At 44.8% G+C, this 144,179-nt stretch overlaps 1 protein-coding gene across 4 annotated transcripts; it reads left to right on the top strand.

The window, feature by feature from the left end:
• Positions 1 to 74,440: 74,440 nt before the first annotated feature.
• On the top strand, positions 74,441 to 130,271 carry ZBTB46 (zinc finger and BTB domain containing 46). Of its 4 annotated transcripts, XR_014008586.1 has the most exons (9): positions 74,441 to 74,935; positions 76,113 to 76,362; positions 89,785 to 90,755; positions 98,189 to 98,470; positions 105,278 to 105,450; positions 107,073 to 107,124; positions 107,209 to 107,767; positions 123,941 to 124,116; positions 127,116 to 127,256. XR_014008586.1 is itself a non-coding variant. In XM_081196182.1 (8 exons), the coding sequence occupies exons 3-8, from the start codon at positions 89,819 to 89,821 to the stop codon at positions 127,506 to 127,508; spliced, it is 2,013 nt and encodes a 670-aa protein (XP_081052308.1). In that variant the 5' UTR covers positions 74,446 to 74,935; positions 76,113 to 76,362; positions 89,785 to 89,818; the 3' UTR covers positions 127,509 to 130,271. The 4 variants fall into 4 exon arrangements, 2 of the variants coding, with proteins under 2 accessions (XP_081052308.1, XP_081052309.1); XR_014008585.1 differs by lacking the exon at positions 76,113 to 76,362; XM_081196182.1 differs by lacking the exon at positions 107,209 to 107,767 and having other exon boundaries at positions 74,446 to 74,935; positions 127,116 to 130,271.
• The last annotated feature ends 13,908 nt before the right edge of the window (positions 130,272 to 144,179 follow it).

Here is a 144,179-nt window from a genome sequence, read left to right as displayed (position 1 = left end):
CACAATTCAAAGAGTTGGTGCTGACCTTTAAAGCCCTAAACGGCCTCGGTCCAGTATATCTGAAGGAGCGTCTCCACCCCCATCGTTCAGCCCGGACACTGAGGTCCGGCTCCAAGGGCCTTCTGGCAGTTCCCTCATTATGAGAAGTGAGGTTACAGGGAACCAGGCAGAGGGCCTTCTCCATAGTGGCGCCCACCCTGTGGAACACCCTCCCACCAGATGCCAATGAAATAAACAACTATGTGACTTTTAGAAGACATCTGAAGGCAGCCCTCTTTAGGGAAGTTTTTAATTTTTGATGTTTTATTGTAATTTCAATATTCTGTTGGGAGCCACCCAGAGTGGCTGGGGAATAAATTAACATCATCATCATCATTTATGGGCTGCATAAATAGGAGTATAGCATCTAGATCAAGGGAAGTAATAGTGCCACTGTATTCTGCTCTGGTCAGACCTCACCTGGAGTACTGTGTCCAGTTCTGGGCACCACAGTTCAAGAAGGACACTGACAAACTGGAACGTGTCCAGAGGAGGGCAACCAAAATGGTCAAAGGCCTGGAAACGATGCCTTATGAGGAACGGCTAAGGGAGCTGGGCATGTTTAGCCTGGAGAAGAGGAGGTTAAGGGGTGATATGATAGCCATGTTCAAATATATAAAAGGATGTCACATAGAGGAGGGAGAAAGGTTGTTTTCTGCTGCTCCAGAGAAGCGGACACGGAGCAATGGATCCAAACTACAAGAAAGAAGATTCCACCTAAACATTAGAAAGAACTTCCTGACAGTAAGAGCTGTTCGACAGTGGAATTTGCTGCCAAGGAGTGTGGTGGAGTCTCCTACTTTGGAGGTCTTTAAGCAGAGGCTTGACAACCATATGTCAGGAGTGCTCTGATGGTGTTTCCTGCTTGGCAGGGGGTTGGACTCGATGGCCCTTGTGGTCTCTTCCAACTCTATGATTCTATGATGATCATTATTATTATTATGCCCTCCAGATGGTTTGGACAATGGCACCCATCAGCCTCAGCTAGCATGGATGTGAGTCTAGAGGCTATCTGCATTTCAGAGTGCCAGGCACCTCAGAAGGCCTGCCTAAGAGATCCTTTTATTGTGGCATTTCAGCACCAGACCCGTTACAGGAGCGTTTATGTTCTGATAAGAGTCCACCAAGTTGCTTAAAAAACCCACCAAGTTCAGTCAATAGGACTGAGGCCTCATCCTCTCTCTTTTGGCTGACCAACTGCCCTTTGCTCAAGCAAAGAGAGAGGGGGATGAGGGTCTTTTTTGAAGGACTCTCTTTCCTTGTAGGTTTTTAAGCCGAGGTCGCATGGCCACCTGCCATGGATGCTTCCATTGAGATTCTTGCATTGCTGGGGCTTGTGCTGGAGGACCTTCAGGGTCCCTTCCAACATTACAAATCTATGATCCTACGACTGGCAATTGTCGCACCAGCTTGCCCAACAACTTGCTGGTGTTTATATGACCACTAGGCCTGTTTCCCCCGCATGCCTTCCTGCTGACCCTTTGCTCTTCCCGCCTGCCCTCCCCTCCATGCAGATTGGCTGGCAGATGTCCCTCAGGGCTGCTGCAGCCATGGCACAATCTCCTAATCGTGCCCTCCTAGGAGGAACGCAGATCGGGTCTTGCAAGGTTTCGAAGGGGATTTGACACCCTCCAAAATGGATTCATGCTGTCAGGCGGATTTGCAATTAACCCAACCATCCTCTCTCTCCCCCCCCCCCCACTCACCCCAAATGCCCGCTTTGTTTCTCGCCAAAGGCGGGCAGAGACAAAGGCATGTAGATTGTGTTTCCCCAATACAGCCTGCCATTCTGGGGGGGGGGGTCCCTGCACCCGCAATAATCTGACCTGGATGAGAGAGACACATGCATTGGGCTGTGTTAATTGTGACCTTTTCTTGCCAAGACCATCTCTCCGCCGGCAGCTGAGCCTCCGATTCCAAACAGCCAGGGCTTATTAACATGACTTCTAATCCCCTAACGACCCCCTGATTGTTCAGACATATGGACGGCTCCTTCCCCCTTGCCAGATGAACCCCCTACTTTCATCCCACCCACCCCAGGAAAGCCTTTGCCTCTGACAAGGCTAGCTTTGAAGTGAAGTGTCAGTCTGCACAGCATCCCAGTTCAGTGGGAGTCCATCATAAATATCAGATTACCAGCCCACCCCCACCCCCACCGCATCCTCTGCCCCATTTCCCCTCTTCTCCCCCCGTCTCATCTGTTTTCAACAGTGGGTTCGCAAAGCTGCTTGCCAGCTGCATGCCAACTTTCCCAGGGCACAGAGAGGGAAGGGTGCGCTCTCTGCAAAAAAGACGCCGTCAAAGAGCTTGCGATCAGGCCACCCTCTCCAGTCCTCCTGGAGCAATTCTAGGTTGCAGAAATACATGGGAATGGAAGGCAATGGAAGAGGGAGAGAGAGAAAGAGAAAGGATAAAAGAAAAGGGATGGAAAGAATGAAACGAAATAGGATTCCCAGGAGTAATAATAATAAATTTTATTTATACTCCGCCCTCCCTGGCCAGAGCCGGGCTCAGGGCAGCTAACACCAATAAAAGCACAGTAAAAACATAATGGGGGGGGGGGAGAGAGAGAGTATTTAACCTGTATTTAAAATACAGGTTAAAATGCAATTTAAAAGGCAGGTGATAAAGTAGCTGATAAATCAAGACCATAAGGGGAGGGAAACATAAGGGTCAGACTGAGTCCAAACCAAAGGCCAGGCGGAACAGCTCTGTCTTGCAGGCCCTGCAGAAAGATGTCAAGTCCCACAGGGCCCTAGTCTCTTGTGGCAGAGCATTCCACCAAGCTGGGGCCAGTGCTGAAAAGGCCCTGGCCCTAGGTGAGACCAATCTAACCACCTTGCGACTTGGGACCTCCAAAATGTTGTCATTTGTGGACCTTAAGGTCCTCTGTGGGGCATAGCAGGAGAGGCGGTCTCGTAGGTACATGGGTCCTAGGCCGTGAAGGGCTTTAAAGGTCAAAACCAGCACCTTAAACCTGGCCCTGTACTCCACCAGGAGCCAGTGCAGCTGGTAAAGCACTGGATGAATGTGATCCCACGGCAAGGATCCTGTGAGGAGCCTTGCCACAGCATTCTGCACCCGCTGGAGTTTCTGGGTCAGCTTCAAGGGCAGCCCCACGTAGAGCAGCGCAAACATACACCCCTCAAGCCAGTGTGCATTCTGCCTCCAGTGTGGTGTAGTGGTTAGGGTGTTGGACAAGGGCCTGGGAGGACAGGGTTCAAATCCCCGCTTATGCGATGAGGCTCACTTGGTGACCACAAGCCAGTCCCTACCTGCGTTGTTGCGATGATGAAACGGGAGGGGGGGAAGGAGGAATGCCACCTGGAGCTCTTTAGAGGAAAGGTGGGGCAGAATTTTTATAAGGCGAGTAACAGTTGACATGACAGAGGCTTATAAAATCATCCAAGGAAAGGAGAAAGGGGGGGGGGAATCACGATACTGGGATTCATAGACATCCAGTGAAGCTGAACGTTGGACGGTTTGAGACGGTGAACTTTGCACCGTGAATTTCACTGCCCTCTAAAGCGGTCATGGGAATACCGTATTTTTCGCTCCATAAGACGCCCCTTTTTCCTCCTAAAAAGTAAGGGGAAATGTCTGTGCGTCTTATGGAGCAAATGCGTGGTTCCTGGAGCTGAATTCCCTAGGGGCAAAAAGCAGATCATGCTTTTTTAAAAAAAAAAGAAAGAAAGAGGGAAGTGGGTGTTGAAACAAAGCTGCTGAGCAGCTGATCATCAAGCGGTCGGGAGGGAGATAAGGGACTCTAGCGATAAAGGAGGCTGCCTGGGAGGGAGGAGGTAAAAGCCCATGGATCCTCAGGATTTTTGCACTGGGTCACCCCAAATTCACCATCAGATCACATAGCATGTCCACGGCTATAGCCTGCACCAAAAAATCACACATCCACTGTTTCGTGGGGCTGCAATGGCGCAAAAACGTGGTTACAAAGCACGGATCCACATGGATCATGCTTTGACTATCTCCCTGGCCTTGACCTGTTCCTCTCCTGCCTTTGGCCTTGTAGCAGGAACTCCCCCCCCATCATTCAGTTTGTACAAACTTCACACACACTCACACTCACACACTACATACGCTACGCTTCTGTTATAAATTCATAGAAAATCAACCATACATCGGATTTGCACTGTTCCACTTTTATTTTACTCCATGAAGGAAGGACTACAAAATGGGGAAGGTTTGATACAAGCCAGCCATAATCCCTTCACCATCCCAGCACATCCACAGGAGCCCTGCCCAGTTGCTATGCCAACCCTGATGGTCCTAGACAGAAGACCATCAAGGTCACAAAGGACTTGCATATGGGAGTGGATTCTGCATGGACTGGAACAAAGGACAATGATCAGATCTTCCCTCAGGGGGCAGGAAACTGCGACTACCTTTTGTCTTCAGAAAATGACTCATGGGGAGGGGTAGAGGGGAACCAGCCAGGTGACAGGACACTCAGGTTACCACCACAACTCCTCCCTCAACCCCTCCTTTCTGTAATGTATGCATGATGTTTCTGGGGATGGGCTTGATCTACAGGGTGGGAATTTCAAAAGTTTTTATAAGGTCTTGCACACCATTTTCTGTGTCTTTTCCTCTCTCCCGCAAGTGAGGGGAACACCCTGTTGCAACAGTTCAATAAAGGCCAAGCCTACAGGCTGCCGATTTGCTCCAATTTACTCTGGTTGGTGTCTTTACTTTTTGTCCAAGGGAGCCCTCGGATTTTTCCGGTAACAGCCTTGAAACAGATCCTGTCTGAGATCAGACCCTGCAGCATTTATTTGCCTACTTCTGATGGACTGAAACAAAGCTCAAAGAAAAGAAAGAAATATTATGGAAGTGTGTGTGTGTGTGTGTGTGTGTGTGTGAGTGAGAGAGAGAGAGAGAGAGAGAGAGAGAACAGAATTTGCGAGATGGTGACTTGATGGAAAGGATACAGGCGAGGGGGGTGGGCGGGTGCCGCTTGACCACTTGAGGAAACTCAGTGGATCTTCCTGGAGGCGAGGGGTGTATGTCGCCAAGGCAGATGCTGCACATCTGGCAGCTGGGAATGCAGTCTTGGGAACCCCAGAAGACAGTCTACAACTGGCAAAGATCAGCATTCACAACCAGCTCTCTGTTTCCTGCACAGCCTTTTGCTTACCAGATGTGTCCTCGCCTCATCTATTTTCCTCTGCTTGCTGCCCACCCCACCCCCCAATGCAGTCCAACAACAAATGATTCTCCCAGGATGAGCACAGCTCAGAAATGGCCTGTAAGATTTATTCCAAAGACAGCAAAAGTGAAGTGTGTTTTGGGACACGGATGGACCTTCATTGGGCAGATAGTACATTCTTCTTCTTCGTTGGCGATCCCTCGTAGCCGAGTAAGATTGTCTTCCATAAACACACTTTTAACAAAGAGTCTGTAAGTGACTGCGGAGGCCAGTTCTGGACCCACACGTCCTTCTACAGTGGGGACATTGGTTTCCGGGCGGGAGTTGATCACGGTGTGGGTTTGCCAAGTGTGCCTTCCTCTTAGCACATTTCTCCCTTACGTCCTGAGTTCGAATGTCTTCAAAGCCCATACAGTGGTTAAGTACTTAATTCGTTCCGGAGGTCTGTACTTAACCTGAAACTGTTCTTAACCTGAAGCACCACTTTAGCTAATGGTGGCCTCCTGCTGCTGCCACACCGCCGGAGCACAATTTCTGTTCTCATCCTGAAGCAAAGTTCTTAACCCGAGGTACTATTTCTGGGTTAGCAAAGTCTGTAACCTGAAGCGTATGTAACCACTGTACGGTTAGTGTGGAAACTCCCAGGCCAGAGACAACAGGGGCATTGTGTGTTCCCTGAGAGGGCGCCTGCTTTGTGGCCTGTGCCCAGATGGGGTGGGGAGAGGGGCAGAACCGAAGGGGCTTCTGCCAGCGCTGTGCCCACCTGGCCCTGATTTAACCAGCTCACAGGTATTTTAAGAAAAAAACTGCTCCTTTTCCCTTATGGAGTATCCAAGAGCCCATATTCTTCTTCTTTGGCGATCACTCGTAGCCAAGTAAGATTGTCTTCCATAAACACGGTCTTAACAGTGAGTCTGTAAGTGACTGTGGAGGCCTATTCTGGATCCACACGTCCTTCCACAGTGGGGACATAGGTTTTTGGGCGGGAGGTGATCACAAGCATGAAGGTTTGCCAAGCATGCCTTCCTCTTAGCACCTTTCTCCCTTCCGTCCTGAGTTCAAGCATCTTCAAAACCCATGACACCTTTGGTAAAGGCTGTTCTCCAATTGGAGTGCTCACAGGCCAGTGTTTCCCAGTTGTCGGTGTTTATACTACATTTTTTTAGATTTGCCTTGAGACAGTATTTAAACCTCTTTTGTTGACCACCAGCATTGTGCTTTCCATTTTTAAGTTCAACATAGATACTGCTTCATAACCAGGCAGACCTTTGGTCTGATATAAAGCGGTATTGAAATGAATAATAATAATAATAATCTAGCTTAGTATTGTCTACACGGCCTAGCAGCAGCTCTCCAGAATTTCAGGCAGAAATGCTGGAGGTGCTGGGGCTTGAACCAGCTTTTCACCTTGCCTTGAGGTCTGTTCTGTGGTCTGAATGTTGGGATGGATGGTGCAAACTCTGAACGTACAAGGGAGGTGGGATCTAGACACATATAAAAAAAAGTTGCGAAAATGCTTTTTTTAAAAAAAAGTTTCGAAAAAGATATGGAATTGGCCATAGCTCGCTGTCAGGGAACTGCCATCAGAGCATCAGGTGGTGGAGGGACTCAGGCAGGATGAAAGAGACTCAACTGCTGAAGCAGGGACCAGCAGGGGGAGGAGTGATTCTCTGAGGGAATGTGAGCAGGAGGGAGGGCTCAGGGACGCTTCCAGCGAAAACAGTGGGGAGGTATCTGAGTCTCACATAGGGAGACCCATACCTCGCAGGAAACTGTCACGCCGTGAGTCCAGGAGACGCGTTTCCGTTAAGGAACTTCTTTGCTGGAAACGCTTCCGCAGGCAGCCACTGTCGGACTCTACTAGTGACTAGAGCAGACATGTCTGAGGAGCTCCGTCACACACGGAGGTTTGTGGGGGCGCACAAACTCTGAGGGAGCACGTTTTCACGCACAAGCAGCTAATCAAACCCTCACAGCAGTCCGACAGTCTTTGTACGCTGCCTGTGCAAGAGAAGGCATCATGAGCGAACCAACCGGAACCGGAGGAGCAGGGGCTGGAGCTGGTCCAAGCTTGGAAGATAGATACCGAGCGTTGGAGGTTCAACTGGCCCTGCAGACGGCGAGGCTGGAGGAGAGAAGGGCTCAGGATGCAGACAAGAAGGGGAGAGCCACTCAATTCCCCAGAAAGGTACCAGGATTGGTGCAGAAATTTGGGGGGGACCCCAAGGACTACCATGCTTTTAGGACAGAGATGCAATATGCCCTTAATGTGCAGTTCGATGAGTTCCCTGATGAGGAATCGCGAGTTGCTTTTGTAATTGGGCATCTTGAGAAAGGGGCTAGAGACTGGGTTCGACCCCTAATGGCAACGCACAATGACATACTAAAGGACACAATGAAGTTCTTTCGTGCAATGGATATCATGTTTTCCAGCGATATTGAGGAAGGGGTGGTGCGCAGACAGCTAATGGCTTGTAAGCAGGGGAGTCGATCTGTCCGTGAATATTGGACTGAGTTTACCATGCTGATTCACAGACTGAGTTGGGATTTATCGGCGGCACCCGTTCAAATGCTATTTGAAGAAGGTCTTTCTTCGGGGGTGAAAGACGAGCTGGCACGGAGCCCCAGGGCGGAGTCTATGGATCAGCTGACCAAATCTGCGCTGACCATAGGAGCGCGGCAGGAGGCAAGAGCCTTGGAGAGGCGGGAAGGGAGAGGGGAACGTTGGAAGGAGTTCCGCATTCCAGACATTCCTGAGCCAGCTTTCCCGCCGGCAGAGCCGATGGAAATCGGAACAGCGCGCGCGCGCGCATTTTCAAAAACCAGCGAGGGAGCTAAGAAGGAGGGAAAGGGCCCCCGGAAATGCTATCTCTGCCAACAGCCAGGCCACTTTGCCAGAGTCTGCCCCCAGAGGAAGGAATGGCAAGGGATGGTGGGAGCTGTTGAGGGGGGAGAAGAAGGGGGAGAGGAGCAGGTAAAAGCCAACGCCTGGTTGCCACAATTGGGGCACTGCAGCCAGGCCAAAGAGCAGTGAAAGTGCCCGTGCCAGAAGCTCCTCGACCTGCTCTAGTGATTGAAGTGTCGCTAGAGCTGCAGAATGGGCACCCCCTAAAAATAAAGGCGCTATTGGACTCAGGCAGCTCCTGCAATTTTATGAGCAAGGAGTTTGCTGCTGAACACCAGATACAGACCATCCCTTTAAGCAACCCCCTGCAGGTGACCACGATTGATGGCAGGGAGTTGTTGGGAGGAGGAGTCCGCTTGCAGACTGTCCCAATGATAATGAGGGTGGCAAGGCACACAGAACTGATAGCGTTTAATGTGGCCACCCTGGGAGGCGCTCCCATTATTTTGGGAATGAGCTGGCTAGCTCTACATGATCCGCTGGTTGGCTGGCATCAAAGAGTGGTGTCCTTTGGTTCAGCACATTGCCTAGAACACTGCAAAGGGGAGAAGGGTTCAGTAGGGGCCCAAGCCACCCTAGCAGGGACTGAAGTAATGGGGAAGGTGAAGGTACCACCACAGTATGCAGATCTCAGCGACGTGTTCAGTGAGAAGGAAGCTGACCAACTACCACCTCATAGACCCTTTGATTGTCAGATCAATTTACTCCCTGGAGCACAGCTTCCCGTGGGCAAGTTGTATGCCATGTCAGACAGGGAAATGCAGGAGTTGCGAGGGTTCATTGACAAGAACCTGAAGAGAGGCTTCATCAGAGAGTCCAAAGCAGCAGGGGGGAGCCCAGTGTTCTTTGTGGACAAAAAAAATGCGGACAAGCCGAGACTTGTATGTGATTTTAGGCGGCTGAATGCAGTGACTGAACCGGTGGCGTTCCCTATGCCCAGAATTGATGATATTTTGACCATGGTGAGGAAGGGAAAGATTTTCACAAAGCTGGATCTAAGGGGGGCGTACAACCTGATACGCATAAGGAAAGGGGATGAATGGAAAACCACCATGTTTACCCCTTTGGGGGCGTTTGAATACCTCGTTATGCCATTTGGATTACAAGCAGGCTCCGCGTGTTTTCAATCTTTTATGAACCACGTGCTGGGCCCTTTGCTCTACAAGAATTGCGTTGCCTTTCTAGATGATGTGTTGGTGTATTCTGAGAATGAGGAGCAACATGTGAGAGACGTCAGAGAAGTGTTGAGCAGACTGCAAGCCAACAGGCTGTGGGTCAAACTGGAGAAGTGTCGGTTCCATACCAAGGAGGTGGAATTCCTGGGGTACCGCCTGTCAGACAAGGGATTGGCCATGGATCCCGGCAAGGTACAGGCAGTGCTGGAATGGAAAACACCCAAAACCAAGAAGGATGTGCAGAGGTTCCTAGGGTTTGGAAACTTTTATCGTAAGTTCATCCGCAACTTCGCCCATCTGACGGCGCCCATCACTGACTGTCTCAGCAGTAAGAAGAAGTTTGTATGGACGGCGGAGGCGGAGCGAGCGTTTGAGGAACTGAAAAGGGCCTTCGCCTCTGAAGAACAACTTCTGCATGTGGATTTACGAAAGAAGCTAAGGGTGGAAACAGACGCATCTGACAGAGCCATAGGGGCGGTGCTTCTTCTGCAGCCGGGGAAGGAGGAGTCGGAGTGGCGTCCGTGTGCCTTCTTCTCGCGGAAGCTGAACAAATCCGAGAGGAACTACACGGTGTACGACCGAGAACTGCTTGCTATTCATGAGGCGTTCCGGAGATGGAGGCATCTGCTAGTTGGTGCACAACATAAAGTGCAAGTGTGCACGGACCATAAGAATCTAGAGTACTGGAGAACGGCGCGAGTGCTCAACCAAAGGCAGTTGAGATGGGCCCAAGAGTTCTCCAAATTTAACTTTGAGATTTGTTATGTGCCAGGCCCAGAGAATGTTAGGGCGGACGCTCTCTCACGCAAACCTGAATATTTGGAGGGGGAGGGAGCACCCGAAGAAACCCATATCATTCCAGAGGACCGCTGGGTGTGTGGGGCGACTTTGGTGGGGCAAAGGGAATTGGTAGAGGGTACGGTGCAGGATGCATACGCCCAGGGGAAACTCAGGGATCTCAGAGGGGAGGAAGACAAACCCGGTGGTTTTGAGGAGAGAAATGGGGCATTGTATTATAAGGGAGCGTTATATATACCTGAAGGGGAATTGAGGGAGAAAGTACTCAAGCAGCTGCACGATAGCCCCACAGCAGGGCACTTTGGGCAACACAAAACCATGTGGCTGGTTACCAGGGAATTTTGGTGGCCCAAGGTCAGGGAAGATGTGCGGGAGTATGTGAGAGGGTGTGAACAATGCCAAAGAGCCAAGGGGGAGAGGCAGGCGCCGGCTGGTTTATTAGAACCACTGCCCACACCTGAGAGACCGTGGGAAGCAGTGGCAATAGATTTCATGACTGATCTGCCAAGGTCTAGAGGGAAAACAGCCATCATGGTTGTAGTAGACCTGTTAACTAAAATGGCCCACTTCATAGCCTGCTCACATGCGGTTACAGCAGAAGAAACCGCCAAATTGTTTGTAGAGAATGTGTTTAGGTTGCATGGCGCCCCCTTGAGGGTGGTTTCAGACCGAGGGAAACAATTTACTTCCAGGTTCTGGAGGAAGCTCATGAGCTTACTGCATGTAGAGGTTAATTTCTCGACGGCCCGTCATCCTGAAACCAACGGGCAGGCGGAAAGAGCAAATGGGGTTCTCCAACAATATTTGAGGTGTTATGTTAATGACAGAGAGAATGATTGGGTGGAGAAGCTGGCGTTGGCAGAATTTGCCTACAACAATGCAGAGAACGTGTCCACGGGGATGAGCCCCTTTTTGGCTAATCACGGGTGCCATCCCAGAGCCTTCCCAGGGGGGGAGGGGGAGAACTGGAGCGTTCCAGCTGCAGAACAGTTCGTGGAAGAAATGGAAGCGATCCATCGCCAGCTCCAACTCAACTTAAACAGGGCTAAGGAGGAATATAAGAGGCAAGCAGACAAAAACAGAAGGGAAGGTGAAAGCATCAGGGTGGGGGACCAGGTGTGGCTGTCTACCCAAGGGTTGCCATTCAAAGGAGGTTGTAAGAAATTAAGACCCAAAAGGCTGGGTCCGTTTGAAGTCATACAGCAGGTCAATCCAGTGGCTTTCAGGCTCCGGTTACCGAACCACATGAAGCTGCACCCAGTTTTTCACAGGTCGTTGCTGTCACCGTATAGAGGAGACAGTGAGGGGAGGGTCACTAGGGGACCAGCAATGGAGGAGAAGGAACACAGCTACCATGTAGCGGAGATCCTCGATTCCAGGTGGAAGGGAGATCAAGTAGAGTATTTGGTAATGTGGGAAGGGGAACCGGAGTCGGAAAACACCTGGGTTAGGGCAGAGGATGTCAATGACGAGGTTTTAATAGAGACTTTTCATCAGAGGTTCCCACGTAAACCTCAGCCTGTAGCGAGGTTCCGAAGGGAATACTTTGCCACCACCGACGAGGAAGAGGAGTTGGAGGGGTTCCCAGATTCTGAAGAGGAGGAGGATTCAGCTGGCCAGGACGACGATCGATGGAGAGAATTGTTCGAGACGTCAGAAGATGAGGAAGATTCGTTTCGGGGTTTTAGCCCTTCACCTCCCAGGGGGGAGGAATTGGGAGGGGGTGAGGGGGGCCCTGGAGGGGAAGTGGATGTCAGGGAACTGCCATCAGAGCATCAGGTGGTGGAGGGACTCAGGCAGGATGAAAGAGACTCAACTGCTGAAGCAGGGACCAGCAGGGGGAGGAGTGATTCTCTGAGGGAATGTGAGCAGGAGGGAGGGCTCAGGGACGCTTCCAGCGAAAACAGTGGGGAGGTATCTGAGTCTCACATAGGGAGACCCATACCTCGCAGGAAACTGTCACGCCGTGAGTCCAGGAGACGCGTTTCCGTTAAGGAACTTCTTTGCTGGAAACGCTTCCGCAGGCAGCCACTGTCGGACTCTACTAGTGACTAGAGCAGACATGTCTGAGGAGCTCCGTCACACACGGAGGTTTGTGGGGGCGCACAAACTCTGAGGGAGCACGTTTTCACGCACAAGCAGCTAATCAAACCCTCACACTCGCCATCGCCATCCAGTGTCGCATTTGTGTAATGCACTTTACACAAACGTTTTATATGTAGCTGTATAGCTGAGCCCAGAGTCAAAACCAGCACCTCCCCTTAAAAAATAAATAAATCTTGTTTATTCAGTATTTGTATTTTCTTCACCTCCTCAACCAAACATGAAAAAGGGCAAGAATTCATTCCAGACAGCCCAGATGGTTGTCTGTTTGAGGACTCTGACTAATGCCAGCTCCAGATGGCCTTTAAAGCACACTCCTTCTCATTGCTCCCCTCTTAGAACAAACCCCCAGGGGCCATCCCATATCTTTCCAGGATCTGGAAGACAATTCTCCTCTCCAACCACCCTCCAAAGGGAAGAATAGGATGATGATGGGTCCCCACCTTAACTCTTTCCAAGAGCCTGCAGGGTTGTTCAGTGGATTTTATTCTACAAGGTCACCAACGCAAGGAACTCTGGCTTCCCCTTTTTCCTTTTAGTTCTGCACATAGAATCATAGAATCATAGAATCATAGAAGAGTTGGAATAGACCACAAGGGCCATTGAGTCCAACCCCCTGCCAAGCAGGAAACACCATCAGAGCACTCCTGACATATGGTTGTCAAGCCTCTGCTTAAAGACCTCCAAAGGAGGAGACTCCACCACACTCCTTGGCAGCAAATTCCACTGTCGAACAGCTCTTACTGTCAGGAAGTTCTTCCTCATGTTTAGGTGGAATCTTCTTTCTTGTAGTTTGGATCCATTGCTCCGTGTCCGCTTCTCTGGAGCAGCAGAAAACAACCTTTCTCCCTCCTCTATGTGACATCCTTTTATATATTTGAACATGGCTATCATATCACCCCTTAACCTCCTCTTCTCCAGGCTAAACATGCCCAGCTCCCTTAGCCGTTCCTCATAAGGCATCGTTTTCAGGCCTTTGACCATTTTGGTTGCCCTCCTCTGGACACGTTCCAGTTTGTCAGTGTCCTTCTTGAATTGTGGTGCCCAGAACTGGACACAGTACTCCAGGTGAGGTCTGACCAGAGCAGAATACAGTGGCACTATTACTTCCCTTGATCTAGATGCTATACTCCTATTGATGCAGCCCAGAATTGCATTGGCTTTTTTAGCTGCCGCGTCACACTGCCGCGTCACACCGCGTCACATAGATTATTCATTTTTAAAGCACAGTTCACCGAGACTCAGGGCCTTTCCAGGTGGCCTGTATGTTGTGAAGGACAGAGAGAAGGGCAAGTTAAAAGAAAAAGAAAAAAGTCTGTGGAACTCTCTTCCACAGGAGGCAGTGAGGACCAGCAGCTTAGTTGTCTTTCAAAGAAGATTGGACTAAGAAATAGGGAAATTGAAAAGAACATCGTTCATGTACGGAATAACGGCAGCCAGAATTTTAGTAGCAAGAAATTGGAAAAGCACAATACCCAACACGGAAGATTGGCAAATCCTAATGGTAGAATATCTGCAGCTAGCGAAAGCAACAGGAAGTGTAAGAGGCCAACCAAAACAAAAGGTCTATAAGGATTGGAGAATCTTTAAAGAATATTTAGAAAACTATGGAATAAAAGGAAACATCTTGGCAGAATTAGACTGATCCCTGTATTGTATAAATGTAAGTTTGTAGGGAGGTAAAAAGAAATTATATAAGAAATATGTAACTGTGCGGTATAAAGTAATGGATAGACAAAGTACAGTGAGATTAATTGGAAGTAGGTTTTAAATTTCTTTTCTATAAATTTTATAATTGTGTTCAATACCAGGAGTATATAGGATGATAACTATATTAATCTTCTTATATCTTATAGTGTGGTGGTTTGTTTGATTTTTCTGTTATTTGTTTGTTTGATTGTATGATTGTTTACTTGTATGTACGTCTGTTTTTCATAAATGTATTTATTTTAAATTAATAAAGATTTTTATTTTTTTTAACCCCTACTCCTGGTCTCATCTGCTCAATCAACCAGAGCCTATCTTCACAAGCAAGGGAAGTCCCCAACTCTCCAATGCTTTGAGACCCACCAGCTACCCTCACCTGGTTCAACCGGCCTGTCAAAGCCATTCCCAGTGTGCAGCCGCTGTCGCATGCTGACAGCTTCTTCTTTTTTTTAAATCATATTTATTAGAGTTTCCAATAAAAACAGAAAAGAGATATAACAGAAAAGAAAAAATAGAAAAGATAGAAAAAAGAATTTAAATCCTTACTTTCATAACCTTCTTTCTAGGACTCCCTCCTCCCCCTCCCGACTATATTCCCCTTTCATTAATTTAGTTCCACAAGCTCTCATTACCAATTTAAAACTTAATATGTTTAACCCATTAACCAATTTAAATTTATACAATCTTACCATCCATCTTTAATAGAAAAAGAAAAAAGATTTTCCCCCCAAGATCTACCCCAATTTCCTTTCACGAATTCCCTCTTTTTTTTAAAACATGTTAGATCAAAATACCATAGTATACAAAAGTTATATAAAGAAATAGAAGATAAAAAATATAAGGAGATTCAAAAAGTTGGTTACATAGCCTTTGGATTCCAAAACTCCCCCTCCCTTCCCCGGTTTGAGTTCCCCATGTCCATCAGTCTATATGTTATCAGCCTGGAGGTCTCAAGTCCATAGCCAATTTTGTCCCATTCCACCTTGCCGGTTTTTCTTTTAATTTGTTTATTTTAATGATGTTGAACTTCAGAAATCCAGTCAAATAGAGGCCTTTAGTTTCCTTGGTCTTTGTTGCTCCTCCCATTGTTCTTTCCGTGTCGTAGTTGGTCCTTTTTTCTTTTTGTTCCTTACTTGCTCAGGTTTCTTGTCTTGTTCAGCTGCTAAAACGTTCTTATTCCGAGATCTGGTATCTCTACAGAGGTTTGTTATTCAGGAACAAAAACTTACGTCCAGTCCCTTCCTTTCTTCAATAGAGAATTCTATTGTCTCCTTTTAATGTAAACACCTCTGTAGACAAAATACTAATTCAGTTTTGCAGCTTTCCCAGAAAATAAGTCCTGAGCTCAGCCCAGAGTAATTTTCCACATACGATCACTTGTAATGTCCCGAAACCCCTCTAGGGGGATTGCAGTAACTTTGTATCCTCTAATCCAAAAGTCAAGTTGTTGTTTCTTTTTTTCCCCCGACGTTTTATATCCATATAATGTCAATTTGTAACAGAATTAGCCAGCAAAATACTTGTAACAAAGTCCTCTTTATATTCTCAAGCTTTGACAGCTACTTTGACAGCTGTCAAAGTCTCCGTCTCTCTTCGCCAGGCTCTGCGAATTGCCCCGGTTCCCAGGAGGGGTTGCCTTTTCCCTCTCACCCTCCACTCTTCTCCTCCAGCACAATTCTTGTAATTTCCCATCGTGGAATTAATAATTTTTATCAGCAATGAACTTCTGAATCGATCTTGGTTACCCAGTCCTTGTTTTAGAATGTTTACAATCAGGGGGGGACTGACTTCCTTTTTAGATCACCCCGCTCGTGCCGAATCCAAAAAAAATTTCTTTTTTTCTCCTTTTGTACCCGGTTTCCCAATACTCACGGGTTGTTGTTAATAGTCCGAATTTCCAATGGAAGAAGCCAGCGCTCTCCGTCGAATGGCATGCGGCTGCGCTTGGCAGGGGAAGCGGTAGACTCAAAGCACCACGCCATTCCCCGGCACCCGATCAGAAGCCTTTAAAAAGGCTCCTTCACGAGTCGGGAGGGCGCTAGCGGTGCCAGCCGAGTCACCATGTCCACGGGCTCCATGCCTGTGGTTTTTAAGGGTCCCCGCGTCGCCGGCGCGGTAAGACCCAGCCCCTGCCGAGCAGACTCCCTCTGGAGCTCGGAGGGAGTCCGCCATTCGGCGATGGCGCCAACCCGGAAGTCCCGCATGCTGACAGCTTCGAGGAGCCGCAGGCGAGAGCTGAGGGCAGAGTGGGGACCAAAGGTGGACAAACGACCCCAGAAGGAGCACGACATGTCCCCCACTAGAGGTACTATTCCTCCCCAATGCCCAATACATCCTCCTGACAAAGCTAGAATTCCCAGAGTTCTCTTGGAAAGAAGGATTGATGGTTAGACTATTCCGAGAACTGCAGCTCTGGGAGGGCAATAGAGGTCTCTTAACAACTCTCAGTGCCATTAACAAACTTGTGTTGTTGTTTAGTCGTTCAGTCGTGTCCTCCTCTTCGTGACCCCATGGACCAGAGCACGCCAGGCCCTCCTGTCTTCCACTGTCTCCTGCAGTTTGGTCAGACTCATGCTGGTAGCTTCGAGAACACTGTCCCAGCATCTCGTCCTCTGTCGTCCCCTTCTCCTTGTGCCCTCCATCTTTCCCAACATCAGGGTCTTTTCCAGGGAGTCTTCTCTTCTCCTGAGATGGCCAAAGTCTTGGAGCCTCAGCTTCAGGATCTGTCCTTCCAGTGAGCACTCAGGGCTGATTTCCTTCAGAATGGAGACTCTCCTCCAGCACCATAATTCAAAAGCATCCATTCTTCCAGCTCTCACTTCCACACATCACTACTGGGAAAACCATAGCTTTAACTATACGGACCTTTGTTGGCAAGGTCTCTACTTTTTAAGATGCTATCCTGGTTTGTCATTGCTTTTCTCCCAAGAAGCAGGCGTCTTTTAATTTCGTGACTGCTGCCACCATCTGCAGTTAACAAACTACAGTTCTCCAAATTCTTTGCAGGAAGCCACTGTGGTTTCGAGTGGTATCATAGTGCCTGAAATGTACGGTGTGAATGTGACCCTAATTTTCCCGGGACGTGCATGAGTTGGGCTCTGGAAATGTGGCACAACCTATTTTTAACAGCCACCACCTGGCCCTGGGGTGAATTGGCTCCACTCCTAAGCAGCTCTGCAAAGTCCTGTTTTCATGGACACAGAAGGAACCTACATGACACTCAGAGGCTCAGGATGAAACGAAGGAGAGGAACTGAGTGCGGAACAAATGGAAAAATACACACACACAAAAAGGACTAGATATCCCTAATCCCAGAGATGCGACAGAAGAAAGCCAGAGGGCTGAACACACACACACCTATGTCCTGATCCGTGTTGGATTTCTTGGCTGGCGAATTGCAGAAAGGCCAGAGTTGCTGCTTCAGAGCTCAGCTCTTAATCCTGGCACAGTGGAGGCGGCAGAAAGAACAGAAACTGGGGGATTTTCGCAGGGCCTTTAACCTTCTCCTGTATCCTTTAAGATTTGACTGCTTTAGTTCTCCTTCCTCCCAGGATGCTTGGCGCAGCCTTAATCTTTGATGTGTCTAGCCCAGCCATCCCCAACCACATGCCCTCCCAAGGGCTGCTGGGAATTGTAGTCCAAGGTGTTATGTCTTCAGTGTTCTGTGTTTGCCTGAACTTGAGTCTGGACTAAGGATTCGGAGCTCCTATGTACCGATTCGATACATGATGTCCAATCATAGAACATTTCAGGATTTGGGCCTCTGCCATTGGCCCTTGAACTCTGAGTCATGATTTGCAGCTTGGAAGTTTAGACAGCCAATCACATTGGGAGTGGTCCAGGTTTTCAGAAATGTTAATAATAATAATAATAATTATTATTATTATTATTATTATTATTATTATTATTATTATTATTATTATTTATATATACCTCGCCCTCCCCAGCCAGAGCTGGGCTCAGGGTGGCTAACACCAATAAAACCACAGTAAAAACATAATGGGGGAAAAGAGAGGTAGGGGGGGAAACAACAATTTAAAATACAGGTTAAAATACAATTTAAAATGCAACCTCATTTTAAAAGTAGCCCATAGATCAAAACCATAAGGGGAGGGAAACATAAGGGTCAGACTGAGTCCAAACCAAAGGCCAGGCGGAACAGCTCTGTCTTGCAGGCCCTGCAGAAAGATGTCAAGTCCCGCAGGGCCCTAGTCTCTTGTGACAGAGCTTTCCACCAAGTTGGGACCAGTACTGAAAAGGCCCTGGCCCTAGCTGAGACCAATCTAACCACCTTGCGACCTGCATTGCTTTGTAAGTAGTTGCTTTGCCCCTGTTTCCCAGTTATGTAGTTCAATAAAGGTTCTTGCTGTTATCCCTGTGTCTTGCCTCGTGGGAACCCACCTACACTTCACAAAGCATCTGCAGGAGGCCAGGTGAAGAACGTAAGAAAAGCTTGCTGGATCAGCCAAATGGCCCATCTAATCCAACATTCTGTTCTTCCAGCGGCCAATCAGATGCCTGTGGAAAGCCTTGCAAGCAGATTCCAGCATGAGTGTTGCTGGGGAAGGCTGCCTTATACTATTCCTATCAATCTAGATGATCATGGGGTATTTGGGGTGGGAGACTCGTCAGGCTCCTTCTGGGGTAGTTAGTCCACTTTTGGCCTCAACACTGCACTCAGCTCTCACCTCTGGCTCCCAGAAGCTGTCAGTATGTGTCAGCAGCCACACTCTGGGAACGGCTTCAATTCGCCAGCTAAACCGGGTGAGGGGAGCCAGTGGGTCTCAATCCGTCAGTGACTTGGGGTCTTCCTCTGCATGCAGAGACAGGCTCTGCGGGACTGAGCGGGCAAGATCAACAGTGGGTCCTGCAGTCAAGAAGTCGGTTTCTGCATGTGCTCTAGAGGGAAGTGAGGGGCAAGTGGGGCTCATCAAGTGGCCGCTGAGACCACATAACACCGGTCTCGAAAAACCTACATTGGCCCAGTACGTTTCCGAGCACAATTCAAAGTGTTGGTGCTGACCTTTAAAGCCCTAAACGGCCTCGGTCCAGTATATCTGAAGGAGCGTCTCCACCTCCATCGTTCTACCCGGACACTGAGGTCCAGCACCGAGGGCCTTTTGGTGGTTCCTTCACTGCGAGCAGCCAAATTACAGGGAACCAGGCAGAGGGCCTTCTCGGTAGTGGCGCCTTCCCTGTGGAACGCCCTCGCACCAGATGTCAAAGAGAACAACAACTACCAGACTTTTAGAAGACATCTGAAGGCAGCCCTGTTTAGGGAAGCTTTTAATGTTTGATGCATTACTGTATTGTAATATTTTGTTGGAAACCGCCCAGAGTGGCTGGGGAAACCCAGCCAGATGGGTGGGGTAGAAATATTATTATTATTATTATTATTATTATTATTATTATTATTATCAGCATGGGAAGGAGAAGATGAGCCAAATGGGTCAGTGGTGAGCAGTACCTGACCAGAGAAGGAGGGAAGACCATGAAGGGTTGTGACTTTCCTCCTTCTCTGGTCAGGTACTGCTCACCACTGACCCATTTGGCAAGCAGCCTCGTTACAGCTTCTCAAGGAAGTGCCTTTTGGACTTTGAGGGCTCGCCCACTCTAATAGAAATATAATAAACAATAAACAATGATTTTCCTCTTCGCTTTCCAGGGCTCCAGCATATTCATGGATTATTCCTGAGTTGGGGCATCTCCAGACTGCCAGTGTTCTGCGGGGACAGGATTCTAGAACTGGGCAATTTAGATTTGTGCAATTTAAGTGGATTGAAGTCATCCTGGTACAACAAATCCACAGTAAAAAAAAAACACCACTCCAGACTTTTTCTTTTCCAGTTTGGAAAGTGATGCAGAAATGCATTGAAAAGGGTGGAATAAAGAAGTGATTGCTGGGAAGACATGGGAACGCCTTGCAGGCAAATCAAGACGAATGCAGGATGAACACTGCTCTGTGCTGTATAACCTCCCCAAAAACAAACCAGAACTTCTGCTCAGTCAAGACCTGATGCAATCTCACCTCCACGTAGGCTCTGTGCAAGCATATCAAGATGAATGCTCAATACAGTGGCATAGCGTGGGGGGTGCCAGGGGTGCCGGCCGCACTGGGTGCAACATCTGGGGGGGGCGCGAGTCCAGAGGGCCCAGCCCCGTCGTGCCCTCGGCCCGCCCCTATTGTCAGAGCGGCCGGCCAGCCTCTGCCTGCTCCTACCTTGCCCACCCGAGGACTGCGGCAGCGCCCGCCCCCGTGGCCACCTACCCCCGCCTCGCCCATTGGCTTGCCTCCCTCAGCCCCGCCTCTCTCCGATGGCCGCGGGGGTGTCCTGCTCGGCGCCATCGCCTTTTTTCAGGAGGTAGGGAGGCTGGACGGGGAGGTGGGGTCGGAAGCAGGCAGAGAAGGAGGGGAGCTCGTAGCCAAAAGGGCTGCACCGGCCGGCAAAGGGCCGGGGAAAGTTTGGAGAGGAGAAACGCACCGTCATGATTTCCCGGTGGAAGCAGCAGGATTAGGGGTGGCGAAGCATAATTACGCACGAATTTCGCTGGGTGAGAGCTTCGGGGATCGATCGGCGGAAATGGGAATCAATTGGAATATGAGAAAGAGAGAGAGAGAGGGACCATCATTCATAGGCATAGATTTGTAGGGTTAGGGGGCACAAATCCACGGGTTAGGGGGCGCAAATTACTTGCCTTGCCCCGGGTGCTGACAACCCATGCTACGCCGCTGGCTCAATAGGCAGGTTATTCGAAGGAGATCCCATTTGGTTCTGATTCCTACTTTGGCCCTGTCTTGCTCAGTGGTTTTCTCATGGAGGAGAACAGGGGTTGGCAACCTAAGGCCCATGGGTCACAAGCGGCCCATGGGGGTCATTTAACTGGCCCACGGACCCCCGCTGCCCGCTGGGCCGGCTCCCATGTGCCACGTTAAACCAGCACGTAGCAGAGAGGGGACCCCTTCCGCAACTCTGGCTGGCTTCCCATTCGCTGCAGGAAGCTCCTGCAGCCAATGGGAAGCTGCGCACGCCTGCTCTGCGAAGGAGCAGCAGAAATAGCATTTGCGCATGCGTGTGTGCCGCACTCTGGCCCACCGTGGCGTCTGCGGGACCGTGAACCGGCCCAAGCCACAAAAACTTTGCCGACCCCTGGAGTAGAGAGCTATTGATGGCTATAAGCCAGGACAGCTTTGTTCTGTCTCCACAATTGGAGGCAGCGATTCTACCCAATACCCTGTTGCTGGAAACCACAGGAGGAAAGAAGGCTCCTTTGCTCAAATCCTGCTTGGTGGTTTCAAACAGGCATTCGGCTCGCCACTGTGAGTGCAGGATGCTGGACTAGGTGGGTCACTGGCCTAACCCAGCAGCCTCCCCTTAGTTCCTTACCTGTATACCTGAAGGAGCGTCTCCATCAGCATCGTTCAGCCCAGACACTGAGGTCCAGCTCCGAGGGCCTTCTCGCTGCTTCCCTAATTGTGAGTTTCATCATCTGTGGTTTTATAATTTGCTGGAAGCCACCCAGAATGGCTAGGGCAGCCCAGTCAGATAGGTGGCATATAAGTATTAAATTCTTGTTGTTATACAGGGAATCAGGCAGAGGGCCTTCTTGGTAGTGGTGCCTGCCCTGTGCAACGCCCTCCCATCAGACGTCAAGGAGATAAATAACTATGCAACTTTTAGAAGACATCGGAAAGCAGCCCTGCATAGGGAAGTTTTTAATGCTTGAGGTTTCGTTATACAGTGATACCTCGGGTTACATACACTTCAGGTTGCAGACTCTGCTAACCCAGAAATAGTACCTCGGGTTAAGAACTTTGCTTCAGGATGAGAACAGAAATCGTGCTCCGGCGGCACAGCAGCAGCAGGAGGCCCTATTAGCTAAAGTGGTGCTTAACAGTTTCAGGTTAAGAATGGACCCCCAGAACGAATTAAATACTTAATCCGAGGCACCACTGCATTTTTATATCTGTTGGTAGCTGCCCAGAGTGGCAGTCAGATGGACGAGGTACAATTATTATTCTTATTCTTATTCTTATTAGTCTCACGGGTCCTGCTTCCCTGCTTCTCCCTCGCTCAAAGCTGCTTCCCAGCCTTGCTGCGACATTCTCACCCCCCCATCTTTTGCCCACTCAACAATTTCTCCTCTGAATTTACGTCACCTTGCCTTTCAGAAGCCAAGGTGCTTTCCGGCCCAAGGAGAATGGAGGCAACTGAATGGTTGACTGCAGAGTACAAGCTGTGGCTGTCATTTCCTCCGCTGCTCCATCCCCCCTCCTCCTCTGCCCTCCAAGCACACCCCCAAATACCCTTGGGGACTCAAGCCCTTGCAGAGCCAGCTGGAGCGGGCGAGCAACCGCCCCCCCCCCACAACCCGCTTTCATCCAGACTGCTGTTAAGAAGCCGATCTCGTTTCCAGCCTCTAAGTCACTTACGCAGATTAAAACCAGCAAGCCAATGTCCCAGCCCTGACCCCAGGAGACCCCATTTAAAGCTCCCTTCCTGAGCTATCCTTACAAGGCTTCTCTGTTCTCAGGCACTAAATGGGTTCTGGTGAGACCCAGGGAGCCCCACTGCACACACACAGTTGGGGGGGGGAGTGCAGAGATAAGGGGGCTATTTTAATCTGAGCCTTATCAGGTTTTTTTCCTCCCAAAGAGGGAGTTGGGAGCAAAAGGTCAAGAAAGTCCCACCCTTATCATCTCCTCCCTGGGGGCTTCAGGAATGGGGCAGATGGAGGTAAAGAATGAGGGGGGGGGTGTTGGAGGGGGGGCGGGAAAGAAGCAGCAGCAGCAGCTCTGACCTAAAACATCCCCCAAATGCATGTTTATTCCATTGTTTTTAAAAGCTGTTCCAATACAGGACTTCATTCAAACCTTCCCACAACACGCGCTGCAAATAAACTTAATTCCACCGCCCGTGAGCTCTTACAACGAGAAAACAGATTCATGTAGGTAGCCGTGTTGGTCTGATGCAGTCAAAATAAATTGAAAAATTAAAAAAATTGTCCAGTAGCACATTAGAGGCCAACTAAGTTTGTTCTGGGTATCTGAAGAAGTGTGCATGCACACGGAAGCTTATACCCAGAACAAACATAGTTGGTCTCTAAGGTGCTACTGGACAATTTTTAAATTTATTTCGACTGAGAAAACAGCTTTGCTAAATTTTAGATTTATAAACACACATGCAAGTGCTGTTAAGGATGGAGAGAGAAGGTGGTTTGGGAGCCCCTTGAATTTATTTTTATTTTTATTTTTGCACTTTTACTCTGCAACATTCTTGAATTCTCCCTTGTCCACACCTTCTCCTCCCTAAATGCATCTCTCCTATGCAGACTTTCAAAGCCCAGGGAATATAGGGATTTAGGGAAGACAGCACCATCAATAAAGGGCCCTCATGCCTTGGTTTAATGCGGATCGATCACGAACCCCAGACAGAAACAACAGCATTCTGGTCACCGCCGGCAATGAGCCAGTGCTTTAACTTCCCATAGTGCCCTGGAGTGATGCTACATTGGCAGAGGGGCATTGTGGGAAATTCACATTCTTGGCAATTACCAGAGTGCTGGAGTGATGGGGGGGGAGGAGAACTGCTGAAATTGGAGGCTTGCTCCCGACTCTGCTCCCCCACCCCTGCCAAAGCGTGAGAAGAAGACCCCCACCCACCTCCCCTCCTTTTCTGCCCCACACTCCCCTGGGCATCCAGCCCAAAGGGGGAGAGATGAAAGTCCCCCATCCATCCTTTGCAAACTCCCCTTCCTTCCTTCTTCCCCCTCACAGAGGGAGCCTGCCTTCCTCCTTGGTCTGCTGATCTGTCTCCTGAGCCAGCCTCAAAGCAGGAGGGGACCTCCGTCATTTCCCTCTCTCCACACCCCCACACCCCATTTTAAAAATAGCTTGAGATTTATTTTCTGGCAGCATGGAAAGCCCCCGGGGGGCGTAAGGGAGGAAGCAGACAGGCTTCTGAAAGCCGGGGGGAAGGTAGTGGGGGAGCTGTGAGGGGAGGAAGAAGGGGAGAGGGATGAAAAGGCCAGGAAACCACCCCGCTGGCTCTCCAACAGCCCTGAGGAGGGGAACAGGCTCAAAATGCAAACAGCATGCGGTTAGGGTGGAAACTCCCAGGCCAGAGACAACGGTGGCATTGTCTGTTCCCTGAGAGGGCGCCTGCTTTGTGGCCTGTGCCCAGATGGGGTGGGGAGAGGGGCAGAACCGAAGGGGCTTCTGCCAGCGCTGTGCCCACCTGGCCCTAATTTAACCAGCTCACAGGTATTTTAAGGAAAAAGCTGCTCTTTTCCCCTTATGAAGTATCCAAGAGCCCATATTCTTCTTCTTTGGTGATCACTCGTAGCCAAGTAAGATTGTCTTCCATAAACACGGTTTTAACAATGAGTCCGGAAGTGACTGTGGAGGCAAATTCTGGATCCACACGTCCTTCCACAGTGAGGACATAGGTATCCAGGCAGGAGTTCATCACGGTGTGGATTTGCCAAATGTGCCTTCCTCTCAGCACGTTTCTCCCTTGCGTCCTGAGTTCGAGCATCTTCAAAGCCCATACAGTCATACCTCAGGTTACAGACGCTTCAGGTTGCGTTTTTTTGGGTTACGGCCTGCCGAAACCCAGAATTACTGGAACGGGTTAATTCTGGGTTTCAGCGGTCATGCATGCGCAGAAGCACCGAATTACAACCCGCGCGTACGCAGACACACAGCTGCGGGTTGCAAACGCTGCAGGCTGCGAAAGTGCATCCCGCACGGATCACATTCGCAACCCGAGTGTCCACTGTATAGAGTCTTTATGTAGGTTCCCTATTGGTAGGAGAAAATAACAGAGGCCAACCAGAGAATATTGAGAAGCAAGGCAGCTATTAAGCCTGATCTTTATTAGCTGTTGCAACAGGGTGCTCACTCACCACACGCAGGAGGGAACCAGAACAATGGTGCACAAGCCCTTACATAGACTTTTGAAATTGCCCACCCTGTAGCTCAAGACCACCCCCAAAAACATCTTGCATACATCACTGAAGGAGGCGGTCTCCAACAGACATCCTGTTTGTCAGGATACCTGATAATGGTCACTGGTTGCTTTACCTGGGCAGCCTGGCCATTCCTTCTGAGATGCTAAATACTGGATCCAGGTCACAGGCTCACCCTGTTCATACACAAATATGCCCTTAAGACATGCTTTTTGAGTAAAGAGACAAGGGGGAGGCTTTCCCATTTCTTTCCTCACTGCAGAAGAATATTTGAGGTCACTGGGAGAGTCAAAATAGCTTCAGGATTGCTCTCCTGTACTATTTCAGACACAGGTAGGTAGCCGTGTTGGTCTGCTGTAGTCAAAACAAAACAAAACAAAAATCTTCCAGTAGCACCTTAGGGACCAACTAAGTTTGTTATTGGTACGAGCTTTCGTGTGCATGCACACTCCTTCAGATACACTGAAACAGAAGTCACCAGACCCTCATATATAGTGAAAGGGTGGGGAGAAATATTACTCTGAAGGGGGGTGGGAATGGGTGATTGGCTGATAGGTGTGGTAAACCTGTTGATGACTGTTAACGACTGCAATTGGTCTTACAGGAAAAGGCAAGGGGTGAGATGGCTAAAAATAGCTTTATCATGTGTAATTATTCTGAGTAATACCAATAACAAACTTAGTTGGTCTCTAAGGTGCTACTGGAAGGATTTTTTTTTATTTCAGACATGTGGTTTATATACTTATGTACAGTATGTGTTTGCATTGTACATTTATGAACTCTTATTTTATATTTGGGTTCCTAGAATTCTTATAACACAGGCCTCTGTCTAGTGCTTGTGCGTGTGTGTGACTTCCCACAGATCCAGCATTATGTGAAAAGTGAGTTGTATTAGCCTGCCGGTATTGCCAGCCCAGGCCACGGATTCCTGGCACGCCAACCCTGCGAGCGAGGCACGCTGGGACTTGCCCACATTGCCTTTGCTCTTCCTTTTGGGGTTGCCAGCTTTCCTAGACCTGCTGGGGCTCTTCCACTTTTGAACAGCAGCAAGGGACGTGCACCAGAGTGACTTTTTCTCCATCCTCAGCACCTGTTGGATTTCTGCCGCGTTGCAGAGACAGGAACTTTGCTGGGGCAGGAGGGGAGGGGGGAATTGTCAAAGTTCGGGAGAGAAAAGCAGTGGATGCGCAAGAGGTGCAAACATAGCGGGTAATGCTCCCACCAGCACTGCAGTGCTGGCGGGGACTGCGCCTGTTGGATTTCTGCCTGCTGCGCGCTGCGTAAAGGGGCTGGGACTTCTGTCAGAAAGAAAGGCAGCAACCCTGTTTTCCACCCCTGTTTTCCTCTCTCGTCTACCTCCTTTACCTTTGTCCTTCCTCCTTTCACTGTCTATTGTTGTGAGTTTCCGAGAACGTTATGTCGTCAGTTTTTTGGGGAATTAATGTACTCAGAGAATCTCACGCATATAAAAAGGCCTGTGGGCCACTTCGGGCCTCTTGGCAACATAAACCCACATGGAGGTTTGGGACTGTTTGGTCAAGATATGAAGAAGAAAGTTTCCAGAGTTAAGCCATCCTGAGTTTAATAGCGCTCTCCTACAAATAGCCTCTGTCTGGCATCAGCAGAACAATATCCCCAGTCTGATCCATCTGTCAATGCAGGAATATGCAGATCTCCCACACAGGGATCGAACCTGCAACCTAGATCTAGTTGAGATTCCTGTATTGCAGAGGGTTGGACTAGATGGCCCTTAGGATCCCTTCCAATGCTAAGATTCTTTTTTATAAAAAAAAAATGTTATTGGTTCTGAAACAAATACAATTACCCTTAAACACTTTTCCAGCAGCACATCCAATGGTGTTTTTTTGACCCATTGTCTCTAGACATACACTTGCACATTCAACTTTCAAACACATTCCGACATTCAAACTTAACTTAATCCCTCCACTGAGAATATTGAGTGGTTAGTCAAGTTTACAGCATGCTATTCTTTGAAGGTGGAGGGGTGCGGGTGGCGCTGTGGGTTAAACCATAGAGCCTAGGGCTTGCCGATCAGAAGGTCGGCGGTTCGAATCCCCATGACAGGGTGAGCTCCCGTTGCTCGGTCCCTGCTCCTGCCAACCTAGCAGTTCGAAAGCACATCAAAGTGCAAGTAGATAAATAGGTACTGCTCCGGCGGGAAGGTAAACGCCGTTTCCATGCATTGCTCTGGTTCGCCAGAAGCAGCTTAGTCATGCTGGCCACATGACCTGGAAGTTGTACACTGGCTCCCTCAGCCAATAAAGCGAGATGAACGCCACAGCCCCAGAGTCATCCGCAATTGGATTTAGCGGTCAGGGGTCCCTTTACCTTTACCTTTAACCAGGTGGACCAATTTTCTGATGCAGCGTAAGACAGCTTCCCGTGTTCCAGTCTTCCTGCATGTTAGCATATCCCATAATAACCTCACCAGATCCAGCCTTCCCTCCACTGACCACCACCGCTGAAACATCTTGCTGTGGGAGGAGGATGTGCCCTTACATTGTACTGCAGTGGAAGCTGCAATGCGCTCTATTTTTTTTTTAAAAAAAGATATTTATTAAATTTTCACAAATTATAAAATCAAACACAGTACAAACAAACACACACAAAGACAAACGAATATAATTTCAAATCCTTATTCTCCTGAAACGTACTTCACCGACCTCCTCATACCTCCCCTTTCTGCATTCCAATTTCAAATATTTAGTTCAGCAAATCCTCACCCTTAGTTTAATCTAATTGTAATCCTTTCTTTTCCTTTAACCTGATCTTTACAGCTGTAATCCGCTTACTTCTATAGCCGCAACATTTTAACACTCATTAATTTTACAATGTCTCTTAAGATAGATCTTAAATTTCTTCCAATCTTCTTCCGTCGTCTCTTTCCCCTGGCCTCGGATTCTGCCAGTCATTTCAGCCAGTCCCATGTAGTCTATCACCTTCATCTGCCATTCTTCCAGAGTGGGTAGATCTTGTGTCTTCCAATACTTTGCAATGAGTATTCTTGCTGCTGTTGTAGCATACATAAAGAATGTTCTATCTTTCTTTGGCACCAATTGGCCGACAATGCCCAAGAGAAAGGCTTCTGGTTTCTTAAGGAAGGTACATTTAAGTACCTTTTTCATTTCATTGAAGCTGCAATGCGCTCTAGACGCAGCCAGGAGGGTGCTGAAACTGGTAAGGGTCTAAGGAAAACGACACCCTGACCGTGCTGCACTGAAGGCACCCGGTTGGTTCCTGTACCCAGTTTGCAAGACTGTCCTGTTGTTGTTGTTTTTAACCTTTGAAGCTGGAAAGTCTTTGGGTCCAGGAAACTTCAAGGTCAGCCTGCTCCCACAGGAACCTCCCTGCAGGTTGAGATCAGCGCTGGCATCAGAACCTGGCATATTTTCACCTGAGATATTAAGACTAGACAAACTGGGAATGCAGGCCAGTCAATGGGCCAAATGGGCAGCGGGCGGCATGAGTGAAATCCAGGCAGAAGCCCAACCAGCCAGGACACCTGGCAAACTCAGCTCCGACTCTTTTCCCTATTGCAGTTGAATTCTGTTCCTGTTCACTCTGTTGCTAGCTGAAATGTTATAATTCAGTTGGTCTGGGCAGTTGTTTTTTTCTTTTATAATTTTATCATTTTTCAATTTTACAACAAATGTACCAATATAAATTCAATAAAAAAACACCAATCATAAACCGACCCCCCCCCCCAGTTTCTGTTTTATCCTTGCTCTGCATACCCAGATTTATACTATTTATTAGTTCTCCTTAAAACCCCCTTTGAATTATTTCTCCACTGCTCGTTTTACATTAATCCTGCTAATGAGTTCAGTTGTTTACAATGGTTTTTCAAATACAGTTGTACCTTGATTCTGGAACGCCTTGTGACGTTTTGGCTCCCGAACGCCACAAACCCAGAAATGAGTGTTCGGTTTGCAAACATTTTTCAGAAGCTGAACATTGCTGTATTGTTTTTAATATTCAGTTGGAAGCCGCCCAAAGTGGCTGGGGAAACCCAGCCAGATGGGCAGGGTATATATAATAAATTGTTGTTGTTGTTATAACATTCAACACGGTTTCCGATAGAGTGCAGGAAGCTCCTGCAGCCAATTGGAAGCCGTGCCTTGGTATTTGGAAGTCGAATGGACTTCTGGAACGGATTCTGTTCGAGAACCAAGGTACAACTGTAGTCCACAAGTTTCCCCCATTCTTTACTAAAAACATTTCTTCTTCTTGATTTCTTATTCTTCTGGTAAGTTTCTTTTTTTAAAAAAAAAATATTTATTAAGATTTTCAAAAAATTACAAAAAAAGAAAAAAAAGAAAGATACAAAATAAAAATAGTTAAAAACAATTCAGTCTTTCCATCACATATTTTCATTTGCTTATTTCCCAGACCTCCTCACGCCTCCCTTTTCTGTATTCCAATTCAAATTTTTAATTCAGCAAATCCCTCCCCTCTTCAATCATCTTAATCTTCAATTTTAAAATATTATAACATTAAGTTTTTACCTATTAATAACCATTTTCTCGTATTCTCTTATAGCATTACAGCTAAAGACCACTTAGTTTCTATCCAACATCATTCTAACATTCATTATTATTCTTCTGGTAAGTTTCACCATCTCTGCGTAGTGCATCAATTTCTATCTGCCCTTCTTCCTTGGTTGGAATTGTATCTTCTTTCCATCTCTGGACAAGGGCAGTTTTGCTCTATAAGCACCTCCAGGCTGGTGGTTGCTTCACAAATGTATTTTGCACAGGGCTGTCTTACCCATAGGCACTAGGGGTGAGGGGCACCCGAGCGCCGGGCTCTCAGGGGCGCCAGGCCAAAAGTCCAGGGCCCGAGAGTTGAGTCCGGGGAAGAGCCCACCCATCAGTTGGAGCGCCGCAGTGGGTTCTTCTGCTGTGGGCAGCTCTGCACCACGAGTTTGGGGGTGACCGAGCCATCAAGACGCTGAGGAGGCCGGCTGGCTCAAACCTCCTGCGCACCTGGGACTGGGCAACCGGGGGGGGGGCACCGGGCAGATTATTGCACCCGGCGCCGCATATGCTTAAGACAGCCCTTATTTTGCAACATGTCATTGATGCAATAATAGTGCGTTTGTGGTGCATTTATACTGGACCATCCAAACACCATTTCACTTTAGTCGTCTTACAGGTTTGATGGGTCCGTCTGGATGATCGTTGTGCGTCCCTTCCAAGCCTTCTGACTCTAAAGGAGGAAACTCGCTGAACTGATCAGATTAACTTCTCTGTAAGGTAACAGTTAGGTAAAGCTAAAGGTACCCCTGCCCGTACGGGCCAGTCTTGCCAGACTCTAGGGTTGTGCGCTCATCTCACTCTAGAGGCCGGGAGCCAGCGCTGTCCGCAGACACTTCCGGGTCATGTGGCCAGCATGACAAAGCTACATCTGGCGAGCCAGCGCAGCACACGGAACGTCGTTTACCTTCCCGCTGGTAAGCGGTCCCTATTTATCTACTTGCACCCGGGGGTGCTTTCGAACTGCTAGGTTGGCAGGCGCTGGGACCGAACGACGGGAGCGCACCCCGCCGCGGGGATTCGAACCACCAACCATGCGATCGGCAAGTCCTAGGCGCTCAGGTTTTACCCACAGCGCCACCCGCATCCCTAAACAGGTAACAGTTAAGTACCGCCATTTACATGTCCAAAGAAGTTGCCCTGTTGCCACAGAGATGCTGCTTCCCTGATGTTACTGCATTATTTGTGGGAATGTTGTTCTTCTTCTGTGATCCCTCATAGCCGAGTAAGATTGCCTTCCATGAACACGTCTTAACAGCGAGTCCGTAAGTGATTGGGGAGGCCAATTCTGGACCCACACGTCCTTCCACAGTGGGGTTATAGGTTTCTGGGCAGGAGTTGGTCACGGTGAGGGTTTGCCAAGTGTCCCTTCCTCTTAGCGCATTTCTCAGCGGGAGGGCGCTCCTGACCAGGTGTAACAGGAAGTTCTACCTTGGCTGGAGTAACATCCCCCTGTCTGTGTCCACTCTAGGGAAACAAGGAATGTTGTACTTGACTGCTCCAACGGATCACACCCCCACACAAAAGTGCAGCAACTCCCCTGGAGCATTTGTGCTGCAAAAAGTTACAGGAACTCAGCATGAAACATCTGTGAGGTACAAGCAGTGGGCTGCTTATAGCCTCCCAACTCCACCTTGAGCACAAATCCTGATGAAGGTGACATAAAAAGGGATCTCCAAAGGGGACCGATGCTGTGTGAATTTGTATTGCGGGAGGGATGTATTCTCTAGCCGCCCTGGGAGGTTTTTAAATCAAAAGGCAGGTGATGCATTTCCTTCCCCGGTGAGTTAATTAATGAATTAATTAGGGCTGTGTCAGATCTAACAGTGGAGCAAGGAGATTTGCTACCTGGAAGCGGCTTGCCGTTGCCATAGTTACTTCGCCGCAGGCCGGCCGGCCATCACTGACCCCATTTTTAAAATCCCTCCTGAGTCGGATTCAGCCTTCTGACACCATGCGGCACCCCCACAGCGTTTGGCTTCCCTTCCCTTGCCCTCCAGCGCAGAAGAAAGCCTCAGCAGGTCAGAATGATGTCTGCATCGCCCAGGTCAACATCCTGTTTCTTATTGCAGCTGGCCAGATGGTGGCTGAAAGAGAGAGGGCAGGACCAGACTGTTTCTGCTCAGGAAGTTGTCCTCACCCTGCTGCCTTACGTTCGCCATATTCCAAACACCTTTGTTTAGGCTGCTTCGAGACAACCCTCTTTACTGAGCAGACACCCAAGTTTGTTTGCACAAAGGGTGATTCCAGACTGTCACCATTTGGGGGTAGGATCCAGTCACATGCAGACCAATTTAAATTGCCCAATGATAGCCGCAACAAACCTGCTTTCCCCTAAAGATCAGGCTTGAAGGAGAGGGTGCTGGATCAATCCATCAACCTCTGATGGATGGTTTAGAAGGATTGGGTCCAAAAAATATAATCCAGAAACAATGGAAATGTCTAAATGATTATTTATGTAGGCAAGGATTAAATGTAAGGTATTGGTTGTGTTTAGAATAGATTTATGAAAGATTTAGAAAACCTATTGATTAGAATATTTGTGTGAGATTGTATGGGAAAAATACGGAATAACAGATACACTCTTGCTTAAAATGTATATAGGAAGTGCAGTGTAAGTGAAGGAAGTCAATCAATGAAATTTTATTATTATTTTCATATTGAGATATTTGTAGAATAAATTTGGAAGAAATTCTTCCAACTTTTCTTCTTCCTTTCTCTTTATTTTTTCTTTCCCCCCCCTTTTGTTCCTTTTTTCATGTATATGTGCTTATTTGAAGTGTATATGTGTGTATGTATTTGCAGTGTTTTGCTTATATTTTGTAACAATTATGTTAAATAAAATTAAAAATAAAAATAGAAGGTTTGGGTCTGGCATCACTTTTGCTGTGGGGGGGGGCAGTATCCATACTCAGGAGAGTTACATCTCAATGCAGTTCCTTCCTTGGAAGTGTCTTCAGGGTTGAAGGTACACACACAGTAGGCAATAAACACTCATGGATGCCATAAAGATTTGGTCAAGTGTAGAAGTTTGCTTGACACGCATAAAAGCATATTGGTAGCAAATATATACAGTCGTACCTTGGATCCCAAACGCCTTGCGAGTCGAACGTTTTGGCTCCTGAATGCCGCAAACCCGGAAGTGAGTGTTCCAGTTTGTGAATGTTCTTTGGAACCCGAATGTCCGATGCGCCTTCTGTGGCTTCCGATTGGTTGCAGGAGTTTCCAACCTTGGTTTCCAAATGTTTTGGAAGTTGAATAGACTTCCGGAACAGATTCCGTTTGACTTCCGAGATACAGTGGATGCTCAGGTTGCGAATGTGATCTGTGTGGGAGGCACATTCACAACCCACAGCGCCACGTCTGCGCACGCGTGGGCCATGATTTGGCTCTTCTGCACATGTGCAAAGCACAACTTAATGGTTTTGTGCATGCGCAAGTGCCGAAACCCAGAAGTAACCTGTTCTGGTACTTCTGGGTTTGGCGCAGTTCACAACCCGAAAATGCGCAACCTGAAGCATCTGTAACCCAAGGTATGACTGTACCACTGTACAGACATTCACCACTGCCATGGTCAAGGCATGCTCAGTGTCCAACAAGAGTCCAAGACTCTCTCTCTGCTTCTCTCACCGCAAGGCGCAAGCAAGATACTCACAACAAGTTATAACAAGTTACGCAGAACCGTTGTTATCAGTACTTCCTGTCACACTGCGCTTGTCCAAAGAACAGTTCCCACAGAAAATGTCCTTGCATAGACACAACAAGCTCAGCTTTCTGCTTCTTCTTGAAACTTCTTCTCTGTTTTTCTGTTTCTGGAACAAATGATTCTCACACACAGAGAGAGAATATCCAACAGAATGATGGGCAGAACAACTGTTTTGATGCAACGCCATCTAACCTGGCCCAAACAATTCAGGGTGAATGCTCATTAAGCAGCCAACATCATCTGATCTTCCTGCAAGCGAATAAAGATGGGTGCTCAATAAACAGGTCATCGGGAAGCACCCGAAATTTGCAGGGAGGTAAGATGGCATTGCACCCAGAGTTCCTCCCACACACTTTCCAGTTCATTTTTCTCTAGCTTTCCTGATTGCAAAATGTCTATTTTGGGGAGGGGGCAGGTGGGTTTGTTGTTGCTGGTGTTGCTATTTATTACGTAAGCTTCGGCAAAGATATTTAGGATGGTTTGGAGGTCATCTTCTGAGTGTGCACACACTATGTTGCCATCAGCATACTGCAGCTCTATGACGGAAGTTATGGTAACCTTACTCTTTGCTTTCAGCCTACTCAGATTAAAGAGCTTTCCATCTGTTCGATATATGATTTCTACTCCGGTAGGGAGTTTCCCTTCGACAATGTGTAGGATCATGGCAATGAAAATAGAACTATCAGTGTACTGGAAGAAGCAAAGATCACCAGTGTTGAAGCAATGATTCTTCAACATCAACTTTGCTGGACTGGTCATGTTGTTCAGATGCCTGATTGTCATCTTCCAAAGCAACTACTCTATTCCGAACTTAAAAATGGAAAGTGTAATGCTGGTGGTCAACAAAAGAGGTTTAAAGACTCTCTCAAGGCAAATCTAAAAAAAATGTAGTATAAACACCGACAATTGGAAAACACTGGCCTGCGAGCGCTCCAATTGGAGAACAGCCTTTACCAAAGGTGTCATGGGCTTTGAAGACACTTGAACTTGGGACAAAAGGGAGGAATATACTAAGAGGAAAACACGTTTGGCAAACCCTCACTGTTATCAACCTCCACCCAGAAACCTATGTCCCCACTGTGGAAGGACGTGTGGATCCAGAACTGGCCTCCACAGTCACTTACAGACTCAATGCTAAGACTGTGTTCAAGGAAGACAATCTTACTTGGTTATGAACATCGCCAAAGAAGAAGATTTATTACATTTGTATTCCACCTTTCAACCAAGAAGTTCAAGGTAGCTTCATGCCCTACAACGTTTCTCCGATGAAAATAGGGACGTCCCATTCCATAACGAAATTTTACTATTTATACCCCACGCATCTTACTGGGTTGCCCCAGCCACTCTGGGCAGCTTCCAACATATATAAAAACATAATAAAACATTAAACATTAAAAAAATTCCCCTATACAGGATTGCCTTCAGACGTCTTGGGGGTCAGATAACTTCATCTTGTCCAATATTTCTTCAGTGAAAATAGGGACATCCTAAGGAAAAGTGAGGGACGCAGGTGGCGCTGTGGGTTAAACCACAGAGCCTAGGACTTGCCAATCAGAAGGTTGGCGGTTCGAATCCCTGTGAGGGGGTGAGCTCCCATTGCTCAGTCCCAACTCCTGCCAACCTAGCAGTTCGAAAGCAGTTCGAAAGCACGTCAAAGTGCAAGTAGATAAATAGGTACCGCTCCGGCGGGAAGGTAAACGGCATTTCCGTGTGCTGCTCAGGTTCGCTAGAAGCGGCTTAGTCATGCTGGCCACATGACCCGGAAGCTGTACGCTGGCTCCCTTGGCCAGTAAAGCGAGATGAGCGCTGCAACCCCAGAGTCGGCCACAACTGCACCTATGGTAAGGCGCCCCTTTACCTTTAAGGAAAAGTGGGACATTCTGGGATCAAATCAGAAACCAGGATGGCTTCTTTAAATCAGGGATGTCCCTGGAAAATAGGGACCCTTGGAGGGTCTGCAGCTTACACAGTTCTCCTCTTCATTTTGTCAAAAGCCAGCACTTTGAATTAGGCCTGGGAACTACCGTAATTGTCAATCCAGGACTGACATTTTATGCCCACAGCACATACATAGTGAACTGCAGAACATTCATCACTTGCTTCTGCAAGAGGTCATTTGTTTGGCTGTTTCAAACCAGGCCCCTTGGCTTCTCTCTCTCTCTCTCTCTCTCTCTCTCTCTCTCTCTCTCTCTCTCTCTCTCTCCATCCCTCCCTCCCTCCCTCTCTCCTTCTTTCTCCCACTCACCCCACCACCCCCCACCCCCAGCCCAGATTTGAGATTCAACTCCCTTCTCCCCTTCACCTTTGCTCCTGCGCTGCCAACAGTTCTTCTTGTTGTTTTTCAGGGTTGCTTATTCCTATTTCCTACCAAGGTCCTATTTCCCCAACCAGATGCACCCCCCCCCCTCATTCCTGCCCTTCCACACACCCACACCCAAGTCTCAGTTTCACCAGCTTTAAGCCATATTGTTCAGCCACTAGCTTAATTTAGCTGTCTTCCTGCCTCCAGAATACACTTGGCTTGACCCTCTCGAGTCTGCCTGCGGTCATGATGAGGAACGGCAGAGCTCACTGGCCAGACAAGCTAACTGAGACCGCCAAGCTCCCATTTGCAAGGATCAGGTTTTGTTTTCACAGCACCTCGAGATTCCTGTACTTTCCAGGAGAACCCCTTCCCTATGCCCTGCAATAAAGGCATGCACCATTAAAGGTAAAGGTAAAGGTAAAGGGACCCCTGACCATTAGGTCCAGTCGTGGCTGACTCTGGGGTTGCGGCGCTCATCTCGCTTTACTGGCCGAGGGAGCAGGCGTACAGCTTCCGGGTCATGTGGCCAGCATGACTAAGGCGCTTCTGGCGAACCAGAGCAGCGCATGGAAACGCCGTTTACCTTCCCGCCGGAGCGGTACCTATTTATCTACTTGCACTTTGACATGCTTTTGAACTGCTAGGTTGGCAGGAGCAGGGACCGAGCAACGGGAGCTCACCCCGTCGCGGGGATTCGAACCGCCGACCTTCTGATTGGCAAGTCCTAGGCTCTGTGGTTTAACCCACAGCACCACCCGCGTCCCGTATGCACCATTAGTACAGGACAAATTACAGTTCCATTTTGAGGCAAGTGGCTGGTCGCTGTGAGAAAAGGATGTAGTGTTGCATAGTGGTTAGAGGGTCAAGAGAAAAGAGTTCAAATCCCCATTCAGCTGTGAAGCTTACTGGGTGACCATGGGCCAATCGCTGCCTCTCAGCCTAACCTACGGTACCTCAAAGGCTTGTTGTGGGGGTTAAATGAGGAGGGTATGAACCACGTGTCCCAGGACTCGAACCAATGGCTTCATGTTACAAGAAAGCAGATTCCAAAATACTTCCACTCTATTCTTAACTTTTGATTTGATTGATTGTTCTAACAATGACATGCTAATAGGCTTAGAATAAAAAATGTAAGCAATAACAAAACCAACAAAGAAGGAAAAATCAGAATTTAACAAAAATAATTTATTATAGAATGCAAGGGAGGAAAGGTAGAAAGAAATATAAAGAAGTCAAATTGCTATGGAGGGAAGTAGTGGGTGGGGGGTGGGTTTTATAATTAAGTGTATAATTATGCAGCTGTTGTAATTTAGATATTATATTTTATGTGAGGGAATCATTGGGAATTTTGCTTATTATGTATATATGTTAAGTTTCAATAAAGATCTTTGGAAAATTATTATTATTATTATTATTATTATTATTATTATTATTATTATTATTATTATTATTATGAAAGTAGATTCCAGACTGCTGCTGTTTTCAACTGGGATGCCAGCAGATTCAAGTCATACAGGTATAGCTGACTGGAAGGTCTTGTGCAATAAACCTGCTCCCCCGCCCCCCAAAAAATCTTTTTGTGGAAAGGGAAGGGAAAAGGGAAAACGCACTGGAAAGTGATGGATAACACTTGCTTTGATTCCATTTTATCTATCCTCCCTGCAAACAAATTGGGAAAATGCTCATTATAGAATGCTCATTATAAAATGCTCAATCAGGATGGATGCTAAATTCAAGCTGACTGGAAGTGCCCACTTAAATTGCCTTTGCGCCAACATTACACCAGCCAAACTCTCATGGCTTCTCCCAAAAAATCCTGATCATTGTATTTTGGTGAGCGCATGGATATGAGGATTCTGTTAGAAACCACCAAGTATCCATACAAGTTTCCAGAGTTCCATAGATTGATGCCAGAATGGACATGGTTAATTTTGTTGGATCTGCAGGCTGCCCCAGCCTGAGAGATTAGACCAGCCTTCACCAACTTGGTGCCCGCCAACGTTTTGGACTACAATTCCCATCAGGCCGAGCAAGCATGGCCAATGCACACGCACAGTGGGAATTGTAGTTCACAACATCTGGAGGGCATCACAATGTCCAGTGGCTGCCACACCGCTGCATTCGTGTATCGAGTGGGGCTTATGCTCAACACATTTGTGATTCACATAGGTGAACGATACTTTTAAGAAGGTTAAACCAATGTCACCCCGACAGCATGAAAACACTGCATCAATGCACATTAACTCCTTGTATTTCGGGAGTCTGGAGCTGTCACTCCCCTGCGCTTTCAACTCAGAGAGACAGATAGCTATGGAAATATTCCTGATATCTTCCTTTCTTTTGTCTGTTGTTGGGGGTTAGGAGGGCACCGAGCGCAATGTCTTGACCCTTAAGACTCGAGTACAGATCGTAATTTAAGTGTGGGTTTGACCCTCTCTCGAGATTGATGTGGCAGCTTCTCCTCCCACAGCTGGCTCCCTTTGCCCATTTGCTCATAACACACACACACACACACACACACACACACACACACACACACAGCCTCCAGGCAAGGGAGTTGTTACCCCCAGCGACAACAGCTGTTTTTTTATTCCAGTGTTATGGTTTACCACCCTTCAGATCTGCAGCCCAGACCCCCTCTACCTGGCAAGGGAAATCTTCTTTCTCAGTGGACATTCCAGCAGCATTTAAAGGTAAAGGTAAAGGACCCCTGACAGTTAAGTCCAGTCGTGAATGACTCTGGGGTTGCGACGCTCATCTCATTTTACAGGCCGAGGGAGCTGACTTTTGTCCACAGACAGTTTTTCCCTAAGCCGCTTCTGGTGCAATAGAACACTGAAACCAGAGCAGGACACAGAAACGCCGTTTACCTTCCCGCCGGAGCAGTACCTATTTATCTACTTGCACTGGCGTGCTTTCGAATTGCTAGATTGGCAGGAGCAGGGACCGATCAATGGGAGCTCACTTTATTGCAGGGATTCGAACCACCAAACTTCTGATCGGCGAGCCCAAGAGGCTCAGTGGTTTAGACCACAGCACCACCCGCGTTGCATCCAGCCGCACTTGGCATGCACTTATAACAAAACAAAGCAAGACCTATAAAAGTCCAGGGTTGCTCTCATGTTACGTTAGATGCTTGTGGCCGTGGCAAAGCTACTGGTGAATGAAATGGCCATTGGTCTGGTAGAAAGGAACCAGTGACAACTTTGCCACAGAACACATATGATGCAGATGTGCCCAGCTTGCTTGCAATATTCAGCTGCCTCACAAACTGAAGGGCATTTCCTCCCAAAGTTAAGGATCCTCTGGACATCCTTTGCATTGCACATCCATGATGATTTACGCTCGAGGTGCCCTCAGAACAGTCCTATGCGGATCCTGCTTTCAGTGCTATTTGCTCCTGCAAAGGTTTGGCGCAGCCATACTGCTCCATTTCCATTCAGAGCATCTCCTGAAATCCTGTAACTTTTCATACTACAAATTTATGTGTTTGTGGGGGCTGTCTACCTTTGTTGCTCTGCCGGACAGCAATAATGTGGGGAAGCATCAGAGAAAAACTACTAAAGCAGAATAAATCCACTACAAATGCACTTTTTTGTGTCAAGAGCATAGAACCATAGAATTACAGAGTTGGGGACCCCAAGGGAAATCTAGTCCAACCCCCAGCAATGCAGGAATCACAGCGTTTTGCAGAATACGCCCACAATAAAGCACCAGTCTGGAGGGGCCCTTTGTCTCCAGCTCAAAATGTTATTTTATTTATTTTGATTTATTAAACTGATTTGTCACTTGTTACCCAAAGGTCTCTAAGTAACCTACATTAAAGGGAAGAGGTGGGGGAGGGGATAATGTAACACATCACTGTTTTGTATAACATACAACTTATGGAAAAACAAGAACAACACACCGGCTGCATAAATAGTAGCAAGCAAATGTTAATATGAGATTCTGCGCACCTGCGGTCTCTGCATTGGGCAAACCAGGCGTCCAGAGTTGATTACTAGGCAAGCACATCACTGACATTATTTCACATTCTTTTATCTGTACCTTCAATGACAATCTCACTGATTGCTGTCAACACTACATGAGCTTTTTAAAATGGGCATCTCAATTATAAAACCATACCGTCAGGGCATTTTTTCAGCCCGACCTCAGTTCTGGTACTTCTCAGGTGGGTGCCATAGCTATTCTAAGAGAACAAGGGAGGCATTCATGGTGAGTTCCGGCGCCCCCTTTTTTCTAGAAATATAGCACTCCATATGGCTGATTGCCAAAGAATTGATGCTTTTGAATTATGGTGCTGGAGGAGACTCTTGAGAGTCCCATGGACTGCAAGACGATCAAACCTCTCCATTCTTAGGGAAATCAGCCCTGAGTGCTCACTGGAAGGACAGATCCTGAAGCTGAGGCTCCAAGACTTTGGCCACCTCATGAGAAGAGAAGACTCCCTGGAAAAGACCCTTAGGAAAGATGGAGGGCACAAAGAGAAGAGGATGACAGAGGATGAGATGGTTGGATAGTGTTGTCGAAGCTACCAATGTGAGTTTGACCAAATTGCAGGAGGCAGTGGAAGACAGGAGTGCCTGGCATGCTCTGGTCCATGGGGTCACGAAGAGTCGGACATGACTAAACGACTAAACAACAGCACTCCATACTTTGTCATGCGCTGTGAAGGAGCCTTGGGAATCCCTGAGCTATAAACATCATTTCCAGGGAGCGTTGCAATCATGTGCACGCCCACAAGTCTGCATGCTCCAAGACTAGACACTGGGAGAGCCCTTTTGGAAAGCAAGTGAGCTTTACTTAAATCCTAACTTTAGACTAAAGCTGGGATAGCTCAGTCAGTAGAACATGAAACTCTTAATCTCAAGGTTGTGGGTTCAAGCCCCATGTTAGGCAACAGATTCCTGCAAACCAGGGGGTTGGACTAGATTACCCTTGTGATCCCTTCCAACTCAACAATTCTATGAATCTATGATTAATCTACCAGTTAAAGTTTGAAACTGTTTAACTGTCGAAATGATCAGCATTGCAGGCCTATGCATAGTTTCCTGGGATGTTCCTGGGTCAACATGTAATAGAATTGTGTTGCAAAGCTACAGTCCTATGTGCATTTGATTGTTTCCCCAAAAATAGCCCGGCTCTCATTGGCATCAGTAGGTCTTACTTCCAAGCAAACGTGCATTTTCTTCTTTGGTGATCCCTCGTAGCCAAGAAAGATTGTCTTCCATAAACACGGTTTTAACAATGAGTCCGTAAGTGACTGTGGAGGCCAATTCTGGATCCACATGTCCTTCCACAGTGGGGACATTGGTTCTCGGGCGGGAGTTGATCACGGTGTGGATTTGCCAAGCGTGCCTTCCTCTTAGCACGTTTCTCCCTTGCGTTCTGAGTTTGAGCGTCTTCAAAGCCCATGACACCTTTGGTAAAGGCTGCTCTCCAACTGGAGCGCTCGCAGGCCAGTGTTTCCCAGTTGTCGGTGTTTATACTACCTTTTTAAAGAATCAGTCTGCATCTCTTTGAGACCCTACTCCGGACCCAATCCATTGAGCCATGCCACAGAATCTCTCGTCTCTCCTTCTGGCTATTCCTAATGTCTCCAAGGTTGCGGGGGGGGGGCGGAGGAGACTCAGAGCAGGTAAGGCTGCGTTTTACGATCCAAGATTGTCACTGCAAATCTCCCACACCTGCTGGCATTCATCACAGGGAGAGAGAGAACAGACCCCCCCCCCCACTCCTCCTCCCATTTGGTGGTGGGAGAAAGTAATTTTGAAGAGCTCCAAGCTCTTAATGAAAGGGGCAGGCCTGGTCACATTCCATTAGTCAGTTCACTGCCCTGGGGGGGAGTTCAGGGTTGAGCCCTCAGCCTGCCTCCCCCGTAAGGCTTCTCTTGCAATATAACTCGGTTTAGCTCTCATGTAGAGATTTCTTTATTTCCTCGCTTTGTCTCTTTGGACTGGAGGCTGGGGGGGGCGGTGGGGGGGCCAACTTCTTGTTTGTCAAGGGAGTGCTTGATGCTTGGAATCTGGGGTCAGTTCTGAAGCTCCGAGGGCTCAGAAAAAGGCCTGCGTCTTGTAACCACATGACTAGCCAAGGAAGAAAGGAGAGAGAGAGAGAGAGAGAGAAAAGAAGGAGGACAAATAGTGAAGTCCTACAAGCATTTTCAGGAACCTCCTGCAGCCAATGGGAAGCCGCTGAAGCCGCGTCGGACGTTTGGCTTCCAAAAACAGTTCGCAAACCAGAACACTCACTTCCGGGTTTGCGGCGTTCAGGAGCCAAAATGCTCGAGAACTAAGCTGTTCGAAAACCAAGGTACAGTGGACGCTCAGGTTGCGAATGTGATCCGTGCAGGATGCACGTTTGCAACCCGTAGCGTTCGCAATCTGCATCTGCGCACGCGCGGGTTGCGATTTGGCTCTTCTGTGCATGCGCAAAGCGTGATTTAGCACTTCTGCGCATGTGCGACCGCCGAAACCTGGAAGTAACCCATTCCGGTACTTCCGGGTTTCGGTGGTCCGCAATCCAAAAAGACACAACCTGAAGCAGGTGTAACCTGAGGTATGACTGTATGACTGTACAGTGGTACCTTGGATTACAGATGTTTCAGATTACAGACGGTTCAGGTTACAGACTCCACTAACCCAGAAGTAGTACCTCGGGTTAAGAACTTTGCTTCAGGATGAGAACAGAAATCGCGTGGCGGCAGTGGGAGGCCCCATTAGCTAAAGTGGTACCTCAGGTTAAGAACAGTTTCAGGTTAAGAACGGACCTCCAGAACGAATTAAGTTCTTAACCCGAGGTACCACTGTATTCTAAATTGCATCCATCCACTTTTACCGCTGAGCTGCCCAGAGAGATCCTCAGATCTTGCACAGCTGAAGTACGTCGCCTGGCCTCCCATCATTTTGCAGCCATCTCATTCCACGCTGAGGATGTGCAGTGAGAACCGGAGGTCTCCCGCCCCCACCGCACCCCTCAGACAGACACAGGCTCATCTCTTCTGCTTCTCAGCCCCAGGCTTCTCCTGCTAGACCGCGCAGCTTCCTTGTGAATAATTCAAGTCAACACTTCCAGCCTCGCCAGCTTTGGAACAGCTTGGTCGCCTCGGACCAAAAGGTTGCTCTTTCGTTTCTGGGTTGATGGTGATGACCTGGTTGTCTGAAAATGTCTGAGTGCTTTGAGTTTCTTTATTAAGCGCCTGGACAATCCACGGTGTGGGGAGTTGGGGACCGCAGAGTATTATTATCATTTGTTAAATTTGTATACCGCCCTTCCTCCGCAGATCTCAGGGTAGTTCACAACATAAAATTACAATACCTTGGTTTTCGAACAGCTTAGTTCTCAAACGTTTTGGCTCCCAAACACCGCAAACCCAGAAGTGACTGTTCCGGTTTGTGAACTATTTTTGGAAGCCGGACATCCGACAGGGCTTCCGCGGCTTCCGATTGGCTGCAGAAGCTTCCTGCAGCCAATCAGAAGCCGTGCTTTGGTTTCTGAACGTTTTGGAAGTCAAACGGACTTCCGGAATGGATTCCGTTCGACTTCCAAGGTAAGACTGTATAAGTAACACAAAATGCTGTTACCAAAGTTGGTTGCCTCTCACTGTTTATGCCTAGTAGAAAGATCCCAATTGGGTTCCAGGCACTCATTCAGGTTCTGTGTTCCTTTGGAGAATTAAGACACAGCAGAGACTGTCATGGCTTTAAGAAATATGGTTTATTCACCTATTTATACGTTCAGTCTGCATGGAGTGAGTCCAGATCTTACAGCATGGTCGTTTAAAGAGGGGCTTGTACCCCACAGCATGTGTAGCCAGTCTTCAGCCAACCTGCCCAAGATGGATCCCAGTCTTTTCTTCTTTCCAGAACACCTTGCTCAAAACCGCTCTTTTCCTCTCACCTCAGACACACACCACCTTGGCAACTTTTGTCTCCCCAGGCCAAAGGATTCCTCTCAGATTCCTTTTGGTCATATTAACACATTTTGCTCTTCACTAGGCAAGCCAGGCTGGTTTGCATAAGCCAGCTCAGGAATTCCTTGTCTGGCACAGTTGTGCAGCTTGTACTTTCATCCATATCCCCATTAATCAAAATCCTACCATTTATTAATTTCTAAGATTTAGTGGGAGTCCCCCCCCAATCTATAACAATACATAGTAAAACTACCCTGCTCCCACAACACATTTAAAAGGACATGTCAATCAGCCAAATGCCTGGTTGAAGAGGAACATTTTCACCTGGCGCATAAAGGTATATAATGAAGGTGCCAGGCAACCCTCCCTGGGGAGAGCATTGCACAAACGGGGAGCCACTGCAGAAAAGGCCCTGTTCTTGTGTAACAACAACAACAACAACAACAACAACAACAACAACAACAACAACAACATTTATACTCCGCCCATCTGGCTGGGTTTGCCCAGCCACTCTGGGCAGCTCCCAACAAAACATTAAAAACACAATAAAAGATCAAAGATTAAAAACTTCCCTAAACAGGGCTGCTTTCAGATGTCTTCTAAAAGTCAGATGGTTGTCTATTTCTTGACATGTGATGGAAGGGTGTTCCACAGTGCAGGCGCCACTACTGAGAAGGCCTTCTGCCAGGTTCCCTGTAACCTCACTTCTTGCAATGAGGGAACCGCCAGAAGGCTATTGGAGCTGGACCTCAGTGTCTGGGCAGAATGATGGGGGTGGAGATGCTCCTTCAGGTATACTGGGCTGAGGCTGTTTAGGGCTTTAAAGGTCAGCACCAACACTTTGAATTGTGCTCGGAAACGTACTGGGAGCCAATGCAGATCTCTCAGAACCGATGTTATGTGGTCCTGGCGGCCACTCCCAGTCACCAGTCTAGCTGCCGCATTCTGGATTAGTTGCAGTTTCTGGGTCACCTTCAAGGGTAGCCCCACGTAGAGCGCATTGCAGTAGTCCAAGCAGGAGATAACCAGAGCATGCACCACTCTGGCAAGACAGTCTGTGGGCAGGGAGGGTCTCAGCCTGCGTACCAGATGGAACTGGTAGACAGCTGCCCTGGACACGGAATTGACCTGCGCCTCCATGGACAGCTGTGAGTCCAAATTGACTCCCAGGCTGCCACCCTCTGGACCTCTTGCAAAGGAGGCATGCAGAGAAGGGCCTCAGAGGATGATCTCAGGGTCTGGGTCAGTTCATGTGGAGAGAGGCGGTTCTCTACCCTCCATCCAGCACGCAAGAAGCTCTATTGCAGTACGAGGACACATTTCATTTAGTCAAAAGCCCCCGAAGAAAGGTGCGGAGTGGAACTGCGAGCAGGATGGCCTTAGGAGAGTCCCGAGATGGGAAGTCTTGAACTCCCCAGCCATGAATTTCCCCACCCCTGCACTACAGTACATCACATTGAAGTCTCAGAACCTAAGAAGCAGCTGGGATGGCTTCTCACAGCCTGGAAGAGTCCCAACCACGGTCCATTTCACCCTCTCCTTCTGACAGTGAATGCTGAATACAGTCTCAGGCCACATTCACACCAGACCTTTAAAGCGCTCCTGGGATTCTGGGAGCTGCAGTTTGTTAAGGGTGCTGAAAATGGTTAGGAGACCCATGTTCCCCTCCCAGAACTACAATTCCCAGAGGGGCTGAACAACCCGTCCGTCTTCCCAGGGAACTCTGCCAAAATACATTTCAGTGTAGACATCTGGCTGCAGATCATCGAATGCTGAGTTACCAAGCGATGGCTAATCATATCTTTGGGTAAATCACCTCCAAAAGTTATAATATCATTTCTAATCAATGTTAATAAGATGAAGCAGAATATAAATTGGGGGCCGGGTCCAGAAAACTCAGTTTCTGATCATGCTGGTGAGCCAAGGAAGACTAATGTAGGCTGAATACTGCAAGTTAGTATTTTATAGTGTTTTTGGAATGTCAATGGAGCCTCCATTTTCAACAGCAGTTTACCTGAAAGGCTGGTGAGTATTACACTGGTGAGAGCCAGTGTGGTGTAGTAGTTAAGAGCGGTGGACTCGTAATCTGGTGAACCGGGTTCGCGTCTCCGCTCCTCCACATGCAGCTGCTGGGTGACCTTGGGCCAGTCACACTTCTTTGAAGTCTCTCAGCCCCACTCACCTCACAGAGTGTTTGTTGTGGGGGAGGAAGGGAAAGGAGAATGTTAGCCGCTTTGAGACTCCTTAAAGGGAGTGAAAGGCAGGATATCAAATCCAAATTCCTCCTCTACTACTACTACTACTACTACTACTACTACTACTACTACTACTATCCCCAGATTGCAGATTGGGGGCTGACGAGGTTAAGGCACATTGGTTTTCTGCAGACTGCCTCAGGAGTTAATGGCTGAGGCAGGATTTGACCCAGGAAATCCTTGGCTCCTATTACAACCAAGCATGCATGCAGAAGATCTGGCTACTCACAGATAACCTTGCATGTCTGAAATGGCTTCCCAGTGTCTGGATAAGCTTTGCACTTCCATCTCAACTGACCTCCCTGCTCCCTATCACCCTGGGCAGGGAACTGAAGGGGAAAGACTAGGGTCCTGTACTGAGTGCTTCTTGGCTTGGAATGTAGACACTGGATTCTCATAGCATCACCGGACGATCCGCCCAGCTTGTCATACTGAGGGAAGAAATCTTCCCATCTCAGTGACTCACCCTTCCTTCCTCGGGAAAACCTGTGATCTGATAAAAGCCACAAAAGCTATCTGCTAGGAGCAGGGAGCAGTGCAAAATGCAAGCATTGTCTCACATAAGGAAAGGGAGAAGGTCTTGCCAAATGAAATGGAGTGAAGGCTCAGGAGTGGCTTCGGACATGAAAGGAAGCGTTGCCTAACAGCAGGAGGCCTGTGGCTTCCCTGCATGTTGCGACGCCACTGCAGTAGCCAAAGGGATGTCGCATTTTTAACAGAAGATGGGTAAACTTCAGGGGTGCTTATAGCTTTCCCTGCACAAATTTCCCTTTGTATTTCCCATGCATGACTTCCCTTTCAGACACTAAGGTCCAAAAAGCCGTTTCAAGGCTACATACACGTACTATACCTCGAAAGCCACATTCAAAGCATACCCCTCTCCCCCCCCCCAAGAATTATGGGAGCTGTAGTTTGTTAAGGCTTACTGGGACTTGTAACTGTGAAGGGTAAACTACAGGGTCCAGAATTCTTTGAGAGAAGGAATGTGCTTTGAATGTGCTAAGGAGCAATTTTGTGCATAATTTACCTATCACAGAACAAAAGGACCAGGTTTAGACTTCAGTTGCAGGAATTAGGGGAGATACACAGCAAAGTTCACAGGCCTAAGGGAAGTTCCAGACTGTAACTATTTTGGAGTGGAATTCGACCACAGACCTACAAATTCAGGTTGCGCAATTCAAGTGGCTTTCACACTCTGGTGCAACAAACCTGTTCTCCAACGGGGGGAAAAATAATCAAACTTTTTGCAATAAGAAAAGGGGTGGGAAAACGTGCTGGAAAGTGTGGGATAACTTTGGCACAACTTTGTCTAACCTCCCCGCAAATGTATCAGAACAAACTGTTAGTAAATAGCCAGCATTGTATAACCACCCAACAAACTTTGCAGAAACAAATCGGGATGGATCCTTGATAAACATGTTGTGTTGAAGCAACCTTCTGTTGTGTAGGTCGGCGTTTCAACTTCCCTCTTCATTTTGCAAAAAAAACCCCAAAAACGAAAGAGATTGATGTGTTGCTTCAGCCTCATTTTCTTCTGCTTTCTTGTTGAATTTCACCTGAAAATGGTGGTGCCCTATATATATATAAGGGACGCGGGTGGCGCTGTGGGTAAAACCTCAGCGCCTAGGGCTTGCCGATCGCATGGTCGGCGGTTCGAATCCCCGTGGCGGGGTGCGCTCCCGTAGTTCGGTCCCAGCGCTTGTCAACCTAGCAGTTCGAAAGCACCCCTGGGTGCAAGTAGATAAATAGGGACCGCTTACCAGCGGGAAGGTAAACAGCTTTCCGTGTGCTGCGCTGGTTCACCAGATGCAGCTTGTCACGCTGGCCACGTGACCCGGAAGTTTCTGCGGACAGCGCTGGCTCCCGGCCTATAGAGTGAGATGAGCGCAAAACCCTAGAGTCTGTCAAGACTGGCCCGTATGGGCAGGGGTACCTTTACCTTTATATTGTGACATTTTTAATATTTGATGTTTTATCCTGTTTTTATATTTTGCTAGAAGCCGAGTAGCTGGGGAAACCCAGCCAGACAGGTGGAACATAAATAATAAAATTTATTATTATTACTACTACTACTACTACAGTCATTCCTCATGTTATGTTTCCTTCATGTTACGATTTTTCAGGTTGCATCCTGCGGTGACCCGGAAGTACCGGAAAGGGTTACTTCCGGGTTTCACCGCTCGCGCATGTGCAGAAGCGCAAAATCGCGCTTTGTGCATGCGCACAAGCACCAAATCGCGCCGTGCACCTGCGCAGATACGGCGCTTCAGGTTGTGGGCCTTTCATGTTGCGACCGGGCCTCCGGAACAGATCCCGTTCGCAACCAGAGGTACCACTGTATTAGACGGCGCCATGTTGGCTTTCCTTAAAAACACAGCCTCCTTTGCATCTGATGATGGACTCAAGGGCATCCTGATCAAATTTGCAGATGACACCAAACTGGGAGGGGTGGCTAACACCCCAGAGGACAGGATCACACTTCAAACCGACCTTGACAGATTAGAGAACTGGGCAAAAACAAACAAGATGAATTTTAACAGGGAGAAATGTAAAGTATTGCACTTGGGCAAAAAAAAAGAGAGGCACAAATACAAGATGGGTGACACCTGGCTTGAGAGCAGTACATGTGAAAAGGATCTAGGAGTCTTGGTTGACCACAAACTTGACATGAGCCAACAGTGTGACGCGGCAGCTAAAAAAGCCAATGCAATTCTGGGCTGCATCAATAGGAGTATAGCATCTAGATCAAGGGAAGTAATAGTGCCACTGTATTCTGCTCTGGTCAGACCTCACCTGGAGTACCATGTCCAGTTCTGGGCACCACAGTTCAAGAAGGACACTGACAAACTGGAACGTGTCCAGAGGAGGGCAACCAAAATGGTCAAAGGCCTGGAAACGATGCCTTATGAGGAACGGCTAAGGGAGCTGGGCATGTTTAGCCTGGAGAAGAGGAGGTTAAGGGGTGATATGATAGCCATGTTCAAATATATAAAAAGATGTCACATAGAGGAGGGAGAAAGGTTGTTTTCTGCTGCTCCAGAGAAGCGGACATGGAGCAATAGATCCAAACTACAAGAAAGAAGATTCCACCTAAACATTAGGAAGAACTTCCTGACAGTAAGAGCTGTTCGACAGTGGAATTTGCTGCCCAGGAGTGTGGTGGAGTCTCCTTCTTTGTTGTTTTTTTTATAATCATATTTATTAGCATTTCCAATAATAACAGAATAAGAAAAATAGAGAAGATAAAGAAAAGAAAGAAAAGGAAAGACAAATTTAAATTCTTACTTTCATAACCTTCTTTCCAGGACTCCCTCCTTCCCCTCCCGACTGTATTCCCCTTTCCCTAAGTTGGTTCCACAAGCTCTCATTCCCAATTAAAATCTAATATGTTTAACCCATTAGCCAATTTAAATTTATACAATCTTGCCATCACTCCTCATCTTTAACAGAAATAGAAAAAAGATTTTTCCCCCAAGATCTGCCCCAATTTCCTTCCACGAATTCCCCCTTTTTTTAAAGAAAACATGTTAAATCAAGATACCAAAGTTATATAAAGAAAAAGAAGATAAAAGATATAAGAAGATTCGAAAAGTTGGTTACATAGCCTTTGGATTCCAAGATTCCCCCTCCCTTCCCCGGTTTGAATTCCCCATGTCCATCAGTCTGTATGTTATCGGCCTGGAGGTCTCAAGTCCACAGCCAAATTTTTCTCATTCCACCTTGCCGGTTTTCTTTAAATTTATTTGTTTTGTTGATGTTTAACTTCAGAAATCCAGTCTAATAGAGGCCTTTAGTTTCCTTGGTCTTTGTTACTCCTCCCATTGTTCTTTCCGTGTCGTAGTTGGTCCTTTGTTCTTTTTATTCCTTACTTTCTCAGGTTTCTTGTCTTGTTCAGCTGCAAAACGTTCTTATTCCAAAATCTAGTATCTCTGCAGAGGCTTGTTATTCAGGAACAAAAACTTACGTCCAGTCCCTTCCTTTCTTCAATAGAAAATTCTATTGTCTCCTTTTAATATAAACACCTCTGTAGACAAAATAGTATTTCAGTTTTGCAGCTTTCCCAGAAGATAAGACCTGTGTACATCCCAGAGTAGTTTTCCACATACGACCGCTTGTAATGTCCCGAAACCCCTCTAGGGGGATTGCAGTAACTTTGTATCCTCTAATCCAAAAGTCCTTCACGAGTCGGGAGGGCGCTAGCGGTGCCAGCCGAGTCACCATGTCCACGGGCTCCGTGCCCGTGGTTTTTAAGGGTCCCCGCGTCGCCGGCGCGGTAGGACCCAGCCACTGCCGAGCAGACTCCCTCCGGAGCTCGGAGGGAGTCCGCCATTCGGCGATGGCGCCAACCCGGAAGTCCGGAGTCTCCTTCTTTGGAGGTGTTTAAGCAGAGGCTTGGCAACCATATGTCAGGAGTGCTCTGATGGTGTTTCCTGCTTGGCAGGGGGTTGGACTCGATGGCCCTTGTGGTCTCTTCCAACTCTAGGATTCTATGATTCTATGATGCTACGCCAATCATGCACCGCTGAATACATGCTTCATGCCAATAGAGAAATCTAACCAAGCTCTCCAGTCCAAGAAAAGGGAAAACTTGCATCTACTTGGAATTGCAATGAGACTGAAGGATATAAACACAGGCAGAGACCTATTGGATCAGGCCCATCTAGTCCAGTACAGTGGTACCTTGGTTCTCAAACTTAATCTGTTCCGGAAGTCCGTTCCAAAACCAAAGCGTTCCAAAACCGAGGCACGCTTTCCCATAGAAAGTAATGTAAAAAGGATTAATCCGTGTCAGACTTTTAAAAACAACCCCCAAAGCAGCAATTTAACATGAATTTTACTACCTAAAGAGACCCTTGATCCATAAAATGAAAGCAATAAACAATGTACTGCAGTCACACAATCAATCATTCAGTAGCTGAACTGGGTTCCACACAGTCACAAAAACAAAAAACAAAAGTGCCACAAAAACAAAAACGCAAAATAAATAGCAAAAACAGTCAGAACTCAGCATAATACTCAAAATGGAAGTGTGGCACTCAAATCGGAAGCGTAACACTCAAAACGGAGCACGTTCGGCTTACGAAAAGTGTTCGTAAACCGGAACACCTACTTCCGGGTTTGCAATGTTTGGGTTCCAAGTTGTTTGAGTACCAAGGCATTTGAGAACCAAGGTAGCACTGTACTCTCTTCTCACACTGGCTAATCAACCCTGTGTTTTGGAGGCCAGCTGAGAATGGAGCCTCCATGTTCAGGAGCACTGTATCTCAACTTGCCCATCACATGTGACAGTCTCTGTCAGTCTCCATTTATGAGATGGGAAACCTCAGGCTACCGGACTATGTGTTTGTTTGCTTCTTTGTTCGTTTGTTCCATAAAATTTATATGCAGCGGCTTACAAAAAGCTACTTACAAGAAAGATAAAACAATAGAATAATAAGAAAAACGAACAACAATAACTTGAGACTTTGGGAATGTCAAAATTAACAATAGACCAAGAGCAGATTAAAACCCGCACCAAACTTTCTAAATTTTTGTTTAGACTTGCCTAAACAAAAATATTTCTCGCAGGCACCAAAATGACTACTGTACCGTGAAGGTGCCAGCCTGAGATCAATAGGAAGGGAGTTCCAAAGTTCCACTAAAATGTGGAATAGACATTATGCAGACCCTCCAAGTGTCTCTATTTTCCAGGGACAGTCCCCGATTTACAGAAGCCGTCCTGGTTTCTGATATGATCCCGGAATGTCCCACTTTTCCTTAGGACGTCCCCATTTCCATCGGAGAAATGTTGGAGGGGATACATTGTGTGGCGCCTGTAACGATGGCAGTTCCACTGGGCAAAGCGGTCAAGTGGGCATATTATGCGGTAAGTCTCTTGCAAGCCTCCCTCCCTGCCCACGGTCCTTATGTGCTGAAATAAAAAAATAAGGTCTTTTATTCATATAATAAATGTCCATGGATATGCCAGGCAAACACGTACATAAATGTATGGGCCACATGTCTGAGGCAGCACAGGAGGGCAGCCCTGGAGCCATTTTGGCTCCCAAATTGACCAAATGTTTTCTCTACAAGGTCAAAGGAAAATGGAAAAGCCTCCCCATTGTCTTTTTATTCACAAATCCTGTCTTAAGGGTATGTCAGTGTATGAATAGGGTGAGCCTGTGACCTGGGTCAGAAACTAAGTATTTGTCACTACAAAAGACTGGCCAGGCTCCCCACGGTATCCAATCAAGTAAGCATTAACAGGTAACCTGCCAGACAGGAGATAAACAACACACTCAGATTTCTGCTGTAGACCGCCCTTTCTGTGATGTAGGTATGATGTTTCTGGGGGTGGTCTTGGAGTCCAGGGCAGGCAATTTAAAATGTCTATGTAAGGGCGGACACACCTTTGTTCTGGGTCGTCCTCCTCCTTTCCTGCGTGTGAGGGGAGCACCCTGTTGCAACAGTTCAATAAAGATCAGGCTTACTAGCTGCTTTGCTTCTCAATATTCTCTGGTTGGCCTCTGTTATTTTCTCCTACCAATGGAGAACTTGCAAAGGACTTTATAAGGGCTCTTGTGTCCCCCAGAAGGGAATCAGGGCAGAGTGGCATTTATTACAGTGCACTAGGGTTTTCCATGGGGTCCCAATGCTCTTTTTCACAGGGGTTTCATTGTGGGTTCTGGGCCCCACAGGATCCTGACCAGACAAAGTCCAGGCTGGATTTTCCCAGAGTTTCCTTTTAAACAGCTCAAAGTCAAGGCAGGTTTGCAACGGATAACCGAGCCACGTGCCTCTGTTGAAAACCACCCCACCCAGCAGCCATGTGTTCAGAGACCCAAGTCCGTACAATGGCGAGAGCCCACACTTCCTGGCTTGTACGCCCTTGGCAAGCGCCCACTGACCTGCCTCCCTTCCTCTTTCCTGTCTGCGTTGATCCTCACTTCAGGCTATAACCCCGAATTCACCTGCAATGCTTCTTCTGGGAGGGGAGAGACAGGAAATGCATCTTTCAGAGGCACATAATGAGGTCAAGCAGAGATTTTCCTGCTGCCTCTTTGATGGATGTTTTATGGGGAAAACCTCCCGGCTCAGGTGAAGCGTGGGGCGAACTGAAATTCCATCACTCGGATCCCTGGGACAGTTCTTCGCTCTGGACGTCTGTGGGGGGAAACGTCTGCCCACGAGGGCCTGGTCTCAAACGCAGGCCTGCATCCGCCTCCTGTTTCCATCAGGACATCGGCTGACAGCTCTCTCCACACACACACACCGGTCGTTCCACCCATGCACATTGCCGCCAATGTGGGAGTCAGCATTTCCTGTGCAAAAGGCCTCTCTGCACCGCCCCCACTGCTTGTGTGAGTTGACAGGGAGTTCAGATACAGGGCTGGGTTCGAATCTCGAAGTAGATGGAGGGAAAGTGACACAGAGGAGCCTGTCTGGGTAGCTCTGGATGGCTCCCAAGGAAAGGAGAGAGGCTTCTTAATGGTGTTGAGCCTGCATAGGAAATAGTTCTCCTGCCCTATTTTCCCCTGTCTCCCAATCTATTTTTAAAAAATGGTTTATTGAGATTAAAAAGAAGTAACAAACATGAAAATTTAATAATAATAAAAATAATAGGATGCTGAAGCAAAAGATTACATTTATTAATTGCATATTAATATAGGGATGCGGGTGGCGCTATGGTCTAAACCACAGAGCCTAGGACTTGCCGATCAGAAGGTCGGCGGTTCGAATCCCCGCGACGGGGTGAGTTCCCGTTGCTCGGTCCCTGCTCCTGCCAACCTAGCAGTTCGAAAACACGTCAAAGTGCAAGTAGATAAATAGGTACCGCTCCTGAGGGAAGGTAAATGGCGTTTCCGTGTGCTGCTCTGGTTCACCAGAAGCGGCTTAATCATGCTGGCAATGTGACCTGGAAGCTGTACGCCGGCTCCGTCGGCCTGTAAAGCGAGATGAGCGCCGCAACCCCAGAGTCGGCCACGACTGGACCTAATGGTCAGGGGTCCCTTTACCTTTACCCTGCCCTTTCACCAAACCCAAAGCAGCAAGCATGGATGGACTTCCGGGTTGGCGCCATCGCCGAATGGCGGACTCCCTCCGAGCTCCGGAGGGAGTCTGCTCAGCAGGGGTCGGGTCTTACCGCGCCGGTGACGCGGGGACCCTTAAAAACCACGGGCACGGAGCCCGTGGACATGGTGACTCGGCTGGCACCGCTAGCGCCCTCCCGACTCGTGAAGGAGCCTTTTTAAAGGCTTCCGATCGGGTGCTGGGGAATGGCGTGGTGCTTTGAGTCTACCACTTCCCCTGCCGAGCGCAGCTGCATGCCATTCGACGGAGAGCGCTGGCTTCTTCCATTGGAAATTCAGACTATTAACAACAACCCGTGAGTAATTGGGAAACCGGGTACAAAAGGAGAAAAAAAAGAATTTTTTTTTCGGATTCGGCACGAGCGGGGGTGATCTAAAAAGGAAGTCAGTCCCCCCCTGATTGTAAACATTCTAAAACAAGGACTGGGTAACCAAGATCGATTCAGAAGTTTACTGCTGATAGAAATTATTAATTCCACGATGGGAAATTACAATAATTGTGCTGGAGGAGAAGAGTGGAGGGTGAAAGGGAAAAGGCAACCCCCCCTGGGAACCGGGGCGATTCGTAGAGCCTGGCGAAGAGAGACGGAGAATTTTACAGCTGTCAAAGTAGCTGTCAAATCTTGAGAATATAAAGAGGACTTTGTTACAAGTATTTTGCTGGTTAATTCTGTTACAAATTGACATTATATGGATATAAAACGTCGGGGGGGGGGGAAAGAAACAACAACTTGACTTTTGGATTAGAGGATACAAAGTTACTGCAATCCCCCTAGAGGGGTTTCGGGACATTACAAGTGATCGTATGTGGAAAATTACTCTGGGCTGAGCACAGGACTTATTCTCTGGGAAAGCTGCAAAACTGAAATAGTATTTTCTCTACAGAAGTGTTTACATTAAAAGGAGACAATAGAATTCTCTATTGAAGAAAGGAAGGGACTGGACGTAAGTTTTTGTTCCTGAATAACAAACCTCTGTAGAGATACCAGATCTCGGAATAAGAACGTTTTAGCAGCTGAAGAAGACAAGAAACCTGAGAAAGTAAGGAATAAAAAGAACAAAGGACCAACTACGACACGGAAAGAACAATGGGAGGAGCAACAAAGACCAAGGAAACTAAAGGCCTCTATTTGACTGGATTTTTGAAGTTAAACATCATTAAAATAAACAAATTAAAAGAAAACCGGCAAGGTGGAATGGGAAAAATTTGGCTATGGACTTGAGACCTCCAGGCTGATAACATATAGACTGATGGACATGGGGAACTCAAACCGGGGAAGGGAGGGGGAGTGTTGGAATCCAAAGGCTATGTAACCAACTTTTTGAATCTTCCTATATTTTTTATCTTCTATTTCTTTATATAACTTTTGTATACTATGGTATTTTGATCTAACATGTTTTCTTTAAAAAAAGGGGGAATTCGTGGAAGGAAATTGGGGTAGATCTTGGGGGGGAAATCTTTTTTCTTTTTCTGTTAAAGATGGATGGTAAGATTGTATAAATTTAAATTGGTTAATGGGTTAAACATATTAAGTTTTAAATTGGGAATGAGAACTTGTGGAACTAAATTAATGAAAGGGGAATATAGTCGGGAGGGGGGGGAGGGAGTCCTAGAAAGAAGGTTATGAAAGTAAGGATTTAAATTCTTTTTTCTATCTTTTCTACCTTTTCTCTTCTGTTATATTTCTTTTCTGTTTTTATTGGAAACTTTAATAAATATGATTTTAAAAAAACAACAACAATGCAGCAAGCATGGCCTAACTCCCCACATTTTAACCTCTGAACAACCCTGCAGGGTAGACGTTCTATAACTGTCAGACATTTCTTGTACCCCTGAGACAAAGCAAGGAGGCAGGCCAGTGGCTTTAGCACCATGGAAATGTCCAGGTGAGCACCTTGTTCCAGGAAGGCCTGGAAGTGCCTTGAAACCTTCTGAGCCTCTGGCTCCCGCCCGTCCAGCTATTTCCCCAAAGAATGGAGACGCTTGAAGGGCCAAAGTCCTGGCCTGGAGATGGGCATTTCTTCTCCTTGGCATTCAAGGTGGTTTACAAAATACAGTGGTACCTCGGGTTACATATGCTTCAGGTTACAGACTCCGCTAACCCAGAAATAGTACCTCGGGTTAAGAATTTTGCTTCAGGATGAGAACAGAAATTGCCTGGCGGCGGCAGCAGGAGGCCCCATTAAAGTGGTCCTTCAGGTTAAGAATAGTTTCAGGTTAAGAATGGACCTCCGGAACGAATTAAGTACTTAGTCCGAAGTACCACTGTAGTAAATTATAAAAACAAGCTAGTTTAAAACAATATTTTTTTAAAAAACAACAACAACACACAAAATAATTTAAACACATCCAAACACATTTAGAAACAGTAATTAAAATACATTTTGCCCAGATAGCATCATCTGGACCTTAGTTTTCAAAGGTCTGTCTGAACAGGAAGATCTTAGGCAGGAAGGTAACAAAGAAGGAGCCAGGCGAAGCTCCACAAATTCCACAATTTGGGAGCAGGCACAGCAAAGCCTCTCTCCCATGTCATCACAAACCATTATGGGGATAATAATGCTGGCCTTCCTTATAGGGTTAGAGCAAGAATTCTAATTTGCATGTTACCTGTTGTATATTATAAGATCACTATCAAAAGCTAGCTTGTGTTATTACTCACATGGTGCAGCAATAAAACTGTTGGCGTGTTTGGAAAGCTAAGCAGGGTCTGGCATGGTTTCAGATTGGATGGGGGATGCATGTTGCGATTCCTGCATTGCAAGGGGTTGGGCTAGATGAACCGCCAGAGTCCCAACTCTACAATTATGTGCTTCTATGTGCTCTGATTATGGAAGTGAGAGCTGGACCATAAAGAAGGCTCATCGCCAAAGAATGGATGCTTTTGAATTATGGTGCTGGAGGAGACTCTTAAGAGTCCCATGGACTGCAAGAAGATCCAACCTCTCCATTCCGAAGGAAATCAGCCCTGAGTGCTCACTGGAAGGACAGATCCTGAAGCTGAGGCTCCAAGACTTTGGCCACCTCATGAGAAGAGAAGACTTCCTGGGAAAGACCCTGATGTTGGGAAAGATGAAGGGCACAAGGAGAAGGGGATGACAGAGGACGAGATGGTTGGACAGTGTTCTCGAAGTTACCAGCATGAGTTTGACCAAACTGCAGGAGGCAGTGGGAGACAGGAGTGCCTGGTGTTCTCTGGTCCATGGGGTCACAAAGAGTCGGACACGACTAAATGACTTAACAACAACAACAACAACAAATGTGCTCTGATAAACTGGCTGCCTAAAAGAGGTGCTTTGTTTTTGCCATGCATACCATGTGTGCCCCAGTGCCTAGCAGAACAGAGTGGCTCGGGCCAGGTGCCATAAGAAAGCTGCAGAGATAGCGCAGGATAGTGCGCACCCCGGAAATGATCTCTTTCAGCTTCTGCCTTCTGGAGGAAGGTACAGAGTTATAAAGACTAGGACTAGCCGCCTGAGAAACAGTTTCTACCCAAATGCGATTTTGGTTTTAAACACATTTTAAGAAGTCTGTATGGGAGTATATTGTATTTAAAAATGGGGTATCAGAGTTTTTAGGGGGCTAGCCAGGTTGGAATACCTGGCATAGCAGGCTTGTTGGGTTTTGAATGTCTTATGTAGATTTTTCAATTTCGTTGTTCTGTATGGGACAATGACAGTAAAGATTATCGTATCATCTTTATCGTATCATATCGTATCGTTCAATCTCCCAACTCCGAAAGCCTTCAGGCAGATCCCTGCCTTTGTTTTCTCTTCATCGTCCAGCACCTCACGACCTACTGGTGCTTAATAAACACCAACGACACTAATATGCAAAGGGGATAATTTCACCAACCACTGCATTGTGAAGGGAGAAGCTGCAGCTGCCAAATTCACACACCCCCAACGCACCGCACAGCTGCTGGGGGCAAAGGAGGCCAGCTCCCCATGGAATTTGGCAACATGACGCAGGAACACCCTGAAGAGTCCAGCAAAGACGTTCCTGTGGATGCAGGCCGCTCCCTGACCCCCTGAGAAGACCAGGGTTGTTTTAAAAACAATCCTCCCCCCCCCCCCCAGCAAAAGGGCCAGAGATTCCTCTGCAGAAGTGTTTGGCTAAGGAGTGTCCCCCAGTGAACATTTTTCCAGTGTGAGATCAGCCAGTGGGAGCAGCCTTGAACAATTGGGCTGGGCTGGGCTGGAGGAAGCCAAAGATAACGTTTTTTGTTCTCTGGTCATCTATGCATTGAGTGTCTGCCTGATGCATCCATGTGTGCTATCCTGCCACCCAGGAGTGATGGGTGACCTATATCAGGAATCTCATTAAACAACCCTTGTAGGATTAGGCCAGGGGTCAGCAACCAAAGGCCCATGGGCCACAAGCGGCCCATGAGGGTCGTTTAACTGGCCCACGGACCCCCTCTGCCCTCTCGGTCGGCTCCCGTGCGCCGCGCTAAACCGGCGCTGAGCAGAGCGGGGACCGCCTCCAGCAATGCTGGCCGGCTTCCCATTGGCTGCAGGAAGCTCCTGCAGCCAATGGGAAGTTACACATACCTCCTCCACGCTGGAAGGAGCGCCAGAAATAGTGTTTGCGCATGTGTGTGTGCGCGCACTCCAGCCCAACGCAGCGTCTGCGGGACCATGAATCGGCCCAAGCCACAAAAACTTTGCCGACCCCTGGGTTAGGCTGACAGATAATCTGATTTTCTGCATGTTCAGTCAGACGGAAGACCCCCCCCCCCCTGCACGTTTGTTAAGGATGACGGTTTAATAAACGAAAATCTGCCCTGTTTCCCTTATGGGGGACACAAGAGCCCTTATAGAGTCTTTTGCAGGTTCTCCATCGGTAGGAGAAAATAACAGAGGCCAACCAGAGAATATTGAGAAGCAAAGCAGCTAGTAAGGCTGATCTTTATTGAACTGTTGCAACAGGGTGCCCCCTTCACACGCAGGAGAAGGAGGACCCCGAACGAAGGCGTGCCCACCCTTATATAGACATTTTAAATTGCCCACCCTGGACTCCAAGACCACCCCGACACATCATACCTACATCACAGAAGGGGCGGTCTACAACAGAAATCTGAGTGCGTTGTTTATCTCCTGTCTGGCAGATTACCTCTTAATGCTTACTTGATTGGATACCCTGGGGAGCCTGGCCCGTCTTTTGTAATGACAAATACTTAGTTCCCGAGCCAGGTCACAGGCTCACCCTATTCATACACAGACATACCATTTAGACAGGTTTTGTGAATGAAAAGACAATGGGGAGGCTTTTCCATTTTCCTTTGACCTTGCAGAGGAAACATTTGGTCAGTCTGGGAGACAAAATGGATCCAGGGCTGCCCTCCTGTGCTGCCTCAGACATGTGGCCCATACGTTTGCCTGGCACATCCATGGACATTTATTATATATATAAGACCGTATTTTTTTATTTTGACAGCCTTACTGCTATTTTCCTAGAAAAAGAGGTGCTGGAACTCCCCTTGAACACCTCCCTTGTTCTTTTTGGAATAGCAATGGCACCCATCTGAGAGGTGCCGGAACTCAGTTCCTGTGGGTTTCCTGATTAGTGCAGAAAGGCACCAATCCACGAGTGGGATTTGCAATAAAAGTGTTGCATTATGGAATACTCCTACTCACTCTTCCAGGCAGGGAGCCAGGCAGCCACCCAACCATGTCCTTCTCCAAATATTCAATTTCATTCCTTCTCCCACCTGTTTTTTCTGCTCCCCCCCTCCACCAACAACAGCGAGTCCTCATGAAGCTGTCGCCTCTGTGTGTGGCAGCTGTGAAAAAGAGAAACTCCATGCTAGGTTTCATTGGGAAAGGAACTGAAAATGAAACCATTGATATCGTACTGATGGCACAACTGCCTTTGGAACACCGCATGGAGTTCCTGATATTATGGGGTTCAAAAAAGGATCAAATGGGTGAAGTCACTCCCTTACAAAGAAAGGTCACAGCGTCTGGGACTTTTAAATTTTTTAAAAAGTAGAATAAGAGGTGACATGTTAGAAGCTTATGGAATTATGCATGGCATAATTTCCATCTTACTGTAGCTTTTGTTTCATTTTTAAAAATATATTTTTATTTTATAGTTTATTAAAAGGTAAAGGTAAAGGACCCCTGACAGTTAAGTCCAGTCGCGGATGACTCTGGGGTTGCGGCGCTCATCTCGCTTTACTGGCCAAGGGAACCGACTTTTGTCCGCAGACAGTTTTTCTGGGTCATGTGGCCAGCATGACTAAGCCGCTTCTGGCGAACCAGAGCAGCGCACGGAAACACCGTTTAACTTCCTGTCGGAGTGGTACCTATTTATCTACTTGCACTTTTGGCGTGCTTTCGAACTGCTAGGTTGGCAGGAGCAGGGACCGAGCAACAGGAGCTCAGCCCATTGCGGGGATTCGAACCGCCGACCTTCCAGTCAGCAAGCCCAGAGGCTCAGTGGTTTACACCATAGTGCCACCCATGTTATTGTTCATATTTTTGAATTACATATGGGGCACCAAAATCTTTTAAGTGCTTAGGGCACCTAAAGGCCTTGATCTGGCCCTGCCTTTAGAGGTTTTTCCCCTAAAGATATTTTTAGGGGAAGGATACTTCTTCCAAACTCAGTGTTCCCCTGACTCTGCTAATAACATTCCTCTTGCGCATGTGAATGGTACCATTTTGACCACATAAGCAACGACACTCAACACATGAACACCAGAAATGATTTGTATATTTGAACACTCCCTAAATTTTGCTTATGCTGATCCTAAATATATTTATTCAAAAACTAAGTCTTCTTATGGAAGTGAGAGCTGGACCATAAAGAAGGCTGATCGCCGAAGAATGGATGCTTTTGAATTATGGTGTTGGAAGAGACTCTTAAGAGTCCCATGGACTGCAAGAAGATCAAACCTCTCCATTCTGAAGGAAATCAGCCCTGAGTGCTCACTGGAAGGACAGATCCTGAAGCTGAGACTCCAATACTTTGGCCACCTCATGAGAAGAGAAGACTTCCTGGAAAACACCCTGATGTTGGGAAAGATGGAGGGCACAAGGAGAAGGGGACGACAGAGGACAAGATGGTGGGACAGTGTTCTCGAAGCTACCAGCATGAGTCTGACCAAACTGCGGGAGGCGGTGGAAGACAGGAGTGCCTGGTGTGCTCTGGTCCAGGGGGTCACGAAGAGTCGGAAACAACTAAACAACAACAACAACAACAAGTCTTCTTTATTATTTCCTTGGTGCTTTCTTCCAGGCAAGCATGTATAGAATTGCAGCCAACATAGGCAACTCTGTCAAAGCCAACCAGATTTTTAAATTCTTCACGGTGGTAGAAAGAAACGAGGAATCAGAAATTTATTCTGAGCATGTCAACATTTCACTGAGAGGCTTAGGGAAGGAAAAAATTGCCCAAGGCACTTGTTCTCTCCAGATGTACTGAGTGCACATGAAATAAAAATCGCAGAGAGGAAAAGGTTTGATGAGGTTGGGAGGGGGAACGTGCTTCACCCGCAATCTCAAAACACAGAGATAACACTGATGCTGCTCTTGTTTGACGTCTGGTCAAAGAAAGCCCTTGTTAGAAGTTTAACTTGTCAATGCACTGAAATGTAGGATGTGAAAAACTAGTCATTTCATGATCACCAGTTCAGTTTCTGGGTGCTCCTCCTCCTCCCCTCTCTCATTACAGGGTCAGGGCTTCAGTGGGGCTGTTGCTTGGTTAAAAAACTCTGAGCCAGTTCATTCAATGATTAAATTTGCCAGCATATAAAGTAAAGGTAAAGGGACCCCTGATCTTTAGGTCCAGTTGTGGCCGACTCTGGGATTGCGGCGCTCATCTCGCTTTATTGGCAGAGGCATCTGGTGTACAGCTTCCGGGTCATGTGGCCAGCATGACTAAGCCGCTTCTGGCGAACCAGAGCAGTGCACGGGAACGTTGTTTATCTTCCCGGAGTGGTACCTATTTATCTACTTGCACTTTGACGTGCTTTCAAACTGCTAGGTTGGCAGGAGCAGGGACTGAGCAACGGGAGCTCACCCCGTCGCGGGGATTCGAACCGCCGACCTTCTGATCGGCAAATCCTAGGCTCTGTGGTTTAACCCACAGCGCCACCCGCCACCCTTTATACACAGAGCTAATACCAAGAGTTTTAGTGCAACGATCCCCCCCCCCGGTAGACGATGTACGCAACTGCGGCAGCATGCATCATCGTAACAGAATCATTCTTCCAGGATGTGAAAGATGGGCTAATGCCCCCTTTAAGATGGTGTGCGAAATATGACAGTTTTGGAAATACTGCCCATAGATTTATATACTATATTGTTGTCTGTCTTTTTAGACAAGGACTGCCTTTGAATGCAGCTCACATCAGTTTTAAAAGCAGAGAGAAAGAGAGGCACCTGCCCCCTGGCTTACAAAAACCCACAAGGGAAGTGGAGGAAAAAGGTGAGAATGAAGCGATGGGCTCTAAGTCAGAAGTTATATCCTGTTCAGGCCCTTGCTTAAATAGCAATTGGTGGTGCTTGTTCTATTGCCCATGAATGGGGCCAAGATATTCTTTCCCCTTGTGGTTGCAGCCACAAGGTACCGTATTTTTTGCTCTATAAGACTCACTTTTCCCCTCCTAAAAATTAAGGGGAAATGTGTGTGCGTCTTATGGAGCGAATGCAGGCTGCGCAGCTATCCCAGAAGCCAGAACAGCAAAAGGGATTGCTGCTTTCACTGCGCAGCGATCCCTCTTGCTGTTCTGGCTTCTGAGATTCAGAATATTTTTTTTCTTGTTTTCCTCCTCCAAAAACTAGGTGCGTCTTGTGGTCTGGTGCGTCTTATAGAGCGAAAAATACGGTAACTAGCATTTGCAGCAGAGTAGCACGGAGTTAGCCTAAGATTGCCCAGATAGGCCATTTCCCCCACAATTACTGGAATCTTAGAACTACACTTTAAATATGCAAGATCACTTCCGTCCTAAGAGTTTGTCCGCTCTCCGCCAATCTCATTCCAAAGCTTTGGGGTTTATGACTGCTGATTCTAGCACAATACAAAAGCAGGGTATATAATCCTTATTGGTTGATAAGGAACATTTGGGCAGTGTCTAAATTTGGTAAGCAGGGTGAGGCCTGGTGACAATTGTTAAAAGTCCCCTGCAAGCCCCAAACTTTGCTTTCCTCCAAAATGAAACAAACTCTGTAAAATTGCCCTGGAACTTCCTGCTTGTCTTTAGAGCATGAAGCAATTTCACAAATCCCATTATTGCTCCTCCACCTCTAGTGACATTTACCAATTGGGAAAGTATTCCTGTTGGCCCTCAGGGTTAAAGATACTGTATACTGGTTGCATTAAAAAACCAGATGAACAGCGTCTGATGTGAGTTGGAGGCTCTGGTGGGGTTTGGGGGGGGTGCAGGTGTCTTCTGAGACATGTTACCAACACAATAATAGCGCATTCGTTCTAGATTTATACTGGTCTGTTCACACATCATTCTGCGTTATTAGTTGTCCTGTGATACTTCCCCAGTGTTACTGCGTCATCTTTTTGGCAGGTGAATGAACTCAGGGTAGTATCCAACTAAACTGTACTCAAGAGTTGACCCACTGAAATGAATGCATTTAAGTTACTTCATCCATTTCTGTGGGTTAACTCTGAATATGTCAGGCATTGGTTATCACTCTATCGTCGACTGCAGGTCCTCTGCACACTGGTGGTGTTATGTACTGAGCTGAATCCTAGAACAATAGGATCCAGAACGCAGCAGTCTGATTGGTCCGCAGGAGCCACCCAATCCAGCTCCAGGTGGAAGGGAATCAGCGACCTGATTGGCCTGCAGGAGCAGCCAATCAGGCTTCTGGAGGAAGTGAATCTGCAACCTGATTGGCCTACAGGAGCAGCCTGGAATCAGCCAATCACGTGAGCCCATTGTGTAAATAATGTATATATAGCAGACATTTTGGGAAAAGATTCGTTCATTGCTACTACAAGCTGAATAAAGAGCATGAAATTCGCACTTAGTTCTGAGTATATTTCAGGTGGGTTTGTGGTGTGTGTTTTTTTCAGGTGTCTTCTGCAACATGTCGTGACATCATAATAGCACATTACTTCTGAATATATAGTGGACCCTCCACAAATCATTCTGCCATATTAGCTTCCCCAGTATTGCCATCTTGAGGGGCTCTTTGGCACTATAGGGCAACTAAATAGGGATGACCCTTTGTCTTGTGGAACATTGGTACTATTAAAGGTTACAGGATTTCAGCAGGAAACTACAGGGCATGCAATGACCAGGGAAAGAGCAGTATGTTTGCCCCCAAACTGAACTGAAACTGGGATTGCATATAACTTCCCCGATACCATCATGAGCATAATAATCGTGAATGCACACTAAAAAGGACATCTGGAGATGCAACATTTTGGCCCTCAAGAGAGCTGCTGTGCAGCAATGTGATGAGCTTAGTAATGCAATGCAAAGTGATTTTTTTTCTTTCACAAATAGCATGGGAAGCTCACAACGGCTCCTGTTTTAAGAACACACTGGGATATACTGTATTTTTTGCTCTATAAGACTCCCTTTTCCCCTCCTAAAAAGTAAGGGGAAATGTGTGTGCGTCTTATGGAGCGAAAGCAGGCTGCGCAGCTATCCCAGAAGCCAGAACAGCAAGAGGGATTGCTGCTTTCACTGTGCAGTGATCCCTCTTGCTGTTCTGGCTTCTGATATTCAGAATATTTTTTTTTCTTGTTTTCCTCCTCCAAAAACTAGGTGCGTCTTGTGGTCTGGTGCGTCTTATAGAGCGAAAAATACGGTAAGTTCCATTGAACTCAGTGGGATTTACTTCATAATACACAGGTTTAGGATTTGGCTGCAAAGCAAGCAAGCGCGCACGTGCACACATATATAGCGCCATTTATTTTCTTCTCCTGGAGAAGAATTCCCTTGAGTGGTTCCTCCCACAACCCAACAAATGCCTTGCTTCACATCATGGAAAAAGTTACAGTCAACTTGTCAACTCCCACCATTGAAAGTATTATAATTCACCGACTTCAGTGGTTCCCCATCAGCACCCCCTTCCTTCCTCCTCTCTCCCCTCCAGGAGGGCCTGATAAAGAAACCAGATGACCTTTGCCCCAGTGTAACATGAATTAGGAATGTGGAGTCCTTAACTCTTTCAGTTGACGTCAGCTTCTTGCATAGAATGGGACCGCAGAAGGCAAAATCTTATAGTGTTGTGTCACAAAAGCTTAAACAATAGTTCCTTCCTATTCCATAGGATAGGGATATGATTGAATCTACACAGTACTACACAGTCTTAGTTTAATAATAGTTACAGGTAGGTAGCCGTGTTGGTCTGCCGTAGTCGAAACAAAATTTAAAAAATCCTTCCCATGCACACGACAGTTCATACCAATAACAAACTTAGTTGGTCTCTAAGGTGCTACTGGGAGGAATTTTTTATTTTGTTTAATAATGAATGAATTAACGCTGTTCCATCTATGATTTTTTTCTTATCTTCATTAAGATATAATTGTTTTAGTTTATGTAATTTATTAAATTTCTTCTTTCTTTTCTTTCTTTGTTCTTTGTAACCTGTTAAAATCTTTTTTCTTCTTTTCACGTTTAAAAGTTTTGATGTATGTAAAAGTATGTATTTGCAATATAATTCAATAATAATAATAAAAAGAATAATAATAATAAAAAGAATCTACACAGTGCTCCCGGTACCCATTTCACTGAGTTGGTTCAAGAGAAAGCCATTGTCACATACCCTCCAACATTTTTTCAATGAAAATAAAGGTAAAGGTAAAGGGACCCCTGACCATTAGGTCCAATCATGACCGACTCTGGGGTTGCAGCGCTCATATCGCTTTACTGGCCGAGGGAGCCAGCGTACAGCTTCCAGGTCATGTGGCCAGCATGACTAAGCCACTTTCGGCGAACCAGAGCTGCACATGGAAACGCTGTTTATTTTCCCGCCGGAGTGCTACCTATTTATCTACTTGCACTTTGAGGTGCTTTCGAACTGCTAGGTTGGCAGGAGCAGGGACCGAGCAACGGGAGCTCACCCCGTCACGGGGATTCGAACCGCCGACCTTCTGATCGGCAAGCCCAAGAGGCTCAGTGGTTTAACCCACAGTGCCACCCACGTCCCTGCGCCAAAATAGGGACAACCTATTTAATGATGATGATTTTATTATTTATACCCCACCCATTTGACTGGGTTGCCTTAGCCAGAACTTCGCTACGCAGGGCTGCTTTCAGACTTCTTCTAAAGGTTTATAGTTACTTATCTCCTTGGCTCAGGGGTCGTACAACGCCATACCCTCCAACATTTCTCCAATGAAAATAGGGATGTCCTACCATACCCCGCAACATTCCTGAGATGAAAATAGGGACATCCTAAGGAAAAGCGTTATGTTCCTGGATCAAATCAGAAACCAGGATGGCTTCTGTGAATCCGGTACTCTCCCTGGAAAATGGGGGTACGTGCAGGGTCTGTGGTCAATGATCTCAAAAGGCACTGAGAAAACATATATGAATGACAGGGTTATACCCCCCACCATGTTCTTTTCCCAATAAAGGTCATCCATTACGGCAATCAAGGTTGCCTCAGTCCCATAGCCAGGCCTGAGCCCAAACTGAAATGGGTCAAGATAATCAATTTCATCCAAGAGAACTTGCAATTGTCCTGACACAACACTCTCAATCACTTCCCCCCAAAAGGGGATTACTTGAAACTAGGTGGTTGTTGCCACACACCAAAAGTAAAAAGGTAAAGGACCCTGACAGTTAAGTCAAGTCGCAGAAGACTCTGGGATTGCGGTGCTCATCTTGCTTTACAGGCTGAGGAAGCTGATGTTTGTCCACAGACAGTTTTTCTGGGTCATGTGGCCAGCATGACTAAGCTGCTTCTGGCACAACGGAACACCGAAACCAGAGCAGTGCACAGAAACACCATTTACGTTCCCGCCGAAGCGGTACCTATTTATCTGCTTGCACTCTGACGTGCTTTCGAACTGCTAGGTTAGCAGGAGCTGGGACTGAGTGACGGGAGCTCACCCCATTGCGGGGATTCAAACCGCCGACCTTCTGATTGGCAAGCCCAGGAGGCTCAGTGGTTTAGACCACAGCGCCACCCGCGTCCCTCTACACCAAAAGTTTTTGTTTGTTGTTGTTTAGTTATGTCCGACTCTTTGTCACCCCATGGACCAGAGCACACCAGGCCTTCATGTCTTCCACTGCCTCCCACAGTTTGGTCAAACTCATGCTAGTAGCTTCGAGAGCATTATCCAACCATCTCGTCCTCTGCCGTCCCCTTCTCTTTGTGCCCTCCATCTTTCCCAACATCAGGGTATTGGAGCCTCAGCTTCAGGACCTGTCCTTCCAGTGAGCACTCAGGGCTGATACATAAATATCTCCTTAGACTAACTCAGCTGGGAACAGCTGAGACATCCTGTTCTTGCAGGAAAATCATGGATGGACAGTACTTTTCTTCCCTCAAATCTCTGCAACTTGCACTAGCCACAGGTCGATCGTGCACCACACCCTTGTTGCTGCTGGGGCACACTCCTGGCAATAGAAGCCACTGTGTGGTTGCGAATCCTTGGCTGGAGTACAGATGATGAAAAGAATCAGGGGCCTTTACTCTCATGCGTTAAGCCTAGGGCTCAAAAAGCTTGGAAGATGCACACAGACTGTTTGTGAATCCTTCAAGTGGCAAGAAGACAACCACTTTGCAGCTTTAAAGGATTTGTTTGGAGAATAATTTCTCCCTTCCAAAAGGGAGGGGGACTTACCCTTTGACATTCCATGAATGTGGGGTTGGGCTTTGGAGGACGCCGTACCTTTGAGCCTAGCAGTGGCGTAGCGTGGGTTGTCAGCACCCGGGGCAAGGCAAGTAATTTGCGCCCCCTAACCCGTGGATTTGCGCCCCCTAACCCTAACCCCCAGATGTTGCGCCCGGTGCGGCCGGCTCCCCCTGCACCCCCCACGCTACGCCACTGGAGCCTAGTTCTTCCTCCCCAAACTTACACTTAATTCATTAATCAATTCATCATAATCCTGAAAGAGCTGAAAGTCATGCCAGGAGAGGCCTTGAATGTAGATCACATATGCTAAGGGCACAATGCACATCAATTTTCTCCCCTGCTGTTATTTGCAAAAGTGATCTGTTCAAAAGTCAGCAATACCCAAATTTAAAAGAGCCAGAATGAAAATAAATGATGAGCAAATTTGGAACAACCTAGAAGAACTGGGGTGGGGAACAGGGGACTTGACCCTTCCAGCTTTTCCTAGACCCTTTGAGGGAGATTCTTCCCGGAACTCCCCTTTCCATCTCTGAGCACCCTCCCCAAGGCAAAAGCCAGGTTGCAGCTGCTGCAGCTCAGAAGGGAATGATGTTCGCTTGACACACAGAGCTAAATAAATACATACCTTCTTCCAGCAGAGAAGCGGGGGGGAGGAGTAAAAAATTCTGGGGGTTGTAGGGTGGGAACTAGGGCCTGCATGCCTGAAATCAAAGACACGCAAGGGCGATGGAGGAATTCATTCCCAGAAGTGGAGGAGTCTACAGAGAAAATACAGTCATAAGCAGCTGGAATGAGAAAACCTTAAGAATGCATTTCGTAAACCACTTACTTGCAAGTGTTCTCACTGAAGCTATGCTTGGGTTGGTAAAATTATATTATTCATCATGATTTGTAATATTTTATTTTTTGGATAGAAATCACACTTCATCTACACCAGCCTTCTCCAGCTTGGTGCCCTCCAGGTGTTGTTGAACTACAACTCCCTATCAGCCAGCTGATTGGAGTTGTAGTCCAACAACACCTGGAGGGCACCAGGTTGGAGAAGGCTGATCTGCATGAATCATACTTGGGGAACAAATGATTTCCAGCTTCACTGCTACATTGTCGGCTGCTGACCAGTCGCAAAGCGTGCAAGCAGGAGGCAGGGAAGGGAAGGGAAGGGAGAGGAGGGAGTGTGATGGAACAGTTTGTAAGGATGGACAGGACTTTTGTGTGAATAAATGTTCGGTGGCAGCAGCAGCCGCTGGGCAGAAGCATGGCAGAACGTGGGCCCTGCACCCTGCACTCAGTCAGTGTTGGAAGCCAGGCCATAACATGCATCCTAAATAGTCTTACAATGAAGCAAGCAATTGATCCAGACCACATCACAGCTCTTGATACTGGGCGACTTCAAAGAGCTGTTGGCTGACTTCCGGGTTGGTGCCATCGCCGAATGGCGGACTCCCTCCGAGCTCCGGAGGGAGTCTGCTCGGCAGGGGCTGGGTCCTACCGCGCCGGCGACGCGGGGACCCTTAAAAACCACGGGCACGGAGCCCGTGGACATGGTGACTCGGCTGGCACCGCTAGCGCCCTCCCGACTCGTGAAGGAGCCTTTTTAAAGGCTTCCGATCGGGTGCCGGGGAGCGGCGTGGTGTTGTGAGTCCTCCGCTTCCCCTGCCGAGCGCAGCCGCATGCCATTCGACGGAGAGCGCTGGCTTCTTCCATTGGAAATTCGGACTTTTAACAACAACCCGTGAGTAATTGGGTAACCGGGTATAAAAGGAGAAAAAAAGAATTTTTTTTCGGATTCGGCACGAGCGGGGGCGATCTAAAAAGGAAGTCAGTCCCCCCCCTGATTGTAAACATGCTAAAACAAGGACTGGGTAACCAAGATCGATCCAGAAGTTTACTGCTGATAAAAATTATTAATTCCACGATGCGAAATTACAAGAATTGTGCTGGAGGAGAAAAGTGGAGGGTGAGAGGTAAAGGCAACCCCCCCCCTGGGAACCGGGGCGATTCCTAGAACCTGGCGAAGAGAGACGGAGAATTTGACAGCTGTCAAAGTAGCTGTCAAATCTTGAGAATATAAAGAGGACTTTGTTACAAGTATTTTGCTGGTTAATTCTGTTATAATTTGATATAATATGGATACAAACTGTTGGGGGAAAAAAGAAACAACAATTTGACTTTTGGATTAGAGGATACAAAGTTACTGCAATCCCCCTAGAGGGGTTTCGGGACATTACAAGCGGTCGTATGTGGAAAACTACTCTGGGATGTGCACAGGTCTTATCTTCTGGGAAAGCTGCAAAACTGAAATACTATTTTGTCTACAGAGGTGTTTATATTAAAAGGAGACAATAGAATTTTCTATTGAAGAAAGGAAGGGACTGGACGTAAGTTTTTGTTCCTGAATAACAAACCTCTGCAGAGATACTAGATTTTGGAATAAGAACGTTTTGCAGCTGAACAAGACAAGAAACCTGAGAAAGTAAGGAATAAAAAGAACAAAGGACCAACTACGACACGGAAAGAACAATGGGAGGAGTAACAAAGACCAAGGAAACTAAAGGCCTCTATTAGACTGGATTTCTGAAGTTAAACATCAACAAAACAAATAAATTTAAAGAAAACCGGCAAGGTGGAATGAGAAAAATTTGGCTGTGGACTTGAGACCTCCAGGCCGATAACATACAGATTGATGGACATGGGGAATTCAAACCAGGGAAGGGAGGGGGAATCTTGGAATCCAAAGGCTATGTAATCAACTTTTCGAATCTTCTTATATCTTTTATCTTCTTTTTCTTTATATAACTTTGGTATCTTGATTTAACATGTTTTCTTTTAAAAAGGGGGGAATTCGTGGAAGGAAATTGGGGCAGATCTTGGGGGAAAATCTTTTTTCTATTTCTGTTAAAGATGAGGAGTGATGGTAAGATTGTATAAATTTAAATTGGCTAATGGGTTAAACATATTAGATTTTAATTGGGAATGAGAGCTTGTGGAACCAACTTAGGGAAAGGGGAATACAGTCGGGAGGGGAAGGAGGGAGTCCTGGAAAGAAGGTTATGAAAGTAAGAATTTAAATTTGTCTTTCCTTTTCTTTCTTTTCTTTATCTTCTCTATTTTTCTTATTCTGTTATTATTGGAAATGCTAATAAATATGATTATTAAAAAATAAAAAACAAAGAGCTGTTGGCTGAAATGCCATGAAGTGATAAATTGGCTTTTTCTTGTCCTCAATTGCGCTTTTAGAGTTGCACAAGTACATGGGCTATTGCAACGGGCAAACCATGATTTATCTGACTGGCAACAGAACTCTTCCTAGCAAGAGTTGCCTTCAGCCACCCGGCAGAAAAGGCTGCTGAGAAAAAACTATGTCAGCCTTGAAAGACAGCTTTGTTGCATTAATCAATTTGTATTGATCTTCTTTTCTTAAAATAAAGACGTTCAGAGTGCAATGAATGAGCGGATCTGAAGGACGGTTAACAAAATTCACTCAGGCTTTCAAGCGAAGCTGCGGCGGCTTTTGCATGCGTGAAACGATGTTTCTTCACTCTTGCACAGATATTGATCCAATGTCTGTTTTCACTGGGGCCATGCCTGCCGAAAGTTACAATCCGTTACATATGGATGCTACGGACAGCGAATGGCTCTACTCACTCAGGCAGAGTAACACCAGGATTTGGTATCAGGGCCTAGCATAAGATTACGCTTTCAGATTTAAAAAAGGAAAAGGAAAAAAAGAAAGAAAATGCTTTAAGTGAAGGGCTCAGGTTCATAGAATCATAGAATTGTGTGGGACCACAGAGACCATCTATTCTATTCCAACTCCGTGCAATGCAGTAAATATTTTCCCAACGTGGGGCTGGAACCCACAACCCTGAGATTAAGTGTCTTATGCTCTAGTACTGACTGAGCTACAGGCTGAAGCAGAAGTGGGACCTGCAACAAAATGTGTTCCTGGTCAGAGTTCCAGCCAGCAGTGGCGTAGCGTGGGGGGTGCAGGGGGGGCCGGCCGCACCGGGCGCAACATCTGGGGGTTAGGGTTAGTGGGCGCAAATCCACGGGTTAGGGGGAGCAAATTACCTGCCTTGCCCCGGGTGCTGACAACCCACGCTACGCCACTGCCAGCCAGCCTTTTCCAGAATATTCCATACTGCCACCACCCCAGTTTTCAACCAATTCCTCAGACTTTCACTCAGGATTCCCCCATGCCCACTGAGCATGCTCAGTTTTTATTGGCAGTTTCTGGGGTGTCACCCCATTAGTTTATTTTCCTCTAGTGTGTGTGTGTGTGTGTGTGAGAGAGAGAGAGAGAGAGAGAGAGAGAGAGAGAGAACTTCTGCAAACCTCTGGGTTCACCTGAGCATGCTGGTATCTCCCTCTTCTGCATGGATGGTGCTGTTTTGGCTACGTAAGGGCTGGCACTCAGAGAACTGAGATCACTATTGGCATAAACAAGTGTGCCCTGTAACAAAATGTTGCTGTGCATCCCTGATGTGCATGTATTATATTACCTGAGCCCTGTGGCTGAGGGGCTTAGTCAGCATGAATGACAGGAGTCTAGGCTTTAACTTCATGCGTGAAATTTAGTTTCTGAACATTTTAAAACTAACTGCATGCATGTCAAATGAGCACGAGGCTTCTGAATGCAACTGGGCTGCGTGATTTGGAGGAAGTCTGATGAGGCAATTTGAGTAAATTGACCTTTTCTGCAACCCACAGACTCCTCCACCCTGCAGTTTGGACAATAAACTGCATTTGTTTTAGAATTTGCTGCAGCAGGTTTATAGTGAGCTAGAAAGTTAGAACTAAGTTAGAAAGAGCAGGAACAATTATCTCTTGTGGCTGGTTTTAGGGGTGGTGTAGCTGTAGTGGGATTTGGCACCAGTATATCTACTCTTCCATTCCTGACACTCTTAACCACAGTGGCATAAATTAGCGTAGAGATTTGAAAGGTGAACATGATTAAAAAAGAGGTAATGGAAAGACTGTAGCATATTTTATTAAACTTCAGAACTCTATTATATGCTTATTCCCTGATGTATTTGCATAGACCAGTGTTTCCCAACCTTTTTTGGGCAAAGGCACACTTGTTTCATGAAAAAAATCTCGAGGCACACCACCATGCCAGATGGGGAAAGGTCACTTTTTACTTATGTAAAAAAAAAAAAAAAACATAGTAACAGCATAGAAGGTAATGGTTAGGCTAGCATCCCTCTTCCAAATATGCTAGGTTTTTATTTGCAGGGACTGTTCTACATGGGAAAGCATTCAGCACTGTCATTCTCCCATCTGCCATCTGAATTGGTACTATTCTGGGTCAACTTACTCTGCTGCATGTGTAGATGAAAATGGCACCAAGTGTGGGGGAGGGGGCAGAACAGGTTTCAGATACAGGATATTAAGCATACACGTACTTCAGATTGAACTGGTTGCTTGCTTTGCAAGTTTTCATTTCCCAAATGACTGCCTTGGCAAGGGCAATACCTACCAGGCTCAACGCCGGTCTTGCGCTGCCGCTTCCCGCGCTCTCAAGGACCCGGGAGGAGGAAGGCGTGAAGGGAATCCCGAAGGCGCGAAAACCTCGCGCATGCACAGGCCTTCCGCCTGCGACAGCCCAGTAGGCCGGCCGAAGCGAGCGGCGATGGGATGTGGGAGGGAGCTCGCCGCCCCGCGTGTGCCTATGTGGGGCACGTTACAGCCCCGTGACGTCAGCGCCACGCAGGCAGCCAGGCAGGCAGACGGCGAGAGCCCCGCGCTGGGCGGCCTCTCCTCGCCGCCCCGCCTCTCGCCGCCCGCCTCGCCCGCCTCCCTCCCACGGCACACCAGGCAACGTCTCGCGGCACACTAGTGTGCCGCGGAACACCGGTTGGGAAACACTGGCATAGACAGGAAGCCATTATTACTTTTTGCACTTCTTTTTAAAACCCAAAACTTGATTTCCCCTCCTGTAGGCAGGTGTTTTAGCCATCTCAGCATATGGAGCACTATTCTTGAGGGTGTAAGTTTGGCTTTTATCAGGCCAGCTGTTTGACTTCAGCATTTTGGTTCAGCATGGACTGAATTTTGAAATTAAAAAACAAAACACAGCTAGGATGTGGAGGATACCAAAATTATTTTATTCGGCAAACACACACACTTTATAGATCAGGAAGTTTTCAAAGTTGCACAGACAGGTTTTTTTCTTTTTTGAAGTTAGGAAAGGCTGAGAGTTGGTCTCCTTGGAACACATTGATATATATCAGTTCTGAACTTCCCGGCTGTTAATGTAAAACTTAAAATTATATTGTTTCGCGACACGTCAGGTATTTCTGCCATGTTGTGGAATTTATGTGCATAAGTTATTAGACAGCTTTGAAGAACTCACATTATTGGGGGCGGGATTTTCCCCAATTTATTTATTTGTTTGTTAAATAAATTACAGTACATGTGCATTTGCACGGATGGGTGAATTCTATGAAACTCAGCTGGCTTCCAAATTGTTGTTCTTTTAAAGAGGCAGTTGCTATATATCCAGATCATCTCTTCTTGATCTGCTTTTGATTTTTGTGGTGGCTTGTGAGTTACTGAGTGTCTCTTGGATCCCTTCTTACAACGTGCGTTTAAACACCACGGCACGATGCATTTCCTTTTAATTTCTCCAAGCCCCTCACGGCGAGGAGGAAAGCAGCTACGTGCGCGAATCCCCCCTCACTTCGCTTCACTGTCCCCCTACATTAAGCCCTCGCCGCAATGTTAGAGGGCGTGAAGGACAGCGGTGGCAGGAGGGGAGGAAAGGCCCTGACCGTTGCCAGGGAGACAGAAGCCCCAACTTGCCCTTGGCAACAGTCTTGTCAGGCTCGGCTTCGTCCCATGATGCTCAGCGGCCTCCTTTCCCCCCCCCCTCCCGTCCGCGCGCAACCAACCCTCGTGTCCGGCAAGCTTGACAGTTGCGCTCCCACCTCGCGCGCTCTCTCAATCCCCTGCCGGCGCGAGGGGAGGCCGGGTGGGCGGGGCCTCAACCGACAGAAAGAAAGAGAGGAAAATTAAAAAAAAAAAGACTCCGCGTGGGTGTGGCTTAGGGAGGCCTGTGCTCAGCTACGCCCAATCAGCGACGCGGTTGCCGTACTTCTCCTTCCCCTCAGCTCTTCCTTTTCCACAGGAGCCCCGCCCACCCTTCGCTTGGCCACGCCCACCTCTAGTTGTGGGGGTTTTTTTGCCGGTTCGAGCGCGGCGGCCCCTCCCCCCTCTAGGGCCAAGTTGTGAGGGGAAGTGGAGCGCGCGCGCCTCCTTTCCCTCAGGAGGGGGGGGCAGGGAAGAAAGCGAGGCGGGAGCGCGCACCAGCTCGCTCTCTTTCCCTCCCCACATATCTCTCTCCCCCCCCCTCAACAACCGTCCCCTCTCTCTCTTTCTCTTCGCCCGACCCCCCCCCCACCCCTATCACACAACTCATGAAGAGAAAGACGCGGAGTGTGACCGTGTGGAGCCAGCGCTCCGGCCGCGCTCCTCATGAAGCGCAGGTAAGAGAGAGAGAGAGATGGGCAGGCAGGCAGAATAAATAAACGAACGAAACAATTTTTTTAAAAAATAAAAAACCGCTTTCCATTTATACATCTTACAAGGTTAACAATAATATCACCACCCCTTTATTTCCTTCTCCCCCCGTGGTCGACGGCGACCGCTTTCTCTGCCCTGAGGCGACGGTGTCTGTAAATTGGGGGGGGGGGGAGTTGTTAGGTGGTGGTTGTTTCCTAATAGCCTTAAGCGCTCTACAAAAACTTGCTTTTTTATTTTATTTCTTTTAAAAAACGCGCCGTCCCCACTTCTTAACCGCATTGGGTTGCGCTCCCGCTCGCGATACTTTTTTCCTTCTCTTTATTTCTAGGAAAAGTATGTTTTAGAAGACCTGGCAACTCGGTCCCCTCGGATCTCTGGGTGTATTTATTTATGGCGCGCAGCAGCGCATTTTCAAAGTCTCCCATTAACCTAGTTAGTTCCCTGTAGGGAGATTTTTGCGTTTTTCTTGGGGGGGGGGAAACTTGTCCCCCCGCTACCACCACCACACACCCCTTCTCTCTAGATAGTATGGGGTGAGTGATTATATATATAGATATAGATATATAGATATATATATATACACACACATACTATGGATGGGGTTTCCTTTGGGGGACAGCAGAGAAGAGAAATTGACCTTTGGGGGGCAGTTGAATGAGGTCATCGGGTTCCCTTCTCCCCCCTCCTCCTGCCCCACCTCTCCTAATTGAAGGCAAAGGATACTCGTTTCGCCCCCCCCCTCTGTCATGGATTTTAGCACCCCCCAACCCCTCGCTCGCCCGCCCAATGGGAGGTTCGTGGGGGCCGCGCGTCCTCCTTGCGCACGGCGCACGCACGCTGTGCCTGTTCCCTGAGATATGCTGGAAGGGCAGCTGGGTAAAATCCCAGCTGGAGGGTGGGACGTGGTTGGGGGGCGGTTTGCTGAGATGACTTTCCCACCCCCCTGTGTGTGGAAGGGGCATGGAGCTCCTCTGATCTTCCTTCACCTCGGGACATGATGCCTTATTTGGGGCTAGGTGGGTGGATAGGTGGGGGACAGCTCTGTGACTGGCAGGGTTTAACCCCCCTCCCTGCTTTTCTCCCACCCCCTCTCTCCTCCTCTTCTCCCCCCACCCCACCCCTCCCTCTAACCTCCAAAAGGGGAATTTTCCAGCTGGTAATTTCTGCTGCGTCAACACCCAGCTCAAGGGAGTGGAGAGGAGACAAGGGGGCATTTTAACAGCAGCTCCACTTCGTGAAATAGCAAGCCTTTCCATTCTGGTTTGATAATTTTATTTGAAAAGCAAACAAAAACCACCCCACAGCGTTTAAAAATAAGCATCTGTGCAAGTTGGACCCAAGAGCTTGACAAGAGAGAGTGGCTCAAAACTGCTTGGAAGAAAGGGATGAGGTAATAATACTGGTGAAACATGTTGTATATTTCTCCTTCGCTTGCTTTCTCTTTCTGCCTCTCTAAAGCCAGGCCTGTTTGGGGTTATTGTCTCCCCCTGAAGTCAGGCACCGATCGGCTGGCCTTCCTCCATTTTAATTGCAAGCTGAAATATTGGTAGTGACCCTGTATATTTTTAAAAACCCAGTCTTCAGAATAATGCTTTCCCTGCCTAAAGCTGGAGGACTACATAATATGCTTGTGATAAGTAAGGGAATTGATTTGAAAATGTTGCATACAGGTAGGGAACATTTTATGAAGGGGGTGTCAACACCCCAAAAGAATAATTTGTAGGGAGAGTAAAAGGTTTCCTTTAAAAAACAACAACCTAAAGGTGATGGTAGAAGTTTTTAAGTTGTAGATTGCCTTTTTGTGTCTGTAAATAGGTTGTCAGTTCTGTAAAAGTCATGCAAGTAGCATCTGATAACTCAATCCCAGACGGCAAATAAGGAATGAACCAGATTTCCAGGACTGTTAACAGTGGGAGGATTCCTTCAATTTAAAGACAGCTCCTTATTGCTTGCTGTACTGCTGGAGAGCCAGAAATAGATATAATAGAACTATTGTATGCAGTAATGTATTTTTGATGTGTCAAGAAATATAGAAACAAAGGGCAGTTTTACTAGGAGATATTTCTTAAAATTAGCTTTCTCTGTATTCAGTCAAGGTATTTATTTAGCCTGGATTAGAGACAAGGTTATTATCAGCAGTGTTTATATATATGCTAATAAGGAAGTGTGTTTTCCAAACAGTGTTTTGCAGGCACCTGTACTGAAGTTATTGTATGCATTTTAATACTTGAGTCATTTCAAATGTTTAGTTGCATTTCTAAATATATGTTGTACACTAGCATTTTAAGTACCAGTACATATACTGTACCTTGGTTCCCTACTTTTACTGCTTCTATTTTAAGGGGTTTTCTTTGAGAAGAGTATTCTATTTTGGTAAAAGGGAAAGCTAGACATGGCTTTCTTGCCACGAGACAGACAAAAGCTGCAGTTTTACACAAACTTTGGAAATTGCACGATACCCCCCCCCCACCAGCTCGGTGAACTAAAGTTTGGCAGTTTATACTGTGTCACTTTAAATACAGTAGTATTTCAGGGATAAAGGGAACCACTCTTAGCATTTGACAGCCAATTCTGTTTTATTGATTTGCTGTGCTGAACTGAATTAATAGCAGTTGAATGCAGCTATTGCTTGTCAAGTTCTCAGTCTTGTAGTCCTTTCATGATATGGGGTGTGTATGCGTTTAGAGTCTTAGACTTTAGAGCTTACTGTTAACCACAGTTTTCCACATAGTGAAAAATTATCCTCTGGTGTATTACAAGTTAACAAAGGAGAGCCTTATGGGACAGACAGGATCTACAAAACAGTATCCAGGTCTTGATTAACTAGAACTTGCATTTCTCCATCCTGAAAATAATGAGCAAATCTGGCAGTGAAATCCTAATGCATGTTTACTTGGAAGTACGTTTTGCTGTGTTCAGTTAAGCTTACTCCCTAGTAAGTGTTTTTAGGCTTGCGGTATGAGATACTAGTGTTGATTGTTATTTAAATGGATGATGAAAAGCTAATTTTGCAGTTAGTATACTACTTATTGGAATCATATTGTTACAGCTTTTGATTAGGCTATGATGTCCTGTTTACTCCATGAAGCCATATCTAAATAAGTGAGAATGATACAATTATGCATTGCAAATTAATTGGATCTGTTTCTTCTCTTTCATATGACATTATTTGCTAATTAAACAGACATAATAACTATTTTAATAAATGATGTATGGCAATATACAGGTCAGATTTTGGAATTTCAGAGAACAGAGGAAATGGGCCACATTGTCCCTATGGCTTGTGTTTTCTAGGACATCCATACAGTAGAGCCAATGTCCTTCTCTTCCAGGTTGTATATTAGAAAAGCTTTCTGAGTAGCTTACAGAAACAACCTTGGCATACTTTATTGGGTGGATAGCCTAAGCGAAGTGAGGCTTCAAACCTAGCCTACTTACCTGAGTACCTGGGAGTAAACCTTGTTGAATTGAGTGAGACTTACTTTTGAGTAGACACTGCTAGGATTGCAGCCTTAATTACAAACTGTAGGTGCCTGCTTGGTCTGGTATTGTTTTGATATTGGCTTGACATACTCTAAAATACATTTCTTCTTGCCTTTACTTCCTCATGAAAGCTTTTGCTTTTCATTGCAATATTCACCATTCCTTCAAGGTTTTAATAATACAAGTACAATATGCATAGTTTTTGTTTCATAACTTTTTGCCTTTCTAGCTTCTTAAATCAAAATTATTTTCATGAACAGCCCACACCTCCTGAGCAGTGATCCTTTTTTCAACTGAGTTCTGTTTGCTTCTTGTAGCAACATGGCTTTCCTGCATTATTTGTAGTGTGAACTAATCCTTGTTACTATATTCTTAATTTAATTGGTAAATAAAAGGATAAAAGGGGCTTAGTTTAAATCTCAAAAGGCTCCCTGAAATTCAAATAGTTATCCTTTACACTTATAATTCCCTGAACTCTGAAGCTTTGTACCTATGCCAGAAAACTTTGACACCCTGCACAATAGGATTAGCTGAATATTTGTTGTGTACTCAAATGGTTGTTATCTTATCTTAAACTAGGCAGTTTAAAGGTAAGACATAGTAGGCTTCCCAATCAATTGATCAGTTTCCCCCCCAAAATGGAAAGAATGCAAAATTAAATTCTTAAGAAAGTATGTAGTAATTCACAGAAGCTAGCATAATGGATTTGCCAATAATAAATCCCGCTAAACTCATATTATCTCTATCTTGTATCACTTTACTAGGAAACTTAGTAGACACTGGGAATTATGTGGATACAGTTTAGCTTGATTTCAGCAAAGCACTTGACAAAAGTTCTCTGTGATATTTTGGTTAGCGTTCAGAGAAAGCTGCACAATAGTACGATCAGATTCACAGCTGGTTGCAAAACAGTATTTGAAGTGGAAAGGGATCTCAACACAATTGTTCCCAAGTGCCTTCTCAGACAGACACTATGGAGCTTACAGATCTCCATAGTCTTCTGGGGAGTTGTGGGCAATGAAACAGGATGGACTATGGTGTAGCACAAGTTGGGTAAATCCTGAAAGACATATGACTGAACACAGCTAATGAGCATACAGTTGTGGTTACCATGTAGCAGTGATGGCAGTGAAGAGCTTCACCTCTGCCACCATTGCAGCTTGCAGTAGGCATCCAAAAGCTTATACACACAGTGAAGGGGCCATTTGTATCTGTCCCGATGAAGGAGATGATTGGAGGCATTCTGTGACTAATTCACTAAGCACTTTGAAGATAAAATTGCTTGAATCCATACAGAATTAGATACTGCAGTTAGGACTAGCCTTGTGGATGTGTCCAGAACATCATCTGGTTAAGTTTTATTGAATCAGTTTCAGTTATTATGGCCTGAGGATGTAGGCAAGCTTAAAGGGATTCAGCCTACTGCATGTCTCCTTTGCTAATAAAAGCTAATGTTGAGGGCTGAGAAGGTGCCAGTGGCTTTAAAAGAGGCACTTTCTTTAAACCTGTAGTTGTTAAATAAATACCGCTCCTTGGGCAAGGTGCTTAAGAAATTGATGGTGGTGCACCACCAATTTCAATCCCATTCAGTCCTGTCTGAATCAGGAGAAATAGTGCAGGTGCTGACCTGATATTTCAAGGTGGTAATGGGCTAGGTATGGTCAGTAAACTGAATCCAGACATAATGGAGATGCTATGGGTGGGCTTTTATGGGGTTTGGTAAGACAGCCTATCCTGGATGGGATAGTCCCTTTAAGGAACAGGTCTGTAGCCTGGGTATGTGTACACTTCCGGAGTCATCTTTGTCACTTGAAAGTCAGGTGGCTTCATGATTAGAAGTGATTGTTCCCAGTTATTGATGGTTCACCAGACATAGCCTTTCCTGGACAGGGATAGCTCTGATAGTTTTCAGATTGGACTATTATATTGCAATACATTCTTATGTGGAGTTACCCTTCAGTGGTCTGGAATTTGCAACTGGGAAGTGCCAATGGTTGCTCACACCTATTTTGAAATACTTACACTAGCTGCCAGTTGTCTTTCATGTGCTTATGATGACATTTAAAGCCCTGAATGGCCTGGGTCCCAAATATCTGAAAAAACACCTCCTCCCATATCCTGCTCTATGATTTGCAGATCAAATTATTTTGGTGGTTCCTAAACCTAATGTGGTCCACGGTGCAGGTGCTTGTGGCAGGACATTCTCTGAAGTGGATCCACACCAATGGAATGAACTATCCTTCCATACCTCAGCCTTACTTGCTTTCCACTGGTATTTGAAGATGTACCGGTACTTCTTTGTCTAGTGGGGCAGGGGTAATGTTGAGATTCACTGTAGAACTGAGTATAAGGGTTTTTGTTTGTTTTTTGCTGTTGCTGCTGCCTGCAATTTTTTACTGTAAATTTAATTGATGAATTTCATTTTGTTTCTACAATGTTAAGTTTTGGGCTATTTTTTTCTTATACATATTCTGCTCTGGCATCTTTGAGTAAAGGAGGTATATAAATTACATATTGTTAGAATAAGTTTAAAATAAATAGTACTATTAGATAAGTACAATTAAGGGGCAGGATTCTCCTAACAAGCCTTATCGGGGAAGTGCAATGCAAGGACTTCCACAAAAGTGCTTCCCCCCCCACCAGAATTAGCTTCGGGAGGGGCATCGAGAGAACCTCCAGAACAGTTCATGGGAGAAGGATCATTCTGATGCAGATGGAATGTTTGTCATAGGGCAATGTTGAGTTCCACTCAACTCCAGCATTCACTTTCATATCCACATGGAAGTGTCCAGCAAAAATATTTTGACTGGTGTGTGGCATGATAAATCTAGGCTGCTTCCATCGGGAGCCATAAATAAATTCTTGGATCTGCAGTAATTTGCTGTCTACTCATGGACAAAATTGTTGGTGTTTGACATGTCTGCTGGAGGTTTATACACATCTTTCTTTTATGTGGTCTTGGGTTCCACAGAGACACAAATTGTACATTGGGCATTTAGCAAGAAGCTGGTCTTGACTGTTGAAACTCCTAGCCGTGGGGTGGGGGGATCTGAGAAATCACAGGCCTATTAGCTTAACATCTGTTCCACAAAACTTGGTGGAAAACATTATTAAAGAAGCATATAGAGGAAGAAGCCTTGCTGCATAAGGACCAGTGTGGCTTCCACAAGGGCGCATCGTGACTAACCTTTTAGAGTTCTTGGAGAGTCTTAATTAGTAGTTAATTTAATTCTCATCTGACCCATGCCTGATCTATTGGCCTTTACAGTCTCTGGCCATGGTTGAGGCAGAACTTGACTTGGGGACATCAGTTAAAGCTCAGATTAACTAAGGCAGAGAATAGTTGGTTGGTAGGCCATTTTGAATAGGAGAAACTTGCTAGTTACTGTTGAAGTTGGTTCTCCTGTGGTCATGCATTCTTGGGTTATGCCCCTGGCATTTTAATCTTCAGATTGTAGTTTAGAGCAGCCACAGTCTTTCAAACAACTTTTGTGAGAAGGCTGAGACCTCTTTCAGATTGCTACATCTCAATGGTTACTACAGGAGCAAACATGGTTTTTTGTATGCACATCTGGTGGTGGAAGTTAATGTAGAATGTGGTGGCTGAGGTTTGCTGACAAAGTCAGCTTCTATGACTCCATTCCTCTACATGCCAAAACTTAAGATTTGATTTACTGTATCTCCCATTTCTGTCCTCCAATGTTTTCTGTTGCATTTGCTTGGAGTACCATTCTCCCCCAACAGCTTCGTGGGCCTTTCCTGTCTGATTAATCTCTTGCATTCACCTATCATTTTGTGTCAAATTTCATTTCCATAATTGTGTTGAAATCAGTGATGCCTTATACAGACAACTACTGGTAAGTGTGGCAATTGGCAAGACAACTATAAAGAAGTTGACACACTGGGACCTGCATGCATTATGAACTGCTATCTACTTTTTCTTGCACTGCCAAAGAAATAATCTTTGTGTGACTGTGCTTTCTATGAACCAAAATCTCACAGCAAAAGTATGTAGAATGAAGTACTGAAACTTCTGCTATCAGAATTTTACCAGAATTGTAGGTCAGGGGTCACCAACCTAAGGCCCATGGGCCAGAAGCAGCCCGTGGAGGTCGTTTGACTGGTCCATGAGCCGCCCCTGAACTGAGCTGCCCACTTGCGCACTGTGATAAACCAGTGTGGCGTGGGGACTCGCTTCCGCGGCGCCGGAAATCGCATCTGCGTACTCGCAGACTCCAAAAATCACATCTGTGCAGAACTAAAAATCACAGGCATGCATGGAAGATCCGGCCCACAGAGGGATCTCCACAGGAAGATAAACCTTGCTGACCCCTGTTGTAGGTGGACTGGGTATTTAATGAGTAGGGATGATACCAGAACTCTTTTGCTGGTTTTGTAGTATCTTAACTCTTTTTTCTTTTTCTTTTTTTTTTGCTTTATGATAATATTCTTTATTAAAGTGCAAGGAAGATAAGAAATCCAAATACTTCCCATTTTAAGTCTCATTTCTGTGAAGTGTAGGAATGTGGGAAGCTGCTTTATATCAAGTCAGATCCTTAATCCAGCTGGCTTAGTATTGTTGACAGTGACTGGCAGCCATTCTCCAGAGTTTCAGACAGGAGCCCTTCCCAGTCCTATCTGAAGACACGAGGGATTGAACTTGGAAGCTTTTGCATGCAATGTTAGTTCCCCTGCTGCAAACCTAACCACAGTCACTTTGATGGAGTGCATACTGCCAAATAATCACATAGCTTAAAGTAAGCTAGTATCTTTGGGTAGCTTCTATTTTTAATTTTTAGTAATGGTTTAACAAATCTAATTCATCTCAAATATTGGGGGGAGGTGGAGAAGAAAGGAGCATTGACTTCCATAATTGAATGTTGTTGTGCTTTGTCCAGATGTCTAATGGAACTTAGAAGACGTGGGTTGACTGTATCTGGACATCTTGTGATCTCTCTTTCTCTCCCCCCACTTCTCTTTCTGAAAGACTGTTGCAGAATAGCTTTTGCACATAAATTCGTTAACAAAATTCACCGTTACAGTTTTATTGTGTGATACCTATTCATCCATCCATCCATCCATCCAGGGGTCTGCCTACTTTTTACATACCCAGAAACTGTAGAAAGTACACTTGTAGTGGATGGAGAAAAATGAAAAATAATCAAAGCAGAGATGTAGAAATTTTCTGACTACAGACACCTATACTGCAGTTATAGCATGTTCTATTGTTGCTCTGGCTTTAAAAGTTTCAGACATTGCCAATTAATCTGTTTAAACATATCATATTTCTACTAGAGATAAATTTGATTTGTGATGAGAAAAAAAGTTGTGTTTATAAAACTGGAATATACAAAATGGAATAATTGAGCTTGAAATAAATTTTGATGAACTATTGCTAGCTTGGCAGGAAAACTAGATGTTACTGCAGCTAACATTTGTGTCAGAACCCATGTAACTTATTTCCCTGTTTAAAAATGTAGGGGTGTTGAACAAAAAAACAGGATTCCATGTGGAAAAATCGAAATTAGAGACAGAATTGTTAAAACCAAAGACTAAGGTTCTTGCAAGAATGTATAACTTGCTGCTTAAGTGGAACACTCAGGATGAGACGGTCAAATCAGCCATGATAAAATGGGCACAGGATATTGGGCATAACATTATGTTTGAAGACTGGGAAAGGTTATGGACCACCGGTATGAAATTCACGGCATGTAATGCCCTGAAAGAAAACATTATGAAAATGATATATAGGTGGTACATGACACCAGTCAAGCTTGCAAAGATATATCACCCGTCTGACAATAAATGCTGGAAATGTAAGGAAGCTGAAGGGACATTCTTTCACCTCTGGTGGACCTGTCCAAGAGTGAAGGCCTTCTGGGAAATGATTTATAATGAGTTAAAAAAGGTATTTAAGTATACCTTTCCCAAGAAACCGGAGGCCTTCCTCTTGGGCATCGTCGGCCAGAAAGTGTTAAAGAAGGATAGAACTTTCTTTATGTATGCAACTACAGCAGCAAGAATTCTCATCGCAAAGCATTGGAAGACACAAGATTTACCCACACTGGAAGAGTGGCAGACGCAATTGATGGACTATATGGAACTAGCTGAAATGACTGGCAGAATCCGAGATCTGGGAGAAGAAACAATGGAGGAGGATTGGAAAAAATTTAAGGACTATTTACAAAAATATTATAAGCTATATGAATTATAAGAATTTGCATGATTTGGAAAATATAGCTCCAGCAACAAGACTGAGCGATATGAGAAATTAAGTTATAATTATGAAAAGATCAAAGTTTAAAGTAACATTATATTTAATCCAAGGTAAAAGTAAATTGATAACAGGTATCTTAAACTTAAAATGTATTATTTTAAAAGTACAAAGAATGCATGAAACAAGGTAATAATTTGCTGATATCTTTATTGTAAAGAATGCAGGGTGAGGGAGATGCGGGGAAGTCCGGTTGGTGATGGAAAAATGTTCTTGAAAGATGGATTTCTTTCTTTCTTCTTTTTCTTTTTCTGTTATATCTTTTTTTCTTATATCTGCCTTTATATTTGTATCTGGAAAGCAATAAAAATATTTATTAAAAAAAAAATAAAAAAAAATGTAGGGGTGTTGAAAGTAAAGCATGGGTGGGGGAATAGTGCTGAAACTTCCACTCATGTTTTGTTCTCCATGCTCACAGTATGGTTCTTTGAAGAGAACTAACACCCACCTGTAGGGGAAGAAGCAATTTTTTTAGGGGGGGAGTATATATGTTGAAAGGGTTCAGGACATCCTCTTTCTGTTTGCATGCTTGCTTGTTTTAAATTGTACACTTCTTCACTCTAGGAAATTAATACAACCCACTTTATGATACATACTTTTGCCATCATAATCCCCTTATAAAGGTGCATATCCACTTTAAATCCATAGCTACATTGTTAAGTTCTTTGTTTGTGATGCAGTTAATCACGGTCAACATTTCAATATGAAATAATAAATAATTCTATGGGGTTTCCTAATTGTGTTTTTAGCCGTATGAGTAACAACTTTACTGTACCTTGTTAAAGGTTCCTCCTTGTGATATCAGCTAGTATTAAGATTAGGTGTCCTAAAAGTAAGGTGCCTCTTTCATATTAGGGGTAAGAACCAGAAAATCTGACCTGCAAAAGTTGATAGTCCATGCCTGATAAATTTTTGGGATTGCATTTTTCAAGACCTGTTCTTTCTCTTCATTAATTTAATTGCAGAACTGTAATTAAATTGTAACTATATCTCTTCAGTTCTATAGAGTTGAAGTTGTTTCTCAACGTTTAATTGACCTACAAATAGTCAATCAAATGTTGAGAAACGTTTGAAAAGAACTACATTCTTTTGCATGCACCACACTGCACAATTCAGTAGTTCTGTTATTATGGCATTTTGTAGCATGGAGTGAAGCATATTGAAGAGAAAGGAATTCATAAAAAGATGAGCTGTGTTTGAATAGAATGTTGGGATGAAGTGGAAGTCCTACATTCTCTCATTACCACACTGGAAGGCATTGCTGTGGATTTTGATTTCACAAAAAGCCTGACTACATTTGGCTACTGATATCAGCAAATACTATTGAATGGGACACAGAACACCTGTTAAAACATTTCTCTTTTTCAGCTGGCCCTCTGTTTTTCTCATATAGTATTTAGAAACTTCTGCTAAGTGGTGGCAGTCTAGACTTCTGTTTGGTATTCCCACACAGATTATGTTCTTAATTGTGGTGAGAGATACCTTTTGTTTACAGTTGCATTTTTACACTTTTTTGCAATTTTGCAGAAAATGGGACAATTCACTTAAACTTGAAGGCAACTATCTTTCCATTATCACTGTGAAAAAAAGATAACATGCAGTTCATTAAGGTTTCACCGTGAGAAGTGTGCTTAGTTTCCAAGCATAGTGAAAAGCTCATTTGCTGAACCTCATTTCTTTGGATGCTCCCAAATTCTGAAAATTCTTAGTGGTCATTTATGGTTAGATGTTTTCCTTTAGGACTTCATCTGTCTGGGAAGCAATAGTATGAAGAACAGTGTGCTGCTACTGTCTATGAAGATGTCATTGGGAGACATTTTAAGCTTTAGTCTGCAGATTAAAAATTGTTGCCTAATCTGTGGGGTTGACACTAAGCAAAAACTCGGGGATTCAGGATTCTGGAAGGTCTGCCACCTTTCTAGCTGCACAGAAATGCTTGCTTCCTCATCCCTGAATCACATTTAACTGTGCTCGTTTGTAATCTATGTATATACAGTTTGTAAAATCTGGATCGTCCACAGTACTGATGGAATTTGAATTTATTCCTTTGTGAAGTGATTGTAGTTGGGAATATTCTATACATTAGATTACTAAATTGATATTTTTCTAATGGGTGTTTACTTAAAAAGTTAATAGATAGATTGATAGAAGTGATCTCATGTTGCCTGAATACCCTCGAAGGCATTTATGAAATATAATGTACACATTTATTTAAATTCAATTAAAAGCCAGGTTATCAAAAATATTGTTTTTATTACTAAAGTGAAGGATGTAAATTAAGTTTATAGTATTGTGTCATTTGCATAAATTATTCCCTTTTGCGGATATTGAGCTACTTTGGTGCAAGAATTGAGTTTTTAGCATAGAATCAAAGAACCTGGCCCTAATCCAAGGAAATTTAGTGACACTTGTAAGTCTCAGTAGGTCAACCTAGCAATGACTCATCTCTTATTTTTCATGTTGGCTAAATGGGAAAGGAAGAATTATTCTAGAAGAAGACTAAATATAACCAAATGTAGAATAGATAGCTGAAGCAGCCAACACACACTGATATACACTTTCTCAGCTAAAGGACATTCAATTATGCTTACCAGTAACTGTGAACCAGATGTGGTTAAAGCTGGTAAATACCTGGGGGTGGGTGATTGCATTGTGTGATTAGCTGACTTTGTGTTTCCAAGAGAAATTATCTAGTGCTAGGAAAGGAGAGGGAGACTAAGATAATGAGTATAATGTCAACAAAGAATTATCTGAAGACATTGGAAGGACACTTCTCGCATGGAAGCTGAATTAATAACAAGCTTAACTCATGACAGTGTAATAGAAAAATAAATTGGATCATAAAGTCATATTGTGTGGAAGCTACTTAACTGCATTCACATGTGTGATTAGGTGTTGGAAAGTTGGCAGCAATTTGCTGCTTGTGCATGTACTCTTATTCCTAAGTATACAGAATAGATAATAACTTCAGCAGATAATGCATTTTAGTCAGACTTTCTTATACAATGGTCCACCAGTGGGGTTCTGCTGTTGTGCTGGAATTTCTGTTTCCTATGCTCCCCCTGTGTGCCCCTAATATCTCCTCAGCTGATTTTGAGAGCATTGGGAACTGAAGTTCTGTTGCGTGCATGGGAGTCTGTTGTGCCAGTGGAGCTGCTGCATTGGAATATGGCCCACATATTTTTTTTATTTTTTATTTACTATGGACATGGTTTTGGCTAGAGATTTCTGTAGACAGTTTATCCAAAAGTTTAAGACCTACAAGGCATAGTACAGGTAGGAAAAGGAGAATGTAAAATTTCATTGAAGGAAATTCATTAGAATGGGTGCATTTTAGTAGCTTTTTAAAACAATGGAAAAGTATAAACAGCAGATATCAATTGAGCACAGAAAGTACATGGTATAAAATGGTTCTGTAAGTAACTTTATGATAAATTTAAAAGAAAATGGAATGACTAGTGTCTTATAAAGCTATAATTAATCTGTACACTCCAGCCTTTTGGGGCTGATGAACACATCTGGAATTTTGAAGTGCTGTGGGCACCAGTCAGAAATGGCAGCTGTGAGTACATGGCACAACACAAAATGGCTGCCACATCTAAAAGAGCAGAAAAAGAGATAGGATCACAAAAAGTGGGCCTACTCCCATCAGCCCCCTCCAAATCAGCCACTTTGCTTTCTTGCATTTCCTTTACATTGGGATGGTTTTCGTTGCTGCCTCCTGTATAATGTTACGAGCCTCCATCCATAGTTCTTCAGGCACTCTGTTCACCAAATCTAAATCCTTAAACCTGTTCCTCACTTCCACTGTGTATTCATAAGGGATTTGACTTAGATTGTATCTTACCGGCCCAGTGGTTTTTCCTATTTTCTTCAGTTTAAGCTTGATTTTTGTTATAAGAAGCTGATGATCTGAGCCACAGTCAGCTCCAGGTCTTGTTTTTGCTGACTGTATAGAGCTTCTCCATCTTTGGCTGCAGAGAATATAATCAATCTGATTTCGATGCTGCCCATCTGGTGATATCCATGTGTAGAGTCGTCTCTTGTGTTGTTGGAAAAGAGTGTTTGTGATGACCAGCTTGTTCTCTTGGCAGAACTCTATTAGCCTTTGCCCTGCTTCGTTTTGAACTCTTCATTTAATTCTGACATCTGCCTGGTTTTCTCTCCCTTCCCAACAATCACCGTAATCTGTGGGCACTGACCACCCTTAGTCCTAGCTGAGGTTGACGTGAATTCAGCTGTTTCTCGCGCAGGATCTAGTAACTTCTTTCCTGAGGAGTTCTGCTATAGGATGCTTTGCCTCTACAAACATAATTAACAACACTAGCTTGCTAGGATCTTAAAATTTGATACCTTAACACAGGAAGCTTATCTCAGTCTCTTTTTCTCTGTAGTTGTGGTAAATAGGTCATACTTTCTCTTGATTAGTTTTGAAAGGTTAATATCCTGGCATGCTATCTTCAAAGCTTCAAGAATATTCAAAGCTATTGAATATTGATGGTCCAAGTTTACACATTCAGTGCAGGCTATTCTCTTGGACCAAGCCAGATAGGACCTCAAGTGCTTCTTTATATCTAATGTGCAGGTTTTTAAAAGCACAAATAGCATTAGTTGAAGGGGTAATAATTATTGTGTTTACAGCAAGCTGATAGGGGGAATTTAACTCTTTATTCCCTTGCTGTGTGCCTGAGAAAGTCCATTATCTGAAGCTGGTATTTGCATGGCCAGAAAATCCCCCCATTGCTGCTAAAATGAGGGATTTTCCTGAGGATTTCAGCAGGGGAAGAATGGGTTAAATCATTCCTCCCAGCTGCTGTAATCTCAATAATTACCAACTCCCCCCACCTGACATTAGCATTTCTAAAAACCTGCCTGTTAAATGCAAATCCAATATTAAAGTCAAGCAATAAACTCTCTGTTCTAAGTATAATGCCTTAATTATTGTTGTCTTCAAACTTGGAAAGATAGCTAAATGCCTCTCTGAATTTTTGTGGTGATTTAAATAGTATGACAGCCCCTTTAATGTGATAATGCCTCTCTCTTTCTCCCTTACAGACCTGTGTGGAAGCAGTAGCACAAATATTTCTAAATGAATAATCGAAAGGAAGACATGGAAATTGCCTCCCATTATCGTCATCTGCTTCAAGAACTCAATGAACAAAGACAGCATGGCATCCTCTGTGATGTTTGCATTATAGTGGAGGGAAAGATTTTCAAGGCTCACAAAAACATTTTACTTGGGAGCAGTCGCTACTTCAAGACACTGTACTGCCAGGTGCAGAAGACTTCTGACCAGGCAACGGTCACTCATTTAGATATTGTAACAGCCCAGGGGTTTAAAGCAATCATTGACTTCATGTACTCTGCACACCTTGCATTGACCAGCAGGAATGTTATTGAGGTGATGTCAGCTGCTAGCTATCTCCAGATGACTGATATTGTTCAAGCTTGTCACAATTTCATAAAGGCTGCTCTTGACATAAGCATTAAGTCTGATGCATCAGATGATTTTATTGATTATGAACTTGGAGCAACCTCCAGCAGTAGTACAGATGCTTTGATTTCAGCAGTGGTGGCTGGTAGGAGCATATCTCCCTGGCTAGCTCGGCGGACAAGTCCTGCAAACTCCTCTGGTGATTCAGCCATTGCTAGTTGTCATGAAGGAGGAAGCACATATGGAAAAGAGGATCAAGAACAAAAAATGGATAGTCATGATGACATTTCATCCCAATCTCTGTGGTCTAGTGATATGGGGTATGGATCCTTGCGTATCAAAGAGGAACAGAGCTCTCCATCTCATTATGGAGGAAATGAGTTGCAGTCTGCCAAAGATATTACAATGCAGAATACTTTTTCAGAACAAGGCGCTGCAGATGGATGGCAGCCTACTGGGCGCAGAAAGAACAGAAAAAACAAAGATACTGTGCGCCATATTACACAGCAACTGGGAGATGACAGCAGAACAAGCTCTCCAGTACCACCTTTTCTATCTGCCCAAGGATGGCCATACAGTAGTCGTGAAACAAGTAAGATTTTTTCTTTCTTTCTGTCTCTGTAGAATCATATCATGTGATATGTATAATCATTCATGTGAATGCATAATCATTTGTGGCATACTAGTTAAAAGACCATAAACTTTAATGATTCGATTACTTGTATAGTAGCGTAAAGGATATGTCTTGCTTTTCACTTGAGATCCAGCTCCGAGGGCCTTCTGGCAGTTCCCTCATTGCAAGAAGTGAGAGTACAGGGAACCAGACAGGGGGCCTTCTCGGTAGCCGCACCCGCCCTGTGGAATGCTCTCCCATCAGATGCTAAGTAAATAACAACTATTTTACTTTTAGAAGACATCTGAAGGCAGCCCCTCCCAAGCTGCTATATATCTCAGTGCCAGTAACTGAATTTATTAATGAAAACTTGTGAAAAATAATTATATTAGGCCCTAAATAGATAAATTAACAAGAGAAACACAAATATTTCTGTACCAGAAAAAAAAGCTTTTAAAAGCTGCATAACATGTTCTCTAAAGTAGCAGTGGTACGAAGTATCTTTGAAAATGGAAATCCATTTATGTAAAATAACCAACACATTTCCTGTTATATAATAGTCAACATCTCAGTTTCTTGAAGATTTTATTCAAATTCTGTGTATTGTACTTGTGTTTTTTTATGCAGCAGTGCCATCTTGGGAAACTTTCAAGCTTAAAAATGTTGTTTCATATACAACATGAAGCATAACCATGTAAATTATGTGTTAAATGTTTTCCTGTGGCTTTACACTGGCTCTTAGAAAATAAAATGATTACTTACCGGAATGCTTTCTTCCAGTCTGAATTTTAAAGAAGGTAGATGTAACCCCTTTGGTAACTGTCCAGGGTTGTGTGTAGGGCCTGCATTACTGCCCAAATCAGTCACATCAAAGCACGGCATACCTACAGTGGAATTACTGACTGTGTTGTCAGTTAACCTTGGAATATCAGCTCAGTTCAAATTTTAGGTCTCTGTCAACCTCCTTCAGTCTTGGTGGTTGATGAAAAACAGCCAGTCAGCTGCAGCAGTTTACATTAAGGAAGTACAGTATGAGACTGTTTCCAAGCTCAGTGTGCATTAGCTTTTAGTCCATCACTGCAACCAGATGTAAGGCAAGCCTATGTGGTAGCATGCTATAAACTAATTCACACTGAGCATTGCACACACCAGCAGTTGACAGAAGACTACCTGCACACGTACTTTTGGGGCTAAAACTCTGTGTTGTATAATGACAGTCTGCACTGTAAGTGGTGCAATATATGGAGCACCAGTTAAAGATTCAATAAAAAATCCTACCATTTTGCAGTTTTGATCCTGTTTGAATAGATTTCATACATATTAATCTAAAAGCCACAGAAGGGTTATCTCTTAATTAGGATGAACAACAATTTCATAAAATATGGGTGATAGACTCCCACAGTGACGTTACTGCTATTTCCCTCTCATACAGTTCTTACCCAAATAGTCTCAACCTACCTTTCATGCTTCAGATCATGGCTTTCCTCACTGGTGTACACATCTTTTACATATAATGCTCCTCCTCCTCTCTTCCTGTTTGGTCTATTGCTTTTGAATAGGTTATGCCCCTCAATTACTGCTTTCCCAGTCATGAGTCTCATTCCACCACGTTTCAACAATGCCTTTTATATCATTTTTACCATCCTGTATTAAGAGCTCAAGTTCATCTTATTTCTCGTGCTCTGTGCATTAGTATAGAGACAACTGAACATCATTCTTGGGGATATATGAGTAAGGATAATGTTAGCTGCTGTTATTGTTGTTACTTCTCCTTGATTATTTTAACTGGCCTATATATTTTTAATTTGTTTTTTATTGGTGGGTACCTTTGGTGGTTCTACCTTTGTTATATCAGTTTAGATTGGTGCTTTATTATGGTGTAAGCTTCCTTCAAGGAGCTGGACCCCAAAAGGCAACCATATAAAAATATATACATAAATTAAGAAGCACGGAAAAATACATTGTTTTCATTGGTCTCCTTAACAAAATTTGTAAGCCAATGCATAGTGCAGATTTTCTTCATATCAGTAGTTGAGAATCAAATGAAGGATTTAGCTGGCTTATTTTTAATCTTTTCAGTCTGCTTTTCAGTGCTAATATAGGCAGAAAACTATCTAAATTATTGATATGCATGAAAACAAGGATTTTTTTTGAATTGCTGAAAGAGTAGCATTATTATTTTTTTCCTATTGGGTCATTCACATATATTAGGGATATAGTTTTATAGGATTAAGTAAATACAAAACCACTGGGCTGTAGGATTTTGTGGTATTAAAGTCTGGCACTGTAGAGGTCAATTACCTTCACAGGAAGAATGGGAACAGTTGAAATCTGAAGAAGTGTGCATGCACACAAAAGCTTATACCCAGAACAAACTTAGTTGGTCTCTAAGGTGATACTGGACAATTTTTTATTTATTTCAACTGCGTCAGACCAAAACAGCTACCTACCTGAAAGTTTAAATATAGTTGTGTGTAAACTATTCTGTTTTTTTCTGGCATGTTCCTTTCTTTCCTTTCCTTTGAATACTCAAACATTACCTAATCTATGTATTATTAAAAAGAAAGTAGATTGCTTTGGGAATTGACATCTACAAACACTCCCACCAGCACCTTTTTTGAAATGTTTTTGTATCTATAAGCTTTTCCAATATTGATTTTCAGATGACATTAGATGGTATCTGACTAAGTCATCACAGGAGCAGATCTACTGAAATCAGAGGACGTCACTTGATTTCAATGCCCTGTTCAGCATGTGACTTAGTTAAACATCACCCAGGAAGTCTGTGATTGTTAATCCACAAAAAGGAAGACCCTACTTTGGTGTGCCCATAGATGGAAGTTCATATACACGCTGTGTTCCTAGCTGGGCTTCCTGGCCAGATTTTAATGTGGATGCAGATGTTCCTTTTGAGCAGGGATTGTGGCTTTACTTTGTTGTCCTGTCACACTGTTAGTATTCAAGGAAGAGTAATGTGAACTGAGCTCTAAAGGAAACAAAAATGTAGTAGTACTAGTCAGGACAGAAAACATACTTTATTTCAGATAATAAGGTTTATTGAAGTAAACATTTTGTTAGTTTATTTTAAAAAATCAAGCCCTGCACAGGGCTGTATTTTAGTATAATGCAGTTGGCTAATTCTTACCACACAAACAGAATGCTCCTCTGAATGCCCTTGTCATATGGATGATACATTGGTGATATTATCAAGGGAACATTCTTGGGGCTGATTCGGATGTTATTTAAAGGTTTATTAACCCACTACATGGCTGTCCCTTCCACATACCGAGCCAAATGTGCAAAGCAACATTCTGCCTCCCTCCACTCCGCTGCACACATAGGCCAGAGTGAAATCTCTTGTATATTACACTATTCTCTTTTTAGTTTAGTTTAAGTTTATATTGCAGTATTAATTTTTGTTTTTAATTTGATGGCACTAAGCAGAAATATAATTTTCAGAATGGCCCATCTTAAAAAGAGAGCTTTATTTTAAGGTTATTAAATCTGAGTTTCCAGTTAATAACTGCCCTGACTCCTTACAGTACCAGATGGAGGAGGGTTTTCAATTCGTATTCCTGCCATGTCTCAGGTACAGCTCCCACAATTTAATTAAGTTTTTCATTTATCTGTGTCAACTTCTATCAGCATTGTATCATAGTTCATGGACTTGCCCTTCTTCATATTGCAGCAGTAAATTTAATCTTGGACAGTACAGTTCTTGGTTCATCAGCTCCATGATGTGGGTGTGGAAGAAGAATGCTGAGGCAGGATAACTAAAAACAATTTTTCTGCCCAACCACCATGATAGGTTGCTGTTTACTATGTACTTGAAAACTGTTTGCCTTCTACCTGCTAAATTAGGAGGTTGGGAGAATAGTAGTGGGGTGGTTCAGGGATTATTGAATGAAACTGATTTCTTAGATCTGGAATGTGAAATCTCAGGCCTAGAGGCCTCTCTGTTTTGCCCTCAGGATTCTCCTTAGGCTATGCCCCTCTATAGGCCACACTTTGATTGAGTGCTTTTGTCTGGTTCAGTGTTTGTGAACTGTGATAATGCCTCTTGGATACCTGGGAGGAGGGTGGATATGTGGTATATGTGTATGTGTAGAAGCCTCAAACTTTTGCATAGCTGGAATGGAATCTCTTGTAAAGAGGTAGGATTCTCATCCATTGCTCAGCCCATTTTTGCATCTGACCCTGCCTACCACTGCTATGTGGATCTTAGAAGGTAGGCCATGAGAGCATATGGATCTTGGGCTGAATGAGGTTCTGCTTTCCTAACCTAGATCCTTTAAAAAATCTGGGTCTGGATTCAGTTAGCCTGGCGCACTCGTGGCAACCAGTACAAGGACTCCTGCTAGTGCAAGGGGGGCTCTCCCCCCCCCCAATTACGCCACCACAGCTCCCCCAAATCCTTTCTGGATGGTTAGGAGACTCAGAACTGTGCTTGGAGGGAGGAGCAGAATTGTTCCATTTGGCAAGTAGAAATGCATTAATTAACAGAACAATGTGATGTTGGAGTCCTCCCCTGTTTCCCAGCCTGGTTCTAGGGCTGAGGTGGCCTTGCTTTCCTGCTGAATGACTGTCACCTCTTGGAACCAGAGCAGGCAAGAGTTTTGTTAGACCTCAGTGACCTTTGGTAATATTGAACATGATGTTATTCTGGTATGTCTAATAGATACGGGTCTCGCCAACAATGTTTTATGTTGGTTCTGATCTCTTTTTTAAGGATACAGTGGCGCTGACAAGCTGCTTCTTGTCTCCATGGCATGCAGTTTGCAGGGTTCCAATTTGTTCCAATGCTGTTATAATCTACATGGAAACACTAGGAAACTTTGTCTGGAGATTTGAGCTGGGCAGTCATTAGGTGTGCTGATTATACCCAGCTTCTTCTGATTCTAGGAAAGATGTTGAGATCCTGACTCATTTTCTAGGTGATTGTAGGATGAGACCTGATGATAGTTCGGTTGGTAGATCATGCGACTCTTAATCTTAGGTTTTTGGGTTTGAGCCCCAAGTTGGGCAAAAGATTCTTGCACTGGAGGGGGTTAAATCAGATGACCCTCATGCTCCCTTCCAACTCTACAATTCTATGATTCTATGAAACTAATAAAGTGAGACATAAATCGGATAAGATGGATATTCTGTTGGTTAGCAAACTTGATGATGTCAAAATTGTTGCCCAGGCTCTTCTGAATGAGATTGTGCTGAACGAGGTGTGTGTGTGTAGCTTGGGAGTGCTTCCAAATCTGACATTACTCCTGGATATCTCTAAGGTGACTGTGGCCAGGATTGTAGGCAAAGCTTTGGCTACATCCAGAGTATAATCTTACAAAATAACTATTGTACAACTTCACTGTCTCGCAGTTTGTTTCCAGGCCCAGTTCGCAGTACTATCTTCTTTGACCTTGAAGCCGTTTGGGGCTAAGCTAACGTTTCTAAAAGATCACCTCCTCCCATTTGAGCCCCGCTCCTCCACATGCAGCTGCTGGGTGACCTTGGGCCAGTCACACTACTCTGAAGTCTCTCAGCCCCACTCACCTCACAGAGTGTTTGTTGTGGGGGAGGAAGGGAAAGGAGAATGCTAGCCGCTTTGAGACACCTTAAAGGGAGTGAAAGGCGGGATATCAAATCCAAACACTTTTTGTTCCTCCTATATCTGATGTGTGACCAGTGGTAGGTGGCAGCACTCAAACTGCCCAGGAGACTTGATTAATTTCCACTCTATCTGAAAGGCTAAAACAATTATGTGGGTGTATATTTTGCATTAAAACAATTGTGTGGGTGTACTGGTTCTTGGGGAATCTGATCAATATCTTCTCTGGTATCTTGCAACTGTTTAGAAGATTGCTTTTGGTTTTTCTTTTAGATTATTTTGGTGGTGATTTTTTGTTTTGTTTTTCAGAGAGAAGTGTATAGATATTTAAATAAAATAAATGAATAGGGCAAGATGGGTCTAAAACAAGCTTTCTGAGGCTTCTCTATATTCCGTGCATAGTGTGTTGAGACATGCACACCATTTGAAGCATGTACTAGTCCGTTGTATTTGGTCCAAAATATATCAGACTTTTATGATAATTGAAGAATATCTAAAAAAAAATGCTTTTACAGAATCATCTGATTTAGACTTGGTGTTCTAAATTCGTCTGAAGGTTTTCTGGAAATGAGTAAATGTGACATTATTTTCCCCCTGAAATATCAAATTATAGTATTTCTTAAACCCACACCCACAGTTAGTTTTGCTACCATTTTGTGAACTATATAGGTTGTATCCTAAGTTACTCCTTTGTTCATGTTAAGGGAGTGATTATTTTCACCAACTCCTCCCTGCTTCATCAGCAGCCCCTGTATCATATCTCACTCACACCATTCCACCAATCCCAAGAAGCAAATTTTCAGGGGGCAGCAAAAAGAAGGGAGGAGCGAAAGCCCTGTGACCATGAACTATGTACTGTATAATATAAAAAGAAATGCAGGGTAAAAAACGTTGGTAATCATTTATGTAATTCTTAACATAGTTTCTTTTAAAAATGGACCCCAAGTGGCAGCTCAGATAAAGAAAGGCCTTACTATACGGGACGTAGTCTTAACTTACCTATTTCACTGATTTTCTCTATGACTTTGGATGAATTTTAATGTTTTGTGGGCATGTTTAATCTGCATACATTGCCATTCAATAATCATGTATAGTATATAACAACTTGTTCTAGAAACTGTCAACATCTGCACTTAACAATTGGACAATTAAACAATCTTTAACATTTTGATACTTGATTTTTGAAAGTTGTTGCAAAACCCAAGGCATGTTGCCATTCTATGTAATTGTAATCTTTATGTGAAAGAATGGAGTAACAAGCTTGTGAGAGCATACTGGTTATAGCTCCACCTCTTTCTGTAGAGATGCATGTCATTGGGAAAAGATTAATATATTCAAAGGACAATATTCATAATGTTGTGAAGTTGCGATATGTTGTTTGAATAAATTGCAACTGAGCAAGTATAAAGGGGGCATTAAGGTTCTGTTTGTCCATAATGATATTGCACTATTGAGTGCTGGTATAGAGTGTCTTCAGCAGCAGCCATATTTCCCTAGATGTTACCGCTACTATTTTAGCAGCAGGAGTGTATATTCTGCAAAATGAGTGCATAACTTTGCAAAAGTGTGTACTGCACATGAGTGCATTTGCAAAAGTGTGTTCTGCACAAATATAGCAACAGTTGTATTATAGCATCAGATGAAGGCATCATAAAACTGGGGGAAAGACAAAGTAATCTCAGCTCCTTCATTTTAAGCAGGCATATTGATTCTGATGCTGTGGAATGATGGATGGAGGAAGTGCTACAAATGTACATGTGGCTGAGAGAACTCTATTGTGATATGTTTACTAATGTTGGGTTTTTCTTCCACTTAGGTGTGGATCTGACAGGGGCAGAATCCAGCAACTCCGACAGCCGAATAGAGAGAGTGGACCTTTATGCAAATGTCGAGGAAGCACTCCTAGGAGGTGAAGCTGGTTATCTCTCTCAGCCTCTTACTCCAGAGAAGGAAGATGCACTCCAGGCTGTAGCAGTTGCTAATCTGCGGGCAGCCCTTATGAGCAAGAACAGCTTGTTGTCCCTGAAAGCTGACATGCTGGGAGAGGAAAGTTCTCTGCTGTTCGAATACTTACCCAAAGGCACACATTCACTGTCTTGTAAGTTGCTGTTACTTTGTACACTACTTTAAAGTTAAAAGCATTCATAAAGGAGTTATTTTAAAAAAAAAACAGTTCTAGTCACTCTTATTTTATATCCTTGTATGGTGCATCCCAAAGTAATGCAACCTCAATTATTTTGAGTGCTATGCATGTAGAGTCTTAACAAGGTGATATTTGGGCCTAGCTCCCACAAACAGCAGATAAGTGGAAAACCTATGCCTTAATTATACCATTTCATATTGCAGATGATGGGCTTGCACAGTTAAGTGTTGCTCCATACAGAAAAATACCCTGCGTGTAGAAGAGTTATAGCCTTGCCTTCCTCCTGAAATACTAGCTTTCTATTCTTAGGTATCTTTTTCATGTGAGGCAGAGTAATTCAGTCATGCAAGATCCTGAACTGACACAGGTTTTTACTATGTTACCAGCAGATTTGTGACAGGTGGCCCTTGGTCTGTCGAAAGTTGCTGGTCAGATAGTGGCATTTGTAAGAAGATGATAATTGGAATCTGCTCCCTATCAGCCTCATGAAGGGTAATCTTAAATTGGCAAGCATATATACACATGATTCGTAGAGGGTTGAGGTGAGAGGAAAGTGAAATGCAAGAAGAAATAGAAAGCAGAACCTGAAAGCAGAACAGACAAATAAGGCTACTGGTAAGCTAATTCACACATCCCACTGGAGTTTTCTTTAGTTCCCTTGTTGAAGTATGGCCACCCTAAGATCACTTAGAGTGCTCTGATTGGTTGAAATGTTCTCCTATTAATTTTGGGATATTAACATTCTGAGCACAGTTATGTCCATTTATTTGTTTTGTGTAGCCACTGAGCTACATAGAATGCAGAAGGGCAGTGCTGACAACAAATGACATATATTAAAGCTTGTGCCTTAATAATTTTGTAGTGGTTAAGGTGCCACAAGACTATTTGTTTTTACTTAATAATGTGAATCCATAATCTAGGCTATGAATCTAGGATGGTTGGCAGTTTTTATTGGTGTGTTGCTGCTCATCTTGTTAGCCAATCAAATGCATATTTGTTTACCAAGCAGATAGGAAAAGGCATCCCTTTTTAAAGCCTTGCTCCATAATAAATCCTCTTGATATGGGATCAAAAACTAACAGATGGGGCTAAAGATACAATTAAGATGATTGTGTGTTCAGTATTTCCTAAATGACAGAAACAGAAGGTCTTAAGTAAACATTTAATTTCTTTCACTATGGTACAAGTTTGGAGGTGGCAAAGAAGACAGTATGTGTGGGCCAAAAACACAGCGTGTTTGTTATCCAGCTAAGTCACACTCAGTCATGAAACAACTTCACTGTATTGATTGTATAGTTGTGCTCCGTGAATTTCACTTCTACTAAATACCATGTTCTGCCATTACCAGGAGGAATGGGGAGAGATGAGGTAACCTAAATGGGATATCAAATGCAACTAAGCTACTAAGCCCCCCACCAATATATATTCAGCAGGAACTGTTGCCTAGCACAAATAGGGTCAAACTGTCAGTTTTTGTTTTGTAGCTTTGAGACTACCTTGTGGCAGGCAGAATAACACTGTGATCTCGTCTCATTTGAAGTGTTTCTCAAGTGTTTATTGCATCGTAGATTCATTGAGTATGCTGAGCAACTTTTTATTTGTATTTCTCTTGCAATCCCAATATTTTAAATGTTTCTTGCCGCTTTGATATGACCACTCAGGAACTTGATGTGGAAAGGATGCCATGGCAGTGCTTTAGTTTGTGACACAAGGGAAAGCAAAATGTAGAACTTGAACCTTTGACGTAGAAGGGATAAATATATGGGTTTCTTGATATTGGTGCCACAAATAAACTAAGAAGGTATTTGGCAGATATTTTTGTTTAATATTAGAAGAAGAAAAAGTGTTGGGTGGTTTTTATTTTATTGATTCATGGTCTCTGACGAGTACTGTTGCACTCATGTCTTGCATGTGAGTTTTCTATAGACATCTGATAGGCCACTGTGGGCACAGACTTCTAGAATGGATAGATAGGCCCTTGGCCTGATCTAGCAGGGTTCTCTGAATATTCTTGAAAACAGGTAAAACTTAACGCAATGTAGCTTTGGGTGATATCTTGAGTAATGTTTGAGTTTTGCTTATTTGCTGAAATTTAATATGCTGAAATTGTATATATTTTGATAATTTAATCCACTGGAACACATTAAGGTTGCAATCATAAGTAACTATGAGTAACTCAGTGAAACTTGCTTCCAAGTACATATGCAGTGAATCCAAGCTCATCTCTTGTATTTTTTAGATTTATTTTTATTTATGTATTTTATAGAAACATTCCAAAACTTTGAAACAGTAAATTAACACCTCCACTACCCAAAAACCTGATTTTTTTTAAACGTCTCTTGTAAGAGGGCAACAGAAAAGAGGCTTTGAACTATTTCAAAAATACTTTGCTATTTATCAGTTGACGTAGTCTTTTTTTTAAAATCATATTTATTAAAGTTTCCAAAACACAAAAGATAGAAATACAAAGAAAAAAGAAAAATAAAACACACTTAAAACCTTACTTTCATTGCCAACTTTCTGGGACTCCCCCATCCCCCTCCCAACTGTATTCCCCTTTCATTAATTTAGTTCTACAAGCTCTTACTCCCAATTTAAAGCTTAATTTGTTTAACCCACTATTCAATTTAAATTATACAATCATTCCGCCATCCCTCATCATTAACAGAAAAAAAAAAATTTCCCCAAAGTCCACCCCAGTTTCCTTCCACGAATTCCCTTTTTTAATAAACACGTCCAATCAAAATAAAGTAGTATACAAGAAGATATAAAAAGATATAAAAAATAAAGGATATAAAAAGATTCAAAAAATAGTTGCACAGCCTTTGGATTCCAAATCTCCCCCCCCTCCCCGGTTTGAATTCCCCATATCCATCAATCTGTCTATTGTCAGCCTGGAGATCTCAAATCCATGGCCAATTTTTCCCCCAGTTCCACCTTGCCGGTTTTTTTCCTTTTAAATTTTTTTTTTTAATAATGTTTAACTTGAAGAAGGCCCCCACTGGGCCTTTAGTTTCCTTGGTCTTTATAGCTCCCCCCTTGTTCTTTCCAGGTCGTAATCAGTCCTTTGTTCTTTTTTCTCACTTTTTCAGATTTCTTGTCCTGTTCCGCTGCTAAAACGTTCTAATTCAGAAATTTGGTACCTCTACAGAGGTTGTTGTTGTTCAGGAACAAAAACTTACGTCCAGTCCCTTCCTTTCTTCAATAGAAAATTCTATTGTCTCCTTTAATATAAACACCTCTGTAGACGAAATACTGTTTCAGTTTTGCAGCTTTCCCAGGAGATAACAAGTCCTGTACGATTCCAAGAGTATTTTTCCACTTACGATCGTTCTTGTAATGTCCCGAAACCCCTCTAGGGGGATTGTAGTAACTTTGTTTCCTCTGATCCAAAAGTCAAATTGTTATTCCTTATTTTCAACAGTTTATATCCAAATTGTAGCAAATTGTAGCAAAATTAACCAGCAAAGTCCTCATAGCAAAGTCCTCTTTATATTCTCCAACTTTGACAGCTACTTTGACAGCTGTCAAAGTCTCCGTCTCTCTCCACCAGGCTCTCTCACAAATCGCCCCGGTTCCCTGGGGGGGTTGCATTTTCGTTCTCACCCTCCACTCTTCTCCTCCAGCACAGTTCTTATAATTTCCCATCGTGGAATTAATAATTTTTAAACAGAAAAACGCTTCTCTCTCGACCTTGGTTACCCAATCCTTGTTTTAGAATGTTTACAATAGGGGGGGGGCTGACTTCCTTTTTGGATCTCCCCCGCTCGTGCCGAATCCGAAAAAAATATCTTTTTTTCTCCTTTTAAACCCGGTTTCCAAATTACTCACGGGTTGTTGTTTATAGTCCGAATTTTCAATAAAAGAAGTCAGCGCTCTCCGTCGAATGCCATGCGGCTTCGCTCGGCAGGGAAAGCAGAGGACTCACAGCACCATGCCACTCCCCGGCACCCGTTCCGTAGCCTTTAAAAAGGCTCCTTCACGAGTCGGGAGGGCGCTAGCGGTGCCAGCCGAGTCACCATGTCCACGGGCTCCGTGCCCGTGGTTTTTAAGGGTCCCCGCGTCGCCGGCTCGGTAGGACCCAGCCCCTGCCGAGCAGACTCCCTCCGGAGCTCGGAGGGAGTCCGCCATTCGGCGATGGCGCCAACCCGGAAGTCCCAGTTGACGTAGTCTTTGGAGACTCCTCTCCAGATGCGTCCATCAATTGAGGTACAGTGAGTGGCGACCAGGGAGAGCCTTCTCAGGGATAGCGTCTTGATGGAATGAGACTTACCTTGCACCTACGCTTTTTTGGTGTCAGTTTAATTTCCCAGGCTTTAAAAACTATTTCATCCCTAACTGATTTGATCTGATGCTGCCATTACCTCCTGCATTTAATTTTGCTGTATTGTGTATTTTTTGTAAGTCAGATTCTGTTTGGAAGGCAGTATGTACATTAAAATAAGATTTCCTTACCTCCTCTAGGAGGAGGTCCAACAGTTTTGGGGCTTTTGCAAACAAAAGGCTTGTATTTAGAATAGGTTTCTACTAACTAGGGCAATTAAACACTTGAGGGACTTCAAAATATTAAACTTTAATGATGTCATTGTTTTATAGTGGAATCTGTGTAATGATATTTAGGTATTTATCAATCATTTTAATAATAATAAAATATCATTGGGACTTTATGGGAAGTCAGCAGTGGGCCCAGTATTTGATAACATGACATGAAAAAGCATTATTAAAATAAGCAAATAAATTAAAAGCACCAAAATAAGTTATTTATATGAGGCTGAAAGTGAAATGTGTCATATTGCTTTCAAATCAATGTATTTGCAATACACTATTCAAGATTAAAACATGTGGAAATTCTTAGTCCTCTTAGTCTAAGAGGACTAAGATGACAGAGATTAGAAAGTAACAACTGGGAGTTGCTAGTTGAATTATGGACATTGGGATGCAGAGAGGGGGGGTATGGGGAAGTTCAAGAAAAGAGGTTTATGAAAACATGTTTGAAACTATTCATGTATGTCTGTCACTTTTTGTGTTTGTTTGTTCTTCTTAAAAATGTTGTAAAACCAATAAAAATTTTATAAAAAAAAAAAAATAAAACATGTGGAAATTACATGTCTGGAAACCTTTTGAAATAATATATATAATCTGCTGTGAACCCAAGGAATAGAGTGTAAGACTTGAAACCTTTGTTACTTCATCCTTTCTGAGTAGCTTTTCAGTGGAATGAATAATCTTGTGTATAAATTGAGTGTTTGGATGAATGTGATATGGAAACACAGTTGCTAATCCTTTGGCTCAGATGTGCTCTTAAACATTTTCTCTCTTATTATTTATGATAGCTTTTTGATATGTCTTAAGTTTAGTACCTCATGTTATTTTTTATGTCATCTCAAACTATTTATAGTAGCAACTTATGCATCAGGTTACATGTACATTTGACCTTAGGTTTTATAAATCAAGTGACAGTCAATGCATAAAAACCTTCAAAAGCTAAAGAAAAATGTTTGTGTTGTGGTCATTTTTCAAAAGTACTTTTTATAGAACATGTTTCTTGCTATACATTAACTTTAACAAGATTTAGAACATATATATTCTGTTGCTCTGATACTGCTATTTCATTCTATGCCTTCAATAGGATTGTGCTTCTTTCTTGCTTTTGCAGTTCAGGATAAAAGTTCTTTATAACCACCATTTATAATCAGAATTTAAATAGTTTTGTGGTGTGTGTATAATGCTATCATCACACAATTTATTTTGATACATACACAGTTTTCTAAATACATTATTGGTAAGAAAAGGTTCAATTAACCAGTTAATCATACCATAGTACTGGTCTGGTAGCCTCACACAGGTTCCTCTGTGTTACTCACCCTATTGCTACCATTTCAAGTCTTGGGATTAGGCTGTTAAGTCTAGTATTTCGTAATAATCAGTGTTCTATCATGTATGTTTAACTTAAATTCTGCAAATATTTGAAAATAAATTGCTACACTTACTTCACTTTTTGTGTGAATAGTGATGTCTTGTGTCCCCAGCATATTGTACTACAGTGCCTTCAACACAAAAATATACAGTATTTGTACCTTGTGGATTTGATCGTGAGGTTATGTTTGAGGCTGTAATTCATTAGTGGTCCCAGAACTCTGTGAATTAACTCAGAAAAAATAAGACTTTTCGTACCATAATGCATTATTTGTGTGGGCTATGTTTAAGCTGGATGTGTGTTGTTTTTGTATTACTTTCCCTAACAGCAACAATGCTAGTTATGACTAACTTAAACAGGCTAGTCATTATTAGAGTCTGATGTGTCCATGGGTCTCCCACTGCTGGCTGCAGCAGAGCTCCATAAATTCCTTTTCTGATTGCATAATTGCTAATGAGATGACTATTATGACAGTAAGAACAACCTAGTCCTTTTTATGTTCAAAATAATTATTTGAAGTTTTAAAGAAATGGCAATGAATTAGACACATACAAATATCGGATCATTGTATCTTTTGAAAGTTGTTCTCATTTTTGTGCTGCCTTGTGTTCTTTTTCTTGTTTTGACTTCCTTTAGTGACCATTATGCTGCTGTGTGATATAATTCCCACCACACTTTTGGGTGGGGAGGCTATTTAAAACAGTCAATGGGCCTGGAATCTCTGTGGCACTTCGTTCACTCCCACTGACAGAAGATTAAGCTACAGCTGTTCATTCCCTGCCTTTTGTAAAACCACCAGCTGGTGCTAGTTCATGTGGGTGAGACTCGTTTCCTGTGTTCCTCAGGGTCTGGCACCAACTTGAATCGTTCAAGGGGTGAATGTGATGGCAAAGTGGAAGCATCAACTCCTCCTCTGCTGCCTTCATCACACCTTGCCACTCAGAGCCCCACTACCATCATCCCCTCTTCTGGTGAAATATCACCAGATACTGTGAAAAGAGTGATGCCTTCAACTCAGGTAATATTATAGTTATCTGGGGGGGTATTGCTAGTTTTTAAGTGTTATAAAACTTACAACTGAAATTGTGTCATCATGCTCAGTTTGCTATTCTTAATGTATCTTAGAAATTTGAATTATTCAAATTTGTAACAGACCTAGGCTATTTGTATTGTCCATAATGTGGTACTCTCCTTTACCTTTACTGCTTTGTGAAATTCTATCAAAATACAAAAAATGCACAGAGTAATTTGTTCCTTCTGTTCCAAACTGCAGTATGTTTATGGAAATATGTAATACTAACTCTTGCAACCCACTTAATGGTTTTGGTCTTCAGATCCCTATATTATAGAAATACTTTCCTGAACTTTTTAAAGGAAACATAAAGGCCGGACTAGAAAAAATACTTCAGAGTCCTAGCAACCAGAATCAAGCATGTACAGAATTGAGAGCTTCCTAAGGACCATTTATCTACTGTTTAAAAACTTGGGCAATAATTATTCTAAATATCAAAAAGTGTGGCAGGAATAATTTTTCTTCCTGTAAATGTATCTGGTCTTGTAAAATGTATCATTTATTATTATTATTATTATTATTATTATTATTATTATTATTATTATTATTATTATTAGTTAAACAACTTTTCCCCTGATTTTAAAAAAGTGAAAGAAAACTGTCATAATCACAAACAACTTGATGGAAGTATTCAGTAGTAATTACATCTCCACCCCACCTCAACTAAATCACCCATTATGTCTCATAGGGAAGAACTGTGTAGCATACAAGTAATATGATGCAAATAACTCAAAACTTGAAAATATCCAGTAATTAGTCCTTTTAAATTAGACAATACTAAAATGTAGTTAAGGGTGGGGGTGGATAAAAGAAACTGGAGCAGGGTCGGGAATAGTTACACATATTTTTTGGAAATGCCAGAATTTAACAGTTTGGTACTAAGGATCAAAAAATGTTGGTACACAAATTGCCCTTCTGGGTCTCACTTAACAAGGTCTCTCATAAGATATCATGGCCTACTTCTTGGCTTCATAGCCTTTCCTTCATGGTAGTGCTTTGAAATAGAAAAGTATATGCTCGCCTGGCACCATCATTCTATATCTTTAGGCACCAAGCAGTAACTTTCTTCTTTAACCAGGTCTTTGGCTTCTAACTATCTTTGGCCTCTTAGGGTGGGTGGGGTGTTTTAAATGTATTTTAAATGTATTATTTTAATGCTTTTTCGTTCATCTAAGTGGGTTTTTGTTTGTAAATTGCTTTGAGTTGCCTTTGGCAAGAAAAAGCAACCAATAAATTTAATAAATAATAATGATGATGACATGGCATACCTGTGAAGCTCTCACTTCTGTACAGAATCTACTGAACACAATTTTTTTGAGATCACAAAATGAACAAATATACAGATACTTAACAGTTCTTATTAGCAGTTTGGGTATATATTGGTTATATATTTTGAGCATACTTTTAGGTACCCAAATGAAACATTGATTTGAGTAGCTAAATATTTGTAATGAAAATTTGCAGAAGGAGCAGAATTACAACCAGCTTTAGTGCTTTACAGGTGTTAAAGTAGAGATATTTGATGTTCTCTGAGTGACGATAAACATAATTGCACTTTTCTTTTGCAGGTCACCTATGATGGATTTCTAACACTGTGGCAGTTAGATAGTTCTGAAACAGGTAAATGGAAAGAAGGAAGACTGTATATTAATGATTCAAAGTATAAAACTTAAAATTTAATTTTTTTGCATTTCCTTTTTTTAGATATAAATGCATCACAATCTGAAGATGTGGACTTAGTCCACGAGGGTTTGTTCTTGGATTCTTCTGGCCACAAGAGGCTGAGCTGTGCTTTCTGCAGAAGATTTTTTGAATGTGTGGAAAAGCTGAAGGAACACATTAAGGAACACACTTTCCCCATGATTGTCCCTTTTGATGTAGTGGACTACTCTAGGCCAGTACTGGCCAACCTTTCTGAGCACATATCTCCAGGGCAGTTTGCCCGTTTCCAGTGTCCAAAGTGTCCTGCTAGCTTCACACTAAAATCCAACATGGATCGTCATGAGAAAACAATCCACTTCAACAGGAAGAAGATGCAATGCCCTTGCTGCCTGAAACTGTTCCGAGACAAGACAGACTTAAACCGGCATCTTATGTCTGTGCACTCCAGCGAACGTTCGTTTATGTGTCTTTTTTGTGGCAAGGGCTTTGGTACCCAGAAAAACCTCAGTACTCATATGAAAGTTTGCTATCTGGGTTCTACACAGCCAGTATCTGAAGAGTTTCTGAATCGTATTGATCAAAATCAGGAATCTGATGATGAGTAAGAAAACTGTTGGGCAATGGAGAGAGTGAGATTAAACTCTTAGAAGTGTATATCTTAGCTTCTTGACTGGCTAGTGCATTCTGCTTTGTCAGCAGTCTCAGTGCTCAATACAGTGTGAATGCTGAATCAATGGCCAGGTAATGAAAGAAAGTTGTAAACCTCTTTATCCCCAGGTCCTATGGTCAGGATTCAAAGAGACATAAATCTAGGAGATGCTTCAGACTTAAAGAACAAATATAATTTTGTTATTCAGCAGTAATAATCTTAAGAGAAAATGTTAAAGAAAACATTTTTGTAGTCTAAACAAGATTATTCTTACAGACAGCATCCCATGGTCCCAGGGTAGTTCTGCCTGAGTTGCAGTGTCTTCTGGGTAGATATTCACTTTTAGATTTTAACAGTAGGTTCAAAGGATCAAAAGGTTTTCCATTCATTTTCTCAGCGCATTATTTATTAAAAACATTTCTCTACCTCCTCCCCACATTATCTGAATGCAGTATACAGCAATATTAAAATATATATTCAAAAATACAGGGAGAAAATGCAACTGAATTAGTAGGACAGAGTTATAATGTACTTGGATCAACCACCAGCAAAGTTCTGGCAGCACAGATGTGGTAGAACATCTGCCTTGCATGCAGAAGGCCTCTGGCTCAATCTGCAGTATCTCTGGGTAGGGCTGGATGAAACCCCTGCCTGAGATCCTGGAGAATTGCTGCTAGTCGGTTTAGACAACACTGAGCTAGATGAACCAAAGATGTGACAATGTGAGGCAGTTTCCTATGTTTTTAAAAGGCATCTTTTAAATGCCTTTTTAAAAAAGCAAGATTGAAGTCACCTGCTGCTGAAGCCTGCTGGATTGGTTGCACAATTCAAATATCGGCAAATGAGTATCACATTCAAATGCTGTGTCATGCAGTGATCAAGAGTAAATGTTTTGTGATATGCAAATTTCATGTTTATTGTAGCAGATTAAGAATGCATTATGCCTTTTTTATAAAAAAAAGTTATCTCATTTGCATAACTTAGAGAAGCAGGACTTAAAGGAGCATCCCTTTTCTTGACTCCTAGCTTCACACCTGTATATATGAGGATGTATATGAGGGGTGGAATGCTAGAAAGAGTAAAGTGGGGAGACCAAAAACAAAGACCAGATTGATAGGTGTCATCTTTGGCCTGCCAGGGGTCAAGAAGATAGTGATCTGGCCCACTAGCCAAAAGAGGTTCCCCACCCCTGTACTAAATGGGCCACAGTATTTTCAAATACCTTCACCATCTGTGAATTGTATTCAGTTGTAATGAGTGTTGTAATACAGCTAGATGAAAGTGGATTTGGACAGTTAGCTCCCATAGAAATACTTCAAAAATGTAAAAACAACAACCCAATTTCTCTAAAATCTGTTGTTTCTTCAATCGGGTAGGCTACACTTCTTTTGAATCCTAGAAATCAGGACAGTATAAATGAGAAACAGCCATGAAAATACTAACTTGTTTTTGGTGTAGCTAAAAGATGGACCTGGGTACCAAACCACCTTGTGATAACAAGCACAAATCTTGGGCCATCTAGAGCACACCTAAAACTGAAAACTTGCCAGTGGGTGTTATGATCCAAGGAGAAATGTTTCCCATTAATAGTTGCTTGAGAGGAATATTATATAGAAGCTTGGAGGAGGTGTCCAGAAATGGCCTGAAGACTAATAGTGAATAACTGGTGGGTAGAAAAGGGAAGCCCCCAAAGGAAAAATGATTTTGAACATTACTTATCTATATATTCCCATTCTCCTTGTGAAAAGAACTACAACTTGCTCCACAATATAAGATTTTTAGTCTTCAGGACAAAGGTACCGTATTTTTCGGACTATTGGACGCACCGGTCCATAGGACGCACCTAGATTGGGGGGGGGGGAAATAAAGGCAAAAAAAATTTATCCCCCCCCCAGGCGCGGGGCTGGGGCGGGGAAGCCCGAGCTTCCCCCTCCCCCAGAACGGGACCCAGAGCCATGCTTTGGCATCGCTCTGGGAACTTGCGGGGCTGGGGGAGGAGGAAGCCTTCCGCCAACCTCCAAACCATGTCGGGAGACAGCGGGATGGCGCGCTGCGCCTCTCCCGCTGTCCCCCGAGCTTGTGGGGCTGGCGGTGGGGCTCTCCTGAAGCCGGGAGGTCGTGGGGATGGTGGGGGGGGAGAAGCAGGCTTGCTTCTCCCTCCCCCAGCCTCCCGATCAGGTCGGGGAAAAGCGGGATAGCGGAGCGCCGCCATCCCGCTTTCCCCCGACCTGATCTGGAGGTTGTGGGGATGGTGGGGGGGGAGAAGCAGGCTTGCTTCTCCCTCCCCCAGCCTCCCGATCAGGTCGGGGAAAAGCGGGATAGCGGAGCGCCGCCATCCCGCTTTCCCCCGACCTGATCTGGAGGTTGTGGGGATGTGGGGGGGGAGAAGCAGGCTTGCTTCTCCCTCCCCCAGCCTCCCGATCAGGTCGGGGAAAAGCGGGATAGCGGAGCGCCGCCATCCCGCTTTTCCACGACCTGATCTGGAGGTTGTGGGGCTGGTGGGGGGGAGAAGCAGGCTTGCTTCTCCCTCCCCCAGCCTCCCGATCAGGTCGGGGAAAAGCGGGATAGCGGAGCGCCGCCATCCCGCTTTCCCCCGACCTGATCTGGAGGTTGTGGGGATGTGGGGGGGGGGAGAAGCAGGCTTGCTTCTCCCTCCCCCAGCCTCCCGATCAGGTCGGGGAAAAGCGGGATAGCGGAGCGCCGCCATCCCGCTTTCCCCCGACCTGATCTGGAGGTTGTGGGGCTGGTGGGGGGGAGAAGCAGGCTTGCTTCTCCCTCCCCCAGCCTCCCGATCAGGTCGGGGAAAAGCGGGATAGCGGAGCGCCGCCATCCCGCTTTCCCCCGACCTGATCTGGAGGTTGTGGGGCTGGTGGGGGGGAGAAGCAGGCTTGCTTCTCCCTCCCCCAGCCTCCCGATCAGGTCGGGGAAAAGCGGGATAGCGGAGCGCCGCCATCCCGCTTTCCCCCGACCTGATCTGGAGGTTGTGGGGCTGGTGGGGGGGAGAAGCAGGCTTGCTTCTCCCTCCCCCAGCCTCCCGATCAGGTCGGGGAAAAGCGGGATAGCGGAGCGCCGCCATCCCGCTTTCCCCCGACCTGATCTGGAGGTTGTGGGGCTGGTGGGGGGGAGAAGCAGGCTTGCTTCTCCCTCCCCCAGCCTCCCGATCAGGTCGGGGAAAAGCGGGATAGCGGAGCGCCGCCATCCCGCTTTTCCACGACCTGATCTGGAGGTTGTGGGGCTGGTGGGGGGGAGAAGCAGGCTTGCTTCTCCCCCCGCCAGCCTCCCGATCAGGTCGGGGAAAAGCGGGATAGCGGAGCGCCGCCATCCCGCTTTTCCACGACCTGATCTGGAGGTTGTGGGGCTGGTGGGGGGGAGAAGCAGGCTTGCTTCTCCCCCCGCCAGCCTCCCGATCAGGTCGGGGAAAAGCGGGATAGCGGAGCGCCGCCATCCCGCTTTTCCACGACCTGATCTGGAGGTTGTGGGGATGGTGGGGGGGAGAAGCAGGCTTGCTTCTCCCCCCGCCAGCCTCCAGATCAGGTCGGGGAATAGCGGGGTGGCGGCTCTGCGCCTCCCCGCTGTCCCCAGCTTTTGGGTGCAGGCTGCTGCCCGCAAGCCTTGCGAGCCCGCGGGACATCCCGCCGGGCTTGCAAGACTTGGGATAGCTTCCTGAAGCCTGGAGAGCGAGAGGGGTCGGTGCGCACGGACCCCTCTCGCTCTCCAGGCTTCAGCAAAAGCCTGCATTCGCACCATAGGACGCACACACATTTCCCCTTCATTTTTGGAGGGGAAAAAGTGCGTCCTATAGTGCGAAAAATACGGTATTTAGAATTTATTAAACTAGTTTCCCATCTTTGTCTATTGTTGGTACCAGTTCTCCTTTAATGGCTGTATAAAAATATTTCAAGGTGCTTCAATATTTTTTGTTCAGTGTTCAAAAGGAAAGCAGGCATTCATTTGTCATGATAATAAGAATCCTGTCCTCCTTAGGCTATGTTATTTCCAATTACAATTCTGGAATTTTTCAACTTAAAATTATTGCCTGTTCTCTGCTTGATTATTAGCTTACTGACTTTGCTTTGAACAACTGTAGAGGCCTCTCCCCCTTAATGTTGTTTTTTGTTATGCTGCTGCTGTTGTTGGTGTTGGTTTTGCTTTTCATTTTTTGTTGGTCCCGTAAAAATGTCCTCTAGTAAAATCATTTTAAAAGTACTTTGCACACCCTAGTCTTGTTAGGAAGTCCTGCTCTTGGGGAAAGTCGTCATTTTCTTTCTTGCTGCCTGTCAGCCTATGTCTTCCTCTTTTGTTTCTCCTCTTGGAGAACAGACCTACAGATATGTTAAGAACCAAATCCCTATCATTTGTAGAACAGAATATTGAGCAAAAGTGTGTGATATGTGCATAGAAGCCCCAGTGATTGGTAGAAGTGACTTCTAGTTTCACCTACCTTAGTCTTAGCTTCAGGTGCAAACTGACTACCAAGGAGATAAGTTACTACTGATTCCTCAAAATTGGTTTCTAGAGCTTCCTTAATCTCTCCAGTCCAGAGATTATGTTGGGTGACACTAGAAATACAATTTCTTGCTGGGGGTGGGGGGTGGGGGGCAAAAATCCAAAGCCAGTTGGGGGAAAAACTGTATTTGGACCTTTTGCCTTTTGAATAACAAACCCCTTCTAAACTCTCTTGCCATCTCTTTCTTGACTAGCAAAAATTTGTGTTTGGCAGGCCATGAGCGTGCAAGCAAATACTTTTTCTCTTCCAATTAGCACAACTAGCCTGCCATTTTACCGTCTGGCAACTGCTGAATAATTTACTTTGCTCTTTGACAAACAGTAGGTCATGAGAGAAGAAAGCACAGCAGGGCAGACAGAGATCAGCACACAGGAGTTGAGAGGGAAAAAAGGGAAAGCTCTGTGTCTCTGAAGGAATAGCTCTTTTTTATTTGCTTGCATGATGCTTATTTTTTTGCTAGTAAGGAGACAATGTACAGTATAAGGTGTTGAGGCTAAAACAGAATAGCTACCCATGAAAGTCTCCTGCGTGTATCCCACTGAATGCAGCACATCTTGGATGTGTGTAAAATGTTCCTAATGGGTAGTTCCTACTAGGATTTAGTGTCCTCAAAAGACTGAGTGGCCATTCCATGTACTCAATCCAGACAGGAGCAGTATCATAATATTTGCATTATGACCACCACCATCAAAAAAATCATAAATCTGTGAGCTGGCTTTCTATGGTTCATTGTTAAACAATACTAAACAAAACAAAGATACAGAAATGGCAGGTTGCTGCCTAAAGATTCAGAAGTGGCATCAGAACATAGAAACTTTTGGAAAGTGGCAAACACCATTCAGACGCTACATACTGAATTATGACCCCCTAACAGCCACACACACACACACACACACCGGCCAACTAGTCTTTTTTAAAGCATGAAGCTTGTTGGAAAAAGCTGAAATTCAGAAGCTGGCTGAGTTTTTCATTAATTCTAAGAAGGGTATTATGATACTGTTTCATTTAGATTGACACTACTTGGTTTTGTTGTCTTCATTATTTATTAGTCACTTTTCTCAGAAAAAAGAACTCCAAGTGACTTCCAAAGAACAAGTATAAAAACAGAATAAAACAATCTTAAGTACACAAGTATTATATATGCACAGATCAAACTCAATCCCTCCCCCACTAAAAGATAAGCAGGAAATTAAGATTTAAAAGCCTGGGAGATAATGATGGTGCCAGGCATGCCTCCCTGGGGAGAGAATTCTGTAAACAGGGAGCCCACCTGTTCTTACGTGTATAATAAAACTCTGCCTATCTATAGTGAACCAAATAATCACTAGCCATCCTGCTTCCTCTTAAAGACTGTCATGAATCTGTCAACTGAATCCATTGCTTGAATTTATAATCCCGTTTATGAAAAATATTCAGTGTATAGCAGACAGTGTATTGATACAGTAGACTTGTTGATTTGTGTTTGATGATTGGTGTGTTCATTTTATACTAGAAGATTGGGTGAATTTTTATTATGTATATGATTGTAGGGATTACTCTATTGCAGGATAGGCAAACTCGACCCTCCAGACGTTTTGGGACTACAACTTCTATGATCCCTAGCTAACAGGACCAGTGGTCAGGGATGATGGGAGTTGTAGTCCCAAAACATCTGGAGGGCCGAGTTTGCCTATGCCTGCTCTATTGGAAAGGTTAGCTAAGGGGAGTCATTGAACAAGTACAAGTAATTTGAGCATACCACCACCCCGGAATTGATTCCTTGTGTTTCCACTGTATCATTGAGATTATAGGGGGAAAGTGCTATTTCACAGCAGCAAATCCAATGAAATTTATTCCATGCTTTGCTCAGTCAGTTAAGCAGGTGTGCATTAAGGGCAGCAGCATAGTGAACATTCCTGCTCCATTATACATTATAATAAATGTATATTTTAAAACATCTTAACATTTAGTTCTGCTATGGTCCTGATTGTGCAAATCAAATTTAATTGATTAGGGCTGTGCTGTTAGGCCCTCTTGAGGATAAAGGAGGCAGTTTTAACCTTCTGAGAGTGGTCATGTTGCAAAATGAAGTAAAAGTTTATTATTACTGGTAGTAAGAAACTTGCGTGAGTAGTAAGTAGGGCTTCAGTCCTAATCCATTTACCTGAGAATCGGCCCCAATAGTGCTTACTTATGAGTATACGTGGTTAGGGTTGTACTTTAAATTGTAATAAAGCTCCAATCTAGTGTGCTACAATTATTCTACCAAAGAGGTTTTCTATTTTTAAACAAGTAAAGCCATACAAAGTACCTCAGAAACAATACTTGAACTTATAAGAACACTGTATGTTTTGATAACAATAACACTTTTAAGATGCAAAAGTATGCATTTTGTGTGTGTGAATGAATGAATGAATGAATATATTTGCAAAGTGAATGATTTCTGAAACCTTTTAAAGGTTAGCAGCGTTACTTGTAAATAAATGTTCATTATTATGGTGCTATTTACAGAGTGTTGCTCTATCATTTTGTCCTTGGTGACACTGATAATGACTCTTATAATCTAATTGGGATGCAGTGCAGCAGCATCTTTTCTTGACGCAAACCCAATTGAAACGAATTATTCTTTTGTACAAATCCAGTGCTTTCAAAAGTAACGATGGATAAAAGAAAGGTGCAATGGGTGGAGGAGTTCTTGATACCCCCCTTCAGCTGAGGAGTGAGCCCAATTTATTTTTTGACAGTTAGAAAGACAAGTACATACCTACTAGCAAATCAAACCCTGCTTCAACAGTGAACCTTTCTTCTTCTTCCATTCATTCCTGTTTTACCCGACGACCCCCATTTTTATTTTCTAAAGCACTGGATGCATCTGACCATCCATCAACTTAAACATTTTAAAAATAGCTTTTTAAAAATAGCACGAAACTGGTCAGGGGATAAAAGTGGTATTTCTTGGTGACATGAAGGACACCAGCCAGTCAATGCTGTTTACAGATCGCTTCTCTTGCAAATCTCTTGTATATGTTAATTGTGTTCATTAGACAAAAAGTATGCTGTAAATGCCTGTACTATAGCACCTTTACTAAACTATTAAATACTTCCAGATATGTTTATTGTCACTACTGTGAAATTCAGAAATAAGCTGTGGAATGAATGTAATTTCTAGTGGTGCTCTTGTTTTACAGAGCTAGACAAAGGTGCATATTTGAAATGGGGATTGTTTTAAATAAAATTTTAATTGAAAAATGTATTAACTGTTGCCTCTCCTTGACCAATGCATTGCCAAAGTTTGCTTGAGGAGGAAAGTTCTTTTTGCTGACAAAGAAATTATAAAACTTTAAGCACCTCGACCAATAAAATACCAGTAGTACATAGTAAAGAATTCTCTAGTCTAGTTTGCTGGTCCCACCTGCCTTTCAAAAATGTAAATTGCTATATTGTATTTTTCATTTGGTTGTGCATATCTTGTGTTTTATAGAAAAGATTAAACAAGGTTTGTAAATAAATTAATACAGCAAACTGAACTTTCTTCCCTGGATTCTGCTGTGCTGCATTGTGGAGAACTCTGCTTTGGATTTTAACTAGTCAGTTAAGGCTGCAGTTGTATGCACACTTACCTGACAGTAAGTCTCATTGCATTTATAACTTCTGAGCAGACATGTATAGCATTGCACTACAACCATGTCTAATAATGCCCATGTGAAATGCAACTGCATGCAAGCTGTTCCCAATGGCAAGATTAACTTCCCATGTCATATAATGTTTGTGTATTTCTATTTTCTGTGAGCCATCTCACAGACATGCAAATACAATAAGTAAGTAAATAGGTAATAGTTGGTGCATCTGACTTGTGATACATTTTTACCACGTCTAGCTTAGCATGGATGGCCTGTTGGCCTTCAACTCCTATCAGCCTCAGCCCACAAGGCCAGTGGTTAAGGATGATGGGAGTTGTAATCCTGCAAAATATAAAGATCCACACGTTCCCTACACCTGCTCTGCAACATTAAACCAGCCATGGGAGAAAGCTGTCTGACCAAGCTCATTTCTGTGGTATATGGAGGCTATGAGCAGCATTAAAAGCAAGCACTATCTTCATAGTTCCAACATGAATTATGTAAAAAAACAGTTCCAGCTGTTCCAGACTTTACAAATGTAGGGTGAACACACAGAGATTCTATTTCAATCAGAATTTTGGCCCAGTTTCAGCACAGAAACTGCCTTGGTTACCCTCAGTCAGAAGCGAAATGGGAAATGTGTCCCTATTAATTCTCCTTGATCTTTCAACAGCTTTTGATACCACTGACTATGCCATCCTTCTGTCCCAGTTAGGTGTAGGTGACACTGCTTTGCCCTACTTGGATGATCGTTTCCAGAGGTTGATGCTTGGCAAGTAGTCTTTGGCCCCTAGAGCCTTCAGTGTGGAGTTCCTGAGGGTTCAGTGTTATCGCCTTTGGTGTTTAACATCTACAGGAAACTGTAGATGTTAAACTGTTGTCAGCAATATGCTGCTAACACACAGCTCTACTCCTCCTTTACATCTGCAGGTGAGGCAGTGGATGTGTTGGACCGTTGTCTTGCTTCAGTAATGAACTGGATGAGAGCCAACAAACTGAAGCTCAGCTCATATAAGACTAGGCACTGTTAGTGGGTGGTTCCCTAGACCAGATGGATGGGAGCTTGCTTGCTCTCGATGGGCTAACACTCCCTCTGAAAGAGTGGGTATATAGCTTGGGGGCGCTCCTGGATCTTTTGCTGTTGCTTGAGGCTCAGGTGGCCTCGGCATGGAGTGCTTTCCATCAGCTCAGCTGGCGGCCCAGCTGCACCCCTATCTGGACAGGGATAGCCTAACTTCTGTCGTCTATACACTGGTGATCTCTAGGTTAGATTACTGCAATGCGTTATGCGTAGGGCTGCCTCTGAAGAAGGTTCAGAAACTTCAGCTGTTGCAGAATTCAGCGGCCAGGTTGCTCAGTGGAGCAAGACAGTTTGAGCATGTTATCTGATCCTGGCCCAACTGCACTGGTTGCCAATTAGTTTCCAGGCCCAATTCAAAGTGCTGAATTTGACCTATAAAGCCTTAAACATCTGAGGACCTCAATTCCTCAAGGACTGCCTCTACCCATATGAACTGACCCAGACCCTGAGATCACCATCTGAGGCCCTTTGTCGTGTGCCTCTTCCATGAGAAATCCGGAGGGTGGCAACACGAGAATGGGCCTTTTCTGCAGTGGAATGCCCTCCCCAGGGAGGTTCACCTAGCGCCTTCACTGTACATCTTTAGGAGCCAGGCAAAAATGTTCCTCTTCAACCAGGCCTTTTCCCTGATTAACATTATGTGTCCTTTTAAATGTATTGTGGAAGCAAGGTGGTTCTTGTTTTGTTCTTGTTTTTATTAAGTATTTTGTATTTTGTATTTTTATGCTGTGAACCACGCTGAGATCTTTGAATGAAGGATGGTATACAAATTTAATAAATAAATAAAATAAATATATAAACAGTAGCTTTGAGAGTTAGTTGTTGAAGATGGTATGCTTTCAGTAGCCATTGGAATGATTCACTTGCACATGGTGCGTTCACTCACTCACTCTCAGGTTTTTTGAAAAACGACAAAAACCTGAAAATCCTATGAATAGAGATTATAATAGGATGAGATATCCACAGTCTTAGCAGCCGTGGCTCTGTTATACTACCTTCTGCTCTCGGTTGTCTTAATGAAGCTTTGAGAAATTAACCAATTACATGGCTGTCACTTTCTTTGTAAAGTTGCTTGTTCTGTGTCTGTGTCTGAATAGTTTTTAAAATAGTGAAGTTGAAGTGCAGGCTGTAGTTAACCCTCGGTGACCTTTACTAGAACGGCTTATAGTTTGCTCATTTTGTCTAGACTTTTTAGTAACTGGTTTATTATGAACCTATCTAATACAAGCCATTTATTTTGTCCAGTCCACTGCTAGTGAAGAGGGGCAACTGGAAAGGGGCTATCACTATAACTTGATCCCGTTTGCTGATCACTACCTTATAAGAGTGAATTATTTCAGTGGTGTTTGGATATTAAGAAGACAGGTTGTATTGGGTGTAGTCAAAGCAAGATGAATCTCTTAAACATTAAATAAGAGCAGGCTAAGAATTAGAATGCACAATTAGATTAACTCTTAAACTTTGGTATAGAATTATAAATCCTTGAAGTATTTATTTTGACTGATAACGGGTGTTTAGGTGTGATAATATTGTACATCTATTTCAAATTGTGCTTGCAGTACTGCTTGATTAAAGAATACAATCTTAACTTTATTCTCCCTCTGTTGTGTGAATGGGCTATTGTTGCAGAAACTGATTTACTCAAGTGGACTGCAATATAGTGGTTCCCAAGTATATATAAATTAAGAAAAACCAAGCATCTACCTCTAAAAGGAAGTGTATGGTTATTCAGTATTATTTTATTCAATTTACTTGAGATTTAACAGCCAGTGTGCTAAAAGCATCAGTTCTGCTCTCTCTCTTTTTTAATCATGACTCTTTAGTTTCTACCTAGTTTAGTTTCACTTGAAGCTTCCATCTGAAGCTTGTGGTGACTCACTTAATTTGAGAATTAGTAAATGGTCGGTTTAGGAGGAAATTTGACATTAAATGTGTTGCTCCTGTGAACTCACATCTCTCAGGTCCATGTTTGATGCTAATTAATGAACTTCCTTGTAGCCTACAGAGTTGGCATGAACAGTAACCACATCACCTTTCTGACACATGGCACCTCTGTTCAAACATTATTTGAATAGAATGAAACCATTGGGAGCATAAGATAAGAAAACATGAACATTAGTACAGTATTTGAAGCAGGTATATGTGCCAATCATGAAGGTATTCCAAATGAAGATGGTCTCTGTATGACATTCAGTGTGTACTGTGTGTAGCAGCCCTGAGACTCTCCCATGGTGACTGTTCTCTGTTCCCCTGTTGTAACTGTTCATCCCTTAGTCTCCATACCTTTATCTTCATTCTCTCTTTCCTCCCTTCTTTTGCCAAGAAACTCCCACCTCTTGTAAGGTGGACTATTTGCAATTGTATGTGCAAATTTACATTCTTTGTACAAGTCTTTAATTGGGATTGCTTTTTATAAAAGGAGATATCATCAGAATGCATACAGTCTGCGTATTGATCACAATATTGTTAGTTTCTTCTGTGTAAAATGCATTTTCCCTCCCATTATCTGTAGTGAAATCATCCTATGGGCTGTGTCCAGAAAGTGGTGTTGGCGGATGAGTGTTCAGACCCCTGGGCTCTCACTTGTGGGGGTGTCTCAGGGTTCTGTCCTCTCCCCCATGCTTTTTAATATCTATATGAAGCCGCATGGGAGAGATCATCAGGGGTTTTCGGCTGGGTGTTCATCAGTATGCAGATGACACCCAGCTCTACCTCTCTTTTAAATCAGAACCAGTGAAGGTGGTGAATGTCCTGTGTGAGTGCCTGGAGGCGGTTGGAGGATGGATGGCGGCTAACAGTTTGGGGTTGAATCCTGACAAAACAGAAGTACTGTTTTGGGGGGACAGGGGGCGGGTGGGTGTGGGGGACTCCCTGGTCCTGAATGGGGTAACTGTGCCCCTGAAGGACCAGGTGCGCAGCCTGGGAGTCATTTTGGACTCACAGCTGTCCATGGAGGCGCAGGTTAATTCTGTGTCCAGGACGGGTGTGGGGGACTCCCTGGTCCTGAATGGGGTAACTGTGCCCCTGAAGGACCAGGGGCACAGCCTGGGAGTCATTTTGGACTCACAGCTGTCAATGGAGGCGCAGGTTAATTCTGTGTCCAGGGCGGCTGTCTACCAGCTCCATCAGGTACACAGGTTGAGACCCTACCTGCCCATCAGATGTCCCATCAGATGTCCAGGAAATAAGCAGCTATCCTATTTTTAAAAGACATCTGAAGGCAGCCCTGATTAGGGAAGTTTTTAATATTTAATGCTATATTGTTTTTAACACTTGATTGGGAGCTGCCCAGAGTGGCTGGGGAAACTCAGCCAGATGGGCGGGGTATAAATAATTATAATTATTTTGTTTGCCACCTTGATTTTTCCTGCAGACTCCCAAACTTGACCATTAGGACCCAAATCTTTGGTACTAGCAAAATTGGTTTCGTAAAATTTATCATTTTTATTTTTTAAAAAAACTTACACTCTGCTCTTTGTCCTGTGACTCCAGGTTAAAACAATAATTTCATAAAATAATAAATGTTAAGAACAAAATCATAAGTAACACAAATAATAGAATAAAATCAGTCTTTCACTTTCCTGAATTTAAGCGTCCCACTACCTTAAAAAGCCTGATGAAAACACAAGTCTTCAGCTGGTGCCTAAAGCTGGATAATATTGGTTCCAACTAAACCTCTAGAGGGGAGTATGTACCCCTGCAGGGGTGCTATTATGGAGAAGGCCATCTGGGTTTAATCAAGGTTTACCATCATGATTTAATATGTGATATTTTAAGATAAAGCTGTACAGAAAAGAGTGAATATTTAGATAAAAAGAATATTGTGATATCTTTGATATCGGCATTATGCCATAATAAAATTTTTAGTCTTTAAGGACTTTGTTGTTTTTGCTGTTGCAGACTTACATGGCTATCCCTCTGGAAGTTGTTAATTTAAATAGATGATTACCTTTCAATAAATAAGATCCAAGCTGCTGTTTTCACCTGTTTTGTTAGTGCATATTTCACTTCCAACCTTATTTGGAGGGGGAAGCATTTACCCAGCTGCTCTGTAGAGTCTGTTGGCAAATTAGACCCCGGGGCACTCGTTACTACAGTTTCCCTAGAGTCTATCTGAGTGCTCATCTCCTCTAAAAGCAGGACAACAAGCAGTACCGATAGTCCAAAAAATTATATGAATTTTTCATCCAAAATATTCAAAAAGTCACAAAGGGGAGTACTAAAATCCCAATATTTAATTGGGATTGTGAGCTATATCGTGTATAGAAAAATAATTTAACACAAGATATTGTTTGCTGTTGTTTGCAGCAGTGAAGATGATTTATAGGTGGCTGCTATTAGATAAGTGTGCAACCCTTTTCTTGTTTTTTGGTCAACGCGCGATTCTGCATTTGAAAGGTTAATAGCGATGTTACCCCACAAGCGCCATTTCACTTTGGGGCTAGTCCAGGATTATAAAATGAGGTCCCGCATGCAGTTGTCGGTGTGTTGCATTTACGGTTCACTGGCTCACAGCAAGTTATTTCTGGCCTGATTCCAAGCATCAGGTCATTGTTGCTAAGGCGAGCTCTGCCTGAACACCAGACACCTGTACATAGGACAAGTAACAGAGGATGTGCTTTAGCAAACATTTACTTCTTTTTCTTGGTGTTTCATCAGACCTTGGTGATACAGTATTGACAATTTTCAGCTACAGCAAAGTACTGTATTTTTCGCCCTATAGGACGCACTTTTTCCCCTCCAAAAATGAAGGGGAAATGTGTGTGCATCCTATGGGGTGAATGCAGGCTTTCGCTGAAGCCTGGAGAGCGAGAGGGGTCGGTGCGCACCGACCCCTCTCGCTCTCCAGGCTTCAGGCAGCTATCCGCAAGCTATGCGGAAGCTGCGCGAAGCCCGAAGCTTGGGGCGTGCTGAGTTCAGCGCCCCCCCAGGCTTCGGGCTTAGCGCAGCTCTCTGCAAGCCGTGGGAAGGCTGCGCGAAGTCGCACAGCTCTCCCACGGCTAGCAGAGAGCTTGCCTGCACCCAGAAGCTTGGGGCACGCTGAGCTCAGCACGCCCCAAGCTTCGGGCTTCGTGCAGCTTCTGCAGTCTGCTGCCTGGAGCGCGGGGCGCGCTGAAGCCGTGGCTGGGGGGGGAATACATTTTTTTTCTTTATCCCCCCCCAAAAAAACTAGGTGCGTCCTATGGGCCGGTGCGTCCTATAGGGCGAAAAATACGGTGTTTTACAGTCCCACCAGAAAAACCTTTCTGATGAAGCTACTTCTTGTTTCTGCACTGACACGGTGATAGCTGTATGGGTCTTTCTAACCAGTACAAAGGTGTTGCAGCTTAAATCAATACATTTGCTTGTACAGAATTTCAGACCTTGAGACTATCCTGTCCTAATAGGAAGCATCTGCTGTTGAGATTTTTTTGCTAATTCCCACTTTCAGGTGTTAGTACACACCACAGCAAAATATTATTGGGTATATGCTTACTTCATTCTTGGAACTGGCCAGGCCTTCTGGGCTTCACTATAGCCTAGCATGCACTGAGAGTGCAACCCTAGGCTAGAACACCCAGTATTTTTCCATGGTTGTATGTTACAGGGGATTATTAGTTGTGTAGGTAAAGATTGATTCGGGTGGTGTTTCCCCCCCCCCGGGAAATTCATCTGCTTCCACTGGCATTTATTCATATTTTTAAAAACAGTATATCCTCTCTTTGAATTAGTGTAAATCATTTCAAGCCAACAGTCTTCTCCCTGGTAAATCTTGGAAGCTTATTGGGGTTCCCAATATATTGTGTTATGAAACTGTGCAGATTGATTGAGATGAATCTCTGTGGCGCAGTGGGTCAGTGCATCTGGCTGTTAACCAGAAGGTTGGTGGTTGGAGCCCATCCAGAGACGCATTTTGCGACCGAGAATTTCATTAGTGCAAGCAGTTTCTGACCTCTGGGCACTGTACTGGGCCTAAGATTTCAGATTAAAACTGCAGAGTAGAAAGAAAGGAGGACCTTTTTCTGCCTCCCTACTTCCAGCTACTTAGGGGAATGGGCTGGGGAAGGACTATACCATGTGAAAAATGAACATAATATTTTAGCTGCAGTTCACTGATTTTCAGCTTTGTACTTTTGTTATAAAAAAGCGCACCTAGACATTCCATTGTTGTCCCCAAAACCTAGGTTTAAGGTGCCATTTAGCTCCTAGCTTTCATATCTCAGTTTCTAACGCTGCCCAAGGATGGTTGTGGGTAGGATTCCTGTATTGCAGGGGGTTGGACTAGATCACCCTTGGGATCCCTTCCAACTCTTCCTTTCTATGATTCTGTGAGTACCATATTTGTGAGAGCCTTCCTGTACCCATGAAATACACCCCCATTAAACAGAAGAGCACAGCTTGTCTTTATAAGAGTTGGCCAACTTTCCATGAGGATAGACAATGAACCTTAACTTAGTCTATTTATAAAGGGTTATGTCTCTATAAGAACACTTCAGTGGTATACAACAACAAAAGGAACAACAATTAAGATGACCAGTGCATACTTCCTGCTCTGTCACATCGTTCTGTTCCATGTGAAGCAGTTTTTCTGTGATTCATCATTGTGATAGTTGTATCTGTGTTTATAATTGTATATTTTATTGTTGTAACCAACCACGGGACATTATGGTGAAGGGTGGGTAAGAAATCTTGTAAATCAATAAATAAATGGAATTCTAGATAAATATGGGAATGGGCCTGTAAGTATGGGAATGGCGTGTAAGTCTATAAGGTTACAGCAAGAATACTAAAAGCCCTGCTACAAAAGTAGTTTCTGAAGCTTTGCCCTTGGTGTCCTTGATTCCCATTAGAACAGAGTTTTTCTATTGGTCTGTTGGATAAGCAGTTAGTTGTGTGTCTGCTGAAGAACAGGACTGTGCTAGAGTTGTAACCTGCACTGTGTTGTGTTTCTCTTCCAGTAAACGAATTCACGGTGATCAGGAAGAAGTTCAAATGCCCCTACTGCAGTTTCTCAGCCATGCATCAGTGTATCTTGAAGAGGCATATGCGATCCCACACTGGAGAACGACCCTACCCTTGTGAAATTTGTGGGAAGAAATTCACCCGCCGGGAGCACATGAAACGGCATACCTTGGTAAGTTTGGAGCCTTTGGAGTTGCTCCAAAGGGCAGGGGGCAGCTGGAAAACGCAGGAGTGGTTTGCGACTGAGAACATGAAAGGTGATGTTTTATGTGCACATGTTCCTTTCTCTGTCTGTGAAAGGAAGAGAAAGTGAAAGTGAACTTTCAAGGCTTTGTTCCTCCCATTTTGTGGACATTGCATGGAAAGAAGGAATCAGCTGCTTGGGGAGCCCATATGGTTCTAAGGAAGAAGACATGTTTTAATTCAGGGAGATGGGATGGGTCAGTTGACACTGGGTCTCTTACAACAATTCTGTGTTTGGACACTGTCCATATGAAAGAGTTTGATACCAGTCATAGAAATGTAAGCCAAATCTTTCTCGTTACACTGCTGCTATGCTTGTTAACCCTTGAGCCAAATGCATGATAGATTTTCTCACTATGAGGTGTCTTGAAGGGAGGCGTATGTATATGCTGTCCTGCTGTTTCTTATGGGCTGTTGGGCCCAAGAAATTGTCATGACAGATGACAGTGATGTTTGTTAAAAGTCTGTAAGGATGTAAAGAAACGTCATTGTCAAGCTACATATCGATCAGCTGGCAATCAAAATGCTTTTTAAGAGGCTGCATGCTCCAGAGCATCCACATATCCTAAAAAACAAGAAGGCGACTTCATATATTTCTGTGTGGACCTTATTTTTGATCTTAAGGTATTTCAATGCTGTGTGCTCCTGCCCCTCCCACAGCTGAACCGCACATCTCCTGTGTTAGAACTAGCAGTTAACACACTCACACACCCACTTACATTATTTGGGTGCAATATATTGTCCTGTTATCCTCAGCTGCACTAATGCCACCTTAAGATTCAGCAGATTTTCCCACCTACTAGAAAGGCATTGGCTAATATGGGCTCCGGTCAAGTTAGTGATTCCATAATTTGCTGTCTGAAGTCCAAGTGAAATTTGGGTTCTCTTATTATCAGAAATACAGACCGAACTGTCTCTTTGGTAGAGCTGGTCTTTAAACATTTTTTACACCTTTTGGTAGGAGGATTGAAGGATAGAAGCCATATACTGGAGTAATTAAGCTTTTGGTTGTGAAGGGAAAATACCCACTTCCTTCTGTGCAGTGTCCAAAATATACATCAGGCCGTACTTTCTGCAGACAACCTGTCTTTCTCCCAGCTGCCTCCTGATAGGACTTTCTTTTCCCCTTTGAGGAGAAAGTTTGTTATATAGTCAGCTGATCCACCTCTGGGCTGCCTAAGGCAGGTGCGAATGCTGCATCTTAGTTTGCCAAATGGCGGCATTTATAGACAAGATGGGCAGCTAGCCTGCACTGCTGAAGCAGCAATATTGAAGGGGCTCCTGTTATCTGTTGCCATAGTACCCAAAACCCCACTGCCTTCTCCTTCCTTCCGTGAATGCTTGTCCATTCGGATGAGTGCCCAGCCATCTGGTCATGGGACTGGTTGCTCCCTGAGATGCCCCTTGATTTGCAGCCTTTGGGCTGGAGTTAGTCATATGCCACTCAGTAGCCCCAGAGCTTCATCCAGCTTTTCTTTCTTTCTTTCTTTCTTTCTTTCTTTCTTTCTTTCTTTCTTTCTTTCTTTCTTTCTTTCTTTTTCTTTCTTTCCCTTCCTTCCTTCCTTCCTTCCTTCCTTCCTTCCTTCCTTCCTTTCTCTCCACGGCTTGTTCTTCTTTAAATTGTAGTTTGTTGTTACATGGTACCAGGGATGGGGAGGAACCCTGCACAAGGAACAAATGTGGACTTCTTGCACTGTTTTATTTGTGCCGTTTCAAATGTTATTTTATTTAATTTGTAGGTTGCCTTGCCTTACGAGGCTCAGGGCAAATAATAACCATTACATTTGAAAACAAAATACAATTAAATTAAAATAATCTCCCCTAGTTTAACCCTAGACACTAAATCCTAGCTCAGAGCAAACTTTGATAGGGTACTTCTTCAAGATTATAAAAACCAAACCTCCACTTTTTAGTCACTTTTGGCAGTATGTGAGTGATGACTATACCGTATTTTTCGCCCCTTAGGACACACTTTTTCCCCTCCAAAAATGAAGGGGAAATGTGTGTGCGTCCTATGGGGCGAATGCAGGCTTTCGCTGAAGCCTGGAGAGCGAGAGGCATCGGTGCGCACCGACCCCTCTCGCTCTCCAGGCTTCAGGAAGCTATCCACAAGCCTTGCAAGCCCGGTGGGAGTTCCCACGGGCTCACAAGGCTTGCGGGCAGCAGCCTGCAGCCCCCGCGAGTGTCCGCAAGCCTTGCGCGCCCGGCAGGAGGTCCCACCGAGCGCGCGAGGCTTGGGGCGGCAGCCTGTCGCCCGAAGCACAGGGAGCCCTCCGGAGGGCTCCCCGTGCTTTGGGCGAGTGTCTGCAAGCCTTGCACGCCCGGCAGGAGGTCCCTCCCGGTGCGCGAGGCTTGGGGCGGCAGCCTGTCGCCCGAAGCACGGGGAGCCCTCCGGAGGGTGCCCCGTGCTTCGGGCAGGTGAGCACAAGGCTTGGGGCGTCAGCCAGGGCGGAGGGGGAAAAAATAATTTTTTTTTATTCATTCCCCCCCAAAAAACGAGGTGCGTCCTATGGGCCCGTGCGCCCTATAGGACGAAAAATACGGTAAATGGGCACACAGACGGGAGATTGTCCATTTTGAATTTTTGTTATGAACCTTCTAGTGTTAAAATGAGCATTGCCTGGCCATCCTAATCTGTGCAAGGGTAACTAAAATATAGCTTCTGAAACTCATAGCCTTGTTTAGACGCAACACAGCGGCATGTTCTGCTTTTATGCTTTCAAGGTTTCCTGCATCTATTCCTGATTGCTGGCAGATGAAATCATGTTAGAACAAAATGAAGAAATTCGAGACAGCTGCTTTAAAAAGAAAAACAAAAAACTTCATTATTTGTTGCAATGTGACCTAGCTGCCATTGCACCATAAAGTCTCTTACTTGCAGACCCACCTGCCTTAACTTTGTCTTTCCTCCCTGCTCCCCTTATCAAGGTCCACAGCAAAGACAAAAAATACGTCTGCAAAGTGTGCAACCGAGTGTTTATGTCTGCAGCCAGCGTGGGGATTAAGCACGGTTCCCGCCGCCATGGCATTTGCACAGATTGTTCTGGCCAAGGCATGGCCAGCCACTTGGATGCCAGCGGAGGAGATGGCTCCCCTGACGAATTGTACGGCACAGAAGAAGGCCCATATATGGAAGATCCTGACGACCTCAAAGCAGAAGGAGATGAAGACATGGGGGGTGACGATGACATAAAATGGAAAGATGACATAGAAATTTCACAAGACGACGTGATTTTGGAAGATGACAAAGATGACATTGACTCTCCACAGGAGAACGAAAACTCTGAGGATACCGACAAGGATTTCACTTGGATTTCTTAGGGATTTTTGTTCTGCTCAATCTGTTTGGGATGGGGCAGGGAAGAGGAAGGTTGTGTTGGGAAAGCTCAAGTAGCCTTGCTAATGTCCTTGTGTACAAAACTGTCTTGTGTGTGGAGCATTTTTTCCCCCTCAGGCAAACAAGCTCTTTATTTGTTCCCTCCAGATCCTGTACCAGCAAACATTTCCCCTGAAATGTTTCCACTTTCTTGCCTGTTGCCCTTCACATGGTCCTGAAATGCTTAGAATCATGTCCTTGTCTTTCAGTGAGAGCCAACCAGATTGTATGCAGGCCCCATGGAGCTTCCATTCTCAAATTTTCCTCTACTGTCAGCTTGAAATATGGAGGACTCTTCTTTCTCAAACAATAATTACCAAAACATTTTGAAACAGCTCTGCTTCCAGCAGCCAGGGATTTGTGACAAGCTCACCCATGGTAAAGTCCGGGACGCGGGTGGTGCTGTGGTCAAAACCCCTGAGCCTCTTGGGCTTGCCGATTGGAACAGGCATCCCCAACCTGCAGCCCTCCAGATGTTTTGGCCTACAACTCCCATGATCCCTAGCTAACAGGACCAGTGGTCAGGGATGATGGGAACTGTAGTCCAAAACATCTGGAGAGCCGAAGGATGGGGATGTCTGGATTGGAAGGTCTGTGTTTCGAATTCCCGCTGCTCTGTTCCAGCTCCTGCCAACCTAGCAGTTGGAAAGCATGCTGGTGCAAGTAGATAAATAGGTACCGCTCTGGCGGGAAGGTAAACAGCATTTCTGTGCTCTCTGGTTTCCGTCACGGTGTTCCATTGCGCCAGAAGCGGTTTAGTCATGCTGGCCACATGACCCAGAAAGCTGTCTGTGGACAAACGCCGGCTCCCTTGGCCTGAAAGTGAGATGAGTGCTGCAACCCCATAGTCGCCTTTGACTGGACTTAACCATCCAGGGGTCCTTTACCTTTTTCTACCTTCCCCATGGTAAGCAGAACAGTGTGAGCATTTCAGGACTTTCCCCTTTAATAATGCAACTCTTTCAGTAAGCCAGAGAGATCAATAGCCTTTCAGGTCTATAGTCTTCACTAGAACTGGGACACTTGCCCTCAGGTCAATTGAGCAAAGGATTCAGTTGCCCATTGGCATTTGTAATATAAAGATACCCTTCTCTGAGGTTTGATTTGTGCAGGAATATTTGCTGCAAAAGTGTCCCCTAGTGGCCAAGTCTTGTAAATGCACTTTTCTTCTGGTGTGGCTGTCTTCCTCTCTTGTTCAGTGACATATGGCAATATTCAGTGTACCACCTCCTTTGCCAAGTTCTGCCGAGCTCTGTTAGGACATACCCATGTGGGGTATTTTTTGTCAGGTTTGGACGCATTAATTTTTCGTGGCAAGTGTACCAATCCCAGCTATCCCACACGTTGGTGTCATAGTTCCCTCAGAAGAATCAGGGATTCCTCTGCCAGGTGGAAAGGTCACCAGTGGCAGAACTCTGGGTGCCAGTAAGGACAGCAGAGTGGGAAACAGTAGGTGTGGCACAATGCACCCAGAAGTTACCCTGTGTCCTCCTCGTTTGAAATTGAGAGGAACTGCACAAGAAATATGAAAGGTGAGCATTGAAAAGGGCAGATTTCAGATTTCTTTGGCAGCCCCAAGAGAATGGCACAAACTCCCCAAATGACCCGAGTTCTTCCTTCTTTGGCTACTGCTTCTGTGCTTCAAGTGTAGTGCCAGACCGTTTGTCATGGGTGCATCTGTGTCCCTGAATCTGGAAAAGCGGACTATGTATTTAAGCATCCAAGCAGATCTTCCGCATCTTGTCTACCAGTTGTGGCCGCAGGCTTGTACCCTGCAGCACCCACAGAGAAGTGTCTAGGCTCATGATCCTAAGAACTGGCGAGTTGTATGTTTCATGGTTGGCTACTACTGCTTTTCTGGTGCAGCTTTTAAATAGTAAACTGGCCTGTACATTTTATCTTTGGAACAGATTTTTATGCAGAATAATGTGATTGTGCTTGAAACCTGCCACAGGAAGCAGCCTTCAGAGCAAGGAAATTGAATATTAAAGGAGCTATTATTGTTATTTTTTTGTGCAGCAAGGACAACAGGCTTCTGAGATTGTGTAAAGAACAATGGAAGTGTCTTCTCTGCACTGGAGTTCACTGGAGGGGCAAAATCTTACTAATGCCTAGCATTTACTTCCAATTGCAGCTACTTCTCCATATAAGACAATGAAGGGCATGGAACCGACTAGATCAGAATGAAAAAGCACCTGGTTTTCATCAGTTAACTCCCAAATGAAACCTTGAATAGCAGGCCATTGCTGTGAAAGACAGGGAGATTCCACTTCCTGTTTTTTATTTTTCCTTTTTCTTATAAAGAGAGTGTATAAGCATATTATTTAATGTACATATATTAAAAAACACACACATTGCAATTGATTTCAGAACTGTTCCACAGATGATCACTAGTGTTCCTTGTCATGGGCACTATCACACTAGGTGCTAAGGAAGGTCACACGCCTTATGGCAGCAGTTGTCCATCACGCTGCTTAATGCTCGTTTTGACCTTCAAACATACACTGCTTGAAGTACTACAGAAATCTGCAAACATATTCATAGAAAACTTTTTTTAAAAAGATTAACAAAAAAAATAGCTGGACAGCAATTGCTAAGCCTGTACAGTATGGCTTCAAATTCTTCAGGGCTATCATCTGTACACAGCCTGAGGACAGAGCTTGCAAAAAATAATAGTCCCAAAACAAAACCGTGCAAACAAAAAAACAGCCACCACCATGCATGTTTCTCCTCTGGAAGAACATCAAAGCCAGCTTTTCTGATTCCAAAGAAGACAAACCCCAGTGGTGACAACCTTTCGATGTTAAAATGCCTTTCACTGAAGATACTTACCCTTCACTGAAGTGTTTAATGCAAGAATTTCCATCTGGTCTTGCACTAATGTACAGCTTCCTTTAAAGAGCTTTGCTGGTGTAAACCACACCATTTCATTGACACTTGTTTCAGTGCTTTATTAATGGGTCATATCACTGTGTTAATGTTTCAGCTTCCTTTACTTGGATAAATCTCAGGCTAATAAAGAGAACTGAGAGGGGAATTCACTCATTTTATTTTTCTATACACTTCTTTTCTTCCTCTCCACCCGTTGTCACTCACCACCATTACGCAACACCACGTTCACTGGTGTATTTTAGGATGTTGCTGAAGTTACTCCATGTTCTTAGTGCTTAACTAGCTCAAAGGAAAGTTTTATGTGAATGTGGAATGCTCTGCTGCTAGACAAGGGTACAGAATTGTTTTTATTTAGCCAGGGAAACATGGCCAATAACCAAATACCTTAATATTCTCAAGGGAGGTTTGAGGGCGGGGGCTAGAATCTGAGACTCTTCTTGCATTTGAGCTTGTTGTAAAGCCTCATTCTATTTCAACTGGAAGACAAATGTTTTAATACTGGACTTTCATAAACACCTTTCTAAATGCTGCAGAAAACAAGCTATGCACAATGGAGACCTTGGCTGTCCAAATGACAGAAGCCCAATGGATTAATAGCAGTTCTAGAAAATGCTGGAGATTTGAGTTTCTCTTGACTCCCTTTTCATTGCCATCATCTTGTATGGAACCAAGGACACCAGGAATTGAGGAGCCCTAGTGTTTGGCATGAATAAAGCTTTTTTGTTTGGGGGGCACACTCCTGAATTGAAGACATTCCATTTTCCTCCCACCTTGACTTGACAGTTGGATTTCACACACAAACCAACCCTTGCTGGCCATATCTGCAAAGTGGTTCCCTGTGTACTCAGTTTGGCTTGTTAGTACTTAAACCAAAAGTGCAGGAAACCTTCCATGAAAGTGAGGTGGTGGGAAGTAATTTTCACTTTCTCTTGAACCTTCCTGGCCCCTCCTTCTCTCCACTCTACCTTGGGAACTTTGGTTATTATGTAGACTGCCAGTTCCATGTTGCTGTCTTCATTGGTTCATATGTGGTGTGGTGATAGAATACATGCATCTTCTTCTTCTTTGGTGATCACTTGTAGCCGAGTAAGATTGTCTTCCATAAACACGGTTTTAACAATGAGTCCATAAGTGACTGTGGAGGCCAATTCTGGATCCACACGTCCTTCCACAGTGATAGTGCTAGGGAGTTATGAAAGTACCACTCATCCCTGAATTGACTTTCCGTGTTGCCTTTCCCTCATCTTGGTTAAACTTGATTTTGTATTCATTTTCCTCCCCCCCCCCCCGTGCTTGCTTGATTTAAAATGGTTTTCTTCCTCTCTCTAAATAGGAGCCACTTGTTTTTTATACATTTTATTAGTGTCATTTCTGTGCTATTTTGACTAAGTGGAAGCAACGAGGCGCATGAAATGTGAATGTTTCAGCTTTCTCAGTGACAACATTGCAGATCATAGAATCATAGAGTTGGAAGAGACCACAAGGGCCATCGAGTCCAACCCCCTGCCAAGCAGGAAACACCATCAGAGCACTCCTGACATCTGGTTGTCAAGCCTCTGCTTAAAGACCTCCAAAGTAGGAGACTCCACCACACTCCTTGGCAGCAAATTCCACTGTCAAACAGCTCTTACTGTCAGGAAGTTCTTCCTAATGTTTAGGTGGAATCTTCTTTCTTGTAGTTTGGATCCATTGCTCTGTGTCCGCTTCTCTGGAGCAGCAGAAAACAACCTTTCTCCCTCCTCTATGTGACAACCTTTTATATATTTGAACATGGCTATCATATCACCCCTTAACCTCCTCTTCTCCAGGCTAAACATGCCCAGCTCCCTTAGCCGTTCCTCATAAGGCATCGTTTCCAGGCCTTTGACCATTTTGGTTGCCCTCCTCTGGACACGTTCCAGTTTGTCAGTGTCCTTCTTGAACTGTGGTGCCCAGATGTACACTGTATGTGTGTGTTGAGATCTCAGAAAAACTGCAAAGATCTTGGGAACTTCTTTTAAACACGATTTTAAAGAAGCTTGAGCTGTTTTGGGTTCTCGTACGAGTTTGGTTCTCTTCACTGGGTTTTGCTCAGGATCTGTTCCTGATGGTCTGTGCCCTCTTCTGTCGCTTTGCTAGTCAAGTAGTTTTATCTGGAAGTGGACATTGTCTCCAACCCTGCAGGTAGGCACTTAATTTTGATTACTCAAATGGGTGTCTGCTGTGTGCTTGTCTTTAAACAAAGCCTACATGGCTTGTGATTCACCAAACCACATTTCTGCACTCACCTGTAGGCTGCTAGAACAGGATCAAGGTCATGCTGGGCTGCTTTCATGCTGGGTAGGTGTGATTAAACATCAAGAAGACATCTGAGGGAAAGAGCTGTTTGATAGCGTAACAGACTCCTGCAGAAGGTGGTGGACTCTCCTTCCCTGGAGGCAATCCATCGGGGATGCTTTCGTTGAGATCCCTGCATTTCAGGGGGTTGGACTAGATGACCCTAAGAATCCCTTCCAATTCTATGATTCTATGCATTAGATCAGTGCTTTGTTCTGCCAAGAAAATACAGCAAGCCCATTTGGGGTCTAGCAACCACTGTAAACTGAAGAAGATGCTGGCAAGGCTGCAAAGCATCAGCCGATTGGAGATGATTGATAGGTTTGGTGGTGTCTCTTAGACTGCCTATAGCAGGCATGGCCAAACTCTGGCCCTCCAGATGTTTTGGGACTACAATTCCCATCATCCCTGACCACTGGTCCTGTTAGGTAGGGATGATGGGAGTTGTAGTTCCAAACATCTGGAGGGCCGGAGTTTGCCTATGCCTGCTATAGAGGATGTGGCTCAGATGAGGTGATGGGCTGGTTACTTTTCTATGGTCTTTCCCCCACGTTAGACTTCGGTAGGTTTGTGACTTGGAAGCTGTAAAGCAGCTATAAAGATCTTGCACCCTAGTACTAGAAATCAAGTTCATTGATTTTAAGCATTTCATATGCATTTAAAATTCTGTGGGAAGCACGTTGCAATTAACAATCTGAGCAGTGTTGCAAACCATATATATATATATTTAACCATATTGAGCTCCTAATCATTTCATCTTCCTGTTATTATTTTGCTTGTACCTTTTTTAATTGATTCATGCTGCTGTGATCATGATGTTGAGCTGGTCGTGGTGTTGGTCCACTGAGTCCAGCATTGTTCCTCTAACTGGCAGCAGCCCTCCAAGACCACAGCCAGCAGTCTTCCCTTTGGCTCTGTTTAACTAGCATTACCAGGAATTGAACTCAGGACTTTTGCAAGCAAAGTATATGCATCCACCAGGAGCAGGGAGTAGCATTCTTCTCCCCATCCCTGACGAACCATAATCCTGAGATTCCAAGTTTCATTTTTTAAGAAGAGCAAGTTTCTAGCATTTATAGAACCTGAGCTATGAAACAAAACATGCATTCAGTGCTCTGCTCATTTTAAAATTGGCGTTTTGTGTTACCAAAAAAGAAGAAATGGAATTGTTCTGCGCACATGTGTATTTTAATCAGGGATTAACTTCCTTGTAGAATGCTGCCCTGCATTTCAAAGGGGCTTGTGCAGGACAACATCCCCCTACAGCAGGGGGAACAAAAAGGTTGATTGGGCTCTTCTCATCTCAGGCCATCAATCGTACGACTCAATGGGCAGTATAATTTCTGCAGGCTGGGTAACATGAATTTTTATTTTTGGGTTTATACCCGGAAGCTCTCCTGCCTACATGTGTCTGAATTAAATGGGAGTTATTCAGGAGTGTGACTCCCATCCTTCTTAATGAGGTAAGCACAGGAGAGATGCCCCTGACCTGTGCCCAAAATTGGTATGTTTTGATTCCCTCTGAATTTGGCATATCTGGCCAAAAAGCTTGGCTACCTTCAGATAAGGCTCTTCACAATCATGCTTATGCTTCCAATGTTACACATCTCTCTCTCCCCCCCCCCCTTTTAAGTAAAAAGAGAGAAGCTCTAATAAAGTTGTTCAGTAACTGGAAACTTTGCAATATGATTGAAGATAATCTACTTTTAGTTCATTCTGTGACATGTGCAACTCTTAAGCCATACTGAACTGGGTTTTTATTTTATTTGTTAAGGTTCTCTGTCGTATGGTTTGAATTTCTGCCTTTTTTATTTTTAAAGAATTCCTTCATAGGAAGGGATGCCATGTGTGTGTGTATGTGTGGGGGTGTGCTTTCATATATATAAATATAAATATATTTATTTTTCAGCGTGCTTAAACCTGTCTACTAAAATGTAACTAAAGCAAACAAAAAAGGGCAGTGTTTGAACATTGTTGATTATTTTTTTTGCTGGGAATATTCTATATTATACTGACTTTATATATTATTATAAACCTATGTTTGTATTGCCGATGTTAAATATTTTGAGGGTGGGATATGGGGAGATTTTAGAACCCAGAAGTCAGTTGGGAAACGAGTGTGTGTTTGTACTGATTTTCTGTCATTGTAGTTCAGGTAACTATGACCTTATTTTCTAGATGATCTCACACTTTCCTGTCTGTCTAGGCGAGTGCCAGAAGTCTGCCAAGCCGATTACATTTACTTTGTCATGAGATTAACTTAGACATACTTGCAAAAATCAGTCTGTTTCAATAAATTGGGATATTGCTGCTAAAAGTATCGGTTTCTATTTTTAAGTTTCAACACGCTTCTTACAATTTCCTGTTCTTGACCTGAGCTATTTGCAGATAGGGCAGGTGGGGTGTATGGAGACCTACTCCTATAGCAGAAAAAAAAATGTGTGTGTGTGATCAGAATGAATACTTGATTCCCCTGCAAGCCCCCAAACTGACAGATGGAGGTGTGCACATACCCTATTTTTCGCTCCATAAGGTGCACTGGACCATAAGGCGCACCTAGTTTTTAGAGGGGGAAATTAGCCTGTCCGCTTCTCCCAGAGCTTCTCAGGGCTGCCGGGGGAAGCCCGGGTTCCCCCCCCCCCAGCCCCAAAGAGCAAAGAAGCCAAGACAGCGAGCGGGATCCATCCCACTCACTGTCTTGGCTTCCTCTTTAGCCACGCGCAACCTCTCCAGCCAGGAGAGGCTGCGCGCGGCTATGGCAATTCCTCCACCTCCTTCAAAAGCCCACAGGAGCCACGCACCCTTTAAGGAGCATGCGGCTCCTGTGGGCTTTTCTACGAGGAGGGAGAAGGGATTGACTGGCCTCGTCAGTCCCTTCTCCCTCCTGGGGAAAAGCCCGCAAGAGCCGCGCAGAGCTTGTGTGCGGCTCTTGGGGGCTTTTCCTGCCTGCCTTCCCCCTGCATTCACTCCGTAAGATGCACACACATTTCCCCTTACTTTTTAGGAGGGAAAAAGTGTGTCTTATGGAGCGAAAAATACGGTACATTTCCCCCCCCCCCCTACTGTCAACAGGAAGAAGCTTGCAGCCATGATCCCTTGACCACCTGGTTCTTGAGCTCATGGTGATCAACCAAAAAAAGGGAATCTTGGTGTCATAATGGGTATCTTAGTGAACATGTTGCAGCAGCTGTGAAAAATGTGAATTCCATCTTACAAGTCATTTGGAAAAGGGGTGAAAATACAACCTGCAGTATCAGCGTTGTCGTATGCCATGTAGATTTGTGGAAAATGGGAAAACTGCTGTGCGATTTAGCAGTCTCTAGCACATTTGATACTGTCAGGGCTGCCACTCAGTCCCAGCTCACATAGGACCACGTTAGCCAGCGTTCAGGTTAAAAGAGTCTTTATTGGATTACAGGTTCCATTTCCAAACTGCAATGTGCAGCCCTACTTCTTCTAGGTCAGACCGGCGAAGACCCGTCTGAGTCTCCGCCTCTAGCACACCAGCTTAATACCCTAGCCTTGCTCCACCTCCTGCGCCTTTCCTTCCGTCTCTGGGTCCTTCTGCCCCCCGGGGTCTCTTCTTTCCTACTCTCTTCTGACGCGGACCCCCCTGACCCTTCCGCCTCCTTGCGGCGGGCTTTGGGACCTGGCTCACTCTCTGGGCTGCTTACTGCGCCAGCTTCCGCTACATTTGAACTTGGCGCGCGCGCCCAACTCTCAACCTTCCTCTTGATCGTTTCGTCGCTCCCCGAGGTGGGCGTGACTACTCCTGACTCATGCCCTCCCTCCTTCTGAAAGCCTCCGGAACCCGATATCTGGTCCCCTTTCTCCCCGCTGCTCCCGGCTGGGTACGTGGGTCCCGATCTCCAACTGCTGCTCTCTGATTCCTCTCTGGACCCTTCTTCCTGGGGTGTCCCCCTGCTTTCCCCCCTTGCTCTGACCGCTGGCGCTCCCTTCTGGGAATCCTCGGACTCACTGGATAAGCTCGGCGATCTCGGTTCGTCATCCCCACTCATCTTTCCTTCGTATTCCTCCCCCTCGCTCTCTGTCTCCTCCCTTCTCTGCGTCTCTGCTCCTGAACCCCTGACAGATACGCACATCAAAATATGGATCTGGAGCTAGATCATGTTCAAAGGGATCCTAAGTGATTTAATAAATACAGAGACCCAATACCTTGAAGTCTCTTTAAGTGTTAGAACCCCCCTTTTCTACCCTGGCTGTTGGGGAGAATTTGGTTTGAAAACTCACATGCAGCACTGAAAACATGGGTGTAACAGCGCTATTCCCTGCCCAGTGCTGAATGTCCACGACCCCGTCTTGGCATGTTTCAGCACTGAGAGCTGTGCCCATGAAGTTGCTTCCCATAGTTTCTCTCCCTGCACAAAGAATCAAACAAGGCTGTGAAATATATTCAATACGTACAGGGTGTGAGGGAGAGACCCACTGTGGGATATTTTAGTGTATTTTGCTATGTAAGCTGTGGTGGTGGTGTGAAAAGAACTTGCACAAAAAGCAGCCTGCTGATTATGAAGGATTTGTAAAGCATTTTTCCCCACTTCCTTAGGAATAAGTAAAAAATAAGGCATTTACCTGATTTTTAAAAATATGACCCCACCACCACCCTAGGTGTAAAGGATACATGACTCTTTCTACTAGCCTTATTTTAGAAGGCTGAACCTAATTTCAGAAGGCATGACTGCACCAAGGTTTCAGTAAGGTAGTGCAATGTAGGCCTGTTGTTTAGTTGTGTCCGACGCTTCGTGACCCCCTGGACCAGAGCACGCCAGGCACTCCTGTCTTCCACTGCCTCCTGCAGTTTGGTCAAACTCATGCTGGTAGCTTCGAGAACACTGTCCAACCATCTTGTCCTCTGTCGTCCCCTTCTCCTTGCGCCCTCCATCTTTCCCAACATCAGGGTCTTTTCCAGGGAGTCTTCTCATGAGGTGGCCAAAGTATTGGAGCCTCAGCTTCACGGGCCTAGGTATCCTATACTACTGGAATAGATGCCCCCCCTTACACAAAACAAACCTAGATATAGAAAAGTGTCAGGGAGAAAGCTAGAACACTTGTTCCTGATGTGCTAGCTTTCTATGTGCAGGGAGCACTGTTGACCCACAGGAGCAGTCCATCATTCCCATACTCTTAAAACAGTTCTAGTACAGGTTTACGTCAGTGAGAAGTGCACTAATGCACTGTCAATTGCCAACTCGGCGACTGTATGCACACAGCCCTTCTGTCTGCTTCCAGATGCACATCTAACCCTTTGCTGCTAGGGGGAGACAGATGTTCAGCAGAACTTCCTTCTGCAACGTGTGCCGATTGTGCAAGGTAAGCAAACGTTCGCCCTGCTTGCGCTGCAGTTTTTTGCTTCTGCATAACCGCAGGAGGGGTGAAGCAGATTGAGGCCATACACAGCTAATCTCTCCCAGTTGGCCCTTGTTGAGAGCGAGGCATGGCCAACACCAGCCTTCGCTAATTTGGCACGCAGATGTGCCGACTGGGGCAAATGGGTACTGTAATCCAAAATGGCTGGAGGGGCAGCAGGTTGGCAAAGGCTGGTTTTGACCTAGGAAAAGCCTTAAAGCAGCTCAGGACTGCAATACCTCAAGGACAACCTCTCTGCATACGAACCAACCTGTGATCAGCGAGGGCCTTGTGTGTGTGCCTCCTTCACAAGAGGTCCAAAGGGTGGCAACACAAAAATGGGCCTTTTCTGTGGTGGCTCCCCATTTATGGAATTCTCTCCCCAAGGGAGGTTCGCCAGGCACCTTTGTTACATATCTTGAGGCTCCTGGCGAAATCATTCTCCTCCTCCCAGGCCTTTGCCTAGTTAAACGATCCATGGCCTTTTTAAACTATGCATGGGGGTATGTGTGTTATTGTTTGTTACTATGCTACATATTGTTATGAAGGGACGTGGGTGGCACTAAACTGCTGAGCCTCTTAGGCTTGCCGATCAGAAGGTTGGCAGTTTGAATTCCCACAACGGGGTGAGCTCCCATTGCTCTGTCCCAGCTCCTGCCAACCCTGCAGTTCAAATGCACACCAGCACAAGTAGATAAACAGGTACCACTGTGGCAGGAAGGTAAATGACGTTTCCATGAGCTCTGGTCTCCATCAGTGTTCTGTTGTGTGAGAAGTGGCTTAGTTCTGCTGGCCACATGACCCAGAAAGCTGTCTGTGGACAAATGCCGGCTCCCTCAGCCTGAAAGCAAGATGAGCACCGCAACCCCATAGTCACCTGTGATTGGACTTAACCGTCCAGGGGTCCTTTACCTTTTTATATTATTTTATTGTAAACCACCCTGTGGTCTTTGGATGGAGGGTGGTACAGAAGTTTAATAAATAACAGCAACTTCATGTTGAAATTAACTGAATTGGGATGTCTAGCCTATTTCCACCTGGGAACGGCCTTGGTCCAGTATACCTGAAGGAGCGTCTCCACCCCCACCGTTCTGCCCAAACATTGAGGTCCAGGGCCTTCTGGCGGTTCCTTCACTGTGAGAAGCCAAGTTACAGGGAACCAGGCAGAGGGCCTTCTCGGTCGTGGCACCCGCCCTGTGGAACACCCTCCCATCAGATGTCAAAGAGATAAACAACTACCTGACATTTAGAAGACATCTGAAGGCAGCCCTCTTTCAGGGAAGTTTTTAATGTGTGACATTTTAATATATTTTTAATCTTTGTTGGAAGCCGCCCAGAGTGGCTGGGGAACAAATAATAAATTACAGTGGTGCCCCGCAAGACGAATGCCTCGCAAGACGGAAAACTCGCTAGACGAAAGAGTTTTCCGTTTTGGAGGTGCTTCGCAAAACGAATTTCCTATGGGCTTGCTTCGCAAGACGGAAATGTCTTGCGAGTTCCTGCGGGTTTTTCCCCCTCCCCCCCTTTTTCTAAGCCACTTATCAGCTGATCCGATAAGCCGATAAGCCGCTAAAAGCGCTAATCCTTCAATGGGCTTGCTTCGCAAGACGAAAAAACTGCTAGACGAAGAGAATCACAGAACGGATTCTTTTCGTCTTGCGAGGCACCACTGTATTATTAATGGGACTAAAGAAAGCAGACCTAATAGCTCTCCACTCTTAGGAGGGCAGCACCCCTTACAGACTCAACCTGGAGGCTGACTCCATTCTTTTTCCGTTAGATATCTACTGATCTCTCCTCAATGCTGCTGCTGGGATGATGCAGAAGTTGCTGGGTCCGAGCAAACACTTTTGAAAGTGATCTACATCCAAGAGCCCCACCTCCCATAAAAGCCACCCGTTGTCTCCCACTTCAAAAGGGCCAGTGTGGTTTAGTGGTTGGACTGCTAGAATAGGGCCTGGGGTTCAAATCCCCACTTGGCCATGGAGCTCTTGTGCCGATTGCTGCCTCTCAGCTTAACGTACCTCGCAGGTTTGTTTTGGGGATTAAGCAAAGGAGGGCAGAAAACCATGTACATCACCTTGAGCTCTCTGGAGAAAAAGGCAGGCTATAAATGCAATAAATAACACCAAAACCCAGAAAGACCAAGACACAAGCATATTCTTGAAAAACAACAACTTTTTTCCCCTCTGAATATCTGATAAAAGTCTCAATTTGATTGGCACGCTTCCTCTGATACCAAAGGTCACCTGAGCACAGCACAGCACACACATACAGACATACACGCAAACACACAGTCAGTACAAGAAACACCACCTCCACACTTCGAACATCCTGAAAGAAAAGGTTCCTTAAAGGGGGGGCGGGCAGGGAAAGAAGAGAACTGTTTGTCGCATTCTGGGCTGTGTAAATATCCTTCCAACCGTAGCAAAACAAAAATCCTAGTTTGGTTTCTTCCTCTTCTCTTGGCTTGTTTTTTTAAAAAGCTTTTCAAAATACATTTCTTGCTGTGGCAGCACTTAGGAATGTTTTAGCTTGCTATTTTTATACACACACACAAAAAGAAGTGTTTGTGTTTTGCTAATAGCGCCATAGCTCTCCTGGCTGATTTGTGTGTCACAGGTGGGAGATCATTGATCTAGAAAATGATTTGTCTGCCTGTGGCCCTAAAAAAAACAGTCATCAAAACATGGGGAAGATACATTCAATGTCAAAACTACACACTCTCCATAACTGCAGATGCCCCAGCTACAAAAAGGAAGTGCCAATTTAATCTTGCAACCTCCAAGGAGGTTTTGGGATATTGTGGCAAAATCAGTTCCTCACCGTCTGGCCATTCTCTGAAAAGCAGAATAGAGCAATAACGCTTAACACCCACAAACGGCTTCTGAAGCCGGCTGCCTCTGATCTGAGATTATGATCAAGTTGACACACTGTCCAATCCTCATTTACAGACAGTCTAGCCCTGCCAGGGATGATTCCCAGAACCAACAGGCATGTTCCACATTCCACTGATGCAAGGCCCAGCCGGCAATTTGACCCAATTTTGTTTCACCTGCCAACAGTGAGCTGTCCCACTTTTTAATGTGTTGTTTTGCTTTGCTAGATTGATATTTAAAGCAATGTAGAGAACGGACAAGGCCATAAATATGAATCAAGTTAAAAGCGTCTTTATGCTGGGGAATTTTTACATGCATTCTCTGCTGCTTGCAGTTGCTAATGCAAAGAAACTGTTCAGGCAGGTTGTGGAATGGCAACCTTTCCTCAAAGAAGCCAAAGTCCCTCACAAAAAGGAGGGTAGGGGAATATCCCAGGCACTGCAAGCTCTGTGTTGACCTCCATTTGGAGGCCATTAAAATGGCATTTATAGAATCATAAAAGCCCTGGATGGATGCTAGACTTAGCCTACACAAGTAGCAGCTGCAGCTTGTAGAAACCGGAGTTGAATGCACCCCTTCGTAAAACAACTCCCTGGAATTGGAAATTCAGCACATTGAGAAGGGATCTCACGCAGCCCTGCTCTATGCTGTGCTAGCTTTTTACCTGCAGGGAGTTTTTAACAGATAAGATGCCAGTCAAAAACCTGGTATTTCCCCCAACCTACTCCCCCAAGACCCTTTTATTCTGTTTTATCTGACCACCCTTAAACATTGCATGTTTGAGGATTTAGTTAATGGCTATAATCTCACTCAAACATTAAAATGTCCCAAAAAGTATGCACAGGGCAGAACCTAATTCTGGGAATTCAAGTGGGGAAACAGGTATTTACGGAGCTTCACCAGCTGTATCTGGCATTGTCAAGATCCAACAAATATTGGCCACTTACTGCAAAAAAATAAAAAAAAATGGGGCTTGAGATTTGTGCAAACTCTCTTGAAAGTGATCTAATACATGGCAACAAGCCCGATTTGGGAATATGATAGTTGGTCACATCACTGCCAAGAACCAGAGATTATTCTCCCACCGTGTCTGACTGCCTTTTCCAACTGCCTGCAGCCCAGGGGGTGTATACAAAGTAGAACTAAGGAACTTGTTCCATCAGCACACAGATTTCAACTAGTGCAATAGATTCCCCCCCACCCAATGCTCTCTCCTAAATATGCTCTGGGTTCCCACCACCACCAACCACCCAGAGAAAATTTAGGATCGTGTGCCGGGAGGGGCGTAGAGGAGGGCAGTCTAGTGCACAAGTTTAAATCTTTGCACAGATGCAACGTTAGCTGGAGATCACCGCTGGGCACTGCAAATTTTACTTAAGAAAAGGGCAACTACTGATCTCTCCCACCCCACTTTTTTTTACTTGCACGAGTTTTTCTATCTCTTTTTTTAAGGCTTACGGTGATTTAGAAGCAATGGCATTTTAGCACAGGGCTAAAATGCCACCGATAAATATTTAAGGTAAGATTTCAAACTGTGAACATCCCAGCTGAAGTGCAAACAGCCAATGGGCGCTCGAGGCGTCTCGGCTGTGTTTTGCTTCTGCTGAAATTTCTGAGGACAAAAAGCCCTCCCTCCAGGGGTGTTGTTAAGACGGGGTGGCCTAGGAGGCCCAAGCCTTTTGCATCTGACCACGGGACTCCTATCTATCCCCCAATCTGAAAGTCAACATGTCTGTGCTCCTATACATATTAACTATCCTATGCAAATTTCATGCAACAGTGTCAGGGCTTGTCTACACTTGAGCTTCTCCAATGCCTAGGAAGCACGGTTCTGAGCCGTTTCCCACCACTGTCCTGCTCCTTTTCCTGGGAAAAACACAACCAACAGGAAACTGCAGGAAACCCAATTGCAGTTTGCTCAATTGAATACTACAGAGCGTTTTTTTTTTGGGGGGGGGAGCAACCGGGGGAGAGGAAGTGTAGATAAGCCCTCATCTCAGTTGGTTTCTTGCAGCAGGAACAACTGCAAGGAAACCACCGATTTAACCCAGTACCATAAGACACTAGCCTCTTAGGCTGTCAATACTCTTTTAATATTTTCTTTTGCCATTTGAAGTTAAAGCAGAGGCTTGCTGGTTTAAATAAGTGGGGCGGGGAGGAAGAAAATGGAGTAAGGTTGCCAACTTAAAAAAAGAAATCTTCCCTTTACTTCTGTGCCTGACGCAGCTGCTTGATCTTCAGGTAGCAAGTACCGGTATTCCCTCTGGGCTGGGAAAAGCTTCACCTACTGAGGATCAAATAAATGCTTGCAAGGGGCAGTCTCGTCTACTTTTCCCCTTGGCAGCCAACAGATTTAAAGCACATTCTGGCTTCAATCCAGTTTTGGTTTGCATTTTAAATGTCAGGAAATACGCAGGGCAGGCCAGAGAGGAAAGATGCCCCTCTCAGAGGAAGGCAGATCTGAATCCTCAAAAGCCCCGATTCTACCGGAAAGATTCAAATTCCGCAGCCCACTTTGCAGCTTCTGAGACCTAGAGGGCATGGCGTATACACCAGATCCTTTGTGTCACTTCCTTGCCTTTGGCAACGTTCTAGGGAGCCTTTCTCAACGTTAGGTTCCCCTACGCTACATTGCTGGACTACAACTCCCATCATTCCTACCTAGCAGGATCAGAGGGCAGGGATGATGGGGAGTTCCAGTCCAACATCTGGAGACCCAACATTGAAAAAGCTTGCTCTAGGGCAGGCTTCCTCAAACTTGGCCCTCCAGATGTTTTTGAGACTACAACTCCCATCATCCCTGACCACTGGTCCTGCTAGCTAGGGATCATGGGAGTTGTAGGCCAAAAAACATCTGGAGGGCCAAGTTTGAAGAAGCCTGCTCTAGGGCAAGTGTCATTGGGACCGAAGTACCACTTGACCTCCAGCTATTTAACAGAGAAGGGTGGGGGCTCATCCCTTGACAAGCCAAGTCATGTGACTAGGATTGTTTTCAGTCTTCTGCTTAGAGTTATATATAGGTATATTCTTATACTTATAGTGGCTTGCTACTGCAGGCAGTGGAAGTTGCTGCTGTTCCACGTTAGAAAATTCCCTGGATATACAAAACAAGCACGTGAGGAAGATTCTAACTTCGCATTTACTCTGCCATGCCTTTAAAAC

Source organism: Podarcis bocagei, assembly GCF_964188305.1.
Source record: "Podarcis bocagei genome assembly, chromosome: 5".
NCBI classification, from domain to species: Eukaryota; Metazoa; Chordata; class Lepidosauria; order Squamata; family Lacertidae; genus Podarcis; species Podarcis bocagei.
Note: the sequence above shows the minus strand (reverse complement) of the source record. Positions and strands in the feature narration are given on the sequence as shown.

What these genes read in the sequence shown, in the direction of transcription:
- ZBTB46 (XM_081196182.1), top strand. Translation starts at nt 89,819, where the DNA reads ATGAATAATCGAAAGGAAGACATGGAAATTGCCTCCCATTATCGTCAT. An exon ending in GTTAGATAGTTCTGAAACAG is followed by an intron (nt 107,125 to 123,940) that starts GTAAATGGAAAG and finishes TTTCTCTTCCAG; the next exon opens with TAAACGAATTCACGGTGATC. An exon ending in ACATGAAACGGCATACCTTG is followed by an intron (nt 124,117 to 127,115) that starts GTAAGTTTGGAG and finishes CCCCTTATCAAG; the next exon opens with GTCCACAGCAAAGACAAAAA.